This window comes from Pseudorca crassidens, chromosome 10 (assembly GCF_039906515.1).
Source record: "Pseudorca crassidens isolate mPseCra1 chromosome 10, mPseCra1.hap1, whole genome shotgun sequence".
Lineage (NCBI taxonomy): Eukaryota > Metazoa > Chordata > Mammalia > Artiodactyla > Delphinidae > Pseudorca > Pseudorca crassidens.
The window spans coordinates 21,775,644-21,918,788 of NC_090305.1; the positions used below are offsets into that span (position 1 = coordinate 21,775,644).

Here is a 143,145-nt window from a genome sequence, read left to right on the forward strand (position 1 = left end):
AACACACAGTAGAGTTAGTATCCCAATATGCCTGTTTCCAGATTCAGGTGACCCTCGATCTTTTTAGTAAGCCATGTAGTCAGCATTTCTTCTTGTCTCTGAGCTAATGGCATTTTAAATATTTTGAGTAGAAAGTCCCAATTCTAAGTTAAAAATAATCCCTTCTGTACCAAGACACTCATCAAGCTACTGCTATAGGGGAATCTTCCTCCAAACAGACAAGTGGGAGCCAGTCTTTCTCTGGACCACAAGGAAGTCCAATGTGCTGTCCACTTGACCCTAGAGTCTAACTGGCCTGAGTCCTATAGTTGACCTACTTAACAAGCACACATAAGCCAGTTAAAGAGCCTAATTAACTGTTAGTGAGACATTTGAGAGCATGAAAACTGTGTTTACTTGTCACAGATAGGCATCAAAAATGGAAGAGAATAACACATTTAAAGCCCAAGAGAAGTTGAGCATTTACTCCCATTTTATAGTTTTTAGGAAAGTTGTACTGAGGGCTTTGCAAGTGAGGTATGCTGGAGAAAGTGATCAGGATTGGGGGCAAGTTTTCTTCATGCTGGTGCTCTTAATACACAGTTACTGGATATTTGGAAGAAGCTAAAGTAAAGGATGAAGCTTGAGCTTATTTAATGACCTCAGATGGCTAGGTTGTGTAAAACAACTAAAGAAATTTACACAGCTACAGTTTTGGAGTTAAAATGCATCATGGGGGCTTCCCTGGTGGCGCAGTGGTTGAGGGTCTGCCTGCAGATGCAGGGGAGACGGGCTCGTGCCCCGGTCTGGGAAGATCCCACATGCCGCGGAACGGCTGGGCCCATGAGCCATGGCCGCTGAGCCTGCGCGTCCGGAGCCTATGCTCCGCAACGGGAGAGGCCACAACAATGAGAGGCCCGCATACCGCAAAAAAAAAAAAAAAAAAAAGCATCATGGAACCTCCATTAACATACAAGATGCTTTTTTATTACTGTGATAAAATAAATAAACAACGAGGTTCCATTAAAACAAAGCAAAACATAATCTATGAATTACCACCATTCTTTTTGGCATAATAAAATTAATGAATGACAAACAGTACTTATAATTATGCTCTTTGGTACTAATAAAGGTAATTTAATAGGTTTTGGACTGATTTTATATTACTACTAAGAATCCAGACAACTTTGTAGCAAACAAACAAACATATAAAACCAAAACCAAACCAAACAAACAAAAAAAAGGAAGGAAGGAGGGAAGAAAAGTAGGAAGGAAAGAAGACCTCTATCAATATGTAAGGGCCTGGTCAAATAAATTGCCAGGCATGTACTTGATGTACTATTATTATGCAGCCACTAAATGAGTTAGACCTGCCTGACTGATAAAGATGTCTGGGATACATGACGTGAAAACGTTAAAATAAGTGATGGGGGAAAAGCTAAATGTAAAATAGCTCAATGCCTGTCTATCCATCTATCTATCTAACGTGTGTGAGAGAGAGACAGAGATGAGAATTATACATGCAAATTCCAAGCTAACGGTGACAGCGGTTATCTCAGGGAACTGAGGCTTAGGAGGGACAGGATGGGATTTCACCTTTTACTTTATTAATTTTGGCATTGTCCGAGCCTTTTAAAAAGTCATAGGTAATGTATTAATTTTTTAAATGTGTTAAAAATAAGCATTTTCAATAATTAACGTTTTGTGCTTCATCTGTGTTTTCAGTTTAAAACCTATCTGAGGTCCACACACGTAACGAATTCTGATTATGTGATTCACAGTTGAAATCGAACCGGACGCCCAGGAAATTGGCGGCTGGTTCCAGGTGAGGCACGCGTAGGAGGTAGGAAACGAGACACTGAATCCTAGACCGGCCGGAAGTGCCCGTGCGCGGTGGGCCCCGCGGCGGGCTGGCGTCTTTCCCGCAGGGCCATTGTTCCCGGCGCGGTCCTCCCAGCGTCGGGGCGGGAGCCCCCAACCTCCTCACCTTTTCCAGGTCCGGTGAGTCGGCCCGGGAACCGGGGTTGGGTGGGTGTGGCTGAGAAAGGGGTGTGGAAAGTGAGCTTCGGCCCCGGGCCACTGGGTCGTGCCCCGCGATCCTGGAGCCGATCCGTCACCCGGGCTGGGGGGACGTTACGCGGGAGAGGTCTCGGGGAGGTTCACTGCGGTGAATAACGGCAGCAGGATTAGGACTCAGGGCAGGAAACGCCTGGAGTCTGGGGAAATATCCTCGGGGACAAGGAAGTTAAGGACAAATTTGTAAAGACTTTTTGCAGCCTTCCTCTTGGAGAGCCAGTGTCTATACACTCTCACTCTTTGGTTCTAAAAGCAGATGAAGGGGCGTTGAATGACTGCTTGTCAAGTGCAGAATGTGACATTTTCCGATTCCCTTTCCCTTAGTTCATTGATTCTCAAACCTTGGAGTGCGTACAAATCCCTGGGGAGCCTAGAAATTAAAAGTACATAATCAGGGCTCCCTGCTCTTCCCCTCCCACCCCTAAGCCCCGGATTCCGATTCCCTAGCTGTCTGCCACAGGGCCTGTCAAGCTGGAATTCAGCTTCTGGTCTGCACTCCTGACATTTTGGAGACACTCAGACCTCCTGGGTCTCAGGCACTGCCTGGATATGAGCACACTTTTCTCTTGGGCTTCTGTGGATTCTTAGAACTGTCCGCACAAAGAATTTGACCTTAAGAAACTTACTTAACTTCCCCTGGCTCCCATTTCTTATCTAGTGAAATAGTGATTGTAATCAAACCTCAGAGGGTAATTGTGAGGATTAAATGTGGTCTTGTATCTGAAAGCATGTTGTAGACTGTTGTACAGTGTTGGCTGTTACTCTTAGGAAGCAGCAGAGCAGTGTGGAAAGCTTACAGGACTTGCAGTCGACCTAAGCTTTCCTTTCTGTAAATTTAGTAAAAATGAAACCAGACTTAATGGTTGTTTTGAAGATTAATTTAAAAAACTCAAGTAAAGATTTCAATAAAAGTTAGTTCATTTAGTCAAAGACAAGAACAACAGGGACTTCCCTGGTGGTACAGTGGGTAAGACGCTGCGCTCCCAATGCCAGGAGCCCGGGTTCTATCCCTGGTCAGGGAACTAGATCCCGCCCCCCCTAACTAAATGATCCCCCGTGCCGCAAATAAGACCCGGCGCAGCCAAATAAATAAATTTTAAAAAATTATTTTTAAAGGCAAGAGCAATATTTCCATTTATTCTTTCTCTAATTTGATTTTTATACAGTGAGTCTGAACTTTTTAACCATTCTGAGTGATCTGTATGGCCCTTAATTCCTCCATGAACTCCGTATGGTATTATTGCTATTTCTTTTTCACATTAAAAAAGTGAGATTGAAACAAGATAAGAAATTGGCACAAGGTCAAACAATTAGTAAAAGTTAGAACTGGAATAAAACCTAGGTCTGGGTAACTTGAAAACCTATGCTTTTTGTACATTATGACCTTATATTTTCCACTATTCTCATCTTTGGTTACCAAGTCACTTTACTTTCAGTGAAGAGCTTTAGGTGTATGACAGTTGCTTATATTATCAGTTTTTTGTCATTAACTATTGCCATTTTTCTACCTAAACAGTGATTTTTACTGCTTAGGAGGGAACTTCCAAAGGTGTTTCTAAAACATAGCTCCAGCTAGAGGGTGCCTTTTAAGCTGTTCGAGATCAAAATGAATACAGACTCCAAGGAGGTTATATCCCTGGATGTTCAAGCGCGTGATGTTTGGGAAGAACTGACAGTGAAAGCAGAGGCAGAAAGTCACCTCCAAATGCAGGAATCCGGACTGAAACGCAATAATCCACTGGCAAGGGAGATCTTCCGAAGGCGCTTTCGACAGCTCTGCTACCAGGAGACCCCTGGACCAAGGGAGGCTCTCACCCGACTCCGGGATCTTTGCTACCAGTGGTTGAGGCCGCATGTGAGCACGAAGGAGCAGATTCTGGACCTGCTGGTGCTGGAGCAGTTCCTGTGTATCCTGCCCAAGGAGGTGCAAGGCTGGGTGCAGGAGCACTGTCCAGAGAGTGGGGAAGAGGCAGTGATTCTGCTGGAGGATCTGGAGAGAGAGCTCGATGAACCACAACATGAGGTAGGAAGGGAGATTCGCCAGGGAAAGAGTATATGTAGGTCACCGAGGACCTTTGTGTCCTCTGCTTTGTATCCTCTTGACTTTGCTGATTAAATGAGACTCAGCTTTCTGCTTCTCTCTGGGAAATGTTTCTTTAGACAATTAATTTCTTCAGAAGTCACATCTTGTCTCTTTATTTCTAGATGGTAGCCTACAGACACCGACGAGAAGTCCTCTCTAAAGAGACAGTGTCTCTAGGAGAGCAGATGTCACTGGGCCTTCAGTCCCAGCCTAAGGAGCCCCAGCTCACATGTGACCCTGCTCAGGAGCCCCACCGTATCGGAAAGACAGGTGAGGGACAGGATTTATCTGGTGTTGAACATATCCCACCTGGTCAAGTACAAACCAACAAAAAAACAGAGCTGGGAAACCAGGGGGTCAGAAGACGCTTTACCAGCAATGTTCAGTGCTTCCGAGTGCCTAGTGTGCTTGTCTTTGTCCCGATCCTCTGCATGCAGTCTTCCCCTGGGTACCATCCTGGAAGCTCTCTTGTCTGCTGGCACATGGTACATTAGGAAGACTTTTAGGAATCACTGTGGAGCACAACTTTAGAGAATGGGCTTCAAGGTTTGACAGACAGGTTCATATCATGGCTTTGCCTCTTGGAAGCTGCTTGTACCTGGGCAGGTTACTTAACCGATTGATCAAGGTTTCTTCATCTGCAAAATGGGGTTAATAATAGTATTGTCTTAGTCTGCTCAGGCTGCTGTAACAGAATATCACAGACTGGGTGGCTTAAACAACAGAAGTTTTTTTTCTCATAGTTCTGGAGGCTAGAAATTGAAGATCAGAGTGCCATCAGAGTTGGTTTCTGGTGAGACCTGTCTTCCTGGATTGTAGAGAGCGGCCTTCTTGCTGTGTCCTCACATGGGCATTCCTCTCTGCATGTGCCTGTGGAGAGAGAGAGAGAAAGACAGAGTCAGAGAGCGCTCTGGTAGTTCTTCCTCTTCTTCTAAGAACATCAGTCCTATTGGATTATGGCCCCACCTTTAATTACCTTAATTATCTCCCTAAAGACCTTATCTCCAAAAACAGGGCTTCAGGGCTTCCCTGGTGGTGCAGTGGTTAAGAATCCGCCTGCCAGTGCAGGAGACACGGGTTCGAGCCCTGGTCTGGGAAGATCCCACATGCCGCGGAGCAACTAAGCCCGTGTGCCACAACTACTGAGCCTGCACTCTAGAGCCCGTGAGCCACAACTACTGAGCCCACGCTCCTAGAGCCCGTGCTCCGCAACAAGAGAAGCCACTGCAATGAGAAGCCCGCGCACCGCAACGAAGAGTAGCCCCCGCTTGCCGCAACTAGAGAAACCCGGGTGCAGCATCGAACACCCAATGCAACCAAAATTAAACAAATAAATAAACAAAAACAGGGCTTCAACATACGAATTCGCAGTGGGGATAACACAGTTCAGTCTATAACAAAAATGTACCTCAGAAGGTTGTTGTGAGCGTTGAATACAAACAATTTGTGAAAAACACTTGGCACGCATTATGCTTAATATAGAGTAACTGTTCTTATCAGAAACTACCAGTGCCACCCTTGTCAATTTGGGTTTACATTTGCAGTCAGAAGATATGAGATATGCTTAGTAGGTGGCAAACTGGATGAGAAAATCCAGTGGAATAGACTTTGCCATTTCCTTGTATGCAATCTCCTTAGTGGTGTCAGTACCGGGCACCAGTGGGTATAGTAGTGGGCACTTGGGGCTGAGTCAGCTGCCTTCCCATTCTAGCTCTCCCTGCAGAATTTGGCTCCAAATTCTGTCTAATTTCCCACACATAACATCACAGCCTCTTTCTGACTTCTTGTTACCCTTCTGGTAACCCATCTACAGCAGAGGTTTCCTGTTTTCATTTTCACATTACTCCATATGTATCCAAGTCACAGCTTTTCTTGCTGCTCTGCCTCCTGCTTCTATTCATTTCATTTATCCTACCAATCATACAGTTATCTTGGATTTTGGAACACATCTCTTGATTTAAATTAAAATTATATTTGATGAGTAAACTCTGTGCACACTGCAGACCTTCCTCTGACTCCCATGACTTCATCTTATTAAAATTCTTTCTGGTTTCATTTTCCCCCTTTATGAGCATCTTTCCAGTCAGTTTCTTTGCTACTTTCTTCCTCCTCTCCCCATGAACTTGGATTTTTCATTTTCCATTTATTTTCTCCTTTCTTCTACTTTCCAAACTGCACCTAGAACCCTGCTGAGAACCCTTCCTCCAGGGTACATCTGAGTAAGTCTGTTCCCCCATCCATCCATCTAGTCATTCATTCATTCAACAAATATTTATTAAGCATCTACAGTGGCTACAGGAGAGTATCCAGAGGGCATCTACAGATCAGAGAATTCTCCCTATAGGACTATCAATGCAGGTGTGTGTTATACATTTAGGACAAGCTTATTTTGTAAAGCAACATAGTGTTTGGGATTAAAAGGACCAAATCGAAGTTCCAGCTGTTTGGTTTTTTAGCCAAGCAACATTTAAAGTTACTTTATATCACCGAGTTTGAATTTCGTTTAGAATTCTTAGTGATAGTAAAAGAAAATACAAATAATGCATAAGTTTACATAGTAAAAAGTAAAAGTTCTCCTCTAAGTCCAACTCCCCAGGAGTAACCACTCTCGTCAAATTGCTGTACATTTTCCAGACTTTTTTCTAAATATAGAGTCTGTCTAGCTATATGTCTGTCTGCCTTTTATTTTTTTCCTAGTTCTTTTTTTTTTCCTAGTTCTTTAAAGAAGTGGGATAATAGCATCAGGGGGTTTGTGGTGAATTAGTTTGATAATGTATGTGAAAGTGCTTTGTAAGTCATGGAAGGCTGTATAAATGATAATTATTAAAAGGTGAGAAATGTCTTCGTTTTTATATTCTACCCAGTTCCTTTGTGCATTTCAGATATAAATGTGAAGTTTGGGCAGCAGTACTGATCTCACTTGTGGCCCATTTCTTCTCTGCAGGCACATTTCTGTTTTGCAAACCTGTTGTCATCTCCCAGCTAAAAGGAGGAGAAGAACCATGGTCTCACCCCACAGGAGTCCTAAGAGGTACCTATCCAGGTGTGTGAGGGACAGTGCAGTTAGATATGGGAGAAAAAGCCAGATGTTGGTTAAAGGAGGGGGTTGGGGGCAATTTTCCTTGGGCTTTTCTGGGTTGCAAGGTGGGAATCACACCTTGGGAACCCTAAGAATTCCACAGCAGCTGCTCTCTAGTGTTTAGACAGTTTGGGTCTGTTTGTCTCCATTCTCACCTTCAACTCTTCCAAGCAGAGAGGGTCTAATTGGGTTGGTTGGACACTGTCCAACATGAACCAGTCCTACAGGCAGCCTTTGCCTCAGTGCTGGTCCCTGGGCCAGTCAATTGAGGCCATAGTAGTAGCACTGATTTCAGTCCTTTCTCTTTTATTCATTCAGCAAATATTAATTGATCAGCCACTATGTGCCAAGCTTGCTTCTCAGGGAATAAACCAGAAAGATCCTGTTTCCGCGGAGATGAGATTGTAGCAAGGGGGAGACAGACAATAAGCATATAAATAAGGAGATGATATGTTAGGAGGTGGTGTTATGGAATGAAGCACAAATAGAACTGCCTAAGGGGGTTATGACTGCTATGGATGGGGCACACAGATTGTAGTTTTAAATAGAAGAATTAGGGTGAGAATTGAGCAAAGACTTGAAGGAAGTGAGAGAGTGAGGGTTGCTGTTATCTGAGGTCCGAGCTTTCCAGAAAGAGAGAGGCGCTAGAGCAAAGGCTTTGTGCTGGGGATGCACCTGGGATGGTTATGGATTAGAAACATAAAGTACTGCCTGAAGCACCTAGAATAGGAGAAGCTCAGTGCTTGTTCCATAAATGACTGACTGAATGAATGTATACATAAGGTCAGTTTCCTTGGAAAGGGTCACTTGGAGGCTCCCTGCCTCACAGAGGGGAGGGAGTTCTCAGGGAAGACTCCAAAGAAGCCACTCTGATCCTGACCCTTCTCTTCCCGTGAAGAAGTATAAAAAAAATTCTCTCCAGGCCCCATCCATGTTGGGGTGGATCAAGCTGCATTTCTCCAAAGAGGGCAAACCTCCCTCATTACCTAGAAGAAGGTGTTAACACACTGGCCCTTCTGCTTCTAACCTCCTGCCTACTCTATGACGTAGAGTGACATCAGAATAGAAGCACCTTGCATTTCTGTGCACATAGTGACCCTCCTGTCACTAGGCTCAGGGGACAAGTGACATTTACCTGGTCTTTTTTGTTTCAGATGGAATGACCAAGACTGAGAACAGAGAGTTGGTGCTAAGGAAAGACTGTCCTAAGAGAGTGGAACCACATGGGAAAATGTCTTACGGACAGACCTGGGAGATATCACAGCAGGATCCGCGACACAGAGAAGTTGGTGACTGCAAGGGTGGGGTAGAGAGGCACTGGGGAAACCCCTTAGGAACCGGACCACACAGATGTGAAGAATGTGGGAAGAGCTTTGCTCAGAGCTCAGGTCTTGTTCGACATCAAAGAGTTCACACTGGAGAAAGACCCTACGAATGTAATGAGTGTGGGAAAACCTTCAGTCGGAGTTCGGGTCTTTTTAATCACCGAGGAATCCACAATATTCAGAAACGGTACCACTGTAAGGAGTGTGGGAAGGCCTTCAGTCAGAGTGCCGGTCTCATCCAGCATCAGAGAATCCACAAGGGAGAAAAGCCCTATCAGTGCAGCCAGTGCAACAAGAGCTACGGTCGGCGTTCATTTCTCATCGAGCATCAGAGAAGCCACACAGGGGAGCGACCTCACCATTGCAACAAATGTGGGAAAAGCTTTAATCGCCACTGCAACCTCATCCGCCATCAGAAGATCCACGTGGTGGCAGAGCTGGTCTAATCCAAGCTGTGTGCAAGTTTTCCAGATCACTGGCCAAGTCGTGCGGGGTAGGTTGAGACTAGAAAACGCCTTTCTTCCTGTCTCCACTAAGTGTATTTTGGTCTGGGGACATTCAAAGAGGGAGGTTTGGGTTTTTGAAGCTGCTACTTTCCCTTTGGTTCCTTTGCACTTTCCTGTTCTTACTACCCCCATCTCTCTTATTTATTCTTTTTGAGATGGCTGCTAAACTTTTCTAATAATGTAATAAATGGCACTGCTATAGCCAACATGCCAGAAAGATCTGTATCTGTGTTTAACCCCTAAAGATCCCGTAGAGCTCTGCTGATGTTTTACAGTAAATGGGTCTTTGGTGTCCCCCGTTCCCCAGTACCTGCATAGTAAATACCTTTTGTGCCTACTGCTTCCCTCTGACACCTGCGTGATGCTCCCCTGGGATAGTGACCAGCACTGGCTGGGTTCCACTTACTTAACCACAGTTGGTCCTCACAACAACCACACAGGGAAATGAGTATTATCATTATCCTGTTTTACAGATGAGGAATTGAAGATTCACAAAACCCAAGCCTCAGCACCAAGGCTTAAACCCTGGACTTTTATTTTTAGTAACTTTAAATTATGGAATAATTTTAGACTTATAACAAAGTTGCAAAGATAGAGTGCTTATATACCGTTCACCCAGCTTCCTCTAGTGTTAACATCTCACATCGGGTCTTCTTAGTTAAACCCTTGGCTTTTGACTCCAAATTCCAATCTGTTTACAGTGTCATGCTTCATACTGGTATTCTCAGATTCCCTCATTTGAGCTTAGTCACCTGAAATTCCCTTAGTGCTTTCCCGTCACATCTTCAGCGTTACAAAAAGTCATCGGTATTCTGAGTACAAGACATCGGAGCATTGGGTCATCATCCATAAGATGCTTTAAAAACTACCATATTAAATGTCCTGAGTTTTTCCCTTCTGTCGCTTTGCTTAGGTCTGGAGTTGTCTGCTGATGTTCTGATCTAATCTCATGTCCATTGTTTTTTTCACACTTAGGATCCTGGTGAATGCTCTCATTCAGTGTTCTACATACCTTCCCATATAACTGTATTTTCTTTGGAACTGCTATCCCTTTATCAGTCCTGACCTTTCCATCTGAAACAATAATCCAGTGAAAAGAAGGGACCTGTTGTAAGGGAGAAAATCTTCCAAATGAAATGCAAGAGTAGGAAGTTTGTGTATATCTGAAAACTATTTGAAGAGGGAATAATATGAGAAGGGCATGAGAAAGATGAAATCTGTGGTGCCAGGGGCCAGAAAGACAGAGAACATGTACGTGGGATGAAGAAAGGAAGGAAAAGTTCAGACAGTGGACATCAGTCGGTAAAAGGACTGAAGATGGGCATAGGAACTTATCCAGAATGGTACAGAATGGTTATGGATGCGTCAAGATTTGACTGTGCAGGGCAAATATGCAACAAACTGTCAACATGGTAACTAGGGTGGATGGGGGATTATATGGCCCTTTCACATTCTGTGTTACTTATCTTTGAACTGTGAATGTGATGATCCTACAGAGGTGGTATGGACCCCGCTTCCCAGTTACTAGAGATGATGCCATGCACACACACAAGAATGTATGAAAAATTTATTACTCTCATCATGGAACTCTCTGGAGATAGCAGGGCAGCACCCAAGCTGGTCCAGAACTGGCTTGAGTAGCATAAGGAGAGTGAGAGTTAGTGGCCCTGGTTTTTATTGTGATTAGGGGATGGGTCCAGGAAATAGTTCTCATTGCACAAATAGATAAGGGCTTGCATAGCTTGAACTTCCTTCAGGTGCCAAGTGAGGAGGCACTGGGATTTCTTATAAACTTGCCCAGATGTGGGGCAGAAGGGAAGGGGAAGATAGAGGTTGAAAGCTGTCAGTGATCAAACATCAAAAATGGAGTCAAGCTTTTTTAAAAATTACAGTTTAAAGAGAATCAGTTCAGGAGATGCTTTTATTTACCATGTGATTCTGGTCTCTCTGTCCTTATAAACTAAGGAGTAATTACAAATTTAGCATTCAATCAATTTTTAAAAAAATGTGTGTAACCAGAAAAAACATGTGTTAAAAAACCAAAAATTCATACTTGTCCATTTGACTTCCTGAAACTCTCACTTCTGCAGAGTGGCTCACCTCCCTGTGAAGTCAGCTGAGGCTTTCTAGAAAAGGTGAGCCCCCAGAGGCAGCCTTTCCCCTCACCAGCCTCTTAAAGGGGATGTGGCTTATGGGACCAGAGGTGAAATTTCAGGGGTTCCTGATCTGTTTGGAGACATAACAACTCCTTCTTTCCTTCTCGAGAGGATCAGCTGGGACCTATGAGTAATTAAGAACATTTAGATTCAAAAGGGCATTACTATGGTAGTGATTAATTTTAATACACTGAGGACCCATAATGTCCATCATATTTTCAAAAGGGTTGGAGAACTAAATGAAGTCAAGAACCACTGCTCGAGGGGTGGTGGAATGACAAGAAATAGGTGTGGTGGAGCCTATTCAGAAAGAGCCCTGACTCACCCACTTTTGTATCATACACACACACACACACACACACACACACACACACACACACACACACACACACACACACACACACACACACACACACACAGAGACAGACAGAGTCCCACATCAACCTTTTCATCTGCTCTCCTGGTTCACCAAGTTCTCTCTCCAGATCCTCCAGCACAGTCACTACCTCCTCTTCACATTCTGGATGACATCCTCACACTCGGACCAGTTGCTGGTCATCCTACCCTTGAATATTTAACAAGATGATACCCAATGCATCAGAGGCCAATGCTTTGGGGGCACTTTCAAGGTATAGAACTAATTGTTGAACAGAAAGGTATTACTATCAGATGAGCTAAATGAAGGCTGTAACCAGGAGATTCTCTGAAGCTCATATAGCAAGAAGTTAACTCAGAACTCAACCCACAATTTGGGAAATCCTAGATGTCTTCTACATTCTGTTCACCCTTAGGAAACTTTCTTTGACTCGTAGAGAAAATGCAGGTATCTGAGGCAGTGTTTCCAGGTTTGCCCAATCCCCTTGGGAGCAAGGTAGAGAAATGGAGAGAGAAGGAATATACTAGACTTCTCTTTGAGATCACATCAAAGGCTGGCTTTCATCACAGCTCATGCTGTAGCCTTTCACAGTGGCAGTACCTAACCAAGTGCTTGATGTCATTTGCCACTTTCCAACTTCCTCCACTTCTGTTATTTACTTTCCTGAATCTGTTTCCTTAGGTCTGACTGAAATTCCAGTCTTATTCATGGGACTGTGGACTACCCAAGCCAGGAGAGTCACCACTGTTACCTGTACAACAGCTGATGAATAATGTAGGTGAGGGGTACTGTTCATGAGAAACAATATAGGTGGGTAGAAATCTTACTGGATAACTGAAGCTCTGGGTAACAAAGCTTCTAGTGCTAATTTTGCTAGTAATTAGATGGGGAACTTGAGCAGTCCCTAAATTTCTCTGTGTTTCAGCAGAGAAGTGAATCTTTTAGTTTCAAGGGGGTCTTTAAAAGTGACCATGGGGAGGAGTTAATAAACTGAAATATTTTTAAGGAGTCTACAAATTAGCCATAATACCTTTAATTTTGTCTGGCAGCAGGTGACTCTTCCTCAAGAGGTAAAAGCAGTGCAAGAGTTAAAATGTGAGTGCTGGCCTCCTATACCAATATATGTATATATCTTGAGGGAATTTGAATTATTAAAAAATCATTATGCATGCAAAGCTTTATCACTATAATACTGAAAGGGAATATATGTCTAAGGAAAATTCATAAGTAATGCTCCAAATCATGAGATAGGTGTGTATGCATAACCAGAGTCTTTGACCCAAGAACAAATAACGTGCAAAAGGACATCGACAAAGACTGTTGGACATATTTTCTCAGATTTTAGGGGTCTGGGATTTCATTTTACTCTAGTAACAAGCTAATTAACTTAGCCTGTGATTGTTTCATGGAATCTGGCATAAAATACGAGTTCCTGGGCCAGAAACAAAGGATTTTATATGATTCTAAGGAGGCCCAATGCCTTTCACATTTTGCCTTCAGAATTTCATTGTGTTTCTCCAATGCATCGATGCCCGCCCACCTCCCCACCCCCCAAATAGCCATACTATTTAAAAGTCCTTGTAATTGTTATTCTTCTCCAATTCTCAAAACCCTTAGGCGTGACAGTCCTCCTTGGGCCTTTTGTGCTCCTACATGTCTTGTTGCATGGGTCCAGGATATAAGGCCCTGATCTTTTTTTTACTTTTTTTCTTTTTTTCCCACCCCATTTCTTATAGATAGCAAGCCTAACACTTGTTATTCATAGATAGCAAGCAGCATGAGATCATCGTATTTACATCAGTTGCCCTTGCCCCCAAGTCCCAAGGAGGTGACATGATGGGCTCAGGTGGATGCTCTACACACAACATGCCTATGCTGCATCCAGGGAAGCCTGAATTTAGGAAATCCTCAGCTTTTATAACAAGCAGTAAGTAAGCCTGGTAACTGACCACTGGGATGTGTTATCTCATCTTTCAAGATTACCAGCTACATAAACAATCTTGAGGAATAGACTGGTAAAAAAATGACCAGGGTCTTGTCCTAATTCTGTTTTGTTCTTTTATTCCTTTTTTTAAAACATTGTGCTCGTGACGTCCTATTAAAATTTATGTATTTATTCTTCTCATAGTTTATTTTTTTGTTAATCCCCACTGGAATATAAACTCCATGAGGGCAGAAATCTTTGTTGTTTTTTTGTTACTGTTGTATTCTGAATATCTAAAACAGTGTCTGGCTCAGAAAAGTGACTCAATTAACATTATTGTTCATGTACAAGACTCCTACAGGTTAAATAATTTAAAGCTGTTAAGTCCATGTGTATATCATTTTCAACTTTACTATACAGTATATACTGACATAGTTTTTTTTGTTTTTTTGGCATGCCATGTGGGATCTTAGTTTCCTGATCAGGGATCTAACCCATGCCCCCGGCATTGGGAGCACAGAGTCTTAACCACTGGACCACCAGGGAAGTCCCTGACATTGCTTTTTTTTTTTTTTTTTTTTTGGCTGTACGCGGGCCTCTCAATGTTGTGGCCTCTCCCGTTGTGGAGCACAGGCTCCGGACGCGCAGGCTCAGCGACCATGGCTCATGGGCCCAGCCGCTCCGCGGCATATGGGATCTTCCCGGACTGGGTCACAAACCCGTGTCCCCTGCATCGGCAGGTGGACTTTCAACCACTGCGCCACCAGGGAAGCCCCTGACATTGCTTTTTAAGATGAGCATACAGGCTTACACACCCATCAGCTGTGTACAAGAGTTCAAAAATTTTCACATTCTTACTAGCAAATATTATTGAAGCTCTGCAAAATTTTGCTGAGGTATGGGTATGAAATGGCTTAAAATTTATCTTCTCTTAGTAAATAATGAGGTTAAGGATCTTTGCTTATGTTTGTTGGTCATTCCAGATTCCACATCTATGAATTGCCTGTGTATGGTTCTTGTCAATTATTCTGTTTGATTGTTGGCTTTTTTCTTGTTTATTTGTTAGTGCTCTCTGTATAGTCTGTATATTGATCCTTGTTGATCATATGGCTTGCAAATATCTTCTGTCAGTCTTCTGTTTGTAGTTTCTACTTGTTTCCAGTATCTTTTGATGTAGTTTTAAATTTTAATGATGTCAAATTTACGAAATTTTTCCTTCACATTTTGTGCAGTTTGTGTATTTTAAAAGAAATCTTGCTTTATTCAAGAGCATAAAAAATGCTTCTAATTTTTTTCTAAAAGTGTGAAAGTTTTCCTTTTTGACTTTTAAGTCTTTAAACAACTGAAAGTAATTTTTTATTTGTCAACCAAATTTTTTTTTCCATTTATATCAAAACATTGCAGTGCTATTTATCAAATACTGTATATACACGTATACACCTACATGCCTACATCTATATTTATTTCTATAAGTAACTGTAGATATTGGGAATTGAGTTCACGCTGATACCTTCAATTCCAATCCAACACCACAGGATACATTTCGGCCTTTCTCTTTTTCATGTTTGTAACTCCTTTTCTGACATGAGGAATCTGGCTCCCAATATCTTGTGTATTTACTTAATTGATTAATCCTTCCTGTGTGTAATCAATTTCCCCATGTCGTCTTGCTCCTCTCATGGGCTCAGACCTCAGATCTTACGTTGGTGAAACTTGAATGGGGTCTGTGGAGTAGGTAGTTGTAATATATCAGTATAAATTTTCCTGCTGTAGCTTCCTTCCTTCACCCCTCTGAACACTCTTCTCACTCACTGGGGCTCCGAACTCACTCTGGGCTGGGATGCCACCTCCTCTCCCACTTCCTTTGGCCCTGCCTTTTGGATGGAATTATTCTGGAAGGAAGGTAGGATTTTGTTTAATTTAAAAGAAAATTACTATGGAAAATTTCAAACATATAAGTGTAAAGAGAATATTACAATGAACCCCCCTCTGCCTCTCACGTAACTTCAACAACTCTCATCTTTGCACCATTTTCTTTTTTCCTCTGTTTCTTTCTGAGTATTTCAAAGCAAATCTAGACCTTATATCAGTTCACCCACAAGTACAAATTTCAGTATGAATTTCTAACAAATGAGGGCTTTTTTCTTAACATGAACATAGTATCATTATGGCAACTAACTTGGTAGTGATTCCTTAATGCCATTGTGATATAGTTTTCCCAGTTGTCTCAAATATGCCATTTTACAGTTGTTTTGGTCTGATTAGGGCCCAAATAAGGTTTACCGTTGCATTTGGTTGGTATATCTATTCAGTCTCTTTTCATATATGACAGCTCCCCTTTCTCCCCTGCCCTTTTGAAAGATGCCATTTATTTGTTGAAGAACCTGAATCTTCTGTTCTATAGAATATAGAATGTCCCACATTCTGGATTTGGTTGATTACTTCTTTTAAGTATCATTTAACTCATTAATTCTCAAACTCAGCTGCATACTGGAATCACCTAGGAAATATTTAAAGTCATTCATGCCTGAGTCCCACCCTCTGACATTCTGATTTAATTGATTTCAGTTTCAGCCAAGGTATCAGGATGTTTTAAAAGCTCCCCAGTGATCCTAATGTGCTGAGGTGTTTGAAAACTGCTTAACTTGCTTCTGTATCTCACCTATACAAAGGCATTAGGATCTAGAAACTAGATTCAGGTTCACTTATTTTGCCAATGCTTCATGGCAGTGCCCTGTACCTAGTGTGGCAGCTCATCAAGAGAAGAATATTTTCTAGTAGTTTTCCTTTGTAACAGCCTTGACATCTCTCATTTTCTTAAGTTTTATCTCTTTGTTATCCCTTGAACTGCAGAGGGAACAAAAACTAGGGAATAAAAACTCAGGAAGGGGGCTTCCCTTGTGGCGCAGTGGTTGAGAGTCTGCTTGCTGATGCAGGGGACACTGGTTTGAGCCCTGGTCTGGGAGGATCCCACATGCCGCGGAGCAACTGGGCCCGTGAGCCACAACTACTGAGCCTGTGCGTCTGGAGCCTGTGCTCCTCAACAAGAGGCCGCGACAGTGAGAGGCCCACACACCGCGATGAAGAGTGGCCCCCGCTCGCTGCAACTGGAGAAAGACCTCACACAGAAATGAAGACCCAACACAGCCAAAAATAAATAAATAAATAAATTTATAAAAACAAACAAACAAAATAACTCAGGAAGGTATCAGCATGGTATTCTTCCATTTAATGAACTTCTACCAAACTTGTATTCCATTGGGTAGAAAGGGGACTTACTGACATCTTGGTCCACCAAAATAACTTTGCAGTCATTTCTGGCTTAAAATCTAATCCTGCCTGGTTCAAAGGAATCTCGGGGCTTCCATTTTAGGGTAGGCCTAATTTATTATAGGCCAGGCATTGTTCTAAGCACTTTACACAAAAACTCACCTTAATGCTCACAACATCCCTTTCATCAATGCAATAATCAATAAACAATCTATAATAATAATAGAAAAGAGTTTCATTTGAGCCAAACTGAGGACTGTAACCCAAGAGACATGGATTCAAGAAGCACTTGAATTGTGTTCTGTCAGACTACAAAATGGGGGGCGGGGGCTTAGGTAGGCAAAAAACAATTTGTACACAAATTGTCAAGAATTAGGATTGGAGGGAACTTCCCTGGTGGTCCAGTGTTTAAGAATCTGCCTTCCAATGCAGGGGACAGGGGTACAATCCCTGGTCGGGGAACTAAGATCCCACATGCCACAGGGCATCTAAGCCCACGTGCTCCAAAGCCCACGTGCCACAACTAGAGAGCCTGCATGCTGCAACTACTGAGCCTGCACATGCACCACAACGAAAGATCCCACATGCCACAACTAAGACCTGACACAGCCAAATAAATAAATTAGGATTGAAGCTGGCAAGAAGTAAGGGTGCTTGCTAAGCAAGGGTTGGTTGGGGCCCAAAATGGGTTACATAGTTACAAGGGGAGACCTTGAGACCTTAAGGTTGCAGCTGGCAGCTGCTAGCACATATTGTTTTGAGAACAGCTGGTAGTGTCCTGGAGTTTGATACAGTTTAGAAAATTCAGGTTCTCAGTGACGCAGGAACATTTCTGAAACCACATGCACAATGGTTACCCGGTTCCATTTTGGATGCCCGAACCACAGTTTCATATCTTGTCAGAACAAAGAACAAATATCAAACATGACAGGGGTGATTCCTTCAAGGTTTCAAAAGAGATAGATTAGCACATACACAGCGAGTCAGCATGACCTTGGTGTCTGGGAAGGGACCCTTATCTTCGAAGGAGTAATAGCACTGGCATCATGGGCAGGGTGGGGGGGGGGCATTTATCTCTGTCTTCAAAGTGGAGATTGTGAACAATATGGTAAATGCATTCTTTTTTAATGGTTAGAACAGATGTACACCATATAAGTCAGAATGACTTCCCCATACCTCAACAGGCAAAAATTTCCTCCATCACTATCTACTGTTACTATCCCCATTTATAGATTGGGAAAGTCAGGCACAGAGAGGATAAGTAATTTACCAAGGTCACCCAGCTAGTACGTGGTACAGCCAAGATTACATACCCAGGTAACTTGGCTTGAGAGTCGGCGGATCTAACCACTATTCCAGACCATAAATGAGGGCTGGAAAGAAACAAGAAGAATGAAAGCCCAAGATAGTATGGTCCCTGATGCCAGGGACTAGAGAGTTTCTGATAGTGGGAAGCCTGGAAATCCTGGTTGCCTGAGAGGAAGCCATGGAAAATAGAAAGTGGTAGCTGTTGTGTGTGGAGGGGAAGAGGGACAGAATCTCTAGTTACTTTTGCAGGAGCAATCTCAATGGCTTTGTTGGCAGTTTGCCGCCTACAGTGTGTTAAGGTGAGGACTAGAGTCAGAGATAGGAGGGCTTTCCTTCAAGTAGTTTAGCCTTGAAAGGGAGGGAGGAATGGCAGCTGGAGTGGAGCAAGAGCCAGGGGCAGCCACTGCTTCTCCAAGCAAGTGCCTGGTGATGTGGTCTTCGATGTTTCTGAGAGAAAGGGCATGTCCTCCTGCCTGGTGCTCTGAGGAAGCTCTGCTTTATACTGAATTTTAGTGTCAATCTTATGCCAGCTCTGTAGTCAAGCTTTACATCAGAGCATGGCGGGGGGCACAACAGCATCCTCACAGGACTGAAAGATCTAGTCTTATTTCTTATGATACAGAGCCTGTCATCCTTTTTTTCTCCTTCCCCTAACTGCTTCGCTTGAGTGGAGGTAAGGGCGTGGTTGCTAACGGGTTAACTCGGGGACAACCACCGAGAGGTGCTTCCTAGAGAGCCCGGGAAGTGGCATTGATTCCCACCGAGGCTTCCTGTGCCCCATCCTCAATTTTTCTCCAGCATCTGGAATCTGTTCATTCCACCAAGACATCCTTTGGGGTTACTTATTGTGGGATTCGGGGTGGGGTGCAGAGGAGGACGCTGCAAAGGCACGGACTACAGGGGGCAATCTGTGAAGTTGCGCCCCAGGGGTGTCCTGGGCCCCTGGACACGCGGAAGGGGACCACTGCAGTTTTACAGTATAATTGTGATTTCCCACCTTTCAAGAATTTTCCGAAGAAATACAGCTCCCAGCTAGACTGAGGCCCAAGTACTGCCTTGGTCCAGGATGGCTAGAGAATCGAAGGAAAGCGCAGCCTTGGACGCCCAGTCTGCAGAGGACCGGACCGGGATCCTGACCGTGAAGGTGGAGAAGGAGGAAGCCTCCGCCTTGGCTGCTGAGGCGGGCGCCCCAGGCAGCCCAGCTCCGGGCTCCGAGCACTCCCGCCAGCGCTTCCGAGGCTTCCGCTACCCGGAGGCTGAGGGGCCCCGCGAGGCTCTGAGCCGGCTCCGGGAGCTCTGCCGACTGTGGCTGCGGCCAGAGGTGCACACTAAGGAGCAGATCCTGGAAGTGCTGGTGCTGGAGCAGTTCCTGACCATCCTGCCGGGGGACCTGCAGAGCTGGGTGCGGAAGCAGCATCCGGAGAGCGGAGAGGAGGTGGTGGTGCTCTTGGAGTATTTGGAGAAGCAGTTGGATGAGCCGATGCCGCAGGTAGAGAGAACAGGTTTAGCCTCTGAAAGCTGTGGTCTGTTTCTTCCTGAAATCTCCAGATCAGAGTGAGGGGATTTTCTTTAAGATCCAGAAGTTCTCAGTCTCTTTTTGTACCTGAACCTCTTTGCCAGTAAGGTGAAGTCCCTGGACTCCTTCACATAATAGTATTTTTTAAATACATAAGGGAAAATATAAAGGATTAAAAAGAACTCAATTATATTGAAATACAGTTAGCAAAACATTAAATGTATTATAAAGTTATATATGTGCTTTTTAAAATTAATGCACTAAATATTAACATCTAGAGACAGGCCTAATAACTAGTATAATTTCAAAGTGGCGATGAATGACTTTGACATTTGCCTGGTTGTAATGTGGTATGAGAACATCTGCAGTTTCAGTTGGTGACAGATTCCTGTGTACTGCTTATAACACCTTGGTTTGTTGCTTCCATTCATAATTGAAGGAAATGCTAAATTTTGCTTAGAAGCTAGTAAAAATAAAGTTATTTTTCCTATTCACATTCATGGAATACGTGGGAGGGAGTCGGTGGACCACAAGTTAGAAACCCCAGGGCTCATTTTTACTTGCACCTTCCTGAATGTTGTATGAGTCTATTTTGCCTTTGCAGTATTCTGTGTCCTTGTGTGTTCCTTTCAGCATGTACATAACCAGACCAAAGACTTCTAACCCGTGACCCAGAGACCAAGGTTCTTGAGTTGGCATTTGTGCCCCTTAGCCCTGTAATAGAGAAAAATCATCTCAAGTCTCAGCTTCAGGCTCTTCATTCTTTACAGAAGATATGGGAAATTCTAAGCTGCACATGAGCTAATTATTATGAAAGTGACTCGAAAATTAATTAATGACAAATGTCTGGAAGGAAACCTTCATTTAATGAGGACATACCATGTACCAGGCCCTGTGTTAGGTGATTTCGCACACTGCAATCTTATTTGCTGGTCTCCAAAACCCTATAAGCTAGAAATTATTATTTTCATTTTTTAGATAAGAAAACATATTAGTATTCTCTGAGAACTTAGCCCCAATTCCCAAAGAGTTTTCATAAAAGCACAAATATATGTAATGAGGGAGTACAGAGTAATGCTTAAGAGCGTGGGCGCTAGATTCATTCTGCCTGAGCTCCCATCCTAACATTTCTGCTTTTACCTGGGTGACCTTGGGCAAGTTGCTTAAACATTGTGCCTCAGTTTCCCCATTACAAAAATACAGATAATAAAAGTACCTAGCTCATAAGGTTGTTGTGCTCTACATCAAGTGACTTAATATTCATGAAGCTCTTAGAAATAGTGCCTGGGAAATAGAAAGTACTAGCACATAGAGAGTGTGATAGAAGTGTCTGATGAATAAATAAATGAATGACTTCTAGGTCCCAGGTGGTGACCAGGGGCAAGAACTGTTCTGTTGCAAGATGGCAGTGTTGACACCAGCTCAGAGGTCACGAAATACCCAGTTCCAGCCAAGAAAGGCTCCACTCAAGCATGAATCTCTGGGATCCCACTCCTTACCAGACAGAAGTGAGTATTATCTTCTGGGCAATATGAATTCTGCAGACTCCAACCAATTTTATTTAAGGATCACCTACAAGATCTATTGATGGGTGTCTTATATGCCCCTTGCAGATCTACTTTACTTTGAGACTGAGACTAATAGGGAAATTTCAAACAATAGTGGAAAGCTTTCCTAACCAAACCTAGACATGGTAAATAAGACTTTATTAAAATTGGTGTTTGGAAAGAGTTGATTTTTGTAGCAACACAGTGATCTCCATTCATTCAACATATATTTCTGGAGGCTCCCTACGTGGTAGCCAGTGTTGTAGGTACCAGGGATAGCATTGTCAGTAGGACAGATTTCTTCCTCCAATGGAACTTACATTCTAGTAAGGAGAATAGCAAATAAATTAATATGATTTCAGATATTGGTGAGTGCTATGAGGAATATAAGGCAGAATATGTAAAGCCAGTCAGAATATTCCAGAATTGTAGGATTTCTACAAACCAAAGAGTATAAATCTTCTAAACCTGTCACTTACAACAGGGTGAAAATCACTCAGTAGGAAACTTTTATGTTCCCGAGTGTTCCCCACATACTGTGAACATCTGGGCAGATTTCCAAGACAAACAACACTGGGATACACCAGCCAACAGGAAATCTTTATTTCTGAACAGAGGTCCTAGCCTAACCTAACTTGTTTACTGCCTCCAGCAAAGTTCACCTTTCATAGGAAAACCTAAAGTTCCCCTTTACTTCTCTCAAATCTGAGCAAGTTCTATATAGGCAGACTCCCATTTCCTCCTTTCTGGGCCCAGCCTTATCTGACTCCTCTTAGTCTTTCAGAACTAAAGAATAAAGCACCCAGGGCTTCCCTGGTGGCACAGTGGTTAAGAATCTACCTGCTGATGCAGGGAACACGGGTTCGAGTCCTGCTCCGGGAAGATCCCACATGCTGTGGAGCAACTGAGCCTGTGTGCCACAACTACTGAGCCTGCGCTCTAGAGCCCACAAGCCACAACTACTGAGCCTGTGTGCCACACCTACTGAAGCCCATGTGCCTAGAGCCCGTGCTCTACAACAAGAGAAACCACCACAATGAGAAGCCTGTGCACTGCAACGAAGAGTAGTCCCCGCTCGCCACAACTAGAGAAAGCCTGCTCACAGCAACGAAGACCCAATGCAGCCAAAAAAAAGAAAAAGAAAAGAAAAGAATAAAGCACCCAAAGAGCTACTAAAGAACTTTTAACAACAATGAAAATCTTTGGGACTTCCCTGGTGGTCCAGTGCTTAAGACTCCGTGCTTCCACTGCAGGTTGCGCAGGTTCAATCTCTGGTCAGGGAAGTTCCTCATGCCGCATGGTGCGGCCAAAAAAAGAAACCACAGAAATCCTCTTATTCCCTCTCTCAGCAAAATTCAAGATTAAAGACTCTTCAGATGGAATGCTTTGTTTTGTTTTTATGTTGCTACCACTTCTTACCAAGGATCCAGCCCATTGTTTTGTGCATCTGTGGAGTACATCACATCTCTTCAGGCCATAGGATTTGAGCTGCCAGGGATCAGGAATTTTGGAAAGACACACTGTATAAACTTCTTTATGGGAATTTATGCAGTTTTTGAACTTGGACTTCACGGCTCACGGAGGCTGAATGCCAGGGAGGTTGAATGTCAGGGTCAATCTCATCCAGAGCTTCTTTCCTTCTTAGTTCTCCAGGTTCCTAGGCTTGCCTCTGGAGGGCGCTGCAGAGGAGATGAAGTGGTAGCCACCAGGCTTGCCCCAGAGTCCCAGGTGAGGTGGAACCCCTGTCCCTCCCCCAGCACCCAGCACCCTTCACTGCTGATGGGCTTCCCATCAGATCCCTTTCTCTCCACGCCTCCTCCACCCTCATCCTGGATCTACATGGAGTTTGAGTATTCTCATTTATCCCAAGGTTGCTAATCATCATCTGTCATTATTTTGGTATTCACTTAAGAAGATTTTCCTGTTTCACTCCTAGCTTGGAGACTGTGCTTCCCTGCTCTTCCTAGCCATCTGTTTGGTCAGCTCCTTCATCAAGGAGATTTTCTCTTCAGCAAGGGAAATTTAGCAAATACAAACTGAAGATTTTGTTGTGATGGTGATGTAGTTTTGTTTTTTTAAGTATCATAAACTGTGCTGCTAGTGAGGGATATAGAGTCATGCCCGCTGCCCTCTAGGAACTTAAACTTGAAGGAACAGATAAGGCATGTGCTTTTAGTCTAAGATTTAATATTACAATTTGAATAGTCTTTACTTAACCTGGATTTTAATTTCTTATCCAGTCTTTCATGTCCTGCTTGAAGATCTCAGTATTTGAGGCTCCGTAGAACCTATTTTCCCTGATTTTTCCTCACCTCAGACCTAGATTTCACTGTATTTTAAAATCATTAATACAAATAAGCCCCCATCCCCACTTTGCCAAAGCACACCACAAATATTTTGAAAAGTTTGGATATGGTTCCACTCCTTTCACTGCACTGGCCCTTGTTTTTCCAAACCTTTCACCTTCTGGACTGTTTAGATGTTTATGTGAAAGTACTGATAATGTGTGTATTTCTTTCCTTTAATGGTTATTTTTTTGACAGAGATGTTATTAGAGATAGGGTTAAGTAGGCATAAGTATGCCATACTTGCTTTTTTGTAAAGAGCTCCTGTAAAGGGGATGCTCCTTCATTGCATGTACCTAGCTTTGGGAGTGATTTTGGGCAAGAGGAATTACATGGCATTACTCACTGTTTCAGGGGCTGCTGAAAATGGAAGATGTGGCCCTGACCCTCACTCCTGGATGGACACAGCTGGATTCATCTCAGGTGAACTTCTACAGAGATGAAAGGCAGGAGAACTGTGGCAGCCTGATCTCCTTGGGTAAGACTAATGGGCACTGATTTCTTATAAGGTTTCCTGGCTTCCTTTGTGTATTAGAATCTACTAGGTTGTTAGAAACTGTTTGAATTATGTTTGGAATTAGAACCACCATTTCTGAATCCCAACTACTAACCAGCTGTGTGACTAGTTTATTAACCCTTCTGAGCCTTGCTTTTCTATCTGTCCTGCCAGTGTCCTGGTCAGTTCAGTTTAAGTGGGATGAAGGAGGTACAGCCCTTAGTACAGGTCCAGCTCATAGTAGATACTCAGTAAATGCTGATTTCTTCCCCTTCCCTTCCTGTTGCTAGCCCTCATAGTGCAGGAGAGCTGAGGGATCTCTTCAGGAAGTGGGCCATGGGACCACTGAGTGAGAGCTAGAAGTGAGCCAGAGATTGAATGCAGAGCCTGGCCTTAGAGACGAGCGTGCAGTGCAGAGGCGCACAAGATTGCCTGGCTTGTCTGAGTTCACATAGCTCACTGGCAGCACAGTGGGGGCTCCAGCTCAGATCTCCCAGCACTGATGCCAGTTTTATTTGGCAGACCCTGCCTCTGCCTGGGGTGCAGCCAGAGATGACTGCACCTTCCAGTGGTCAGTGAGTTCTGAGTTCCTACTTTCCCTGTTTCTCATAGAACATTTCAGAAATCCTTTCACTTGCCTTGTTTACTGTCACCTTCTGCTCAGCCCTTTTAGTATCTAATCCTAAGCACATGGCCCCGCCTTACTTTCTTAGAACTTAGAGCATCTGCATTTATCCCCAGCACAGTCTTCAGGCCTCACCACCTTCCCTCCAATCTCTCCATTCCCAGATTGTAGCCTTCTTCCAATGGCCCCATTCTCATTCTCAGGTCTCCCTCCCCAGCACCCCTGTTCTCCCCCTTTATTCCCATCTTTATTCTAATACTTAAGTCTTCATCCATGGCATGTATACACCTCTATAATTCTTGCCTCCCTGGGACTCATCACGAAGCTCTCCCCTGTGACAGGGCGTAATTGACAGTTGCTGGTCATTTGTTGTTAGGTGGTGCAGTGCAGACGAAGATCAGGGACCTGCCTCCAGACGAGGACCATCCAGGACAAGAGTCTGGGCAGATGCCATGCCACCTGGGTGAAGCCATTGGCCAGATTCCTGCACGTGCAGAAGCTGGTGATCAGGAGGGCAGGTTGCAAAGAAAGCAGAAAAGTGCTGCAGGGAATAGGCGGCATTATTGCCATGAATGTGGAAAGACTTTTGCTCAGAGTTCAGGCCTGACTAAGCACAGGAGAATCCACACTGGGGAGAAACCCTATGAATGTGAGGAGTGTGGCAAGACCTTCATCGGGAGCTCTGCCCTCGTCATTCATCAGAGAGTCCACACTGGGGAGAAACCATATGAGTGTGAGGAATGTGGCAAAGTCTTCAGTCACAGTTCAAACCTTATCAAACACCAGAGAACTCACACCGGGGAGAAGCCCTACGAGTGTGATGACTGCGGGAAAACCTTTAGCCAGAGCTGCAGCCTCCTTGAACATCGCAAGATCCACACTGGGGAGAAGCCATACCAGTGCAATGTGTGCGGCAAAGCCTTTAGGCGCAATTCACATCTCCTGAGACATCAGAGGATCCACGGCGATAAAAACGTTCAGAATCCTGACCGTGGAGAGACCTGGGAGAGTCAGGGGAGGATGGGAAGCCAGTGGGAAAATGTTGAGGCTCCCGTGTCTTATAAATGTAATGAGTGTGAGAGAAGTTTCACTAGGAATAGAAGCCTTATTGAGCACCAAAAAATCCACACTGGTGAGAAACCCTATCAGTGTGATACATGCGGAAAAGGCTTCACCCGAACTTCATACCTTATTCAACATCAGAGAAGCCACGCTGGGAAAAAAATTCTGTCTCCATGACCCATGTCTTATATGCCAGAGTTGGTGCTCACTCCTCGTTGAACTGAAGCCACCCTGGAGCCCTTGCTGACTAGAAAATTGTGAGCTGGGCTTTATTTACTCCCACACGTCATCAGGTGTTTGTTAGAAAATAGAGACTGGCTGAGATGAATTATCTTCTACATCTTAGAAGGTGATTGAAAAAAAAAAACAACTTGTTTGATAAGAGGCTATGGGAGAGTTGTCTGGAAGAGGTCAGACCTGAAACGATTCTCACCTTTTAGACTTAAATGGGCTTCTAGACTGGCTAATTAATCACCCTCGGCCAGCACTTTATGATGTCTCCTGGGTGGATGGCTCTGATTTGGGGGGCTGCTGCTCTGACTGTTCATTTTGCCTATAATGAATTCCTCACCAGTTGGTTGGATCAATGATGTCTTATACCCCCATTGTGCCTTGCATACAGGTGCTATAAACATTTATTAAATATACCAGTGAAACGACCTTCATAGCTCTGAAAATCTAATGTTGTCTAGATTTCTGAGGACTATCTAAGGCCATTTGTGTTCGTCTAATTCTCTGAGGTTCTAGATTCTGGGTCTAGAATATTTATCTAGATTCGGATTCTAGTATATTTATTGTCAAATATGTAAGATTGTCAGAGTTGGGGTGGAGGAATCCATATTTCTTCACCAGCATAGTAGTTATAGTAAGAATGCCTTAAACAGCTTCTTTATCATTAAGACATTGTGAGACTGCTCCATCTGTACAATTCCAGTCTATAGTCAACGTTAACTACATTAGTTCATATTAATTTTGCTACTCTTTAGGGGGAAACCTTTCACATTCAGGTAAATAAAAATCAATTTATCAAGTCAGATCAAAACTATTATGAATCTTGATGAAAATCCTATGATGCGAGAATTCCCTGGCTGTCCAGTGGTTAGGACTTCACACTGCCACTGCTGAGGGCCAGGTTCAATTCTTAGTTCGGGAACTAAAATCCCACAGGCTGTGCAGCCAAAAAAATTTAAAAATTAAGAAAAAAAAGTCCTATGATCCTCAACAGCTTGTTTCTCACCTTTCGGTTATCTTGGGCCTAACCAAATGCCAAGACACCATCCATATCCCTCTCTCCCAACTTAAAGCCAAGTGTGCATGAAAGCTCATGCCAGCTAAGCTTCAACTCCCTCCAGGTCAGAGGATTCACACCAAACGTTTATAACAAGTATTGTTCATGTTTTTAAAACTGCCCTGTGGTTGGGGAGAGGGAGATTGGGTCAGAGGCAGCCAATGTTGATAGAGACCCAAGTATGGGCAGTAGGAGAAAATGTATCTTTTCAGAAACACATTGGGAGTCCTGGGTATCTGACCAAAACGATTCCACAACATTCAAAGTATCAACCTGTGAAGTCAAGACTCTCAAGAATTTCACGATATCTCCTGTTTTCACCCAGATCACCTTCTGCTAAGTTCTTCAGAGACTGCTACCTTCTTCGTAGGTGCCTGAGTGCCTGTCCCCAGCTTCCAGCTTTAACAAGAATGGGTTCTGCCTCTGAGGAAATCGTCCCCAGCATAGCGTTTTCTTCTGTTCTCAAGTACCCTTGCTGGATTCCTGCTCTGAAGTACCCCTGGCTGACTAGGGACTTTGCAAACGGTGGGGCTCTTCCTTTATCATTTCCCTACAATCTTTCATTGCCTTCATTATCCCCTTGTTGCAGTATAATTTAAAACTTTAGTGTTCTAAAATCCTGTAGACGTCCTCTAGTTAATCTTTTCTAGCCTTTTAAAATTTCCTTTTAAATTAACCGTATTTTTGTTACCTCCGCAAAGCTAGCCCTTTCCTCTTGTCTCCTTATCTTTATTTTTCCTAAATATTTGCTAATAGCCCTGATCTTAAAAATTGTTCATTTTTCTTTGGTGTTTGTTTCTTATGTCATGTAAAGAGATACATATAAAGCCTTTTACAAAGCAGAAAACATTATACACTTAATAAGTATAATTTATTGAGATTAACAAAGGACCACTGCACCTCCTTTCACTCTTTCTGCTCCTTCCAAACCTAAAAAACTTCTCCGTAGAGGAAGGAAATATTATAGAAAAATACTTTTGAGTGCCTACTATGCCTGACAATGAAAGCGATAAAGCATACACACACACATGCATACATACTTGGGCTTAAGCTTTCAGTATAGTAATATTGATAAGACTTGCACATAAAAATAAGACAGTGCCATGGTAAATAACTTGTGAGTGGTGAACTGAATGCTGTGGAAGTTCAGAGGAGGGAAAGGTTACTTCTGGCTGTGTGCTATTGCATGGACAGGGTGACATGTTAGCTGAAAAGACTAAAGGAGTTTGTCAAATTTAGTAACTAAGGCAAGTTTGAAGAGATACATACATTGTAGCGGCCTTCAATGCCAGAGCAAGGGGTTGAAATTTTATTCAGTAACACTGGGGAGCCACTGACATTTTATGATAAAGATATTATTTAGGAAACTATCTGGCATTATTGTATAATTTCAGATTAAAAAGTTACTTTGCTGATAGGCTTTTAGACACCCCACTTTTGTATATAACAAATGTGTGTTTATAAGTAAGTGAATTATAAAATGGGTTTAACTCTAGCCTATTTAAAAGGATGGTCAAAAAAATTATTTTCAGATGAAATTAGACCCCATAGAATAAGCTGCTTAGTTAGATATAAGCAGTATATAAAGTGGAATAAAACGTCACTTTTCATGCTTTTAAAAATTGTATTTAGGAATTTTAGTGTCAATTAACCATTCTGTTGGATTGGCCAAAAAGTCCATTGGGATTTTGGAAGTTTTTGGCCAATCCAATACTTCACTTCTCCAATTGAAACAATGCTGAAATCCCCCATTTTCTTTCTTCTTCCTTTTCATTAATAAGTAACTAATGATAGCTATTTTTTCTACTTGGGTAGAAAAAGAGATTTTTAATGAATAGCCCTCCTAGATGGGTTCTTAATTTCGGTAAAGATGTGTGTATTCCTGCGAAAGATTCTGTTTCTTTTCCTTCTCCGGCTGCGTTGGTCTTCGTTGCTGCGCACGGGCTTACTCTACTTGCGGGTGAGCGGGGGCTACTCTTTGTTGCGGTGCATGGGCTTCTCATCGTGGTGGCTTCTCTTGTTGCAGAGCATAGGCTCTAGGCGCCCGGGCTTCAGTTATGGTGCAGGGGCTCAGTAGTAGTGGCTCACAGGCTCTAGAGCATAGGCTCAGTAGTTGTAGCACACGGGCTTAGTTGCTCCGGGGCACGTGGGATCTTCCCATGTCCCCTTCATTGGCAGGCGGATTCTTAACCACTGCGCCAGCAGGGAAGTCCCTCTTTCTCCTCCTTTAGTGGGAAAAAAAATAGTAGGAGTGCCAACTTACCTCACAGGCTTGCGAGGATCTGCTCATACAAATAAGAAGTGCTGGGTAAATAATCTGAAAACGTTAATATAGATAGAGAAATGGAGGTTAAACACTTTGTTAGCCAAAACCTCTATATATTGGAATGACAATTGTTTAATAGTAAAGGCTCTCTAAAAAAAGTGTCCTGACACAAGCGTGTGACAGTGTTGATCTTATCTTGTAGTGATGTCCCAAATCATCTGTGTGGTTCCATCTCAATTATTCATAATGAGAACTTTACTCAGTAAACTTAACTTATCTACTTTTCTCTAAACACACTTTTTAGTCTATCTTTTGTTACTCCTTGTGATAGCTAAAATTGGGTCTGACGAATTCAAATGCAGGAACTTTTTTTCAGTCAGCTCTGAAATGTGGTACCTGTTTTGTACGTTTTAAATGGAGTTGCTGCTACAGAAATATCTGGGGATGACTACTTTCCTGTGGACTTTTTTTGTTAACATAACATTTTATTGTAGAAATATCCTTTTATTTCTGCATCTACCCACATTTCTCACTTTGTCTGTAGCATTAGCAAGTCCTTTCTGTTTACCACATCAATCTAAGACCTTGGAATTTGAACATAGCAAGTGCTCCTGGTCTCCTTTCCCAATTAATGGCTGAATACTGTGATGTATTCCTGCCTGTTCGATGTATTTTGTTTATTAGGAATTGGGTTGTCATCCAAAATCCTCTGCACAACTTTCCAAATTCCCATTTTTATTCAAATTTCTAAGCTACTTCAAGATTTTTAAGGGTCTAGGAAAAAAAAAATCTGAACAACCCTAATGTAATTTATTTGTATAATAGTAATAAACCATGTGATTATTCCTTTCATCTGAGCGAATTCTTAAACAACTAACACATTGCATAATTTCCAAGCTGTCAGAAAATAACTATAGTTTCAGGTATTAACTAAAGTGTTAAAAATTTTAACCGTTTTCTTCCCTCTGTTCCTCACCAATTCTGCCCATCAGCATTGGGATCCTCGGAAATGAAGTTTGTAGCCTTTCAGACCCGCTACAGCAGGGGGTATAGAAGGGCTGAGACATATGTGTGAGATAAATGACAGGCTTACCAGAGCATCCTTAGCCCCTAGCAGAGTTCCTATTAAATGAGTGAATCTGGAAATTGATCCAGCTTGTTCTTTTGTATTATTTGTGAAATAAAATTCATATTTTATGGCAAGACAAGGAAAACTTAAACATAAAAAATTTTCTCTGGGGACTTCCCTGGCAGTCCAGTGGTTAAGACTCTGCATTTCCACTGCAGGGGGCCTGGGTTCGATCCCTGGTCGGGGAACTAAGATCCCTCATGCCACGTGGTGTGGCCAAAAGAAAAAAAATTTTTTTTTTCTCTGCTCTTTGGCCTCCTCTCTTTCCTCTACTGTGCATTGTGTATCTGCATTATGCATCAACCAAACCTCCCCATCAGCAGAAATACCTGTTCAACCATAAAGAGAAACATTCTAGCACCAACAAGGTACTCCTTAAAAGGTAACATTCCTTCTTAATGGGAAAAAAAGCCCCTTAAAATGAAATGTAGAGAAAAGCTCTCTCTCCATGTTTGGGCCTCTGTCATCTTTAGAAAAATTCACTCTGGAGTTAGTTTATAAATGTGATCATATTGTCTATGGCACTGCTTTTGCTCTACAATGGCAGCACCCCAATTAAGCAAAATGTTATTTTCTCAAAAAATTTTTTTCATTCTTCCCATCAGAAGACCTGTATTACGAAAAATTGTACTCAATTATTATAGTTTGAATAAGATAATTATATTTCATTAATAAAAATGTGTGGAAATTTGTTTCCTGTCTTATTATATAAGTGCATATGTAATATCCTCAATTTTGTCTCTTGGTCCACAAAGTCTAAAATATTTACTATTGGCCTTTTACAGAAAAAGTTTGCTAATCCCTGTTCTAGATAATAGTTTTCTTAAGGAACAAAACTATATTCTAAAACTAATTTTCCCATATATTATCTGAAAGAGATATTCCATCAATCAATCAATATTTGAAAACCCCATCTAATACTAAGTGGCTTAATTTTATCCAAAAGAATATTTTTTTACATATAATATGACATTTTTACTTACAGAGAATCTGTAATACTTTATCCATTGTGATATTTTCACCATACATGTGACCATTCATTTTTAATACTCCCTCCTATTTGCCAGTTCCTAAGGTAGCATAGTTTATGGCAGGGCACCATGCCAGTCCCTGTCTCCTTCAATCACATTACTAAAATTTTACTTAGATCAAATGACCTCATTTGGTTCTATTTAATTTCTCCATTTTATTCATTTAGACGCCTAGCATCAGGAAAGCACCATTCCTAAGTTCTGACTTAACTTTTCTGTCACTTTCCAAGTCTGTCAACTAACTGAGCAGGTCAACTTAACTATAGAGAACCAAGATGACGGTAATGTCTATGCACATTTAAGATCCAGGGGAAGTAATCTTGCATGAAATGTTTGCCATTTTAGAGAGTGAACAAAGTGTCTGCAGAACGTGGTTCCCAAACAACAGTTTCTGAAAAGCTCAACTAGATAAGGAGACATCTACAAGCCTGGGTTAGATGCTTCCCTGTGTTTTGCAAATTTAAGAATACAAATCATGACTCCAGTCCTCACTTAACTCAGGCTGAGCTCAAGCTTTGATTTTAAAATAAGTTCTGGGTCTTCCTTCCAAGTGGGATTTGGTAGTCATTAATAAACGTAAACGTATCTCTGCCATGAAGATGGTGGACAAGGTCCTTTTTAAGGAGTTAACAAGAGGAGCGTGAGAAGTAGGGAAACTTCACCAAGGGGTAAAGATAAAGAGGGCGGAAGTGAGAATGATAGGAGAGAGGGTATCAAGATGCTTAACGGCAAGTAACCATGTAGAGAAGGGAGTGTTTGAACAGTAGAGGGATTCATTGATGCGAATTCCTCTTTTTACGTTCCCACGGGGCTCAGGATGGGGAATGTAAATCCTGACAACAGGCGCGGCCACGCCCCCTTTATCCGCTCTTGCGAAGAGGCCATCACGCAGCCTCAACCAAAACAGTGGCCTCACAGCCCACATGCTGATTGGGTTTTCTTCTGGCAAGCGCCGGAAGCGGAAGTCGTGCGCCGGACCGTTGCTAGAGCGCTTGCGTGGTCGGGGATCGCCGTCAGTCCCGGTCTTTGTAGTAACTGCCCTTGTGAAAGCGCGGCTTATGGTGACAGTGTCCCGGTCGCGCTACCCCGAGGACACCCCAGCCTCTAGGAGACGGCGACGCAGCTCGTCGGGGAGCCTGCCTTCCGCGCAGACCAGACCATCCCCGTGGGGGCAGCGGTTCCCAATCCCACTCGCACTCCCGCGGCCGCGAGGGCCTCAGGCCTCAGTGGGGTGGGTCGGGCGTCGGCGCTCCTTGTACCTTTAGCCGCTCTGGATCTCGGGAGCGGCCCACCAGGCTCCGCAACTACGCTTTCTCGTCCTCTTCTGTCTACTATGGCGGATACCGCTACCATCACCACCACTATGCGGGCGAGAGGCAGTGGGCGGAAGACTATGAGAAGGAGAAGGAGGAGAGCTATCGTCAGGGGAGGCTGAAAGAGAGAGAAAGGACTGGGGAGTTGGGAGCACCTGAGGTGTGGGAGCTGTCTCCAGAGTTTCCTGAGCCAGATTCTGGTGAACACACCCCAGTTGAGGATGAAGAGGTAAAGACTAAGAAGAACAGCAGTTCACGTTCCCGCTCCGAAGAAAAAAGGAAAAAGGCCAGTAGTTCAAAAAATAAGAAAAGAAAGAAAAAGTCCAAAGGAAAACAGAGGAAATATTCTGATAATAGCGACAGTAATTCAGACTATGACACTAGCTCTGATGATGATAAAAAGAGAGCAACAAAAGCCAAGAAAGAGAAGAAAAAGAAGCACAGAGCTAAAAAGCCCAAGAAAAAGACGAAGAAGACTAAAAAAGAATCCAGTGTCAAAAGCTGTAAGGATTCAGAAGGGGAGTTGCCAGAAGATACCTGGATTGAGCAGTCAAAAGATTGCAGATAACATGGCTCTAATAGGTCCAGAGGCACCTATAATACACACCTCTCAAGATGAGGAACCTTTGAACTACGGCCATGCTCTGCTTCCAGGTGAAGGTACAGCTATGGCTGAGTATGTAAAAGCTGGAAAGCGTATCCCACGAAGAGGTGAAATTGGGCTGAGAAGTGAAGAGATTGCTTCTTTTGAATGCTTAGGTTATGTTATGAGTGGTAGCAGGCATTGCAGAATGGAGGCTGTGCGACTGCGTAAAGAGAACCAGATCTATAGTGCTGATGAGAAGAGAGCCCTTGCATCCTTTAACCAAGAAGAAAGACGGAAGAGAGAATAAGATTCTAGCTAGTTTCAGAGAGATGGTGTACCGAAAGACAAAAAGGAAAGATGACAAATAACTTTTGTTCTATAGCTGGACTTTTAAGAATTTTATCTGACCAAAATTAAAAGGCTTTATGATGCTGCTGTACCTACTATAAGTTCCTCAAGAAAAAAACTGCTTTTTGAGATCTCTTTAGCAATCTATTTTTTGTTATTTTTAATTCTAAAAGTAAAATGTGCACGTTTTTAAAAATATTCAAACACTACAGGAGGAAAGTCAGTAAAATGTAAGTCTTTTACCCCAGCCCCTGATCCTTCTCCCCAAAGAAATCTCTTTTTGGAATCTTCTATATCTGTCCATAAGTTCTGTGTATATACAGGCATGTACGTTGCAGGCTAAAAATTGGATCTGTTAACCTGAAGGGTTTTTTGTTTTTTTCCCTGTTGCTCCGACTTTTCTCTCTTTGAGGGCTTCATTGCCTCATGGAGCCGTTCATTTACCCCAGGGAGAACCAGAAGAACCCCAGAAAGAACAAAGGATTCAATTGAGTGTATATTTCTGGTTTCCATTTAACACTGAGTTAAAAAGTAGAGGTTTATTGGCTCATTTTCCTCTTCAGGCTGGTTTCCCTTAAATAACGAAAAGGCTGCCAAAGTTCCTGAGTTTGGTTATATATTTTCCTGGTCCACCTATGAAGAGAGAACATTTTTGTCCTGGCATTCCAAACAAGAATACGAGATGCAGCCTAATTAGATTAGCTTAGGTCACATGCCCTTCCTCACAAAAGGAATTGTTGCAAGGGAAATAGAATGGCCTACTCCTGAATCTGCAGGTTTTGTCACCCTAATGGGCTACATGGGCAAGGAATGGATACCTGAGTGAAAATCAGAGTAATGTTGGGAAGGGGGGGTAGGCAACCAACAAATGCCCACTACAGTTTTGAATGATTTTTTTTTTTAATATAGACTAGAGAGTACAGGTGCTGAAAGCCAAAGTTTTCTTGAAGAAAAGCTTGGCTTTGACTTAGAAGCCGAGTACCTGATTGAAGGGGTGATAGGATTTATCCATAAAAATAGACATAAAAAAGATAACGATCCAGAGTGTTGAGTATTCCAAAGAGTAGATTAGGCACCAGCTAGACTAGGAGGAGAAAGAACAAAATGAGAATAAAGGAGGAGCTCATGAAAAGGAGATCAGATCAGGTGGGACCAGGTGGGCAAGAGAGTTAGCATTGAGAGACTGGCTAGCACCAATGCTGGAAAAGACTTTTAGAGTGAGCTCCACTCATGTTCTGTGGTAAGGCTTTTGTTGTCATCCAGTGACATCTTCCTGAACTCTGAGACTTCAGCGCTAACCAAGCTAATTTGGATAAGCCCCTTTTCAAGGCTCCAGACCCTGGTAACCCCACAGAGCTGAAGGAGAAGGAGTGCAGTTCTAGAATCTGGCAGGGCAGAGTGATGTAGAAGGGCACTTTTACCCCAGTATGTGACTTGATTGACACTGGACCACACTAGCTTGAGATTTTCCCCAAAGAGAGTTGGGTGAAAGCCGCCTTGTTACCTATGTATATTTCCATTTTTAGAAACAAACCGTACCACACTATACAGATGGATCTATACCTTGCTTTTTTCACTAAACAATATATATTGGAGATATTTTATATCAATGCATGTAAATCTATCTCTTTTTAATGACTTTATAATATTCTATTGTATGGAAGAACCATGTTTTATCCAATGTTTAAGATGTTTTCTGTATTTTGGTATTATACAATACTTGCAGTGAAAATCTTTGTGGATGTATGAGAGTATTATCTGTATCATACTCATCTAGAAATAGAATTAATTATTGGGTCAAAAGTCCTTTGGGTCATCTAAAAATGGCCATCTAGAAGTGGAATTATTAAATCAAAGGGAAGATATTTATAAGTGCTTTCTATGTGCTAGGCACTATAGCAGATATTAGGGATAAACCAAACAGCAAGTTAGGCTTGATCCCTGTCATCAAAGAATTTTACATGCTACTGGGATACTTGTAACTCATGGCTGTAATGCAACAGTGCCTCTGATCATATAGAAAAGGAAGCTTTTATTTTAAATATCCTATGAATGGACCTGATGGAAACATACAGACGACAGTTTTGTTTACAAAAATGAGGATAATCCTGGAAAATGAAAATCTCAAGTTCGAAAATTGATTTGTATTATTAGTGAAATGTAGCTCTGTCCTGGTAAAAATTGCATTTTGATTTGTTCTCACCTTATCTACCTCTACCCCTTCCAAAAGATACAAACAGACTACATAAAAATGCACACCTTGAATTTTTGTTGAAAAACTCTTGTTTGTCAAGCTACGTTAAGTGTATTTATTTTCATGGGATAAACAACGCAATGCCAATAATCTCAGCCTTGATAATATGAGTGACATTTAAGAAGCCAGCCATGGTAGGGAGTTTGAAAGGGGGTAAATGAATTAGAATACATTTACTTCCTTTTAAAATTAAAATTTATGTTTACTCCTTGCATAATTTTTTTGGGGGAAAGCACTAATTTATAAATTTGAAAAATCAGTTGTATGTTTTCCCTTCAGGACAGAATATTAACTTCTAATTAGTAAAATATTTGCATTGACTGGATTTGTTAGCCTAAGGAAAAGTTTGTTTTTTGTTTTTTTTGTGTGGTACGCGGGCCTCTCACTGTTGTGGCCTCTCCCGTTGCGCAGCACAGGCTCCGGATGCGCAGGCTCTGCGGCCATGGCTCACGGGCCCAGCCGCTCCGCGGCATGTGGGATCGTTGCGGACCGGGGCACGAACCCGTGTCTTCTGCATCGGCAGGCGGACTCGCAACCACTGCGCCACCACGGAAACCCAGGAAAAGCTTTTAAGTAAATATATTTTACTTTAATTTTTTTGTTTGTTTGTTTTGCGGTACGCGGGCCTCTCACTGTTGTGGCCTCTCCCGTTGCGGAGCACAGGCTCCGGACGCGCCGGCTCAGAGGCCATGGCTCACGGGCCCAGCCGCTCCGCGGCATGTGCCACCAGGGAAGCCCTACTTTAACTTTTAAAAGATATTTTCGAGCTCTGACCCTCAAGGAGAAGGTAACTCTCCTGATGATAGAATTTTTTTTCTTTCCTGTTATGAAAATTTCAGGCTTGAAACAATATGAATTATGTCATAAAACCATGGTTAGTATGATATTTGTTTCAAAATTATCAATGATGAAACCAAAGTTTGTTCAGGTTTTTTTTTTTTTTTTTTTTTTTTTTTTGCGGTACACGGGCCTCTCACTGTTGAGGCCTCTCCCGTTGTGGAGCACAGGCTCCGGACGCGCAGGCTCAGCGGCCATGGCTCATGGGCCCAGCCGCTCCGCGGCATGTGGGATCCTCCCGAACCGGGTCACGAACCCGTGTCCTCTCCATCGGCAGGCAGACTCTCAACCACTGCGCCACCAGGGAAGCCCTGTTCAGGTTTTTTAAAGGGTTTATTTTGTTCACAGACTATAAAAATACAGTGTGTGATGAGGTGGGCAAGAGAGGGAATATTTGTTTTCTTCTGCAGAATTTATTTTTGTAGTGATATATGATCCCCTCACCCCCATACATTGCAGAGAATAATCGTTGATTATTCTCTCCCATAGTAATAGACAGACTGTAACTGAGCAGGACCCTATGGGGCCTCCCCAGGACAGACACCTCCCCCATATCCTCTGCTGTGGCTCCTCTCTGAAGTATAGATACATAGATAATAGTATCTGATGCATTCTTCCTGAGTTGTTTTACAGATGCTAAAATTACCACCAAATGGAAGAAATTAACTACTTGATGATCATGAGCCCCCAGACCTACAGGCTCCTAAGAACTGATAATGTTAACCGCCCTGTTACCGCAACACCAACCAATCAGAGAAGTGTGCAGGAGCTTGACCACCGTCACCTGGCTTTTAAAAAAATGCTTTGCTGAAAACCTTTGGGGAGTTGGGGGTGTTTTGAGCACGGACCACGCGTTCTCCTTGCTTGGTCCTGCAGTAAACCTTTCTCTGTTCCAGACTCCGACGTTTTGGTTGGTTTGGCCTCACTGTTCGTCCAGCTCACGAACTTGCGTTTTGTAACAATTGTGAATTTTTTATTACCTTAAACCCTTCAATACAAATATACGTTCATTGTTCAATTTAATCTTCAAAATACTTCGACATTTCTTTTTTCCACTGTATTTGATGACTTTTTAAATTGGGAAGACATGGTAATATATGTGTCCGTGTTTTAATTACGTGAGTAAGCAAAGTGGAACGCCAGCTGTTTGTGATAACAGTAAAGTGAGCTGGCCCGTTTTTTACATGAATAAAATAAATTTCGGCTTAAAAAATGAAAAAACAGTAAGCGCACAACGGGACGCCCCTCTCAGCTGCGGGGCTTGGAGAACGTTCAGCCAACCGTTGCGAGCTTGGCCGCCTCCTGCGAGGCGGGAGCAGAAGGCCATCGAGCCGCGGTCCTCCCGCAGTCCTAGAGCGACGCTAAAGTGAACCGCGGAGCGAGAGTCGGAGATCAGCAAAGAGCTAAGACGGAGCTTGACAGCGTTTGGCCCTTCCTGCCGGTCGTTGGAGCGGTGAGTGGTGACTGTGCCCCAGCTTGGGGAGGAACTGCAGCCCGTGGGCTGGGGATTAACTGATTCCCTGAGGGTGGAAGTGCAGGGAAGCCTTACCCGACAGAGAGGCCGTGTGGACTTGGGGCGGGGGCGGGCGAGAGGTGTCAATCCTGGGCCCTAGGAGGGGAATGATGCTGTGGATCTAGTTATTGGGGCACAACCTTCTGCTGCATATTTTTCATCCACTGAGCTCAGTTTTAAATACCTATTAAAGGTAAACCTTGGTAACATTTGAGCAGAAACCTGAGGGAGGTTAAAAGATCTGTGTGGCCTTTGGGGGTACGAATTTTCTAAGCAGGGGGGAACAGCAAGTGCAAAGGCCCTAAAGCGGGAGCTTGCTTAACATGTTCGAGGAATAGCAGGGAGACCAGCGTGGTTGGAGCGCAGTGAACAAGGGGGAAGTGTGTAGAAGATGATATCAGAAAGATTGGGGGGTGGGAGGAGGCCTATAGAAAAAGTGGGCATTGTATTGTGTAAGGAATTTGGTCATTTCTTGGCGTGAAGAGTTGTCGGAAAATTTTAAGCAAAGGAAAAACAGCTGACATGTTTTAAAGCATCTACAGCTGGGAACTCATGATGAGAACAGACTGTAGGAAGGCAGGAAAAAAGCCGGTCCCAGTTTGAAGGCTGTCAGGCAGGGAGAATTCTCTCTTACTTGGGGAAAGTCAGCCTTTTTTTTTTTTTTTTTTCTATTCTGGCCTTCAGCTGATTGGATGAAGCCCACTCACATTAATGAGCGCGATCTGCTTTACTCAGTCGACTGATTTAAATGTTAATCTCATCCAAAAACGCCTTTACAGAAACACGAGAGTAACGTTTGGCCAAATATCTGCGTACTCGGTGGCCCAGTCAAGTTGTCACATAAAATTAACCATTTTTATTTCCTGTCTAAGAATCATTACTTTCGCAGACTTTTTTTTTCAGTTTCATTAAGAGTTCCATTGCCCCTTGAACAATGCCGGGGTTAAGGGCTCCTACCCCCAGTGCAGTCGAAAATCTGAGTATAACTTTACAGTCAGTCCTCTGTATTCACAAGGCCGCATCGCAGATTCAGCCAACTGCAGATTCAGCCAACTGCAGATTCAGCCTATTTATTGAAAAAAAAAAAATCCATGTATCAGTATAAGTGGACCTGTGCAGTTCAAACTTGTGTTGTTCAAGGGTCAACTGCAGCAGGATTGGCTTTTTGAATTATAAGTCCATTTTTGACAGAAAAATATCAGCTGGGAGTGCTACTCTAATACACATTCAGGAATATATAACAGCTGGGTGATATTTTTCAGCTAGCTGTTATATATTTGGAATTTGGAACCTAACTGGCCGCAGCCACTAACTGAGCCTCACGCATATTGGTTCAGAAGTGTGTGCCAGCAATTGGCAGACACTAGTCACTGATTTCTAGAGTCACTCAAGAGTTGTCAAAATCAAGAATGCTCACTCTACACATACCAAGAGCCTGTTTCAAAGGACGATGGTGGAATTCTCTGAGTTCAGTTTTGACATGTTGGGTTTGAAAGGCTTTTGTAAGGTATCCAGAAACCAGATAGCCAGAAGGAAATATAGATCTGGCACTCTTGATGTATCTGGGCTGAAAAATAAAGAAGTCATCAGCATAAAGATAGTAATTGAACTTACAGACGTACCTGTCCTCTACATTACCCCCTCCTATCTTATGTCCTATTTCTCTCCTTCCTTTCAATGTCCTATTTTTTGAAAGTAATTTTTGCTTACTCTTGCCATTTTCTCATTCTCCTGTGGCAAGGTGACTGTCCTCCCTATCCCATGACCAGAATTGCCTTCACAGAGGTCACAATGACCTCTTTGTTTTTTAATTAAGTGCATATGTCAGTTCGTAGGTGAACGCACCTTCCTATAACATTTCACTCTCGAACACTGCCTCTTTATAATTCCAGTTATAAATCAGTCAGTTGCTATTCTTTTTCTGGGGGTGGGGGGATGTTCCAGTGCAGACCAGAAAACCTGCTAAACAAATTCTAAAAGAGCTGTACCACTATTTAGTTACTATTCTTTACAATTATTATCTCATTTACCTCAAAACATCTCTGTGAATTAGATATTACCTTCATTTTACAAATGAGTAAACAAACAGTGTAAGTGACAGAGCTAGACTAGAACCCAGGCCTGTCTGAGGCCCAGGCTCTTTCCATCACTCCACACTTACAGAAACAGATCCCCTTGGCCTTCTAGATACTACTATCCTTGTTTTCCTACCTCTGCAGTTGTTCCTTCTTACTTCTCTTCCTTACATGTAGGTGTTTCCCAGGGTTCCAGCCCACTTAGCCTTTTCCCAGCCGTAACTAACAACTACCCTGAACATGTGAGGTTTTCCAACAGTTCTGTGCTCAGACTTTTCTGTCTGAAAAACCCTTTCCCGATTTTCTTGCCTAACTTTCACTTGTCTTGTAAGAGTCAGAAGGACTCACCTCCAGAAAACCTTTTCTTTCTTTCTTTTTTTTTTTTTTTGCTATTTAATTGCTTTATTAGCTTTACATTTTCCCATGCAAATGGGTGAAACTCTACTGTTGACAGAAACTTAGATTGGGTGCCCAGGCAACCTCCAGTGAGAAGCTGGTAACACAGAACCCACCTGACACATGGAAATTACATAAGGTTCACAGCAAACGGATCAGTAAAGGCATATCAGGAAAATGTAAGGAAAAGGAGAATGAAAATGGGAATCACAGTATTAATCTCGTGGAAAATGGCAGGAGTCAAGGCATAAGGCAAAATTCATCATGATGGTCATGGTGATTAGAGAGCTCCCCCATAAGGATACGCAGACAGTTCCTCAACTGCAGCTCCCTAAGTTTTCTCCTGATTTCTCTCATCTCCATGAACATTTCCATATCATCTCCATCTCCACCCATCCCATCGTTGACCTGCCTCTTGGGTATGGCCCATGGGAAATTAGGGGCAAGTCGGCGAGCCTGTCCCTGTCTATTATTTCCTGCTGGCTGGTGGCCTTCGCCCCCTCCCAAAGGGCGGTCTTGCTCTGCATTCTGCACAGGCTGCTCCACTTCTCCGTTTTCCTGGACCTATCCTCGCTGCCTCCTGCTCTTGATTCTTGCCACAAGTGCGCCTCCTAGACGCTTAGTCCCGCAGACCTGCAAGGGGCCGGGGTGGGGGCAGGGGGCTTCAGAAAGCCTTTTCTGACCTGCTAATTCACTTGAGATTTCTTACGGAGCAGAGAGCTGTAAAGGCCAAGGAGTTCTTTTATCTCTGTGTCTCAGCAACTAAGAGAGTCTGGCACATTGTAGACAATCTGTAAATGAGATGAGTTATGAATATCCATATATTCTTTTATTTAATTCTGAAACTGGCTTTAATTAATGAACCTACAAGCAGTTTTACTCATTTTGTGTCTTTTTTCCCCTCTCAACATTTGGAGAATTTTCAAATCTACTGAAAATTTGAAAGAGTAGTATAATTAATACAATATACCCCTCATATAGCAGCAGCTGTGAACTTCCTGCTACATTTGTGTTCTCTCTCTCTCTCCACACACCGCCCCCCATAATCCCCCCTCCCCAAAACATTTGAAAATAAGTTTTAGTACCATCTCCTGAGAATAAGGATATTCTCTTACGTGACCACCTGAGAAAACTCTTAAGATCTACACACTTTTTCTGTAAAGGGCCAGATGGTAAATGTTTTGAGCTTTGCAGGTGATACGATCTCTATGGCAACTACAGTTGACCCTTGAACAGAAGGGTTTGAACTGCATGGGTCCACTTATGTGCGGATTTTTTCAATAAATATATCAATAGTATCAATACCTGTGTTTTCATTTTATAGATCTTTAAGTGTGGGGAAAAGTTTGTGTTTGATTAGAGATCACAATATGTGGAGTCAAAAGAACTAGAGTTTGAATCCTGATCCTATCCAAGCTGTTTCAGCTTCCTACCCTTGGTCATCTACCAGTTCCTTTTGTGTTTGAGGCAGAAATAGTAAGTAGTATACGGATTTTTGACTACACAGGGGTCAGTGCGCCATTGTTCAAGTACTCAGTCCTGCAGTGTATTGTGAAAGCAGATGTAAACACTATCTAAACAAATGGGTTTGGCTGTATTCCAGTAAAGTTTTATGTACAAAAACAGCCTTTGGGCCCTATTTGGTCGGCTGGGCCATAGTTTGCATATATATATATTATTCATATTCAGATTTCTGAATTCTTCAAAACATATTTGTATCTTTTTTTTAACTTAAGAGCAAATTTCACACATTGCATTTTGCTGTATCTCTTTAATCTAGAAAAATACCTTCCCCACACCTTCTTTTTATTTTCACGATATTGATTGTTTGGAAGAGTACATGCCTATTGTAGAGAAGCTGCATTCTGGACATTCTGGATTTATCTGAAAGTTTCCTCATTGTTAGATTCATGTTAAACACTTTTAGTAAAAATGCTACCTAAGTGATAAGGCACAAGCTCAGTTGTCTTGCTGTTGGTGTTACTAGGTTTCATTTGATTAAGTTTGTGACTGCCAGATAGCTCCACTCTTCCCCTTGTAATTCATAAGCAATCAGTGTGGTGATTCTCTGAGACTATAAGCTTGTCCTTTCCCCGTACTCCTTTCACCCAATGATTTCACCCATTTGTGGTCCTTGATTGAAACAGTTATTTCCTCAAGGGCTACAAAATGGTGATTTTTTCAAATCTGTTATTCCTGCTATGTTAGCTGGTAGTCTTCTGTAAAACAGAGTCTTCTCATTTTGTATGGTTGTTTCAGAGAGAAAAAAAAAGGATAGTAATTATTGGAAATGTATAAACCCAACAAAGGGGTGTTGCTATTGTTGTTATTATCATTACTACTACTATACTATTACTGTTTCTGTGATTCTTGTTATTACATTTTCAGGGGTATCCCTGAGGAGGCAGTCAAAAGAAAGTTCTCCAGAACAGAGAGAGCAGTCTGAAGCTGGGGATGGCAACAGCATTGGTAACCACTCCTTCCCCGGCTCCTCTGAATCTGAAGAAGGAGGGACTTCACTTAGTGAAGGAGGATAACCGCTCTTCTCGGGAACAGGGGGCCAAGCTGCAAGGAAACGGCGCAGGCCTCGGGCAGGAGCCACTGTGCAAACAGTTCAGGCAGTTGCGCTATGAAGAGACCACAGGACCTCGAGAAGCGCTGAGCCGGCTCCGGGAGCTCTGCCGACAGTGGCTGCGGCCCGACGCCCACACCAAGGAGCAGATCCTGGAGCTGCTGGTGCTGGAGCAGCTCCTGACCATCCTGCCCGAGGAGCTGCAGGCCCGGGTGCGGGAGCATCACCCAGAGAGTGGGGAAGATGTGGTTGTTGTACTGGAGGATTTGCAGCCAGAACTGAGAGGAACAGAACAACAGGTGGTAAGGGTCAGATGTGCTCTTTTGTAGGAAAGCAGGAATTGAGACCTCTGGCCAGAGCGGTGGCCATGAGCTCACCAGTGGGAGAATCGCTAAGCTTTGGTTCAGTTTCTTTTCAGTCTGGCTGTTCATTGCTGAAGGTCTTACCTCAGCCTTACCTGTCTCTGGTGGGAGGAAACTGAATGTGCTCCAGCTTCTCCAGCCTCTTTTCTTTGCCCTTCTGTGGTTTCTCTTTGCTCTCTTTTCTAACATAGAAGTGTTTTTCTGAACAGCAGTTTCCTCCTAAACCCACGTGTACCTAATCATCCCTAGGACCCAAACCAGGCAAAGAAACAGAAAATGCTTGTGGAGGAGACGGCCCCTCTGAAAGCAGTGCTGAAGCAGCAGGTCCAGCCTGAGGGTGAAATTCCCAAGCCCAAGAGACAGAAGGGTAAGAAGTAGACTGCATCTTCCTGCATGTGAGATGTGGTGGGCTTCATGGTCCCCCCCGCACCCGAGGCCCTGCTCAGCACACTTGGCATTTTGCGTCTTATTCTTGTTTTGAGTCAGGTTTACTGAGGTGTAAATTACATGCAGTAAAATTCACTCTTTGTAAGTGTACAGGCCAATGACTTTTCACAAACATGAAATAATTGTACTTGTCTAATGATCACCACAATCAAGATATAAAAGTTTCCATCACCCCAGACATTTCCTTTTCCCCTAATCCTTCTTTCTGTTTTTGGATGTTTCTAGTTTGGGTGTTTTTTGTTTTGTTTTGTTTTTGCGGTACGTGGGCCTCTCACTGTTGTGGCCTCTCCTGTTGCTGGAGCACAGGCTCCGGACGCGCAGGCTCAGTGGCCATAGCTCACGGGCCCAGCCGCTCCGCGGCATGTGGGATCTTCCCAGACTGGGGCACGAACCCGTGTCCCCTGCATCGGCAGGCGGACTCTCAACCACTGCGCCACCAGGGAAGCCCTGGGGTTTTTTTTTGTTCAGTTAAAACTGAATGCTTCTCCTGTGTAGACGTTCACCTTCCTCTTCTCCCCATTACTGTCGGGGTGAATTAAAAAAGGAGTGCTAGTTTCTTACCCAAGGCAAAGAATTCCAGCCACATGATTCATTACTCATTTTTTCTTACCACATTCAAATTACTGTAAACGACTACTGTCTTTTACTTCTAAATGTTACCTGAATTATTTTATTTTGCTCTACCATATTTTCGTTGACTCTGAATTTCTCTTTCTAATTTCTATCCCTTTCATTTTCTCCTCTTTCCAGTCTGACACAAGCCCTGCTTCTCTTTTTGTTTTACTGTCTGTCATTTTAGTGCTTCCACTGAAGTTAAATTACCTCCTGTTCATTCTCTGTCATTTAAACACATTCATTAATGTTGCTCTCCTCGTTAAAGCCCTTCAGTGAGCTAAGTAATGTTATTCTTTCAATTTTTTTTGATGTTTGAAAAATTCCATAATAAAAAGTAAAAAATAAAAACCAACCCACCACCTTCAGTGACTCCCAATAGCCTTTAACAAAGGCCTCACACGGCATGTTCTGGCATTTGCAGACCTTGCAGCCCCATGTCCACTAGCATCACCAGCTTGCTCCGATTTGCTTGAGACTTTTAGCTCCAGCTGTTGCATGTGCTGGGAAACCCCTTAGTCCTAGACACATTGGGCTAATTAATCGCCCTTTGTCCCACCTGATCACACTGTGTGTTCCCCTCATGTTGAGTTGCATTCCATTTCCCATTTGCTCCTCTTCTGTCTGGAATACTTTTTCCTCACTCTCCCTGGCTAATTCCTCCTCATCCTTCAGGACCTAGCTTAGATATCACTTTCTTTGTCCTTCCCTAATTTCTCCAAGTCTGGATCAGTTTCCCCACCTGTGCTGCTAGAGCTCCAAGTTTTCTCCTACCACGGAACTGATCGTATTATATTAGAGTTGCTGGTTTACTTCTCTTTTTCTCCCACCAGACCAAAAGGGCATGGGCTTTGTTTTGTTTCCTGAGTCTGCTACTGTCCCTGGACTAGAGTAGACCTTCAGTAAATGTCTATTTGATGAATGGCTGATTTCAATTCTAAAGGCTCCTTTTACCTACTACCTACTCCCCCTGCTCAATTTCTGAGTCTGCTTCAAAAGTCCACTTCTTCTGGAAGCTTTCTGAGTAAAGTCACTGAAAGAGAGAGGCCTACCTTTTCTAAACAGCCTTGCAGAAATGAATTTATGCCGTGTAATCAGTGATGGGTGTTTAAGTATGAAAAATAGATTTAGCAATAGTAGATTCTTGAAACTGTTCCTTACCCTCTAGATCTGTTGAAAATGTTATTTTATATTCTTCTTTTATTTATTTACTTTTGGCTGCATTGGGGTCTTCGTTGCTGCATGCGGGCTTTCTCTACTTGTGGCGAGTGGGGGCTACTCTTCGTTACGGTGCACGGGCTTCTCATCGCGGTGGCTTCTCTTGTTGCGGAGCACGGGCTCTAGGTGCGCGGGCTTCAGTAGTTGTGGCGTGCAGGCTCAGTAGTTGTGGCTTGTGGGCTCTAGAGTGCAGGCTCAGTAGTTGTGGTGCACGGGCTTAGTTGCTCCATGGCATGTGGGATCTTCCCGGATCAGGGCTCGAACCCGTGTCCCCTGCATTGGCAGGCGGATTCTTAACCACTGCGCCACTAGGGAAGCCCCATTATTTTATATTCAAGTTCAGGTTGTTTTTCAGTTTTGGAGGCCCCTGCCTCCCCTTTTAGTTGTGTATGTCATTATAAAATCACTGGAAAAGAACCTCTTATTCTCATCCCTTAACTCTCACTCCCTCCCCCATGGAGCCTACTTCATCCTCTTGCAAAAGGCCTTTACACATAGTACATGTTTTTAATCTTCCCTCTCCCGCATGTGCTTTTACTTTCCCTGATGTCTCCTTCCCACACCCTTCACTTTCTCATCTACTCTCACTCATTAAATGATCTGCTGCCTTTATCTTGCTTACACGGGGTAACCCTCATTTGCTTGTTATTAGTGCTGCTTAGATGCTCCCTCTTCTATTTTCTCCATCCATCTCCCCTTTTACTCTCTCATTCTGACTTTGCATCCCCTTTCAGGCTCCTGGACTTAAAAGACTTATCCTATCTACTGTTCCCTCTCACCCTCTTCCCTGTGTGTCTGAGCTAAGGTTTTATTCAGCACACATTGTTATAATTTGCTTACATGTCTTATGTTCCAGACATATAAGCAAATTATTACAACACTGAGATATAATAGCTCCATTGAACCACACAGGAAAGCAGTTACTGCCGTCCAAGGAGATCAGGAAAGGCTAAGACATTTTTGTGGACTTCATGTTACCCTCAAGGCCTTGTGGCCCAGTGTTTTTGATTTATTAGTGAGGAGACTGAGCCCAGAGGAATTACCTAAGATTACGCAGTTAATCATGATAAAATTGGCAGCACGTCTGCATGTCTTCATTTCCAGTTTATTTCTTCATTTCTGGTGCTAGCCCTTTCTTATTGGCCCCAGGGTACTCAGTTGACCTAGCTTTCTAATTTTCCACATGAGGCCATTATCAAGAACATACAGCCATGCCCTTTATGACAGTTTGCTTGCTTGCTAACTTCTGTTTGTGTGTATGTATGTATAGATGTACGTATCACATGATAAACCTCAAACCATTTAAAATAAGTTGCCTCTCACCATAATCCCCCAAAGGCAGCCACTGTTAAACAGTTTCTTATGTATCATTCCATGTATGTTCTATGCAAACACGAGCACCCACAACATTTCCACTTTGCACACATGGCTTGATTCAATTTTTTTCCCTCCTAATTGTAGATTCCTTTCCCTAAGCACCAAAAAACAAGTAACTGGTGGTATATATTTAATGTTTCAGGTGAGGAGACAAGGACTGAGAATGGGAAGCTGGTTGTAGAGACAGACTCCTGTGGAGGAGTGGAATCATCTGGGAAAATATCTGAACCCAAAGATGCTTATTATGAGGACTCTAACTTGGATAGGCAGCAGGACAAGGCCAAGGAGAAGACTGACTATAAATGCTCAGAATGTGGGGAGGGGTTCATCCAGCACTCAGACCTGATTAAGCATGAAGGTTCACACAGGGGAGAAAAGCTCTGTGAATCTGAAGTGTGTCAGAGTTCTAGTCTTACTGGACATCAGAAAATCCACTCTAGAGAGAAGGGTCATCAGTGTCATGAGTGTGGGAAAACCTTTCAGAGAAGTTCACACCTTGTCAGACATCAGAAAATCCATCTTGGCGAGAAGCCTTATCAGTGCAAGGAGTGTGAAAAAGTCTTTAGCCAGAATGCAGGCCTTTTGGAACATCTCAGAATCCATACTGGAGAGAAACCTTACCTGTGTATCCACTGTGGAAAGAACTTTCGGCGCAGCTCTCACCTTAATCGACACCAGAGAATTCACAGTCAGGAGGAGCCCTGTGAGTGCAAGGAGTGTGGGAAAACCTTTAGTCAGGCCCTACTCCTCACCCACCATCAGAGAATCCACAGCCACTCCAAAAGCCATCAGTGTAACGAGTGTGGGAAAGCCTTCAGTTTGACCTCAGACCTTATTCGACACCACAGGATTCACACTGGAGAAAAACCTTTCAAGTGTACCATATGCCAGAAAGCCTTCCGACTAAACTCACACCTTACTCAGCACGTGAGAATCCACAACGAGGAAAAACCGTACGAGTGTAATGAATGTGGAGAAGCCTTCAGACAGAGGTCAGGTCTTTTTCAACATCAGAGATATCACCACAAAGACAAACAGGCTTGATGAGGTGTCCTCTCCTTACGGACCATCAGAGACAGTACATTAACAAGCAAGCCGGCACTTCAGGAAAGGCACTCTAGCCAACTCTGGCAGAGAACTCTTGGGGACCAAGTTGGAGGCTATCTGCCTCCTCTCTCTTTACTTCGTTTTCCTTGTTGTCAGCTTTGGGCCACAGTAATTTGACTCTAGACCCTGGGGGATCAAAGGTAAATAGCATTCTTTACTGCAGGACTTCTCAGAGCCTTTAGCATGCTAAATGCATAGCTATGCATCCCCGAGTAGTAGAGAGCCTCATGATTGAGTGAGGGCTTTAAGTCAGCAATGAATCAAGTGTCCACAGATTTACAGGCTTAAACAGAAAAAGAGCAGGTTGATATTTTCGCATATGCTACAGCAACAGACTCCTATACAATAAAACCAATGATGTTTGGAAATATATCACACTCAAAGGTATCTTAAAGCACAGGTTAATGGTAAACATTTTCACCCACTGGTTTTATTACCCTGCCTGCCCCTAGCATTATCCTCTCCTTCCCTACCCCCAATCAGCATTTTGGAAAGCAAAGATGATCTAATTTTACCATTTCGCAGCCCCATCCCTGCCATAATACCTCATTGATTCAAGTTAGAGAGTAAGGTTTTATTTAGACTATGGAAGAGATTTCATAAGCCATTTGAATGAACTGGGCTGAATTAATCCAAGTAGCAACTGTCTTACTTCATAACTCCAGTGTCAGTATAGTGGCTGCTGCATAGAAACTTCAAAAAATGGGGAAAGAAATTGGACTTTTTTCCTTTAATACTGAGGACAGAATTTTAAAATGCTGCTTGTTCTGGAATTTTGAAAGTCAAATCAGAAAAACAGCTTGGAAGAGATCATGATCTTCATGTTGTGAATGCCAAAATGTCATGGTAATGATGAAGAATATTAAGCTTAGGGAAGTCCACTTCTGAATATATCACCAGAATGATAAACATCACTTGCTGATTGGTGGTAGCTGCTTGGGGTACTTCTCACTCTGTCACGTGAGTGGGAAGACTGGTGAGTCCTCATATTTTGCTGAGGTTTTTGTTCAGCTGAGTATAGTTTAAAAACAACAAAAAAAAGTGGGAATGATGTAATAAAAGTTCGTTTTTCTCTTAAATAGAAAAGGCCAGAGACAGCAGTCCAGCACTGGTAAGGTGGTTTCATGACATCACTAGGGAACCCAGCTTCTGCCTTTCATGCCATCATTCCTTAAGGTCATCATCCTTGATGGCTGCTGAAGCTCCAGCCATCACATGCAAAATGTGGACAAAAGGCAGAAGGACAAAAGAGACTCCTCCTGGTCAGTCAGCTCCCTTTAAGCAGCCTTCCTGTAAATCACTTCAGCGGTTGTATCATAGGCCAAATCTTAGAAAAGGAAAGCTGGAAAGTGTGTCTTATTCTGGGTTGCAGAATGCCCAGCTGAAAATCAGTCTTCTGTCACTAAGAGTAAAGAGGAGAGTGAAGGCTGAAATAGGCACTTGGGGGCCTTTTATATAGATATATTTTTTTAATTATTTTTGGCCGCGTGGGGTCTTCCATTGCTGCGCGCGGGCTTTCTCTAGTTGAGAGGGGGCTACTCTTTGTTGTGGTGGTGAGCTTCTCATTGTGGTGGCTTCTCTTGCTGCGGAACATGGGCTCTAGGCATGCGCTTAGTTGCTCCACGGCATGTGGGATCTTCCTGGACCAGGAATCAAACCAGGGTCCCCTGCATTGACAGGCAGATTCTTAACCACTGCACCACCGGGGAGGTGCCTGGCACTTAGGAGTCTTTGGCCCACTTCCCACTCGGAACTGAGTGGATGCAAGCTGAGCAGAGCAACAGTTAATACCATTATCTGGAGGAGGACCAAATCAGCAGGAGAAGCAGCTGTAATTTTATGAGAAATTAAAGAATTTCATGGAAAGTCAGTCATGTTCCATTGCTTAGGAAACCATAAAGGTATGTGTCTTTATTCTGCCTTTATGAGTAAAATTAAGTTGATAACAGGGATTTTTCCAAGAGTTTTGAGGGGTGTGCTGAGGTTTGTACCTAAACATTTAGCTCCATGTCATAGTTTAAATCTATTTGATTCTGTTCAGTTTAAGGAAAGAACATGGAATATCTTTATTATTCTCATTAAAAAGCAAAGATAATTAAAAGATTCAAAGTATGAACAATTGATATATGCCTTAAATATATGGAAAATTTATTTTGGCTTTCTCTTTTCATGATGATTCCATAGTATAGGTATTATAAGCATTGTAAGTTCATTGACACCTTAACCTAATTCTTCCTTACGGTTCCAAAGGAAATGGTGTTCTCATCTGTACCCTGGGGCAGATCCATAACCACCTGGGCAAAATTTTGGATACAGATATATTTAAAGAACGTGTTTTCCTTATTTATTCCTGAAAATTATAGAAACATTGAACAAAGGGCAAATGTTATAACAGATCTTGACTGGGGTTTTGCTTGCAATGTAAGACATCCTAGACACCCTAAAAGGCAGTTAAAAATCTTTTCAGAGAGCAGAAGTCCAGGAAGACTAACTGTATTGCAGCAATATCTTCTACTGGTCAGCCATTTCTGTTTGGGTCTGCTTTTTTTTTTTTTTAATTAATTAATTACTTATTGGCTGCGTTGGTCTTCATTGCTGCGCGTGGGCTTTCTCTAGTTGTGGCGAGCGGGGGCTACTCTTCGTTGCCCTTGCGGTGTGCGGGCTTCTCATTGCGGTGGCTTCTCTGGTTGCGGAGCATGGGCTCTAGGCACATGGGCTTCAGTAGTTGTGGCATGTGGTCTCAGTAGTTGTGGCTCACAGGCTCTAGAGCGCAGGCTCAGCAGTTGTGGAGCACAGGCTTAGTTGCTCCATGGCATGTGGGATCTTCCGGGTCCCCTGCATTGGCAGGCAGATTCTTAACCACTGCACCACCAGGGAAGTCCCTGGGTCTGCCTTTTTTTTTTTTTTTTTTTTTTTGCGGTACGCGGGCCTCTCCCATTGCGGAGCACAGGCTCCAGACGCGCAGGCCCAGCGGCCATGGGTCATAGGCCCAGATGCTCCGCGGCACGTGGGATCCTCCCAGACCGGGGCACGAAGCGGCATCCGCTGCATCGGCAGGCGGACTCCCAACCACTGCGCCACCAGGGAAGCCCCCTGGGTCTGCTTTTTAAAGAGTTTTTAAAGAATAGTTTTACTGTCAAAATTGAAAGTCTTTTCACATGTTAATTGGTTGGTAAGTAACATGTTAATTCTGATTTTGAACCGCCATGTTCACCTTGGCTGAATTATTCTATTAGATTCTCCTTTTACTCTTAAACAGCAGTGCCCTTAAAAATTAAATAAGGGAGCTGTATATCAAAATTTAAATGCACATGCCCTTTGACAAATAAATTTCAGTGTGTAGTATTTACGCTAGAAATATACTCATAAAACCATGTAAAGATATTCAATGGTGTTCTCTACTTAACAAAGAAAAAATATAGTAGGAATAGTTAAGTAAATTAACCCATACAATGGAATACTAATTAGCTGTTAAAAGATAAAGTGGTATGGAAAGATCTCCAAGCTTTCTTAACTGAAAAAGATAAGGTGCAAAATTATATTGTGATGCCAGAGGTGGTTTAAAATACATACTTATTAAACAGATGTTTAATGAGTGCTACTATGTGGCTGTTAGCGTCCTGGGAAGATATACACAAAATATTAACAATGGTTAAATGGGGAGTGGGATACTTTTCATTTTATAGTTTCTATGCACCTTGTGTTTTAATTGTACATATATGATCTGTATATTTAAGTTTTTAAAATTTGTGCTGCTTGCTGTATTGTAATCGTTATTAATCTGTTCCCCCAGCAGCCTGTGAGGACTCTAAAGACAGAAACTCAGTTTTGTCTTCATCATCGAGTTGGTTTTTAATTGAAATGATTGCAAAAATGAGGGGCAGGCTGGGAACAGCCCCATGGCCTGGTGGGGACTCAGCAACTGAGCAGGGCGGGCGGGGGCTGCGGGGGTCCGCCAGGCGCACCAGTGAGACGTGCGGCCGCATTCCTAGAGAGGCATGGAGCCGGCCGGGCTGAGGTTCGGCTGCTCGCGCGGCAGGAGAGGAACTCTGACCCCAGGTCCCGACGGCCGGAAGCGGCAGACGCCCGGGCCCTGCGGGGACAGGCGACTGGCTCATCCCGACTGTGGAGAGCCGGGCCTCCGCCCTCCGGTGGGGCTTTTCACTGGGTCGGCCATATCTTCGTTGTGCATGTTCCTTGAACTTTTGGTCCGTTAACCAGCAATTAGACAGTCACTCACCGAGTGCCCGCTATATGCCAAGCGCTAGGAGCTGGGGGGCAATCGCAGTAAGATGCGTTCTGGGCCCGTCGCAGGTCCCGGCTACCGACATCCCAGTACATCTACGTGTCTCCGGCAAGACGTTCGCCAGTATTTGTTGAATACCAGGTAAGCCTGGGCTCGCTGAGGTCATGCAAAGATAAACCCCTGTCCTCAAGGGGCAGGGGTGGTGGCGGTGGTGCGGGGTGTGATCCGTAATGCGGGTTGGAGAGGGAAATGGGTTGGTGAGGCAGGTTTGGGCTCACTTCCATGGGAACACCCTCCACCTGAGCGGCTCAGAGGACAGAAGACTGTCTGTACATTAGGTTTGGGGGTGGCATTTGCACGGAGCCTTGGGAATATACCGTTAGAAGACTGGTCGTGGCCATAAACTACAAGGTTGGTGGAACAAATCTGAGTATCAGCTGGCAGTGTTACGAGGCATTTGGGAAGACGATGGCTTTCTTGGAGGTAGGGTCTATGTCTTTTATTATGGGGTTAGCGTTATGCTTGGAAAATGACGTGCTTGATAAATGTTTATCGAGTGACAAACACACAAGTCAAACTCAGTTAAGATCAGATCCTGGGGAGTTTGAATTTAGTTCAACCCGCTTTTTGGTGGGACAGGTGTGTCGAATATGTTTCGAATTGTGCTTTAGGAAATATCGATCCAGTGATGATGGAGTGTGTGGTGCGGCAGGAATACCACACAGAAAATTATTGTAATAGTGAATGTAAATCGTAAAGCAGGAGTAAAAAGGAAGGAGTGGCTGCAAGAGGGGTTGTGGAGGAAGAATTGACTGGACTCAGGGTGATTATATATAATATATGTAAGCTGGTTTTGAGCCTGAATGCATGGAAGGTGGTGGTGATGCCAGTAGAAACTGAAAAATACAGAGTGAGTGCAGCTTTGAGGGGATTCTGATTTCAGTTTGGGATGTGTTGAAATTACAGTGCAGGAGAGGCCCAAGATGTGAGTTTGGAATACGAAAGGCAAGTCAGAGCCAGACAGAGATTTAAGTGTTCTTAGAATAGAGACATATTGAATTTTGATTGAGATCACAAAAGGAACAGGTGAGAAGAGAAACAGAAGTTGAAGTGTTTCTACTGTTTGTTATCTATTGTTACATAAAAAAATAAAGCCCCAAACTTAGTGGCTTAAAACAACCTCAGCTTATTCTTATGATTCTATGGGTTGACTGGGCAGTATTACTGGAGTTACTCATGTGGCTGCTGGTCAATCAGCTGGGGACTGGGCCCAGCTGGGGCTCCATGGTTCTCTTCCACGTGACCTCTGCATGGCTAGCTTGGGCTTTCTCACAGCATGGAAGTCTCATGGCTGTGTGTCTGGCACTACAAGAGCACTTCCTCTTACATTGTCACTTCTGCCATATTCTATTGGTTAAAACAAGTCACAGGTCAGCACAGACTCAAGGGAAGGAAAAGTAGACTCCACCTCATGATGAGAAAAGTGACAAAATCTCATCATAACAGGTTTTAGGGGATGGAGGCTTTGGAAACAGTGTACCTCACCTACATTTAAGGTGGAGTATTCTGTGAGAAATATGCAGAGATAGATGAACTTTAAGGGTATATTAATCTGTCCATAAAGGCAGCCATCTGGCTCCTCCATGGATCAAATTATCCCTTCCCTCCATCTAAAGTATAAGCTGCTCAAGCATTCTTATTGTTAACCCTTCTTCCCTGGTGTCCCTTACCTTACATCCCTTGCCTCTGGGCTCAACTCCCTTAGGATTCAAGGTGGACTTCTGATTAATTTCACTGATAATATTGACAAGCAGGCTCAGTTTTTGAGCATCACTTAGAGTGGGGACAAAAATATAATATGTTACATAGAGTTTTGAAGCTCTTATAATTTTTATGTTACTGATCAATTCTTATGCTTCAGATGTACATTTGGAAAAACATTTCTGGAGCATAGACCTCAGCTAAGTGAACCTTTTTCTAGCCTTTAAGGTCAACATGGATGAAGCTTCGCCAGGCCCCGCTCCCGAGAATGGAGACAGCCTTGTGAAAGTGAAGGAGGAAGATCCCACATGGGAGCAGATGTGCAGCTCACAGGACAGCAGCTCCCACACTCTGGAGCTTTGCCGCCTGCGCTTCCGGCGGTTCTGCTACCAGGAGGTAACCGGGCCCCGGGAGGCTCTGGCCCAGCTCCAAGAACTTTGCCATCAATGGCTGCGGCCGGAGACCCACACCAAGGAGCAGATCCTGGAGCTGCTGGTGCTGGAGCAGTTCCTGACCATCCTGCCCCAGGAGCTCCAGGCCTGGGTGCAGGTGTATCCTCTGGAGAGCGGGGAAGATGCAGTGACAGTGCTGGAGAATCTAGAGAAAGACACAGGAGACTCAGGACAGCAGGTGGGAAGAGAATGTGTGTGGTGGCCTGGGAGATGTAATGGCGAACATTTGTCTGTTAAGTTTTAACTTTTTACTTTGAAGTAATTTACAACTTATAGAAGTTTTGGGAGAGTAGTACAGAGAACTACTGTGTACTCTTCACCCAGATTCACCAGTTGTTAACATTTGTTACAGGATGTGCCCCTCTCGTGTGCGAGCACGTGCTCCCTCTCTCTCTCTGTATATGTACATATATGTGTACACACACACACACAGGCTCACACATTTTTTTTCTTGAACCATTTGAGATTGGAGTTAGTTGGAGATACCATACCCCTTTATCTCTAAACACTTCGGTGTGTATTTCTGAAGAAGAAAGATATTCTCTTGTATAACCAGAATACATACTATCAAGTTTTGGGAAATTAAAATTTTTATGATACTATCACCTCAACAGTAGTCCTTGTTTAGATACATCCATGATAGCCCAGTAGGATTCTTTATGACAGTTTTGCCCCAATCCAGGATACAGTCCAGCATCACACATTACATTTAGTTGCCGTCTCTTCAGTCTTCTTAGATCTGGAAAGGTTGTTCAGTCTTCCTTTGTCATAACAATGACATTTTTTTTTTTTCTGCGGTACGCGGGCCTCTCACTGCTGTGGCCTCTCCGGTTGCGGAGCACAGGCTCTGGACGCGCAGGCTCAGCGGCCATGGCTCACAGGCCCAGCCGCTTCGCGGCATGTGGGATCTGCCCGGACCGGGGCACGAACCCATGTCCCCTGCATGGGCAGGCGGACTCTCAACCACTGCGCCGCCAGGGAAGCCCAACAATAACATTTTTGAAGAGTACAGACTAGTTATTTTTTGGAATGCCCCTCAATTTGGGTTTGCCTTGTATTTTCTCATGATAAGACCCAGGTTGTGCATTTTGGCTAGAATACCACAGAAGTGACATTGTGGTCTCCTCAGTGCATCACATCAGGAGGCACATGGTGATGGATTGTCCCATTACTGATGAGGTTAAGGTGGTATCTGTCAGGTTTCTCTACTATAAAGTTACCATTTTCCCCTTTGTAATTAATAAGAAATTTGTGGAAGACATTTTGAGACAGTGTACATATCCTATTTCTCATTGAACTTCCACCCACTAGTTAAGCAACCATCTGGATTTTTGTTTTGTTTTTCTAGGCACGGATTTTTGCCTGTCTTGTGTCTCTTCTTTGGCACTATATCCCCAGCACATAGAACAGAGCCTGGCTTTTAGTAAGCATTCAGCCCATATTCATCAAATGAGTGAAGGAAGTCTCTGTCTTGCTACTCTGTCTTGCTGCTGCTTAAGGATTAAATGGAGCTTCTCTGGTGTTCCCTTGAGGATATCCCTAACTGCTGTTGGGTCCAGTTCCCACCAGGATGCCTTTTCTTTTCTTTTCTTTTTTAATATCTTTATTGGAGTATAATTGCTTTTCAGTGTTGTGTTAGTTGCTGCTGTATAACAAAGTGAATCAGCTATATGTATACATATACCCCCATATCTCCTCCCTATTGTGTCTCCTTCCCACCCCAGGATGCCTTTTCAAAGTGAACCTTTTGTCCCCAGGCTTCTGTCTACACTCAGGGACAGGATATGCACCTACCGGTGACAGAATATCAAGGAACCTCTTTGGAGTGTCAGAGGCCCCAGCTACTGCCTGGGGTAACCACCTTGAAGTGTGAACCCCCAGAGCCCCACCAAGAGGTCGCCCAAGAAGTGAGTGGTGAGTGCCGGAGGGTGAGTTTAGTAAGGACACTGGGAGCAGGCCGCTGGCAGGTGCATGGCCTTCTAAGTAAAGCTTGTTTATCTGTGGGTTTTTTTTGTTGTTGTTGTTAGCCCTATACCTAAGCAAACTTTTAAAAACATTTGGAATTGTAAAATGTTAGAAGTCTAAGATATTCTGATCCAACACCCTTAATAGTTAGGAAAACCAAAACTCAGAGTTTAAGTGACTTGACCAGGGTCAACAGAGGCAGAGTTAAGTCACGTGACCTTCTGACCAAGATTCTCTCTTTACTATATATCTCTATTCCACATTTCTAATTCTACACTTGTGAATATTTTAAATATTTACTTGGTAGCTTTCCATAAATTTGTCTTTTCCCCATGGTAACATTTTCTTCAGTAGCCTCCCTGCCTCTAATCTTTCAGTAATTTACATACAGCTTTAGGTTTAAACAGGTTCTCTCCTTCCTGCACTTGGAGTGTACCCTCCTGTGTGCACGGCTCTCTCACTTTCCGTATCCATCCCAGCTACTGGTTATATTTCAGCTGTGTGCAGTAAGATAGGCCGTGCAAAGAAGGCAAAGTCTGCGGCCTGCAGTTTGCAGATGGTTTGAGAACACACAGAAGTATACAGATCGTTCAAAAAGGAGACCTCAGAGCTCTGTAGTGCAATGTTTTTTAACCTTTGTGGTGAGGGATGCTATCATTTTCCCCCAGAATTTATTGAAAAGGATTAACTCTCTTCCCTAGAAAAGGCATACAAAATGACACACACAACTTCATGATTTACCACATTGGTTTACAGTCACCACATTGGTGATCTGTGAATACTGATATTTTGATATTAAGTGCAGAATAAATGGTTCATATAATAAATGATTTAAAAACATTCAAGGGAGATAAAAGAAAATGTATGAGGCTCAGATTACTTGTGATATTTACCCATTGGAGCATAAATAGAACTTGATATTTCCCTACTTACTTGATTGATAGTTCTGTCTTATTTCTTTGGTTATTAAAAACCACCATGACATGAAGCCCAAATGTTTTACGTGAAGAAGTTTAGACGTGGTAGGGAGCCTTACGGCCCTGGGGTTGGGAAAGCTTTCCTGGAGTCATGAGCTTGCATTGAGCCTTGATACATGAGGATTTGCAGTGGAGCAGGCATAGGGTGAGTATTCCCATCTACCTGTGAGATGATGAACATGCATCTGCTGAAATCAGTTTCATCTCATTTTGACTGTGGAGGGGGAGGGGGTAATGAAGAATGGAGGTACTTGTCAGAATGGTGATGATAATTGACAGAAAGATAACAGCGGTCATAGGATATAAGATTCTTTCGTGTGAGCATGAGCTGGCTCTCAGAACTGGACTCCAGCAGCATCTACTGGGCGGAGGGGGGGCTTCTTTGGTTCTCTAGGTCCCCGTGCGATGCGCCACTGCTGTGGTGTGTGTAATCAGGTTGCTCTGTTGTCCTTTAGGAAGCACACCCTGTCATTCTCAAGGGCTTTTTATACCCTCTAAGGCCCTCCCAAATATTCTGGAGATTGGCTAAGGGCCTCCCTGCTTACTAGTCATAACCCAAGCACATTTCTCCAGGATACCTGCGACCAAATGAACTGAAGATCAGTTTCCCAGGCTACCTGCATTCCCTCCTCTCCTGCTAGTATTTTCAATGGGGTACTAAGTCAACCAACATGACAGGATGGTGGGGTCTGTTTAGGGGAAAGAGTGGGTGGGGGGAATGGGAAGGTCAGTTGGGGCCATTTTATGGGGTGTTTAAATTCAAACCAGGAGGTTTGGACTTTATCATTAAAAAGTTGGGTGCCACTGAAGCCCTTTTTTAAAATCAAAAATATGATTTATAGTGACTGTTATTTGTGTGTATATAGTATTTCATTCTCACCTGTCGTGGAACACTAGATTTAAAATGAAAACTATTGAGTACTTTATTTTTGCCAGTCTCTTAATGCTCAAATGTGATTGATTCTTAGGGTCAGACACATTGTTAAATTTTCGATATGTTGATGGAGAAGTAGAAAAGACCTTGAGATCATTTTATTCATTGCAACTTAAGCCCATTTTCTCTTGTTCTGTCTTTGGCAGAGATATAGAGCAACAGATCAGTGTGGTATTTGTAGTGAACTTTAATATGTTTGAAAACATTCCTCCGCCTTCTTCCCAGGCTTAACCCTAATGCTTTTCCACCTCAGGAGGATTATAAGAGGCAAACACAGAGTCTGATCTGACCTTTGCTCTCTCAAATTTCCCATTGCTGTTGCTCTCTTTCCTCACTGCATTATACCATTGCCCCCTTCCATTCTCTCTTGCCATCCTGCCCCTCCTCGGCTTAGCCCTTTCTCTGACAGCAGACCTGCTTTACACTGCGCTTTTTAAGCTGTTGGTTGGTTGGCATATATGCATTGTGGGGAGGTAAGGTAGTAACAGTGAATCAGGGGCAAGGCTATTTTATTGTCCTAGCAAGACTTATTTGCTCTAGATACGAAACAACAGCAACAGAAAGATTATACAGTGATCCACTGTGTCTGGAGCAAGGAAAAGTGGCACTATGTTCTGTGTTATATTTTGGGTTAGAATTATCCCCTGTGCTCTTCATTTAGTAATTTTGGGCTCCTTATATTGTTGCCATCTTGAAAAATAATGATACATTACCTTGTGTGGGGTCTTACAACTTACAGAGGGCTTTTACAGAGAGTTTTTATGTTACCTCAATCTTCATTAACCTTGTAAAGTAGACTGTGTTCTCCCCATTGTACAGACAAGGAATTGGAAAGAATCTTTTTAAGTAACAGTGCAGTGCCTGGCACCTTGCAATCATTATGACTGTCTGAATTATTGTTACAGTTTCCAGTGTGGCAGATTCTCAAAAGTTCTCCTAGCTCAGGGTTAGCATCTTTTCTATGTATGTATGTATGACTGTTTTTGTGTGTGTGTGACTTTTTTTACTGATGTAAAGTTGATTTACAATGTTGTGTACATGTATGACTTTATTTTTTTTAGAGCAGTTTTATGTTAAGTAAAATTGGAAGAAAGGTACAGAGATTTCTTATCTACCCCCTGCCTCCCCCCATACGTTGCCTCCCCCATTATCAACTCTATTTTTTGTATCTTTATTTTCTCTTTTCATCTTCCTCTTCTCTGCTTTCCTGTTTCCCCTTTGCCTTCTCTCTCTGTTCTCCGCTTCTTTTCTTTCTTCTTTGTTCTCTGGTTAATGTTTCCTTTGTCACCAAGTTCTGCCTTCCCTCTCCTTATTTTCATCAATGATTTCTAATTTTTCTTTATGAATGTGAAAGTGCATCACTGTAGAGCACCTCATGAGTTCATAAACACCACTTATTTTGTGGGTAGGGACCCTAAAGTTTTAGAATTTTAGAATTCTGAAAGAATGAAAGCAGATATGATGTTCTAGCGTAAGATCTGTATCTTAGTTCCTGGATGTTTAACAAACATAAGAAGAGTTGGGGTCTGGGTCGCCCACAAAGGGCTCTCTCCTAAAAGCCATTGTGTCTCATTCAGGACTCTTGTCTCTTCCTTCCACAGGGCCTGCTCCCCAGGGACCAGCCCCTCCCCAGGAAGAGAATCCCAGAGACCAGGGGTTTAACTCAGCCAGGTCCCAGGTGAGCATGGTGCCCGGGCTATGCGAACCTCAGTCGCAGCCCTGCTTCCCTCAATCACCTGTCCCTGCCCTTTTCTTGGCTCACACTGCTCACCCTGGAGCCTTCCAGGTGGCACCGTCCCTCTGCCTTCACCTTGTCACAGAATATCACAGACCACTTATGCCTCATCCGGGGAGCTCACATAGATCACATAGATTATGCAGTGGCCTCATTCCATACCGTATGCAGGAGGCACATCCAGATCTCAAGGTATGAGAATAAGGGGCAGAGTTAGGCCCTTGGTTTCAGAAAGTGCCTCTACTCATCTGATGCTCAGTGACTGATGTTTTATCTTTTGAGGGGGTCTCTGGTTTCTCTCCCCAGTCTGAGAAGCAGTACTCTTCCTCATGTTACCTTATAGTCCCAGTGTTCTGCACATACCCAATTAATATTTGGTGATGATAATGGAAATTCTGTGTATCCAAGGCAAAACTTCACATCTTCACAAAATAGACTCTTGGTTTTTTTCCCCCTTATTCTCTTAGTGGTCCAATCATTTTCCTAGTCATTTAGTTAAAAAATATTTAAGTCTCCTATTTCCTCACTGTGACTTTTTTTTTTTTTTTTTGGCGGTATGTGGGTCTCTCACTGTTGTGGCCTCTCCCGCTGTGCAGCACAGGCTCCGGACATGCAGGCTCAGCGGCCATGGCTCACGGGCCCAGCCGCTCCGCAGCATGTGGGATCTTCCCAGACCGGGGCACAAACCCGCGGCCCCCGCATCGGCAGGCGGACTCCCAACCACTGCGCCACCAGGGAAGCCCCACTCTGTGACTTTTAATTTGTTCTTAATCCTATCAGACCCAGTGCCTCCTGTTCTTAACAAATACTTCACCTTCCTGAAAAGAAATGTATAGCAAGTAAAACTTACCTATATGTATATTTAAATCAATATAATTATCTAAAATGCTATATAATGGAGAAACAAAAAGCAATTTATTAAAAAAAAAAGTATTTCAAAAATGTAGGGCTTCCCTGGTGGCGCAGTGGTTGAGAGTCCGCCTGCCGATGCAGGGGAAGTGGGTTCATGCCCCGGTCTGGGAAGGTCCCACATGCCGCGGAGCGGCTGGGCCTGTGAGCCATGGCCGCTGAGCCTGCGCTCCGCAACGGGAGAAGCCACAACAGTGAGAGGCCCGCGTACCGCAAAAAAAAAAAAAAAAAGCAAATGTTTGGACATGATCACACCAAGAAATAACAAAGTAGTTAAACGTTTGCACTGATGTGTAATCATTAGGTTTGAATTAAGGAGGAATAAGAAGATCAAAAGGCTAGGAAAATGAAAGGGCAGAGATGTGGGTGGACAGTAGAATGAAACTAGCATTGAGTCGAATAATGAAAGACCAGCCAGAGAAAGAGAAAAATAACATTAATTGAAGTAGACCTAAGATGAAGTTATGGCTTGTATTGTGTCCCGAAAAGATATATTGAAGTCCTAACCCCAGGTACCTATGACTGTGATCTGATTTGGAAATAGATTCTTTGTAGATGTAATCAAGTTAAGATGAGGTCCTACTGGAGGAGGGTGGGCCCAGCATCCGACGGTCGATGTCCTTATAAGAAGGCCATGTGAAGACAGGGAGACACACAGGGAGAAGGCCATGTGACGGCAGAGGCAGAGACTGGAGTGATGCATCTACCAGCCAAGGAACACTCAGGACTGCTGACAACCCACAGAAGCTGAGAGAGGCAGGACAGTCGTCCCTTAGACCTTCGGAGAGAGCAGGGCCCTGCTGGTTGGCTTGGTTCGACTGGTCTGCAGTGTGGTGTTCAACACCCTTCACACCTAGACCCCTTATCCTTACCACAGTGAAGACTGAGAGGCCATTTTTTGCCTTTTTAGACATCAGTGAAGACTGAGGAAGCAGCAGCCCAGGCCCTTGTCCCAGAGCAGTGGCCACATCTGAGTCTGGCCCAGAGGAACCTCTATGGAAACTCGGCTCAGGAGAAGGTTACAAACATCAGTCTGATGCGTAAGGACAGGCCTCTGGCTGGTCCCCAGCTGTGCTCACCTTTCCCATCATTAACCCTGACTCGGCCCTTGTGAACTCACATTTCCTACATGCCCTCACCCTTCCTTCCCCTTCTTCTGGCCTCTGCTTCCATACTTCTCTCAGCCCCTGCCATTTTGAATCCTGCCCAGTCCCCTTATCTTCTTCTGTTGCTACTCACTACTGATTCTTGCTGTTATCTTCTCTCATCATGATTCCCTCAACATCTCCTCCTCTGCTCCCTTTTTTCTTCCCTTTTCAAGGGTCCCATATAATTTGTCATTTTCAGACATCCCTTAATATCTGAAAGTTCCACAAACACCTCTGCCTGATCCCTTCTTTATCTCAGAGGAAGTTTTCTTCACTCTCTGTGAGCACTACTGTCTATATGTAATATGCTTTGCCCTGTTAGATACTCTCCCCTGCAAATTGACCTTTCTTATTATCTTCCCATACTCTGCCACATGTTTAGGACTGTTGTGACTGCACTCCTGGTACACCTGTTGATTTTTTGTTTGTTTTAATTTGGAACATCCTATTCCTTACCCTAGAGATTGTTTTTCTAGATTCAGGCAACAAATGACATTTAAATTATTAACATATTATTTTAGCTGAAGAAGTTGTAACTAAAGATGGATTGTTTAACACAAAGCAAGAAACTTCTGAAGAAATGGAACGAGGTGCTGAGGTCTCAGGAATACCCAACAGGTGAGTGTCCATGGTCCTAAGTAGAACAAATCCTATAGCTGTGAGAAGAAATTGAAATGAAACTAGAGAAACCAGTTGGTAAAAGCCTGCTTCCCTGGAATAATACAGAAAGAGTAACGCTCACTTCTGTGATCATAGGAGGTCCCACGCCAAGGAGGTGACCTGTCAGTATATCATAATTATACAAAACTTCCATTTGGTACACGGTTGCCTCCAAGAATCCTCTCTGACTCAGTTTACCTTGCCTGATCACTCTTCCCCTGGCTCCTTTATGTCGTGGGGCTACAGATACTGAAGCCAGAAAGAAAAGTAGATAGAGAAGCAGAGGATTTAGACAAGAGAGTGAGGTCTGCAGGTAAGGTTTGTTGCCATGATGGTTAAGAAAGAAATATCATCAGACCTGGAAGAGGACTTGGGAAGACAGGTAGGGTATCTTCGACCTCCATTAGGAGAATCCTGAGCAAGGATTAAAAGGAGAGTAGCTGATGACAAAGGACAAATTAAAGGTAGTAGTGGGTGCTTAATGAGTGTTGGTTGTGGAATGAATGTCTAGCATAGGTGCTCCTAAAGCAGAAAGAGAGGGACCGGATCATGAGCAAAGGTTGGGTTCTGGTGAGGCCATTAACTCCTTGGAGACGTGAGGAAAGAAGAAAAAGGAAACAGTGTGCGATAATTACACTGAAGAGTAGGGCAGGGGATGAGGATTCTCCTTATTGACATTTGTTCATCTTAGGGAAACAGGGAGCTAAATCTCAGTTAAAAGAGAAATGTCTTGAAGCCTAAGAAGAGAAGTAAGATCTTTCATAAAGCTGGTGAACTCCGAGCCAAGCTGCACTAAAGTAAGAGAAAGAACACTGTGACTTAGCTCAGAGTTATAACTGGAGAATAGGAACCTGCTGTTGTGTCTGTCAGGTACGTTTACATCAGGGAACTGAAACCATCACTCACAGTGCCTCCGAGAATCAAGATACCTTACTGTTTCACATGACAAGAAGTCTGAAGGGGTAGGATGTTCTAGGTTTGGTGTTCCATCATGATGTCAGAGACTGAGTGTACCCCCCCCCGCACCCCCAGCAACCTCCCCACTCATTCAGCAAGCATTTTATCACTCATATTCAGTCATGTATAAGACAGAGACCCTACCTTCAATAAATAAGTCACATGAGGGTACAGCAGATGAGAAAACACAGAACACAATGCAGTATGATGACGTGCCCTGTAGCTATGACAGAGCTTGCAGGAGAGGACCCAACAGAGATCTGGATACTGGAGAAGACCTCCCAGAAGAGGTAACATTTGAAACAAGCCCTGATGAGTAAGCAGGAATTTACCAGCTAAAGAGGAGGTGGATCAGAGAGAGGCAGAGAAAGAAAATGCAAATGCCTAGAGAGGACAGGAGAAGACTAGGAGAGAAGAGTTACAGGAGCCACAGAAGATCATTTTATTATTTTATTTATTTAGCCGCGCTGGGTCTTAGCTGCGGCATGCAGGATCTTCATTGCCGCATGCAGGATCTTTTAGTTACGGCATGCGGGATCTAGTTCCCTGACCAGGGATCGAACCCGGGCCCCCCTGCATTGGGACTGCAGAGTCTTAACCGCTGGACCACTAGGGACGTCCCAGAGGATCATTTTAAAGAGCAAGTTTCTGCTTGAAAAATTCTGGGTCCTCTTTGGAGTAGGAAAGGAAGTCATGTTTGGAGATAGACTGGTAGATTTGAGAAGAGTGATGAAACACCTGTTGTGGGGAACAGGGAAGAAAGGGACGAGAGGACATGAGAAGGATTTCTGGGCAGTGTTGAGTAACTAGGTGAGTTTTGGAGACCATCATATTTAGCAGTGTCAGTCTACCTCGTTGTTTGATTTCTCTGGCACTACTCACTCCTGGGTGAGGAACAGAGACGACTAAGTATGGGGTTGATCTGGTGCTGAGTTTTGCTGGCCCACCACTACAGAAGGACACTGGGGCAGGGTGATTGATGATCCTGGCAAGAGAAGGACTAAGGTGGTGATGGATCACGAGATCTAGACAGAATAGGAAGGGAGGTAAAAGCAGGAGGAAACGGAGGAGTCAGAGTGAGATGGAAGAACAGGTGTTGTGGGACAAGAGTGCAAGGAGGCTAGAGTGAAAAGGAATTGGCTACAGAGTGAGCTCTTGGAGTTCAGTTTTCACCAGTGGAAAGTTCAGTGTAGTGACAGGATTCAAGCAGGGCCCCTGAAGTTGAAGATGTCAGGGAACTCTAAGATGGATCTACTGAATGGATCATACATGCAGACATTAAAGACACCCAGGATGATAAATGCTCTAAGCAAACAAGTATATATAGTGTAAATTATATTACAACATACTCTTTTCACTGCTTTTTCCTCCCTTATGTCTTCTTAAATTGGTCTAATTTAATGTACCAACAGGACATTTGTAAATGACATGCATATTTCTAGAATTAAAGAAGTTTGTGTAAAATAATACTTTCTATCTTAGTAACTTCAGCTATTTCCTTGAAAACTGCATAAAAATCAGTCCAAGGGCAAAAAGTTTGAGTTTCTCTTTTGTTTCTCCCCAGAAACAGTGCATCCACCAGATGAATGCAGAACTAGGGGAGGCTAAGTTGTTCCATGTTCAGAAATTCTGTGAGAGGTGAGGGGGCTCAGTAAATAACAACCCATTTCCTTGTCCAAATTCAGAACCAATTGATAGAGACACAGGAGTAAAACAGATGATTCTGGAAACCTCTGCTTTATGACTGACACAAGCTAGACTGATAAAGCCACTCAGAGGCAGAGCTAAGTGGCCGCATAGTGACAGCAGACCCTCCCCGCACATAGGCCTTCCTGATGCATCTTGGGGGAAAAAGGAACATGGAATGTCTGCAACTGGCTTCTGAAGAGGACAGCCCAGTTCTTTCTCCCAGATTCAACAATTAGTTAAGTCATGAGGAGTGAGTGGGAAGTGAGAAGAGGCCAGAAATGTTCAGTCTGGCCAAAGCCCTCCCCATGGAAACATGAGGAGTGAGAAGGAAGTATTCCCCACAAAAGAATCCTTAGGCGTCAGTGGATTTATCCTGTATCAGTGAATGAGACAGAATTTTTATAGCATACATTCTTTTTTCTTTCCCAGAGATTGGGTACCCCAGGCCCCTTGTAGTACCCCTGTTCCTGCTGAAAGAACAGTTGCGCGTTTGAACACTCTGAAGGACTGTCACCCTGCTGACTTGTGGGCTCGGATGCACATCTCATCCCTGGAATATGCTGCAGGAGACATTACCCGAAAAGGGAGAAAAAAAGACAAAGCTCGAGTGAGTGAACTGCTCCAAGGCCTCGCATTTTCTGGTGATTCAGATGTGGAAGAGGATGACGAGCCTGAGACTCCACCTGCTCCAAAAAGACCAAAGGTGTCAAGTGTCCCAGAGAAGAACTGGACTAAAAGAGACATTAAACCCAACTTTCCAAGCTGGTCAGCACTGGATTCTGGACTTTTGAATCTCAAGAGTGAAAAGTTGAACCCAGTGGAGCTCTTTGAGTTATTTTTTGATGATGAAACATTCAACTTGATTGTCAGTGAAACCAATAATTATGCTTCTCAGAAAAATGTCAACTTGGAAGTCACAGTTCAGGAAATGAGGTGTGTGCTTGGTGTCCTGCTTTTGAGTGGCCTTGTGAGGCGTCCCAGAAGGGGAATGTATTGGGAAATGTCTGATGCCGATCAGAACCTGGTTAGAGATTCAATCAGAAGGGACAGATTTGAATTGATTTTCTCATACCTGCATTTTGCAGATAATAGCCACCTAGATCAAAATGATAAGTTTACAAAATTGAGGCCTCTCATAAAGCAAATGAATAAAAATTTTCTCCTGTATGCTCCCCTTGAAGAATACTATTGTCTTGATAAGACAATGTGTGAGTGCTTTGATAGTGACCAGTTCCTGAATGGGAAACCTATTAGAATTGGCTATAAAGTCTGGTGTGGTACAACCACACAGGGTTATCTGGTTTGGTTTGAGCCCTATCAAGAAGAGTCAACTATGATGGCAGGTAAGGATCTTGATCTTGGTTTAGGTGGAAATCTAGTGATGAATTTTGCTGATGTTCTTTTAGAGAGAGGTCACTATCCCTATCACCTGTGTTTTGATAGCTTCTTTACAAGTGTCAAATTGATGTCAGCCTTGAAGAAGAAAGGGGTGAGGGCAACAGGAACAATTCGTGAGAACAGGACTGAAAAATGTCCCCTGATGAGTGCAGAACATATGAAAAAAATGCAGAAGGGGTATTTCGATTTCCGAGTAGAAGAAAATGATGAGATAATTCTGTGTCATTGGCATGGTGATGATATTATCAGTCTGTGCTCCAACGCTGTTGGCATAGAGCCAGTCAATGAGATATGTTGTTTTGCCGATGACAAGGAGATCCCTCAGATAAGTCAGCCTTCCATAGTGAAACTGTATGATGAATGCAGGGAAGGCGTAGCTAAAATGGAACAGATCATTTCCAAATATAGGGTGAGAATAAGAGGCAAGAAATGGTACTCAGTTTTGGTGAGCTACATGATTGATGTAGCCATGAGCAATGCATGGCACCTGCACAGAGCCTGTAACCCAGGTGCCTCTCTAGAACTTGGGGATTTTCGGAGAGATGTTGCCCATTTCTACTTGGCACATAATGCAAATATGTCAGATTAAGGCAGGTAAAACAGATACAATGCAGACATTAGTAAGACACAGAAAAATCAAAACTACATCAGATTGTACCCAAAACAAACCTGATGTATGTATACAGTGAAATTATTAATTAAATGACTAATATTTCTTTTAAAAAATCTATGTAGAGTTTCAAAAACTGTTATAACAATGTTAATGATCTGTAAAAATGTTGAAATCTATTGGTATCTTTTTCTAGGTCTAATTTTGATATCAAACGTGGGAACTCCTTTATTAGTTGAATTGAATTGATTAATTTGTGCATTTAAAGAATGAAATCCTGCCTCCTTTTCTTTTTTTCCTGGTAGTTTTCTCTGGGGAATGCCTTTTTTTTTTTTCTTTTTTTGGCTGCGTTGGGTCTTCGTTGCTGCGCAGGGACTTGCTCTAGTTGCGGCGAGTGGGAGCTACTCTTCATTATGGTGCGTGGGCTTCTCATTGCGGTGGCTTCTCTTGTTGTGGAGCACAGGCTCTAGGCACACAGGCTTCAGTAGTTGTGGCACATGGGCTTAGTTGCTCCACAGCATGTGGGATCTTCCCGGACCAGGGCTTGAACCTGTGTCACCTGCACTGGCAGGTGGATTCTTAACCACTGCACCACGAGGGAAGCCCCGGGAATGCCATTTTAAAATGCAGGCAGAATTTAATGCCATCCCTATCAAATTACCCATTAACACTTTTCACAGAACTAGAATAAATAAACCTAAAATTTATATGGAATCATAAAAGACCCAGAATTACCAAAGCAATGCTGAGGAAAAAAAACAAAGTTGGAGGCATAACCCTCCCAGACTTCAGACAATACTACAAAGCTACAGTAATCAAAACAGTGTCATACTGGCGCAAAAGCAGACACATGCATCAATGGAACAGAACAGAGAGTCCAGAAATAAACCTACACCTACGGTCAGTTAATCTTCGACAAAGGAGGCAAGAATATACAATGGAGAAAAGACACTCTCCAGCAAGTGGTGATGGAAGAGTTGGACAACTGCATGTAAATCAATGAAGTTAGAACACACCCTCACACCATACACAAAAATAAAATGGCTTAAAGACTTAAATATAAGGCATGACACCATAAAACTTCTAGAAGAGGACCTAGGCAGAACATTCTCTGACGTAAATCGTAGCCATGTTTTCTTAGGTCAGTTTCCCAAGGCAATAGAAATAAAAGCAAAAATAAACAAATGGGACCTAATCAAACTTACAAGCTTTTGCACAGCAAAGGGAACAATAAGGCAAAAAGACAACTTATGGACAGGGAGAAAATATTTGCAAACAATGTGACAAGGGCTTAATTTCCAAAATAGACAAACAGCTCATACAAATCAATAACAACAACAAAAAACCCAATCAAAAAATGAGAAGACCTAAATAGACATTTCTCCAAAGACGACATACAGATGGCCAAAAGGCACATGAAAAGATGCTCAACATTACTAATTATTAGAGAAATGCAAATCAAAACTACAATGAAAAGATGCTCAACATTGCTAATTATTAGAGAAATGCAAATCAAAACTACAATGAGGTATCACCTCACACCAGTCAGAATGGCCATCATTAAAAAGTCTACAAATAACAAATGTTGGAGAGGATGTGGGGAAAAGGGAACCCTCCTGCACTGTTGGTGGGAATGTAAATTGGTGCAGCCACTGTGGAGAACAGTATGGAGATTCCTTAGAAAAACTAAAAATATAGCTACCATATGATCTAGCAATCCCACTCCTGGGGATATATCTGGAGAAAAAACTAATTCGAAAAGATACATGCACCCCAGTATTCATAGCAGCACTATTTATAATAGCCAAGACACAGAAGCAACCTAAATGTCTATTGACAGATGAATGGCGAAGAAGATGTGGTACATATATACAATGAAATACTACTCAGCCATAAAAAAGAATGAAATAATGCCATTTGCAGCAACATGGATGGACCTAGAGATTATCATACTAAGTGAAGTAAGTCACACAGAAAAAGACAAATATGATATCACTTATAAGTGGAATCTGAAATAGGCTACAAATAAACTTATTTACAGAACAGAAACATAGACATAGAAAACTTATGGTTACCAAAGGGGAGAGGGTGGGGGAGGGGTAAATTAGGAGTTTGGGATTAGCAGATACACACTACTGTATATAAAGTAGGTAAACAACAAGGTCCTACTGTATAGCACAGGGAAGACTAGAGCAGAACTGGCCCAGGTGCTCTATACACACCAGTACCTGCTCAGGAAGTGATGGAGTAATAAGCTAGAAGGAACCTGGTTCCGTAAAGGCTGGAATAGAGCCCTGGAAATTGCCTCCCTCCAAAATTTACATGTGAGGACATAAACATATCTTGGTGAAGTCACTGCTACTGGGAAGAGGGAGGGGTTGGGTCTTTGTTACTTCCAGATCTCGCAGAGATGGCTCAGAGCCAAGGCCCAAGGAAATCCTGGTAGCAGAAGTGCTATCTGCAGATTTCCTGGTGTAAAGGACTCTTTCCTAGCAGGCTAGATTCCTGATTCTATGTGAAGCTGTTTTTCTCCACCTTGGTTCCTGTAGCCCTTTTTTGTTCTGGAGGGAACTGGCATGGCCACAACTGGGACTTCTCTTGCTTCTCCAGATAGTCCAGATAATTCAGTAGCAGGTTCACTCTGCCTGGAGCATGGGATTCAGCAGGACTCCAATTTAGCATCTTGGCTTCAGAGGTAGTCCTATTTTTTTAATGACATGTGTGTGTGTGTGTATACACACATATTAATATGGATTAACTAATCCATATTAATTAAGGGATTAATATACAGACTATAAAGAATTTCTGCCAATCAATAAGGAAAAGTTAAAAAGCCCAAAAAGAAGCTGGACAAAGGATATGAATAAGGAATTCACAAAGGAAGAAATGCAAATGGCAAATAAGCATATAAAAAGATCATAATTCTATTAGTATTTGGAGATTAAAAATAAAAACAACACACCATTACACACCTAAGAGATTGGCAACTATTTAAAAGTTTGATTAATATTGGCAAGGATATGGGATATGGGATGTAAACTGGCAAAGCCAATCTGGAGTTACTTTAGTATCTATTAAAATTTTAAATGCATAAATGATGTCTTTTTTTTTTTTTTTTTTTTGCGGTATGCGGGCCTCTCACTGTTGTGGCCTCTCCTGTTGCGGAGCACAGGCTCCGGACGCGCAGGCTCAGTGGCCACGGCTCACAGGCCCAGCCGCTCCACGGCATGTGGGATCTTCCCAGACCAGGGCATGAGCCCGTGTCCCCTGCATCGGCACGCGGACTCTCAACCACTGCGCCACCAGGGAAGCCTGATGTGATATTTTAATTTTATCATCCCACTGTCCTTGGTAACTAGAATTCTTGACATGGGAGAAAAGTGTGGTAGGCAGGCTGTAAGATGTCCTCCAATGATCGCAGTTCCCAGTATTCAAAGCCTTATATAATCCCTCACCCCCTTTAAATAGCTTGCTTCTAACCAATAGAATACAGTAATGTTGAGGGGATGTAACCTCTGTGAATAGGCTAAAAATTTTTTTTTAAAACTGTGATTTTTGCTTGATAGCTGATGCTCTCCTCTGGGGATTTACATGAAGCAAGCAATCATGTTTTAAACAAAACGAAATGACAACTTATGGACTGGGAGAAAAATATTTGCAAATGATGTGACCGATAAGGGCTTAATTTCCAAAATATACAAACAGCTCATACAACTGAATAACACAACCACAACAAAAACCCAAACAACCCAATCAAAAAATGGGCCAAAGATCTGAATAGACATATCTCCAAAGAATACAGATAGTCAAAAGGCACATGAAAAAATGCTCATCATCACTAATTACCAGAGAAATACAAATCAAAACTACAATGAGGTACCACCTCACACCAGTCAGAATGGCCATCGTTAAAAAGTCTACAAATAACAAATGTTGGAGAGGGTGTGGAGAAAAGGGAACCTTCCTACACTGTTAGTGGGAATGTAAATTGGAGCAGCCACTATGGAAAACAGTATGGAGGTTCCTCAAAAAACTAGAGTTGCCATATGATCCAGCAATCCCACTCCTGGGCATATATCCAGACAAAACTATAATTCAAAAAGATACATGTACCCAATGTTCACAGCAGCACTATTTACAATAGCCAAGACATCGAAATAACCTAAATGTCCATCAACAGATGAATGGATGAAGACGATATGGTATATATATACAATGGAATGTTACTCAGCCATAAAAATGAAATAATGCCATTTGCAGCAACATGGACCTAGAAATTATCATACTAAGTGTAGTAAGTCAGAAAGAGAAAGACAAATACCATATGATATCACTTATATATGGAATCTAAAATACAACACAAATGAACGTATCTACAAAACAGAAACAGACACACAGATATACAGAACAGACTTGTGGTTGCGGGAGGAGGGATGGAGGGAAGGATTGGGAGTTTGGGATTAGCAGATGCAGACTATTATGTATAGAACAGATAAACAACAATGTCCTCAAAACCCTGCAACTCAGTTGTGGGGAAAACCTAATCTTGATTGGGAGACAAGACGGCAGAGTAGAAGGACGTGAGCTTACCTCTTACATAAACACCAAAATTACAACTACTGAACAACCATCAACAAAAAAATGCTGGAACCTACAAAAAAGATACCCTACGTCCAAAGATAAAGAAGAAGCCACAACAAGACGGTAGGAGGGGTACAATCATGATAAAATCAAGTCCCATGCATGCCGGGTAGGCGACCCACAAACTGGAAACTAATTATACCACAGAAGTTCTCCCACAGGAGTGAAACCTCTGAGCCTCACGTCAGGCTCCCCAGCCTGGGGGTCTGGCAATGGGAGGAGGAACCCCCAGAGAATCTGGCTTTGAAAGCCAGTGGGGTTTGATCACAGGAATTCCACAGGACTGGGGGAAACAGAAAGTCCACTCTTAGAGGGCACACACAGGGTCTTGTGTGCACCAGGATCCAGGGGAAAAAGCGGTGACCTCATAAAAGACTGGGCCAGACTTAACCTACTAGTATTGGAGGGTCTCCTGAAGAGGCAGGGGGTAGCTGTGGCTCACTGCAGGGACAGGGACACTGGTGGCAGCAGTTCTAGGGAGTACTCATTGGTATGAGCCCACCTGGAGGGCACCATCTTCTCACCAAGATGTGGCCCCACCCAACAGCCTGTAGGCTCCAGTGATGGGATGCCTCAGGCCAGACAACCAACAGGGCGAGAACACAACCCCACCCATCAGTAGACGGGCTGCTTAAAGTCTTCCTGAGCACACAGATTCCTGATAAACACACTCCCTGGCAGGGCCCTGCCCACCAGAGGTACAAGACCCAGCTCCACATACCAGTGGGCAGGAACCAGTCCCTCCCACCAGGAAGCCTGCACAAGCCTCTTAGACAGCCTCATCCACCAGGGAGCAGAGAGCAGAAGCAAGAAGAACTACAATCCTGCAGAATGGAAATCACAATCACAGAAAGTTAGACAAAAAGAGATGGCAGAGGAATATGTCCCAGATGAAGGACCAAGATAAAAACCCAAGAAGAAAAACTAAGTGAATTGGAGATAGGCAATCTACCTGAAAAAGAATTCAGAATAATGAGAGTAAAGATGATCCAAGATCTCAAAACAGAATGGAGGCACAGATCAAGAGGATACAAGAAATGTTTAACAAAGACCTATAAGAACTAAAGAATGAACAAACAGAGGTGAACAGTACAATAACTGAAATGAAAAATACACTAGAAGGAATCAATAGCAGGACAACTGAGGCAGAAGAACAGATAAGTGAGCTGGAAGACAATGGTGGAAATCACTTCCATGGAACAGAATAAAGAAAAAAGAATGAAAAGAAATAAGAACAGTATGAGAGAACTCTGGGACAACATTAAATGTGCCAACATTCACATTACAGGGGTCCCAGAGGGAGAAGAGAGAGAGAAAGGATCTGAGAAAATATTTGAAGAGATAATAGCTGAAAACTTCCTCAACATGGAAAAGGAAACAGTCACCCAAGTCCAGGAAGTGCAGAGAGTCCTAGGCAGGATAAACCCAAGGAGGAACATGCTGAGACACATAGTAATCAAATTGACAAAAATTAAAGACAAAGAAAAAAAATTAAAAGCAATGAGGGAAAAGCAACAAATAACATACAAGGGAACTCCCATAAGGTTATCAGCTGATTTCTCAGCAGTATCTCTGCAGGCCAGAAGGGAATGGCACAATATATTTAAAGTGATGAAAGGGAAGAAGAACCTACAACCAAGAATACTGTACCCAGCAAGGCTCTAATTCAGATTTGACAGAGAAATCAAAAGATTTACAGACAAGCAAAAGCTAAGAGAATTCAGCACCACCAGACCAGGTTTGCAGCAAAAGCTAAAGGAACTTCTCTAGGCAGAAAAGAAAGGGCCACCACTAGAAACAAGAAAATTATGAATAGAAAAGCTCACTGGTAAAGGCAAACATACAGTAAAGGTGGAAATCATCTGCACACAAATATGACATCAAAACCAGCATCTGTGAGAAGAGGAGAGCACAAATGCAGGATATTAGAAATGCATTTGAAATTAAAAGACCAGCAACTTAAAACAATCTTGTTTATATATAGTCTGCTATACCAAAACCTCATTGTAACCATGAACAAAAATCTACTATAGATACACACACAAAAAAGAAAAAGGAATCCAAACACAACACTAAAGTTAGTCATCAAATCACAAGAGAAGAGAACAAAAGAGGAAGGGAAAAAAAAAACACCTATAAAAGCAAATCCAAAATGGCCATACGAACATACATATTGATAATTACCTTAAATGCAAGCGGATTAAATGCTCCAACCAAAAGAAACAGACTCACTGAATGGATTAAAAAAACAAGACCCATATATATGTTCTCTATAAGAGACCCACTTCATATCTAGCGACACATACAGACTGAAAGTGGGCAGATGGAAAAAGGAATTCCATACAAATGGAAATCAAAAGAAAGCTGGAGTAACAATACTCATATCAGACAAAACAGACTTTTTTTTTTGGCCGCACCATGCAGCATGCGGGATCTTAGATGCCCAACCAGGGATTAAACCCATGACCCCTGCAATGGAAGTGTGGAGTTTTAACCATTGGACCTCCAGGGAAGTCCCCAAAATAGACTTTAAAATAAAGACTGTTACAAGAGACAAAGAAGGACACTACATAATGATCAAGGGAGCAATCCAAGAAGAAGATGTAACAATTGTAAATATATATGCAGCCAACATAGGAGCACCTCAATATATAAGGCAAATACCAACTGCCATAAAAGGAGAAATAGACAGAAACACAATAACAGTGGGGAGTTTAACACCCCACTTTCATCATGGACAGATCATCCAGACAGAAAATCAATAAGGAAACACAGGCGTTAAATAACACATTAGATCAGATGGACTTAATTGATATTTATAGAGCATTCCATCCAAAAGCAGCAGAATACACGTTCTTCTCAAGTGCACCTAAACATTCTCCAGGATTGATCACATGCTGGGCCACAAAGAGAGCCTCAGTAAATTTAAGAAAATTGAAATCATATCAAGCAACTTTTCTGACCACAATGTAATGAGACTAGAAATCAACTATAGGAAAATAACTAAAAAACACAAACATGTGGGGGCTAAACAATATGTTACTAACCAACCAATAGATCACTGAAGAAATCAAAGAGGAAATAAAAACATACCTAGAGACAAATGAAAATGAAAGCATGATGATCCAAAACCTTCTGGATGCAGCAAAAGCAGTTCTAAAAGGGAAATATATAGCAATACAATCTTACCTCAAGAAACAAGACAAATCTCAAATAAATACCCTAAACTTACACCTAAAGGAACTAGAGAAAGAACAACAAACAAAACCCAAAGTTAGTAGAAGGAAAGAAACCATAAAGCTTAGAGCAGAAATAAATGAAATAGAGATGAAGAAAACAACACAAAAGATCAATGAAACTAAAAGCTGGTTCTTTGAAAAGATAAACAAAATGGATAAACCTTTATCCAGACTCAACAAGAAAAAGAGAGAGAGGGCTCAAATCAATAAAATTAGAAATGAAAAAGGAGAAGTTACAACAACGGACACCAGAGGAATACAAAGGATCACGAGAGACTACTACAAGCAACTGTATGCTGATAAAATGGAAAACGTAGAAGAAATGAACAATTTTTTAGAAAGGTACAATCTCCCAAGACTGAACCAGGAAAAAACAGAAAATATGAAGAGAAGAAATAGAAAATATGAACAGACAAATCACAAGTACTGAAGTTGAAAATATGATTTAAAAACTCCTAACAGGGGTTTCCCTGGTGGTGCAGTGGTTGGGGTTCCACCTGCCAATGCAGGGGACACAGGTTCGAGCCCTGGTCCAGGAAGATCCCACAGGCCGTGGAGCAACTAAACCCATGCACCACAACTACTGAGCCTGCACTCTAGAGCCCACGAGCCACAACTGCTGAGCCCACATGCTACAACTACTGAAGCCTGCGCACCTAGACCCCATGCTCCACAACAAGAGAAGCCACTGAAACTAGAAGCCTGTGCACTGCAAGGAAGAGTAGCCCTGCTCACTGCAACTAGAGAAAGCCCATGCACAACAACGAAGATCCAATGCAGCCAAAAATAAATTAAAAAAAAAAACTCCTAACAAACAAAAGTCCAGGACCAGATGTCTTCACAGGTGAATCCTATCAAACATTTAGAGAAGAGTTAACACCTATCCTTCTGAAACTATTCCCAAAAATTGCAGAGGAAGGAACACTCCCAAACTCATTCTATGAGGCCACCATCACCCTGATATCAAAACCAGAAAAGGATACCAAAGGAAGGAAGGAAGGAAGGAAGGAAGGAAGGAAGGAAGGAAGGAAGGAAGGAAGGAAGGAAGGAAGGAAAGAAAAAAAGAAAATTACAGGCTAATATCACTGATGAACATAGATGCAAAACTGCTCAACAAAATACTAGCAAACTGAATCCAACAATACTTCAAATGGATCATACGCCATGATCAACTGGGATATATCCTAGGGATGCAAGGATTTTTCAGTATCTGCAAATCAATCAGTGTGATACACCACATCAACAAATTGAAGAATAAAAACTATATGATCATTCAATAGATGCAGAAAAAGCTTTTGACAAAATTCAACACCCAATTATGATAAAAACTCTCCAGAAAGTGGGCATACAGTGAACATACCTCAACATAATTAAGGCCATAAATGATAAACCTACAGCTAACATCATACTCAACAGTGAAAAGGTGAAAGCATTTCCTTTAAGATCAGGAAAAAGACAAGGATGTCCACTCTCAATGCTATTATGCAACATAGTTTTGGCAGTCCTAGCCATGGCAGAGAAGAAAAAGAAATAAAGGGAATTCCAATTTGGAAAAGAATAAGTAAAACTGTCACTATTTGGGACTTCCCTGGTGGTCCCATGGTTAAGAATCCGCCTTCCAATGCAGGAGACGCAGGTTCAATCCCTGATCAGGGAACTAAGAGCCCACATGCTGCGGGGCAACTAAGCTCACGTGCTGTAGAGCCCACATGCCACAATTAGTGAGCCCATACACTGCAACTACTGAGCCCGCACGCTCTGAAGCCCGCATGCCACACTAGAGAGAAGCCCACATGCTGCAACTAGAGAGCCCATGCACCACAACTACTGAGCCTGTGCACCACAACCAGAGAGAAGCCTGCGCCCTGCAACTAGAGAAGCCCATGCACCACAACAATAGATCCCGCATACTGCAACAAAGATCCCGTATGCTGCAACAAAGATCCCACATGCCACAACTAGACCCGATGCAGCCAAATAATAATAAAATTAAAAAGAAAAAACAAAAACTGTCACTGTTTGCAGATGACATGATACTATACATGGAAAACCCTAAGGATGCTACCAGAAAACTGCTAGAGCTCATCAATGAATTCAGTAAAGTTGCAGGATACAAAATTAATACACAGAAATCTGTCGCATTTCTATACAATAACAATGAAAGTTCAGAAACAAATTAAAGAAACAATCCCATTTGCCATTGCATCAAAAAGAATAAAATACCTAGGGATAAACCTACCTAAGGAGGCAAAAGACCTGTACTCCGAAAACTATAAGACGCTGATGAAAGAAATGGAATATGACACAAATAGATGGAAAGATATACCATGTTCTTAGATTGGAAGAATCAGTATTATCGAAATGACTTTACTATCCAAGGCAATCTACAGATTCAGTGCAATCCCTATCAAATTATCAATGGCATTTTTCACAAAACTAGAACAAAAAAATCTTAAAATTTGTATGGAGACACAAAAGACCCCGAATAGCCAAAGCAATATTGAGAAAGAAAAATGGAGCTGGAGGAATCAAGCTCCTGGACTTCAGACTATACTAAAAAGCTACAGTCATCAAAACAGTATGGTACTGGCACAAAAACAGAAATATAGATCACTGGAACAGGACAGAAAGCCCAGAAATAAACCCATGCACCTATGGTCAATTAATCTATGACAAAGGAGGCAAGACTATACAATGGAGAAAAGTCAGTCTCTTCAATAAATGGCTCTGGGAAAACTGGACAGCTATATGTAAAAAAATAAAATTAGAACATTCTTAAACACCATAGACAAAAATAAACTCAAAATGGGTTAAAGACCTAAATGTAAGACTGGATACTGTAAAACTCTTAGAGGAAAACATAAGCAGAGCACTCTTTCATATAAATCAAAGCAATATCTTTTTTGATCCATCTCCTAGAGTAATGGAAATAAAACCAAAAATAAACAAATGGGACCTAATTAAACTCAAAAGCTTGTGTATAGCAAAGGAAATCATAAACAAAATGAAATGACAACCCACAGAATGGGAGAAAATATTTGCAAACAGTGTGACAGACAAGGGATTAATCTCTAAAATTTACAAACAGCTCATGTGCCTCAATATGAAAAAATAAACAACAACCCAATCAAAAAATGGCAAAAGACCTAAATAGACATTTCTCCAAAGAAGACATACAGATGGCCAAGGGGTACGTGAAAAGATGCTCAACATCGCTAATTATTAGAGAAATGCAAATCAAAACTACAATGAGGGAATTCCCTGGTGGTCCAGTGTTTAGGACTCCACGCTGTCACTGCTGAGGGCCCAGGTTCAATCCCTGGTTGGGGAACTAAGATCCTGCAGGCTGCACGGCAAAACAAAACAAAATAAACAGAAAACTACAATGAGAGGGACTTCCCTTTGATCCAGTGTCTGGGACTCCATGCTCCCAATGCAGGGGGCCAGGGTTCGATCGCTGGTCAGGGAACTAGATCCCACATGCTGCATGCTGCAGCTAAAGATCCCACATGCCACAACTAAAAAAGATCCCATGTACCGCAATTAAGACCCAGCATAGCCAAATAAATAAATAAATATTAAAAAAAAAAAAAAAAAAGAAACTACAATGAGGGAATTCCCTGGTGGTCCAGTGGTTAGGACTCCGTGCTTCCAATGCTGGGGGCCCGGGTTCCATCCCTGGTTGGGAAACTAAGATCCTGCAAGCTGCACAGCATGGCCAGAAAAAAACCCCAAAAAACTATGAGACATCACCTCACACCAGTCAGAATGGCCATCATCAAAAAGTCTACAAACAATAAATGCTGGAGAGGGTGTGGAGAAAAGGGAACCCTCCTGTGCTGTTGGTGGGAATGTAAATTGGTACAGCTACTGTGGAGAACAGTATGGAGGTTCCTTAAGCAACTAAAAATAGAACTATCATATGATCCTGCAATCCCAATCCTGGGCATATATCTGGAGAAAAACATGGTTCAAAAGGATACATGCACCCCAGTGTTCATTGCAGCACTATTTACAATAGTCAGGTCATGGAAACAACCTAAATGTCCATCAACAGATGAATGGATAAACAAGATGTGGTACATATATACAATGGAATATTACTCAGCCATTAAAGAGAATGAAATAATGCCATTTGCAGCAACATGGATAGACTTGTAGATTATCATACTAAGTGAAGTAAGTCAGAGAAAAACAAACATCATATGATATCACTGATATGCAGAATCTAAAAAAAAATTGATACAAATGAACTTATTTATAAAACGGAAATAGAGTCACAGACTTAGAGAATGAACTTATGGTTACCGGGGGGATGGGTGGGGGGGAAGGACAGACTGGGAGTTTGGAGATATACATGTACACACTGTTATATTTAAAATAGATAACCAACAAGGACCTACCATACAGCAAAAGGAACTCTGCTCAATACTCTGTAATAAACTAAATGGGAAAAGAATTTGAAAAAGAATAGATACATGTATATGTATAACTGAATCACTTTGCTGTACACCTAAAACCAACACAACATTGTTAATCAACTATACTCCAATATAAAATAAAAATTTAAAAAAAAATCCATAGGAACTGAAATCTAAAAATAAATAAATAAAAATAAAACAATCAACAACAACAACCCAGAAACAAAGTCCTATTTATAGCACAGGGAACTATATTCAATATCCTCTGATAAACCATAATGGAAAAGAATATGAAAAAGAATATATATATATATATATATATATAACCGAATCACTTTGCTGTACAGCAAAAATTAACACCTTACAAATCAACTATACTTCAATAAAAATTTTAAAGTATATAAAGGCAGCCATGTTAAAGAGGCCTACATGGCCCTCTTGTCAACAGCCAGCAAGTAACTGAGTAAATAAGGCCCTCAGTCCAAGAACCCTCAAGGAACAGAATCCTGTCAACAACCACGTGAACTTGGAAGCAGATCCTTCCCCAGTCAAGCCTTCTGATGAGACACTAGCCCTGTTTAACACCTTGATTTCAGTCTTGAGAGACTCTGAAGCAGAGGACCCAGTTGAGCCATACCTGGATTCCTGACACATGAAAACTATGAGATAATGTGTTGTTTTAAACTACTAAGTTTTGAAATAGAAATAACTAACACAAAAGGAGATACAAATGTAAGAGAAGTAAACACCCTATAGTCCTGAATTTTAATTGGAAGTATCAATAAAATATAGATGCCCTAGGTCTTTCTACTAAAAAGGCTTAGAAACAGTGAACATCCCCTGGCATCCAATTTGTGGTCTTGAAATTCTGTTTCCCCAGGAAGAAACCAAGGCTCCTTGGAGAAATGGCTGAATACAGATCTGAGGCAGGAATTATATGACATAAGCCTGAAACATCTTGTCACCATAAAGCAAGGAAGTTCCTGACTATGAGGGTCTAATGTCAGAAGCCGACTTGAAGAACTTCCCACTTGAAGATGGGAAAATTTGAGCATCAGTAAAGATAATGACAGCAGTGGATTGAAACACTTTAAGGATGTTTACATCCATGAATTCATAATTACTCTTATTTTAAAAAACTGGATTGGTCACCAACTAACTATTCTGAAAACTGGTAAATAAAAGGAAACAATCAAGGATTTATCCTGCCTTTTCCATGTGAATTATAACACTTGGTAACCAAATAGATGATTAGAAAAAGTTTCTTTTAATAAATGTATTCTTCTAGGGAATTCCCTGACGGTCCAGTGGTTAGGGCTCCGTGCTTTCCCTGCCAAGGTCCCGGGTCCGATCACTGGTCAGGGAACTGAAAACTCCCGCAAGCCAGGCCGCGCAGTCAAAATAAAAGTATTCTTCGAGTGAATAAAGAAGGAATGATATAATTAGAATATTGTGATTTTGCCACCAATTATGAATTAGTGGATAGAGACACTATTCATCAGTGGCTGCTAACATCACAAAGAGAAACCAGACATTCTTTCTTGATGGAAGAAAGTGACACCAGGATTAAGTGGTCTTGCCAGAAAGGCTGAACCTGAATACGTTCAAGCCTCCAGACTGAACTACCAACTCCCAGGAAGTAGAAACAGAGAAAGGTTTGAAAGTACACTACAGGGAAGCATTTATCAAAATGCATACTGAGGGGCAACTACAGGATAAACAACCCCCACGCCCAGGAAATACAATGCAATGGGAAGAAAGAAATGGAGCAGAAATCCAATTAAAAGAGACAAGAGGGACTTCCCTGGTGGCGCAGTGGTTAAGAATCCGCCTGCCAATGCAGGGGACACAGGTTCGAGCCCTGATCCGGGAAGATCCCACATGCCGTGAAGCAACTAAGCCCGCGAGCCACAACTACCGAGCCCACGCGCCGCAACTAGTGAAGCCTGCGCGTCTAGAGCCCGTGCTCCACAACAAGAGAAGCCACCGCAATAAGCCCACCCACCGCAACAAAGAGTAGCCCCGCCCGCCGCAGCTAGAGAAAGCCTGCTGGTAGCAACCAAGACCCAACGCAGCCAAAAACAAACAAAAAAATAGACAAGACCTACCAGTCAAACACATTTTGTAGACATAATGGGGAACCTGATTCAACTAAACATTTATATATATATGATATATATATTTAACTAAACATATATATACGATAATAAAAATTGGAATGTAAGCACTTACTGGATATGTAATGACATAAGGAATAACTATTAAGCTTTTATGAGATAAAGGCATTATGCCTATGTTTTAAAAAGTATTTGTTAGAGATACATACTGGAATATTTACAGGTAAAACAGTATATATTTTTGCTTCAAAATAACAAGGGAAGGGAGTGGGTGGATGGGGACACACATGATACAAGACTGGTCAAGAGCTGCTAAATGTTGAAGGTGGGTGAGCATGTAAGGGTTCATTATATTATTCTTTCAGTCTTTGTCAACGTTTTAAATTCTTTGTAATTAAAAAAAAAGCTTTTAAAACATGTGCATATGCTATGGTTCTGCACTTAACACTTGTGCTCAAGGAGGCAAGTGCACAACCTGGCACTGCAGTGTTGTTCCTAATAGTGAAAACAGGACACAACCTCAATGTCTATCAGTAGAACTGCTAAAGAAACGGGGCTCTCAATTCTAACTAGGGTAGCAGTTAAAACGGAATCCAGTACAGCCTTGACAGCACTGATGTAATACTTTATAGCTTCTTACTGAAATGGGGTCAAGAGCACAAAGGGGGCCTTCAAGCTGTGTGACCTTGAGCGAGTGACTTAACCTCTCCGTGCCTCAGTTTCACCCTCTTTAACATGGAGTTGATAATAATCATATAGATTTTTTTTTTTGGCCACGCCCCTCGGTTTGCGGGATTTTAGTTTCCCGACCAGGGATTGAACCCAGGCCCTCGGCAGTGAAAGTGCGGAGTCCTAACCACTGGACCGCCAGGGAATTCCCGTATACAGACCATTTTTTGACGCTTAAATGAGTTACTACCTGTTAAGCGATTAGAACAGTGCCAGGCTCGTGGTGAGCGCTACAGAAGTATCTATTAGTAGTCGTGGTATATCTATTCCTGGAAGGCCGGCCTTCGTTCTTGGCGCAACCCGCACTGCGCGCCCTCTTTCCTGGATTTTAACCTGGAGCCCGATGCACCGCCCCCGCCCGTCCCGCTCGCCCAGGGACTCACCTGAACCCGGCCGACCCGCGACCAAGACTCTTGAAACGCCGGTGGGGCCTTGGGTCTTGGGCCGAAGGAGCACCGCGGACCCTCTCTCCGCTCCGCTAGGCTGACACTTCCGCTGTCTCTTTAGGCCGCTCGGAAGCTGTTTCATGTTGTCGGCCTCCACGCTTTGGGCCCATCCAGTGCAAAGAGGCCAATAGGAAACTGTCCCCCTTCCCCCGCTGCCCCCAAATCCTGGGACCTCCTGTTCCTGTTCCATACAAGCCTGGCTCTTCCCTTCCATTTCCTAGCCCCACCCCATCCTGACCCTGACTTGCCCCACAAGTGAATTTCATTTGGCGATCTGAGGAGCAGCACCGAGAGACCCAGAGAAAGGGTCGCCTGCATTGCCTTACCCCTGAGAGCTCCACACACCCGCCTGGCCTTCTTGTCTTTCCACTTGGGCACAGAGAGGTGAAGTAACTCGTCCACAGCAACACTAGTGGACAGGGACAAACCACAGCAGCGCCCTGCTACCAAGACACTCAATCTCCCACCCCGCGGCTTTCCCCGCCCTTCCTTCCCATCAGGCTCTAGCTGCCTGCGGAGTGCCTGCACCTGGCCACCCTCACTCCCCGTGCCTCCCACCCCACATTAACATCACCTGACCTCCAGGAGTCTCTCCATTTCTTCCTCTTGTGCACCAACAGGGTATGTGCACCACCCCCTCTCCCAATCCTTTCAGGACACAGCTAGTCACACAAAATAATTACTTGACAACTAGTTATGTGGCAACACCTATGTTTTCTAGATAAGGAAGAATAATAACTTTCCAGGTAGGGAAACAAAGTTTCTGGATGCTTAATAGGAAAGAGCACTAGACAGAGAGTCAGTCTCACATACAGACAACTGTCACCTCCCAGGCATGCGACGTTGGGCAATCACTTCATGTCACCAAGCTCAGTTTACTCAACTGTAAGTGTGAATGTTAAATGCCCACGCCTTGCTCTTCTCTGGGTGATTGTGAGGAGCATCTGAGAAACCCCATGGGAAAGCTTTTTAGTCTATACCCTGAGGCCTTTTCACCAGCTGGTCCCACTTCCTGGATTACCCTCCCAGGTAGCACTGAGCTGACTCCCTCATCTGCTCTGTATCTTAGCTCAAATGCCTCTTAACGAAGCCGCCCCTGACCACCCTAGATAATGAAACCTCACTCCTTTAACCTGCTCCACTTTCTTCTGTTTCCAAAGCACTGTATCACCTATACATTACACTATACCGTTTATGTATTATACTTATTGTTTTTCTCAGGCAGGGTTCTCTGCTGTGTCCCAAACCCCTGCTGAGTGGCCGAGTGCCCTGTTCACTGCCTGAACTTCCCTTCTTCTCTAGGTGCTCCGCTGATCACAGGCACTGAAAATCCTTCATGACACTGTCAGTGAGGCTGAATGGAGGGGAGTGGTATCAGCACCTATAACACTTTGGTCTAGATTGATGAAAGAGAAACTGAAAAAAACCTGCAACATTCCCAAATTCTCCCTTCAACTTTCTCTTTGCTGCAGGCTTACCCTATCAGGCCCTCTCTTCTCCCCCGTCTCTCCCTTCCCGTCTCGAGGCCTCTCCTCCCCTTTGCTTTTCTCCTTTACTCCTTGGGCCTCTTTTGTGACTGCTTTCTCCTCTGTGAGCTTTTCTTTGCCTCTCTGGGTAGGTGAGAGAGGAAGGGGCTGTCTGAGCACTGGGGTTGGAGTCTCAGAGAGACCAAACTGAAATTCAGTGTTGAAGGTGAGTGTGGTCTGTAGTAGCAGCCTAGATAAGGACACGGCGGCGGAGACTTTGTCCCTGTGTCCTGAGATGCTCAGGGAGCACAGGGAGGACTGCAGGTCTGCACTGTGCTCTAAACATGCAACAGCTGCTTTCCCCTCACCCTGGGAGCTCACGTGAAGGGGAGGGAGGAGGCAGAGCGGAAGGTCTGTAGCAGCGGCTTTTTCCGAAAGCAAACGTTTACAGGAACTGCTTAGACTTCCCAGATAAAGATTTGGCTGAATCTGCCTATGCTAGAGCAGAGAACACTGCCTGGTTTCCCAAACCCACCTCAGCCCACCTGCCCATTGCACTTCTGGGGCATCTCACTTCTCTGAGGGTGGGGTAGGCAGTGGGGAGCACAGGTATAGGGGCAACATGCTGAGGCAGAAGTTGCAGGTGGAAGAAGGATGGGAAGGAAATGGATTTGCTGGCACCTCTAACTGATTACAAGGACCATCAGGACTGTCTGGGGCCTTGATACTCAAAGTGTGTTCCATGAACCAACAGCATCAGCATCACTGGGAGCGTACTGAAAATGCAGATTCCTGGGCTACCTTCTGAATTAGAATCTGTATTTTAACAAGATCTCGGGTGATTTGTAGATACTCTAAAATTCAGTAAGCACTATTCTAGGGCCTTCCCTGGTGGTCCAGTGGTTAAGACTCCATACTTCCATTGAAGGGTGCATGGGTTTGATTCCTGGCTGGGGAACTAAGATCGCACATGTCACGCAGTGCAGCCAAAAAAAAAAAAACAAAACAAAACAAATTCAATAAGCACTATTCTAGGTAGTCTGCATTTAGCCACTGTTCTATTTACAAATGAAAGGGTCAAGGAATTTTAGAGTTTTTTGGTTGTTGTTATGGTCCCTAAGCTATAAGGAAAACCAAATATATATACATATGCATATACATATATACACACATATATAGACTTCTTTAACTTTTTAAAAATAGACTTTGAAGACATATTTAGTACAGTATACTTTTAGGTTGAACTTTTATTTCCTTTCTTTTGAAATTCTGATTCAGATTTTGACTGTGGAGAAAAGTATAATGAGCCTGTCAGCAGAGGCGTTTAACATTCTATTTCGTTCAAGCATGATACTTACAATTCCACCTACATTCATTAGATGGTATTATTTCTTTATGTAAATCATAGTGCACGTTTATTGAGAGTTATGTTTTCAGTGCTTTACAAGTTTGTATTAATTTATTCTTATGTTCCATATGAGAAAGGTACTCTTATCCCCTATCTTACAGACAGGGAGACTGTAGCATAGGGGCATTTAATTAAACTGCCCAAAGTCACACAGCTCACAGATGGAAAGGCAGGTAATGAACCTACACAGTGTGGTGCCAGATTTGTGTGTTTAACCCTGACAGTAAATGGCCTGAGAAAGCTGGACTCCCCAGTTAAGCAGCAAGCTGCCTGAGGTCAGAGGCTCCTTTTCTTGATAGAGTCTCAATGATTCTGCTCGCAATGCCCCTCCAAGTTACTGACTAGCCTTCAAAAGGCAGTGGCAGAAAAGGCTATGAATAAAACCGGCACACTGCAAAGGTTTTAAAGTATCATCTTATTCATTGTTTATAACAAAAATGGAAACCTTAATATGGTAATGACCTGCACTGGGAATTTGGAGTTAGATATCAAAATGGGACATGGATTTCTAAACCATCAAATCTATAGGTTTCACACCATGGGTAATGCTGCTTAATAAATGAGTTTGCCACCCATTCCGATGAAAGCAACAAAGAAATCATCCATTAAATTCCTGGGGAGACTGTGGCAATGATTTCCTATGGGAATGGGAATGACTCTTATTCCCCCAAATCTTAATTGTGTTTAAAATGTCACTTTTACAAAAAAAAAGGCTCATCTCTGAATATCTTTTGAATGTACCCAATCTTAAAAAAAAAGTATACACAATTGCTAGTCATTTAGAGTTATTCAATATTAAATATTACTCAATAACGGCCCATCCATACCAATTTATCTCCAGGTAAGATTTGGTCCCTTTAAGAGAAATTGTTAGAAATGAACCAACGGATAGGGAAGAAGGAGGTTACCAAGCAACTGCCAACAGTCATCCACCCAGGAGACAGCAGCACTTGGTCTGCAGAAAAGCCACACACTCCAAAGCAAAATAAATTTCACAAGAGCAAAATTAGCCACTTGAAAATCTTACTTTCCAAGATCACCTCATTTAGGGGCCCTGGTGGTCCATGGGATTAGTCCAGTTTGGCAACAGTATGGATTCTAAAATGCCTAATGAGGTTGCAATGATGACTGAAGGCTTTTCCACACTCATCACACTCATACGGTCTCTCTCCAGTGTGGCTTCTCTGATGCTTTATAAGGAGTGTTCGCCTACTAAAGCTTTTACTACACTGACTGCATTGATAGGGTTTCTCACCAGTGTGGATTCGGAGGTGCTGGAAAAGCCCCGCATTCTGGCTGAAGGCTTTACCACACTCGTTACAGCGATAGCGCTTCTCTCCAGTGTGTATCCTCTGATGCTGAACAAGGTATGAGCTCAGGCGGAAGGCTCTCCCACACTCTTCACATTCATATGGTTTTTCCCCTGTGTGGATCCTTCTGTGTCTAATGAGGCCATTGCTGGCACTGAAGGCTTTCCCACAATCCTTACATTGATAGGGTTTCTCTCCAGAGTGGCTCCTCTGATGTTCAACCAGGCCTGACCTCTGGCTGAAGGTCTTTCCACATTCTTCACATTCATATGGCTTCTCCCCAGTGTGGATTCTCTGGTGCTGAAGGAGAACTGAACTCTGAGTAAAGCTTTTCCCACATTCATTGCACCTGTGACGTCTCTCTCCAGTGGGATGTCCCCTCTGCTTTTCTACCTTGCTCTCACGTTTACAAGTTTCTCTGTACTTAGAATCTAAAGGAACATCTCTTTGGAGTCTGCTATTCTCAAAATGTCCCATTTCTTTTAAGACTTCTTGTTTCGATGCCAAATCCTGGTTTTCAAGTACAGTTTCACCATCTAGAATAATAAATAGATCAAACAATGTCATCTCTTTCTTTTATGAAAGAGTATAACCACAGGATGGGGAACAGGAAGATCCATATCAAGCACACATATTCTAGGAATCCAAAGAAGACCTAAATGGAGATATTGAGACCAACAGAGTAAGGGGTCATCAGCACCTGCTGAAATGGCTGGAGGGGGTCACCCAGAGAAGGCGAGGCTTCCAGAGAGGATGTACTCAAGCAGGCACTGTGGAATGCTTACTAGGAAGCAGGAACTGTTCTAAGTGTTTTATGTATACTAATTTATTAAATCTTCAAATGACTCTTTGACTCCATACTATGATTATCTCCGTTTTTACAAATGCATAAACTGAAGGCACAGGAAGGTTACTTGACCTGCCCAATGTCACACAGCTTCTAAGTGGCAGTGCTTAAATTCCAACCCAGGCAATTTGGTGCCAGAGTCCACAGTCTTTACTACCCTATACTGAACCACCAGAGATCCCCTGAATGGACCTGTGAAAGTCCTTACCTTGTTCTCCAAATTTGTGGGACCCAAAAGATTCACATTTGAGCTGTGTCACCATGGACTGAACCTGGAGAGCTGTTGATTCCTGCTTGGCCTTCAAATGCACTGCATCCCCTGAGAGCACTTCAGAATGTCCATATTCACAGTCTGGGGCCTGAAGGCAGGTAGGTATATTTGGGTTCATAAGAGGAGGATTAGAGGAATCCAGGCTAATACTCAATGAAAGAGATCATATGGAACCATATGAGACATTTTGTAGAGCAATGGCACAGTGGAAGACCCAGAGTTTAAATCCACACCCAAAAGCAGAAGGGGGAGAACAAGAGTGGCCCAATGTGATATGGTGGTTTAAAATATGTTTATAAGTTCTTTGATGCTCCTTCCATTAACTCCTCTCTCCTTGAGTGAGAGCTGTACTTAAAATGACTCATTTCTACTGAATAGAATGTAAGGCAGAAGTGACGGTATATAACTTCTGAGACTAAGTAGTAAAAAGGATGTGGTTTCATCCTTATTCTCTCTTTCTCTATTTCTCTGTCTGTCTCTTGGGGAAGCCAACTGATATGTTGTGAGGACACTCAATGAGCCCTAAGGAGAAACCCATATGGTAAAGACCTCCCGCCAACAGCCAGTGAAGAACCGAGGCCCCCTACCAACAACCATGGGAGTGAGCCATCTTGGAAGTGGGTCCACCAGCCATAGTCAGGTCTTCAGAGGACTATAGTCTTGGTTGACACCTTCACAGCAACCTCATGAGAGGTCCTCCTAAGTGGTTCCCAAAACCCTGACTCAGAAACTGGGAGATAATATTTGTTTTTTGAAGCCATTAAAGCTTAGGGAGGCGGGTAACTTGTTACCCAGCAACAGAGAACTAATACATGAGGCTATGGCCAACCAACCTGGGTCACCAAACTTCACCCTTCGTTTAATATTCTGTGTCCAGGAGCCTATCTTCCTCCTCTCACCTGGTTCTCTGGCTCACTTAGCTCTCGCTCCAGATCTTCAACTGCAGCCACCGCCTCCTCCCCACTCTCGGGATGGTGCTTCTGCACCCAGGCCTGGAGCTCCTCGGGCAGGATGGTCAGGAACTGCTCCAGCACCAGGAGCTCAAGGATTTGCTCCTTGGTATGTGTGTCTGGCCTCAGCCACTGATGACAGAGTTCCCGGAGCCGGCTCAGTGCTTCTCGGGGACCAGGAGTCTCTTGGTAACAAAAGTGCCTAAAAAGTTGGCGGGAGGCCTCCTGGCCAGAAAAGCTGTTCTTCTTAAGGTAGGTTCCTTGGTCCCAGATAGGGTCTTCCTCCACCTTCACAATCTTAAGTCCATCCTGTTCCCCTGTTGAAGCCATTCTGGGATTAACTTAGAAGGGCTCACTCCAGCCTGAGGCAGAGGGGTAACTGATTTAAGATTCCCTGATTTAACCTTCTTTAGGAGTATGTACCTGATGAGAAAAATATGTCTTAATGGAAATTAAAAAGTAATGGGGAAAAAAAACAAAGTATAAGAACAACAAATATTATGCTATCATTTATGTTAATAAAAGGTATATATAGTATTTTACTTCTGTACGTTTAGAAATTAGAAGAAAAGGCATATGGCAGAATACATTACTGACCCCAATTCTTCACCCTTCCCTGTAGACATGTACTTTGTTGTGCCCTCCCACTGTGATTCTGGGCTCAGCCATGTGACTTGACTTGGCCAGTGTGTTACTAGCAAGTGTGATACAAGCTAGACTTGAAAAGTACTTGTGTGATTGGGCTTGCTTGCCCTTGCCTGCTATAATTACTAGGAGGATATGCTGGCTTTCAGATGATAAGAAACATGCAGAACAGAGCCAAATCACCCCCAGAGGGGCAGATGAGACCATCCTAGGTCAGCTAACTGCCAGCTAATCCCCAGACATGTAAGTGAGCCTAGCTGAGATTTGCAGAGCTGCCTGGAGGATTCACAGCTGACTGCAGATATACAAGTAAGCCCTACCCCTATCAGCTGAACCCCAGACTCATGTGCTAAATAAATGTTTATTGCTATATGCTGCCAAAGATTTGTAATTGTTACACCACATTATTACACCAATGAAAAACTAATACAGAGGGGTGGCCTCTGGGGAGGGAACTAGGTAACTCAGAATAAGACAGGAAGGAAAATAATACTGTCTGTATTTTTTCTGATTGTTGAGCCATTTCAAATAAAGTACTTATTCCAAGAAAATAAACAAATAAATAAATTGTAGTGATTTAAAAGCCTCATAGTCAATATATGGTAGCTTTAGGGGAAGAACAGGACATAGAAAACTAGCCATAATATCAAATGATGAGTGCTATATAGAGGCTTCAACAGAATATCTAGGGAGTGATGAGCAGGAAAAACATAATTCTGACAGGGTATGGAGCAGTGAAAGAATGTGGCTTAGGGGCAAGTACATTTGAATTAGGCCTAAAATAATGAACAGAAAGTTGTCAGGCAGAGAAAGGGTGATGGGAGGAGATTCAACATGACAGGCCAAGCAAACAACAGAATCAAAGGTATTTAAGGTTACACGCCACAGTGACTCTAAGGACAGACGGGGTCCTGGTGGCTGAACTACAGAGTATAGCGTGTGGGGAGAAAATGCATGACAAGAGATAAGGTTGGAAAGATGCATTTCATCGGAATAGAGAACAACCCTGAACTCTAGGCTAAGATGTTTAGACTTTACGATATGGAAAACCGAGGGTCATCAAGGTTTTTATTCCACTGTCATAGAGTTAGAGCTGTATTTTAAAGGAATATTGAGTAAGATTCAGGAGGGAAATGGTAAGAATATGCTGTAGGGTTGTGGTAGTTTAAGTTGGCAGGTTTAATGGTGGTTACACTGATACAATGTTTACTTTAGCGGTGGAATTTAAGTTTTATATATGACTTTAGTCCTGTTTTTTGTTTGTTTTTTTTTTGCAGTACAGGGGCCTCTCACCGTTGTGGCCTCTCCTGTTGCGGAGCACAGGCTCCGGACGCGCAGGCTCAGCGGCCATGGCTCACGAGCCCAGCCGCTCCGCGGCATGTGGGATCTTCCCGGACCGGGGCACGAACCCACGTCTCCTGCATCGGCAGGCGGACTCTCAACCACCGCGCCACCAGGGAAGCCCTTTAGTCCTGTTTTAATAGAATCATTAAGGTCTGAGAGAACTGAGAAAAGTTTCTCAGTTATACTTTATTGGGGGAAAATGTATTTATCCCATTCATTCAAATATCATGTGCCTACTAAATGCCTGGCATAGTGTGGGCACTTAGGTCAAAGCAGTGAAAGGGAACAGACCTGGTCCTTGCCTTTATGGGATTTGCAGTGGGAGAGACAGACTTTAGTACAATATTCACATCAACTTACGTTGTAGTGTTAAGAATAGAGAGCGTTACAAAGATTGTGGGTCTTATTCTTTGTCCACGTCCAGCATCAACCCTAATTTTTTACTCCTTACTGCAACATCTGGGTATCAGGTTTGTTGAATCTTCAGTCCAGGAAGATTTGTAAGCCTGAGAATTCTTATGAATTTACATTGGATTCCACTATTATTAAAAATGTGGCAAAAATTGTTCTGTGACTATAGGCTCTGAACCTGAACGCTACTGAGAAACCATGGTTATCAGGTTTTTCTCTTGAGTACCACAGGCAACCCCTCACAGACCCAAAGCCCCAGGTGGGGCAGCCTCTGCATTCGCTGTGCTGCTCTCCCCACAGTTGGTGGACTTAGGATTTACCTCCTGATCTTGTGCCACCATGAACTCTGTCTTTATCCCTGTTTTCTGGATAAATAAGTGAATTCTCCCTATCTACGTCCCTTTTCCTTTCATCAAGCCATGGCAAGGGCAGGGAAGGGAGAAGGCAGAGAAAATGCACTCTTCGTATTCTCCCCTATGCCACCACTGCTCCCAGGATCTGTATGTGTTACCCTATGTTACCAGCTAGTCCTCCCTTGTTTCCTGTCTCCTCTCCCACCCATGTCCCAACCTGCTACAGATCCCAGACACCTCTTGTACTTGATACACCTCTGATAAACTGAATGGACTGAGTTTTTTTAAATCATCTTTAGAGAAGCACTGCAAGGTAGAGACTAATGTTCAAATCATGTGGCCTCTCTAAAATGGGACTGACCAAAGCACCCCTCTCACAGAACTGTGATAATTATATAAGGTAATGCATATAAAAAGCTTAGCATGGTACCTGGCCCATAGCAATTGCTAAACATTAAAAAACTACCAGGTATTATTAGCAAAGCAGTACTAATAAGTTGAATATCCTCTTTTTATAGAGGAAATAGACCCTACAAAATAAACCATTGAATTCACAGGCCAAATTCAGTAGACAGTTGAAAATCTTGGAAGAAATATTTTCTGATGCTAGAGGCTTCAGTGGACTTCCACACTCATGAAAGGGGATAGGAAAAAAAAAAAGACTGTAGGCTACTGACTCAGGCTACGGCTTTATCAGAAACTATGGACCCAGGGGCCAAGGGACAGGACCAGTCTCATCTGCAGTAACTAAGCCCTAAAGCTGCTGGTCCCATACTAGGTCTGCCCGCCCTAAGAACTTCTTGGGGCAGCAACACTCAAACACTGGATGTAAGTCCCAGAAAGGGTCTTAAATATAATAAATATAATGCTGAATGAAGAAGAGAGAGAAATCTAAAACAGAAAGCTGCCCACACAAAATAAACCTACAAACTAAATTCCAAAATGCATGAATAACTCTAACCCTAAGAAAAATAATCAACAAATCAGAATAGAAATTCACTTGGACTATAAAATTCATTTTATAGTCCAAGGAGTTTTTTAAATAAGTGATTTTGAGAAATACATGAGATAATGAAACCAAAACAGGCAAACAATGCAACATTGGGTAGATATAAAAAAGGACTAATGAGAAATCTTAGGATTTAAGAAAAAACTTTGACATTTAAAATGCATTAGAGGATAAACAACAGAACGGACACAGCTGAAGAACAATAGTGATTTTTAAGACAATACTGAAGGCTTTACTCTGAATGCAGCAGAGATGAAAAATATGAAAGAGCAGTTAAGAAGAAAGAGAGAATATTTCATATATATATATATATCTTCTTAACTGCTCTTTCATATATATACACATATATAATAAATATATATATATACTATATATATTAAATGTTAAGAAAATACAACATTAATATACAGGAGCTTCAGAAGATGAGAATGTAGTGAATGACTGAGAAATAATAGTTGAGAAAATAAATTAAGAATTTTCCAGAAATGAAGGCCTGACTTCTCAGATCAAGAGTGCACACCTAGACATAATATAGTGAAACTGCAGCCTATTGAGGATAAAGAGACAATCTTAAAACCTGCCAGAGGAAAAGAGACAGATTACCTACAAAGGAAACACAGCAAAGTGCTCATTAATGGAGTCCAGAAGGCAATCAGAGTGGGGAAATGACTGTGAACACAGAATTTACTCCCAGCCAAATATAAATAAATAGAGCAAACTGAAGCCATTTACAACCCACGAACCCTTCCTAAGAGAGTAACTGAAGGATGTAGTTCAGCAAACAAAAGTGAACTCAGAGAGAAGGTATGAAACAGAGGAAACAACGTAAGTCCAAAAACTGACAAAATATGGCAATAAATTTAAATGATTATGGGAAAAAAAACCTCCTGTAAAGTAATATATTCATTCACATGTAAAATGATGTACATAAAAGGTTATTTACTGTAGCACTGTTTGTGAGGCAAAAGGTTGGAAACAACCTAAATGTCCACCAATATGGGACTGGTTAAATAAATTAGAGTAATCCATATATTGGACTACTACTATGCAGTTTTTATAAATGAGGAAGCTCTTTATGTACAGATATGAAAGCACTGGCAAGATACATTTAGTGAAAAAAGCATGGTGAAGAACCACTGTGAAAAATATTATCAGTTGTATTTAAAAAAGGGAAAAAAATATATATATATTGGATACCCAAGCAACATTACCTGTCTCTGGGGATGGGAAACATCCCAGAGGGAGCAGGCATGATGTGGAATTTTTCAATGGATAACCCCTATTACATTTTTTTACATGAGAATGTTTTACTACGCAAAAGGGGAAGAATATAAAACTAAAATTCTTTATAATAACAAGATGTGGTAGATGGTCAGTTCAGTAGAAAGAGTGTATTAAGGCCCTTGTTGTCAGGAGAATAGAAATACTGAACAGACCTCATTTTAAAAAATTCTAAAAGTAAATACACATCTTATAATTTAAGGGTAAATCAGCAAGGAATTGGAGCAAATGGAACTCTCATACATTAATATGATAGTTTAATGGGTACAACCACTTTGGAAAATTCTTTAGAACTATCTCTTAAAGCTTGAGAATAAAAAAAGTTCTGCAGCTGTGGTATCAAGTAGCCCAGAACTGACCTAAATGGGAAGGAAATCCAAAAAAGAGGGGATATATGTATATGTACAGCTGATTCATTTTGCTGCACAGGAGAAACTAACACAACATTGTAAAGCAACTATACTCCAATAAAAATTAATTTAAAAAAATAGCCCTGAACTGGTCTGTTCAATCAATCAACAATTCACTTCAGAGAACATGTTTTTGTAAGTCCATCAATTAGTGGCAACCCATAGCTTCTGAAAATCAGCCAATCTGTAATGACTCGTTCCAATAAACACAGCTCTGAGAGCCAACTAATCAACAACAGTTTGTCCCATGAAACCAAGCCCCCAGAGATGATGTCAGCCCACCGAACTCCATGCTTCTCAAAATGCCTGTGTAAGAGCAGCAATCTCTTCTGTACCTAGTGAGGTGTTCCTAGTCAGGATCTCTCCAGCTCTCTTTTCATTTCAGATATTGAGTGATGGTCTCATCATTCTTTGACAAGCTGAACATATGTGTACGCCATGACCTAGTAATTCCACTCCCAGATATGTACCCCAAAGAAACAAGTGCTTTCGTCCACTAAAAGCTAAAACTACAGGAATGTTCAGAGCAGCTTTATTCAAAATAGCTCCAAATTAGAAAAAACCCAAATGTCCATCAACTGCAGGATAAACAAACAGTGGAACTGTGGTAGGCAGAATTCTAAGATCGCCACATGATCTCCGTCCTCTATGATTGTCATCATGTCACTTAAGATTGTTAGTTTACATGATAAAAGGTGTAATTAAGATGTAATTAAGGTACCAATCAGTTGACCTTAAGAGATCTCTAGGTGGGCCTAACCTACTACATAACTCCTTTAACAGCAGAGTTTTCTCTGGCTGGTAGCAGAAGACGAAGTCAGAGATTTGAAGCATAAGAAGGATTAGATACACAATTGCTGACTTGCTGATGGAGGGAGCCACCAGTAAAGGAATGCAGGCAGCCTCAAGAAGCTGAGACCAGTCCCACAGTGGCAGCCAGCAAGGAAAGGGAGACCTTGGTTCTACCAGGGACTTCAGTTCTACAACTGAAAGAAATTAAATTCTATAAATGGTTTAAGACTCTTGTATTTTTAAAACACAGTCAGTAAATTCAGTGCCATTTATATTAACCAAAGATTTCCTATTTGATTTCCTCTGCTGTCCTGCCTCCTGGCTGTGTTCCAAAGAGAACCAGTCTCTGTGTTGCTAGAGCTTTCATTCTAATGGGGAAGACACTGAGTTATCAAATAAATGGAGGACCTATTAAGATAGGATGGTGAGAGATGAGCCCTTAAGAACAAAAAGGAGTGAGCCCCGTTCAAAAGCCCTGAGGCAGGGCATGGTGTGGTCAAAACAATGAAAGGAGGCAGAGTGCCTACAGTCATGTGAGAGGAGAGTGGCAAAAATTAGGCTGGGGGCTTCCCTGGTGGCGCAGTGGTTGAGAGTCCGCCTGCCGATGTAGGGGACACGGGTTCGTGCCCCAGTCCGGGAAGATCCCACATGCCGCGGAGCGGCTGGGCCCGCGAGCCATGGCCGCTGAGCCTGTGCGTCCGGAGCCTGTGTTCCGCAACAGGAGAGGCCACAGCAGTGAGAGGCCCGCATACCGCAAAAAAAGAAAGAAAGTAAAAAATTAGGCTGGTAAGATAAGGCAGATCATGCAGGGCACAGGAGTTTATTTTTTAATTCTAATTACACTGAAAAGCCACTGAAGGCTTTTAGGAAGGTAAGTGACAAGACTGGGTTTACGTTTTAAGAAGCTCTGCTACTGTATGGTAGGCGAGCTGAGGGAATGAAGGTGGAGGCAAGAGAGTGGAAGCAGAAAAGGCAAAAATTGAAAGCGTGGTGGTGGAGGCTATTGAACTGGATCCAAAAGACTGCCACTTAGGTATAATGTTAATGTATTCATCAAATTAATTTAACTTCGAAAAATACAACTGAAAGGCAAAACAGCTTAACTTTTGTTTGAAAAAAGTGCTTCAGTCTTTGGACAGATATTTATGGAGCTGTGCTAAGGGCTGGGTATACACAGGAGTTTATAACTCATGGAGATAAAATTATAATAGAATGAAATAAAAGCCATAATCTCGAAGATGTGCATAAGGTACACTCCTGGAGGAAGTAGGACAACTCATCCTAAATTCAGTGCATTACCTGTAACCCGCAAAGGAATTCACTTCAAAAATATTTACTAAGTGCCTATTATGTGTCAGGCAGCAAATACATGATAAAAGAGTGATACAATTGCAGAATTTGATGTGTTCTCATCTCCCTAATTGAACTAAAAAAATTAAAACATGACGTGGCGTAAAGAGCGTTTTCCTTTCTTTCCCCGGCAGGGCCCCGCGGTTTGCGGAATCTTAGTTCCCTGACCAGGGATCGAACCCGCGACCCCTGCGATGGAAGCGCGGAGTCCTAAACACTGGACTGCTAGGGAATTCCTGAGCGTTTTTCTTATTAACTTCAGCATATTAGCATATCAGCACAACGAAGAGATAATGAAAATCATAAACCATCTGTGTCGCAAAATAAATTCCAAAGGAAAACTGATCACAAAGGCAAGGAAAAGAGGAACACCTTAAATACCACAAGGAAATAGGCAAATCCGGAAATTAAGATACTCTACGGGACGACTGGCAAGTCCTTCAACCAGGCAATAGGATGGGAAGAAGGTAGGGGAAGGATAGGACTGTTTTAAATTAAGAGACTTAACTACATGCTTCGAATGGTCTTTAATTGGATCCTAGTTGGTACAAACTAACTGCAAAAAACATTTGTAGGACGAGGGGAAATCTGAATATGAAGTAAGTGTCAGGTAATACTAGGGAATGCGCTTAGGTTTAGTTGGGTGTGTTGCTATTGGGGTTATGATTTATGTATGTAAAATGTCCTTAATTTTCAGAGATGCACATACGAAACTATTTAGGGGTGACAAGTCATGATGCTTGTAATTTATTTCGAAACATTTAAAGAAAAAATAGATCCGATAAATACTGTATAATGTTAACACTTGTTAAATAAAAGTGATGGGTATATACGGAGTCGGGCTTTTGACAGAGAGCGAGACTCCCAGTCGGACGCTCCTCCTCCACCTCCCCACATCCGCTCAAGACCACAAAGCCCCGCCTGGGCAGGGGCGGGACCTCCTTCTACTCCACTGGGGCTTCAGCCTTGTGTCGAGGCGACGGCGAGAGGATGACAAGGCCACGCCCGCGCAGACGTCCCCTCCCGGTCTACCCCAAGTCACCGACTTTAATCTTCCCGGGGCGGGAGGATCGGGACGAGGGCCTGGGACTCACCTTCGGGGTCCCGGGAGCTTCGGATCCGTGGCGAGGGCAGCGGCGCCCGTAGAACCCACAAACCACAAAGACCGGAAGTGCGTCATCGTTCTGAGCCCCGTTGCTGAAGCCGAGCAGCCCTTTCCGCGATCTTGTTCTCTCTAGGAGCTCCGGAGGTTGATGCACTTTATGACTGCCTCATTACAAGGCTCGGAACCAGAAATCCAGCCCGAGGCGGGGAAACCCAGCGAGATTTCTGTACGGAGTGGCTCCCGGCATCTGGGAATCAGATGGTCATAGCAATGCAAAATGTTAGGGCCGAAAGGGACTTCATAGTTCCTCTAGTCTAGTACTTAACCGCCCATTGCTTCCTGAGGCGCTCTCCTAACTCTGGTCCCTTTGACACCACAAAGGAGAGATGGTAGTTGTGGTTGGGGGTTTTTGTTTGTTCATTTTTAACTCTCAACCTCTGTTTTCTAGAATCGCAGTCTAGAAGGAGACACGGGCACAGAAACAAGTAACTATATACAGCTGATTTGTATGTGAAATGAAATAAAAATGAAGTAAATGTTTGTAAATAGATTAGGATAGTCCCTGTACCATAGTAAATGCCGTGTAAGTATTTAGAAGATAAATGTATGTATTAGGCCAAAGAGGAAAACTAATGGAGCAGATCAGGAAATTGTAGGAGTTTGCCCTTGTATTTAATACCAGGGAAATAGAACAAGAGAAAGGAATTTCCGGAGATGGAATAAAAGAATAAAATCAGAAATGGGGTGAGATACTTTGGTCATCCAGAAAACTGGGCAAATCACGATGGCTGGAGAAGAGAATATACAGCAGGGGGCACCTGCAGTTACTGTTCCTGGATCCCTAACCAGAGAGTTTGGGCTGATATGATCAGATTTGTCCCTAGAAATGTTACCATGGCAGCAGTGTGGAGAGTAGACTGGAAGGATTTGAGATTACAGGCAGGTAGACCAGTTAGGAGACAACTGCAAGAATCCAGGGTAGATATAGTGAGGGCCTGAATCAAGGCAGTAGCCACAGTAGTGGAGAGAAGGGGATAGATAATATATGTTAAGAAGTTGAATTTATTTTTTTATCCATTCATTTAACAAATTCTCTTTGAACGTATTCTTTGTGCCAAGGGTTTCCTCTAAGGACTGGATATAATAATAATGAACACAGATCTTGACCCTCAAGAAGCTTAAAAGAGAAATATAGACAGTGTGAGATCTAATATATATAATTTGGGTGAAACATAGGTATGAAAATGGAGATTTGGAATGGAAAATCACATATTACAAATTTTAAAGTCTTAAAAGCATCACAAGCATGAAAGTCAGAAAAATAATAAAATATTTTTATTAATTAACTGCCTGATGCACTTCTATAATAATTTTCTCCTAAATTGGTGTCTTTATATTCTTAGACTGTCTTTTAATGTTAATTTTGTAATTTAAATTTTTCTAAAAAGAATGAAAAGATAATGTAGCAAAATCGATCCTCTAGCATGACTCATCAAAAACGTTTTAGGGCTTCCCTGGTGGCGCAGTGGTTGAGAATCCGCCTGCCAATACAGGGAACATGGGTTTGAGCCCTGGTCCGGGAAGATCCCACATGCCGCAGAGCAACTAAGCCCGCGAGCCACAACTACTGAAGCAGCCCACGCGCCTAGAGCCTGTGCTCCACAACAAGAGAAGCCACCGCAATGAGAAGCCCGCACACCACAACGAAGAGTAGCCCCCGCTCGCCACGACTAGAGAAAAGCCCGCATGCAGCAATGAAGAACCAACGCAGCCGAAACTTAATTAATTAAAAAAAACATTTTAAGTTGTTATTTGGGTAAACCTCTATCAAGTTTCTTTCTTTTTTTTTTTTTTTAAATGAAAGCTTATTTATTTATTTATGGCTGTGTTGGGTCTTGTTTCTGTGCGAGGGCTTTCTCTAGTTGTGGCAAGCGGGGGCCTCTCTTCATCGGGGTACGCGGGCCTCTCACTGTTGCGGCCTCTCGTGTTTCAGAGCACAAGCTCCAGACGCGCAGGCTCAGTAGTTGTGGCTTACGGACCTAGTTGCTCCGTGGCATTCTGGGATCTTCCCCGACCAGGGCTCGAACCTGTGTGCCCTGCATTGGCAGGCAGATTCTCAACCACTGCACCACCAGGGAAGCCCAAATTTCTTCCAATTTTGAGCTACAAGATTTTAGGATGTTTTAAGTTTTTTGAGGACTAATCTGAGAATCTCATATCGATGACACATTAACTAGATTGTTTTGATGTCCTCATTGTCAGTAGCAGACATCGTCAGTGTCAGTATTTTATGTCAAATGTGCAAGAAATGTAAATCTCTTTTCACTGTGTTCAGCGATACACTGTTCTTCATTAACTAGATTATTGAACAATTCAAGAGCTGATTTATTATTTTATTTAATATTTAGCTTTCCTCTTATTGAATTACTGTTTTCATGTAATCTGAAATTTGTTTTGTTATAACTTGCTTCTTTATATCAGAACAAAAATCTGTTTATTTCATTTAATATCTTTATTCCTTTTGTTTCTCACATTACATCCTTTTAATTTGAATTTTCTCTGTTCTTTAATAAATAATCTTTATTTCAAAATTTATCATTTGTTCCTTAAATCATATCAAAATGTCTTTCCAAACTGCAGATAAAATGACTTATTTCTAACCTCGAAAGAGGTTTGGATTACACAGGGACATGCATTTATGAAAACTCAAAGAATGTACAATTAAAGTAATATATTTTATTATACATAATTTTACCTCAGAAGAAAAGAGCTATAAACAAATATTGAAATCTAGCTAATGACATGCACACTGAAGTATTATATTTAGGGGGAAGTATACTGCTTGATGTTTGCAATTTACTTTGATATATTAAGAAAATATAAACATATTAAGAAAAATGAATAGATACGGGAATAGAGATGTGGAAAAGCAAATATAGTAAGATGATAATTGTAGAATCTCAGTTGTGGACAAATATCATATGCACTGTAAAACTTTTCAAACTTTCTGAATGTTTGAAGGTGTTCACAATAGAATGTTAGGGGAAAGGAGCAAAGGTTCACAGCAAGTGAAGTAGAAATGCAGAACTGCTACTGCAAACGGTGGAGGCAGGGATCAAACAGTTCAGAGAAGTGTGCACGCCAGACTGGACACAGCACGTAAAGCTAGAAAACCCATAAGCTGACTACATTCTGTGGGGTTGATGAAGAATCCTCTATTAACCAAACTGATAAGAATATGCTGATGAAAGATGTACCAGCATCACTGAGGTCTGTGGTGAGTGTCTGCTGGAGACCAGGGCTGACAGTAGGAATATTAGTTTTCTAGGCATGGTACCACAAACTAGATAGCTTAACCTACAGAAACATATTGTCTTACAGTTGTGGAGGTCCCAGATCAAGGTGCTAGCAGGGTTGGTTTCTTCTGGATTCTTCTGGTGAGGGAAGAATCTTCCAAGTATATCTCCTAGCTTGTGGTGGTTTGCTGGCAATCTTTGGCATTCCTTGGCTTTTTGATCTCTGCCTTCATCTTCTCCTGGTGTTCTTCCTGTGTGCTTGTCTCTGTGTCCAAATTTCCCTCTTTTACTCATACTGGATTAGGGGCCAAACGTACCCCAGTATGACTTCATCTTAACTAATTACATCTACAGTGACTCTATCTCCAAATAAGGTCACATACATTCAGGGCAATGATGAATGTCATGGCTAGTTTGTGGGGGCCTGGAAAGAAAAAGTTTGAAAAATCAAAAACGAGGTCTGAGGAAGAGGCGTCTGGATGGACTTTTGAGAGTGAGCAGAAAGTCTGAAGATCATTGTACTACAAGTTAAAGCCCTTCATAGAACATACGTCATGGAAGAGGCAGCAAACAACTTTATGAGTTTGAGTTCTCCCATACACAGACACGGTATCTCCATGGTATATATCTCCATGGAAACATGTATGTTTCCATTCAAGTACTGTATTTCTTTGCTCCTGTAATTTCTGTCTTAAAAATTACATTTTTTAACTTGTGCTGGTGATGGGAAATGCAATTATGAATATGAATTTTTAAAAATTCTACAAGCTTGCTAAACTCTTTTATTAATCATCATAATTTGAGTGTTCAATTATCTTGGACTTGCTCCTTAAACAATTCAGCATGTTCCTTATAAAAGTCATGCACTGTAAAAAAGAACAAGGAGTGTTGCTCATCATCCAGTTATACAAAGGGTTAAGTCACAACCCACTGCAGTTGCCCACGGAATGAAGATTCTGGGCTTTGGATAAAGGAGCCCCTAGATAGTTAAGATGCAAATCTAAGGAAGAATTTCAATGATCCCCCAGATTCTTGCATCTTCCTGTGCATAGAAAAGCACTAAAATCATTAACTTGAGACACTTATTCTTCGTGATTAGCAGTGATCTTTTACCAAAATGTATGTTGACTACTTGTATTTCCCAGGGGGGGAAAAATCATATATACTGGCTCCTCCTCTACCTTCCCTACTACTGAGAGGCTGGTTCCCCAGGCCCTAGTCCTCAGGTCCCTAAATAAAACTTAACTCACACCTTTTACATTATGTGTTTTTCTCTCAGTCAACAATTTATAATTAATGTTTTAATTAGGTAATACGATCAGCTCTAAAATTTACAATATATTTAAAATACTTAGAGTAACACTCTTCTTCTCACACTTGTCCTCCTTTTCACTGAGTTTCTAACCATCGTTGACTGGAAAATAAAATGCACAACATGAGAGTCATGAGTTAAGTTTTATTTGGGGCAAAATGGCCGGGAGACAGCATTTCAGATAGCTCTAAGAAACTGCTCCAAAGAGGTAGGGGGGAAGGTCAATATATATGTGATTTTGGTGAAGAGGGAGTACATGCAATCAAGCACATACTTTTTGCAGAAGGTTGCTACTAGTCATGAGGAGCAGACGTCACCATGAAGGATTTTAGTGCTTTCTAGATATGAGGAGATGCAAGAATTGGGCTCGTAAAATCTTCTCCTGAAAATATTTCACTGTCTGAAGACTTGTTCCGCCAGTTTTCCCCAGAGTACAGAGTGCCTCATTCCTGATCTCTACCCTGAACTCCTTTCAGGGGGTGTTGAAGGTCATAATTTAATCCTTGTAGAGGTAGATGGCTAGTGCCAGTTTGTAGTTGACACCATTCACCTCTTACAGGCAACCACTATTATTAATTTTCTTATGTGTTTTTCCAGAGTTTCTTTCTGACTATACAATCGATGAAAAATTAATCAGATGATCTAAGAAAGAAATGGGAAATCTTATTCGAGCCAAACTGAGAATTATAACCTGGGAACAGCCTCTCAGAAAGCTCCAAGAACTGTTCTCCCATTATAGGTCAAAGCAGTCGTGTAAGTGTTTGAGACAGAGGGCTGTACATTAAATGACATATTATTGACAGTTTATACAATCTAGCCAGTAGTGGGTCATGAGTCATTGCAGTCCTTACAAGATTAAGAAGGAATGCTATCTTTTAAGGAGTTGTCTTGGTGCTGGGAGAACGTTGCTCTGTATGGTTGAGCAGCTTTGGTCGATGCATCATGCGGGTACACAATGCACAGTGGAGGGGAGAGAGGAGGCCAAAGGGCAGAGAAAATTTTTTATGTTAAAATTTTTCTTGTCTTGCCATAAAGTATGAATTTTATTTCACACTTCAATTCACAAATGTAGCAAACTATAGACAGAGACCTGCACCTTTCTTTCCTCCCTTTGTTACAACTGAAAAAGTCATTTACTAAAAGCCTCTTCAGTAGCCAGAGGGGAGGGGAGCTGACGGGGCAGGGAGCTAGTAAAAGACTGAGTGTCTGTCTGGGAGGTGGAGGTAGCTACAGAGGCCTGGTAGCGGTGGTTTGCTAGTTTGGACACGTGGTGAGTGTGGGGTGAGCGGGGTATGCCCGCTGGGCACACACACCCCAGTGCAGGTTTAGGTCTCCTTTCCAGGCTCTCCTCTGGCACACCCACCGTTCTTCTGTGTTACCTGTGTGTGTAGAGAAGCCCCTCCCTCGCCAGTCCCCTGCAGTCCCTGGAAGAGACCCTGGGAGAGGCTGTGTGGAATCGACCGAAGGGTGCTCTGCTGTGGTGTAGGGCTCCCCACCTAGGTCCCACTCCCGTATCTCTTGTCTAGGGCTGTTTCTGGGAGCCTGGGTCCGTGCCTCAGGGCATCTGAAGACAGGATTCTTGGGTTGCTTTCACAGACGAGCCTTGAAAATGGGAGTCGTTACATTTTTGCTCCGCCTGGAGACCAGGTCAGTACAAGGGTCTTTAAATTACTCTGTGGTACTGGACAAGAGCCTGGATTTTGGAGTCAGACTGCCTCGTTCAACTCCTGCCTTATTCCTGCCATTTGCTGTGTGACTTTTGGCCAACATCTTAACCTCTCTGTGCCTCATTTTACTGCTTTGTAGAATGGGGCTAATGATATCACCAGGAATCACATTAAACAAATTTGTGATAAAGTTATATATGCTTTTTTATTGGTGCACTAAATAATAAGACCTAGGGACAGGCCTAATAACTGGCAATTTCAAAGTTGCTCTAAGCACGAATGACTCTGACAATATTTGCCTGGTGGTAATGTAATGTGATGTGAAAACATCTGCAGCTTCTATTGCTGACAAAGTCCGGGATATGCTTATTCCATATTGTGGTTTTTGCTCCCATTTATAGTGGAAGGAAATGCTAAACTTCTCCTGGAGGCTAGTAAAAATTAAAATAGTTTTCTCCATCCAGGTTCATGGACCACTTGGAAAGGAGCCCATGGATCACAGAAAATGGGTTGATTTTACTGGCATCTTCTTGCCTGTATTATGAGATTGTTTCCTCTTTGCATTATTTTGTGTCCTTGTGAATGTTCCTTCAGAGGATGTGTAGCCAGAGCCTTCTAACCAGTGACCAAAAGGCCAAGGTTCTTCACTGGGATCTATTGCACCCTGTAACACTGAAAAGTGATTTCAGGTCTCTTAGCTTCAGGCTCTTCATTCCTTACAGAGGATGTGGGGAATTCTGAGTTGCACATGAGAAAGTAAAACTTGAAAACTGTAATTTAACTATAAATGTCTGGACAGAAGCCTGCATTTAACAGGGACACATGTGCAGGGTCCTGTGTTAGGTAATTTCACATAATGTGATCTTATTTGCTGGTCCCCCAAATCCTGTAAGCTAGAAAATATTATCCTCATTGTTTTCAGTAAGAAAAGATATTAGTATTCTAAGAACTTAGCACCAATTCTCAAAGAGTTTTCATAAAAGCACACATATGTAATGAGGGAGCACAGAGTAATGGTTAAGAGCATGGGCTCTGGACTCACTCTCCCTGAGCTCCCATCCTAAGCATTGCCACTTATTAGCTGGGTGACCTCAGGCAAACTTCCTAAACTCTCTGTCCCTCAGTTTCCCCATCAGTGAAATGGGTTAATAATAGTCCCAACCTTAAGGTGGTTGTTGTCTATATTAAATGAGTTAATTGTTTTAGTGCTCTTGAAACAGTGCCAGGCACATAGAAAGTGCTATAGAAGTGTTTGATAAATAAATGAAAATAAATGAATAACTTCTAGGTCCCAGGTGGTAGCCAGGGGCAAGAATTGCTCTGCTGCAAGATGGCACTGTCGACACCATCCTGGGGTTCACAAAGCAGCCAGTTCCAGCTGATGAAGGCTCTACTCAAGCATGAATCTTTGGCCCCTATTGTTTTAGGGGCCGCTGAAAATGGAAGATGTGGCCCTGACTCTTTCCCCTGAATGGACACAGCTGGATTCAGCTCAGGTGAACTTCTACAGAGCTGAAAAGCAAGAGAACTGTGGCAGCCTGACCTCCTTGGGTAAGACTGATGGGCACTGATTTCTCATAAGGTTTCTTGACTGCCTTTGTGAATTAGAACCTACCAGGCTGTTAGAAGCCATCGAACCCACTTATGTTTGGATCAGAATCATCATTTCTAAACTCTGCTACTGACCAGTTCCTTAACCCTTCTGATCTTGCCTTCTCCTCTGCCCTGTAGTAAGGTTAAGTGGGATGAAGCACTTACAACCTCTAGTACAGGTCCAGCTCATAGTAGATGCTCAGTAAATGCTTATTTCTTCCCCTTCCCTTCCTGTTGCTAGCCCTGATGGTAGAGGAGAGCTGAGGGGGTATCTTCAGGAAGTGGGCCATAGGACCATAGAGTGAGAGCTAGAAGGGACCCAGAGATTGATGCAGAGCCTGGCCTTAGAGATAAGCATGTGGTGCAGAGGTGCACAAGATTGCAGGGGTGGCACTCCAACTCAGATCTCCTAGTGTTGAAGGTTGAAGCCAGTTTTGTTTGGGGATCCTGCCACTACCTGGAATAATAGGAGAGATGGCTGCCCTTGTTATTGTTTGGTGATCAATTTTTGAGTCCCCACTTCCCCTGTTTTCTTACTAAATGCTTCAGAAGTTCTTTCACTTGCCTTGCTTACTGTTGCCTTCTGTGCAACACTTTTAGTATTTAATCCTAGGTGCACGAGCCTGCCTTACTGTCCTTAGAACTTAGAGCCACTGCACGTATCCCTAGCACAGTCCTCACAACCTTGCCAGTTTGTATCGTTCATCTGATGGACCCATTCCCATCCTTGTCTCCTTCCTCCCCAGTATTCTGTTCTCCCTCTTATTTTCATCCTTATTTTTGTACTTAACTCCTCATCCTTGCCATGTATACACCTCTATAATTCTTGCCTCCCTGGGACTCATCACAAAGCTTTCCCCCGTGGCAGGACATAATTGACAGTTGCTAGTCATTTGTTATTTCAGGTGGTGAGATATGGACTAAGATCAGGGACCTGCCTCCAGATGAGGACCATCCAGAACAGGAGGCTGGGCAGATGCCATGCCACCTGAGTGAAGACACTGCCCAGATTTCTACATGTGCAGAAGCTGGTGCACAGGAGGGCAGGTTACAAAGAAAGCAGGAAAATGCCTCTGGGAGGAGGCGGCACTATTGCCATGAATGTGGGAAGACTTTTGCTTAGAGTTCAGGCCTGACTAGGCACACGAGAATCCACACTGGGGAGAAACCCTATGAATGTGAGGAGTGTGGCAAGACCTTCATCGGGAGCTCTGCCCTCGTCATTCATCAGAGAGTCCACACTGGGGAGAAACCATATGAGTGTGAGGAATGTGGCAAAGTCTTCAGTCACAGTTCAAACCTTATCAAACATCAGAGAACTCACACCGGGGAGAAGCCCTACGAGTGTGATGACTGCGGGATAACCTTTAGCCAGAGCTGCAGCCTCCTTGAACATCGCAAGATCCACACTGGGGAGAAGCCATACCAGTGCAATGTGTGCGGCAAAGCCTTTAGGCGCAATTCACATCTCCTGAGACATCAGAGGATCCACGGCGATAAAAACGTTCAGAATCCTGACCGTGGAGAGACCTGGGAGAGTCAGGGGAGGATGGAAAGCCAGTGGGAAAATGTTGAGGCTCCCGTGTCTTATAAATGTAATGAGTGTGAGAGAAGTTTCACTAGGAATAGAAGCCTTATTGAGCACCAAAAAATCCACACTGGTGAGAAACCCTATCAGTGTGATACATGCGGAAAAGGCTTCACCCGAACTTCATACCTTATTCAACATCAGAGAAGCCACGTTGGGAAAAAAATTCTGTCTCCATGACCCATGTCTTATATGCCAGAGTTGGTGCTCACTCCTCGTTGAACTGAAGCCACCCTGGAGCCCTTGCTGACTAGAAAATTGTGAGCTGGGCTTTATTTACTCCCACACGTCATCAGGTGTTTGTTAGAAAATAGAGATTGGCTGAGATGAATTATCTTCTACATTCTAGGTGATTGAAATTTTTTTTTTGTTTGCTAGGAGGCTATGGGAGAGTTGTCTGGAAGAGGTCGGCCCTGAAATGGTTTGTTCTGACCTACTGAACTTAAAAGGGCTCCCAAACTAGCTAATTAATTACCCTCAGCCAGCACTTTATGATGAGTAGAAGGCTGTGATTTGGGGGCTGCTGTGCTGACTATTCATCTTGCTTATAATGAAACCTCCATGGTTTGTCAGATTCATGAACTCTTATACACCCATCCCCCCCCACACACACCTACACTGTACCAGTGAGATTACCTTCATAGCTCTGAAAATCTGATGTCTAGATTTCTGAAAAATTTGTCACCAAAACCATTTGTGCTTGTGCCTAATTCTGAGGTACTAGGTTCTGAGTTAGTGGTAGTGCATGTCTTGTCAAGCACACAGAAAGGGCAGAGTAGGGTTACGGTAGGGTTACTGCGACAGAAGGAATCCAAATTTCTTTACCAGCCTAGGAATTCTGATATGAATGCCTGAAACAGCTTCTTTATCATTAAATCAATGTGAATATATGTCAACCATCGAATTACATTCTTTTATTAATGTTTCCCTGACACTAATTTTGCTACTTTTGAAGGAGAAAATTGTTCCTATGCAGGCAGTGTGAAAATCAGTTATCACATCAGGATAAAATAATAGATTCTCTAAAGCTCAGCATCATGGTTCTCACCTTTTAGTTCTCTTGGGCCTGACCAAGTGCTCTCTAAAGCTCCTGGCACTATCCTGCCCACAAACTTTCTCCCTCCCCCCAACTGTATCATAGACTACATCAAGACTTATACTTACTAAGTTCAAACTTTCTCTGGGTCAGTGGATTCACACCAGATATTTACAACAAGTATCACTTATGGTTTCAAAACTCCATTTTTAGTGTTGACCATCTTGGTCTTCTTATATATTGAATCCCAAACAAGCTGTGTGGTACCTCTTCCTCCATTATTCATGATGAGAACTTTAAGCATTAAGTTAACTCCTCAGGCTATCTACTTTTCTTTAAACACACTTTGTAAACCATCTTTTTTTTCTTCCTGATAGTCAAAATTGCAGTCTTACGAATTCAAGTGACAAAAGTTTTTTTAGTCAGCATTATGCAAGAAGTATTTATTATGTGTATTTCAAATGGAACTGCTTTTAAAAAAGTATTTCAGGATGACTACTTTCCTGCAAACTTTATTTGTTAGTGTATCACTTCTCTTTATTACAGAAATATGCTTTTGCTTTTGCATCTACTCACACTTCTCACTGGGCTTCTGGCACCAGCAATCTCTTCCCTATTTACAATATCATTCTAAGACTATTTACAATATCATTTACAAAATTTACAATATCATTCTAAGACTCAGGAATTCATATAGCAAGGTTTTCTGGCCACTTTTCACAATTAATGGTTTCACCATTGTGATATATTCTCTCTTGCTTATCCAAAATCCTTTGCAGATCTAAGTCCCTGTTTTTATGCCAGTTTCCAAGCCTTGGTACTTCATAGTTTTCAGGGGACACAAATCTAACAAATCATTATGTAAATTATTTGTATTACAGTAGTAAACAATATAGTTATTTATTTTGTTTAAGTGAATTCTTAAACCAATAAAAATCTACTGTATGATTTCTGAACTTCCTGAACATACTCGTATTAGTCTGGGTCCTTCAGACAAACAGAACCTATAGGATGTACATGTAAAGAGATTTATTATAAGAAATTGACTCACATGATTATGGAGGTTGAGAAGTCTCAAGATCTGCAGTTGGCAAGCTGGAGACCCAGGGAAGCTGATGGCGTAGCTCCAGTCCAAAACCCAGTAGGCTTGAGAACCAAGAAGAGCCAATGATGTTTCAGGTCAAGTCTGAAGGCAGGAAAAGACAAGTCTGAAGGCAGTTCAATGAAGTTAGGCAGGAGGAGTTCCCTATTACTCCAGAGAGGATCAGCCTTTCTTGTTCTATTCAGGTCTTCACCTGATTGGATGAGGACCATCCACATTAGGGAAAGTGATCTGCTTTACGAAGTCGACCAATTCAAATGTTAATCTCATCCCCAAACACCTTCACAGACACACCCAGAAAAATGTTTGACCAAATATCTGGGTATCCACCTCCTAGAGAAATGGAAATAAAAACAAAAATAAACAAATGGGACCTAATGAAACTTAAAAGCTTTTGCACAGTAAAGGAAACCATAAACAAGACCAAAAGACAACCTTCAGAATGGGAGAAAATATTTGCAAATGAAGTAACTGACAAAGGATTAATCTGCAAAATTTACAAGCAGCTCATGCAGCTCAAAATCAAAAAAACAAAAACCCAATCCAAAAATGGGCAGAAGACCTAAATAGACATTTCTCCAAAGAAGATATACAGATTGCCAACAAACACATGAAAGAATGCTCAACATCATTAATCATTAGAGGAAATACAAATCAAAAGTACAATGAGATATCATCTCACACAGGTCAGAATGGCCATCATCAAAATTTCTACAAACAATAAACGCTGGAGAGGGCGTGGAGAAAAAGGAACCCTCATACACTGTTGGTGGGAATGTAAATTGATACAGCCGCTATGGAGAACAGTATGGAGGTTCCTTAAAAAACTAAAAATAGAACTACCATATGATCCAGCAATCCCACTACCGGCCATATACCCTGAGAAAACCATAATTCAAAAAGAGTCATGTACCACAATGTTCATTGCAGCTCTATTTACAATAGCCAGGACATGGAAGCAACTGAAGTGTCCATCAACAGATGAATGGATAAAGATTTGGCACATATATACAATGGAATATTACTCAGCCATAAAAAGAAACGAAACTGAGTTATTTGTAGTGAGGTGGATGGACCTAGAGACTGTCATACAGAGTGAAGTAAGTCAGAAAGAGAAAAACAAATACTGTATGCTAACACATATATATGGAATTTTAAAAAAATGGTCATGAAGAACCTAGGGGCAAGATGGGAATAAAGATGCAGACCTACTAGAGAATGGACTTGAGGATAGGAGGAGGGGGAAGGGTAAGCTGGGATGAAGTGAGAGAGTGGCATGGACATATATACACTACCAAACGTAAAATATATAGCTAGTGGGAAGCAGCCACATAGCACAGGGAGATCAGCTTGGTGCTTTGTGGCCACCTAGAGGGGTGGGATAGTGAGGGTGGGAGGGGGGGAGATGCAAGAGGGAAGAGATATGGGAACATATGTATATGCATAGCTGATTCACTTTGTTATAAAGCAGAAACTAACACACTATTGTAAAGCAATTATACTCCAATAAAAACATTAAAAAACATTACAGTAAAAGTTGTGATATTTTTCAATGAAAAAAAAATATCTGGGTATCCAGTGGCTCAGTCAAGTTGACACAAAATTAACCATCACAATACTGTAGTTTCAGGTACTAGCTAAGTATTACAACTCTTAACCATGCTGCCTCACTGTTGATCTCTAGTTCTTACAAGTGACAGTAGGAGCCTAGGAAATAATGTTTGTAGCCTCCTTACCCTGCTTACAGATCAGGATAAAGAAGGGCTGGTATGAGGCTGAGTGACAAGAGATAATGACTGGCTTACTACTGTATCCTCAGCACCTAGCAGAGTTCCTGATGAATGAATGATTCTGAAGATTGGTTGATTCTACTTGCTCTTTCACTGCAACATAAAATCCCCCCGGCACTTACTGCTTGAGGCCAAAGTGTTCACATACCTATTTCCAGAAATAAGTTTTTCTGTTGTAACAGAAAAGAGTCTCTGAGACTCAGTAGCATATGCTACCTGCTGATGAATGTTTAGGAGTTAAGTCCCTGAAGGTAGGATTGAATCCAGCTTTCTAATGCCTTAGTTATTAAAAGTTTGTTTCTTGAGGCTGAGTAGATGGCCACTGAAAAACGAAAGTCAGTGCAAATCTACGCTTACTGGTGTGGAGCTGATCCTCTGTGCCTCCTGATCTCTTCCCAACCTCAGTTACTTTAAGGAAAAGAGGGTTCCCAATGCTCTAGCCATCTCTGTAGGATGGACTCCACATTACTCCCTGAGCTCCCAGTCAAGCAGACAGACAATACTCACCTGGTAGTTGGTGTTGTAACCCTTGAAGTGTCTGTATTACACTTCTTTCTCCACATTTTTGTTTAAAAAAAAAAGTGTCTAAATTCAACTGATGGAATTTAAGAAAATCTACAATGAAGAGAAAAAAGTTAAAGTAACCTTGGGAGTGAGGGTGACTGGGAGGTGATATGGGGGCATGAAATGGTGAATGACACAGTGCCTCCATTTTTAGGTACTCTTCAGTAAAATGTCTGTTCATGAGTTTTGCCCATAGCTAATTGAATTGTTTGTTGTTTAACTGTTGCGATTAGGTGAGTTCTTTTTATATTCTAGATACAAGTCCTCTGTCAGATATATGGTATAAAAATATTTCCCCCGTCTGTAGCTTGTCTTTTAATCCTCTTAATAGAGTCTGTCACAGATCAAAAGTTTTAAATTTTGATGAAGACAAAATTACTAATTTTTCCTTTAATGAATCATGCTTTTGATGTCAGTTCTCAGAATCTTTGCCTAACTCTAGGTCCTGATGATTTCCTCTTATGTTTTCTTTGAAGTTTTAAGTTATGTCTTATGTTTTAGCCCCATGATCTGTTTTCAGCTGATTATTGTATAAGGTGTGTGGTTTAGGCTGAGTTGTTTTTCTTTTTGTTTTTTGCCTATCAGAGTAATCTTAGCAACATGAAAAGAGTTGGAAGAGTGGCATGGACTTATATATACTACCAAATGTAAAATAGATAGCTAGTGGGAAACAGCCTCATAGCACAGGGAGATCAGATAGCTGCTTTGTGACCACCTAGAGGGGTGGGACCTAGGCGGGGTGGGATAGGGAGGGTGGGAGGGAGATGCAAGAGAGAGGAGATATGGGGATATATGTATATGTATAGCTCATTCACTTTGTTATAAAGCAGAAACTAACACACCACTGTAAAGCAATTATACTCCAATAAAGATGTTAAAAAAAAGAGTTGGAAAATATAACCCATCTATTTTCTGGAAGAAATTGTGTAAAATTGTTGATAATCCTGCCTCTAATGTTTGGTAGAAGTCTCCAGTGAAGCCCTCTAGACCTGAAGATCTGGGAACTTTTAAATTATGAATTCAATTTCTTTAATGGCTAAAGGACTGTTCAGATTATCTATTTCATCTTGGTTGGATTTTGGTTGCTTGCACTTTTTGAAGAATTGGTCCATTTCTTCTAAGTAGTCAAAGTTATGATTATAAGTGCAAAATTGTTCATTGTCTGCGCTTACAAAGCTTTTAATAAATGCAGGATCTGTAGTAATATCCCCAATTCATTCCTGTTACTAGTGATTTGTATCTTTTCTCTTTTTATCTTGTCGGTTTTACTAAAGGTTTATGTTTTATTGGAAAATTTTTTGAAGAAACAGCTTTGTTTCATTAACTTTTTTCTATTGTTTTCCTATTTTCAATCTCATTGATTTCTGCTATTATCTTTATTATTTTCTTCTTTCTGATGTCTTGGGTTTATTTTGCTCTTGATCTTTAGTTTCTTGAGGCAGGAACTTCAATTATTGATTTCAGACTATTCCACTTTTCTAATATAAGCATTTAGTGCTATAATTTTCCCCGTCAGCATTTCTTTAGCTGTGTCTCACATACTGTGATAGTTGTATTTATTTTCCTTCAATCTAGGTATTAAAAAAAAATTCCTTTGAGACTTCCTCCTTAACCTGGGCATTATTTAGAAATGCTTTCCTTAGTTTCTGAATATTTGGAGATATTTCTGTTTAGTTTGGTTTCATTGTGATCAGAGAATATACTCTGTATGGTTTCAATTACATAAACAGCATTTTCTGCCACTGCTAGCCATACGGTTCTTTCCTATGTATCCTATACTTTTTTTTTTTTTTAATTTAGCAGTCCTTTCTTTCCTGTAGCCCTAGAAGACTCTCTTTGCCAGCAAACTGGCACTTCCCTCCTTCTGGATGCACTTCTCGGTCCATTGTAGGATTGTAGGAAGGCCTCCAAACTCCGTTGCTCTTGAGAAGTTTGAAGGACCCTAGGCCACACAGACTGAATGGACCTCTTCTCTAAGCTGGACTTCCCTTTCCTTGCTGAAGGAGACACTCTGTACCCCCTAACTGGCAATGTCCAGTATTGATTGTTATGGCCATGGACTCAATTCCCTTTATCTGTAAAATTCTGACACTTCATATATGGTTGGTTGCTGACATTACCGGACTTTTACATGTATAGCATCTAGGGACAGGTAATTTGTATTTGTTAAATAAGGTACTGCTTTACCTCTATTGGCCTGACATTCAACTGTCATACCTTTGACTGATTAAAAAATGGGCAGAGGAGCTGTGTAGCCATTTTTCCAAAGAAAACATAATATAAATGGCCAATAGGTACATGAAAAGATGCTCAACATCACTAATTATTAGGGAAATGCAAATCAAAACCACAATGAGCTATCACGTCATGCCTGTTAGGATGGCTATCATTATTATCTTTTAAATAAATTTATTTATCTATTTTTGGCTGCATTAGGTCTTCATTGCTGCACGCGGGCTTTCTTTAGTTGCGTCGAGCAGGGGCTACTCTTCGCTGTGGTGTGCAGGCTGCTCATTGCGGTGCTTCTCTTGTTGCGGAGCACGGGCTCCAGTAGTTGTGGCACGCGGGCTCTAGAGTGCAGGCTCAGTAGTTGTGGCGCAAGGGCTTAGCTGCCCTGCGGCACGTGGGATCTTCCCAGACCAGGGCTCGAACCCATGTCCCGTGCATTGGCAGGTGGATTCTTAAACACTGCACCACTAGGGAAGCCCCAGGATGGCTATTATTAAAGAAACAAGAAATAACAAGTGTTGGCAAGGATGTGGAGAAAAGGGAGCCCTTGTGCTCTGTCGGTGGGAATGTAAATTGGTGCAGCCCCTATGGAAGAGAGTATGAAGACTCCTCAAAATATTAACAGAACCACCATATGATCCAGCTATCCCACTTCTGGTTATTTACCCAAAGAATATGAAAACACTAATTTGAAAAGATATATGCACCCCTACGTTCATTGTAGCATTTATTTAGTCAAGATATGGAAACAACCTAAGAGCTCAACAGATGAATGGATAAGGAAGATGTGGTATATATCTACATGATAGACTACAACTCAGCTATTGAAAAAGATGAAATCTTGTCATTTGTAATATGCTAAGTGAAATAAGCCAGATGGAAAAACACAAATATCATATGATTTCACTCATCTGTGAAATATAAAAAACGAAGAAACCCCCAAAACACAAAATAAATGAACAAACCAAACCAAACAAAATCAAACGTAAATATGGAGAACAGAATAGTGGTTACCAGAGGGGAAGGGGCTGACAAGAGGGTGAAATGGGTAAAGGGGATCAACAATATGGTGATGGATGGAAACTAAATTTTTGGTGGTGAGCATGCTGTAGGGTATACGGAAGTAGAAATATAATGTTGTAATCATGAAACATACAATGTTATAAACCAATGTTACCTTAACCAAAAAAAACCCCAAAACCTGTCATGTTCAGTCATATACTTGTGCAGTTTACTGTGTATCAATTTCCCTCAATAAAACTGTTTAAAAAGTCATAACAGATTATACTGCAGATTTTAGGCAAATAACTTGAAAGTCTAGACAAAATGGAGACTTTTATAAACAAATAATAGATTATCAAAATTGACCCCCATTATAAATAGCCTAAATAGACCATTTTTGTAGAAGAAATAGAAAAAAGTTACCATGGAACTATCCCACAAAAAAGTACCCAGCCCAGATGGTTTCACGTCAGAATTCAACTTTCAAAAACCAGATAATTTCAATGCTTTACAAATTGTTCTAGAACATTAAAAAATAAAAACTTAGCCCTTTTTATGATGCAAGTAAAATCAAAACCTGAACCTGAAAAATACAGAAAATTACAGACCAGTTTTACATAAATATTGAATAAAAATGTACTAAATAAAATATTAGCAAGTAGAACCCATAAACACATTAAGAAAACACCATGCCTAAGTGAAATTTATTCCAGGAATGCAAGATTGGCTCAATGTCAGGAAAGCCTGTCATGTAATACAAGAAAATAATAAAATTAAGGGAAAAAAATACTGTCGTTTCTATGGATGCTGAAAAACCCTTTTACAGAACAGAATCCATCTTTTAAAATAGTGACCGTAATGCTTATTCAGAAAATTTAGGCATATACAGCAGATATAAACTCCTAATTGTGAAATAATCATTGCAAAGTTTTGAAATCTGTGGTTCCTATATTTAGTGACCTACTATAAAATCCATAAGCCTCATTTTCATAGAGATTGGGCTACACTGCCAATTTGCTGAATTGGAGCTTCTAAAGGATTCTTCTAAAGGATTCTTCCCTCTTTTAGCCTGTAGGTTTTAGAACTGAAAAGAATAATAAACAAATTACTTAAAGTATTAGCCTTCAGGATATTATGTTATCTATAAGGGAAAATACCTCTATTATTGTCAATAAGCTATATGTGAAATATCTTTTTTTTAAATAAATTTATTATTTATTTATCTTGGCTGCGTTGGGTCTTTTGTTGCTGTGCACGGGCTTTCTCTAGTTGTGGTGAGCGGAGGCTACTCTTCGTTGCAGTGTACGGGCTTCTCATTGCGATGGCTTCTCTTGTTGCGGAGCACGGGCTCTAGGCACACGGGCTTCAGTAGTTGCGGCACACGGGCTCTAGAGCACAGGCTCAGTAGTTGTGGTGCACGGGCTTAGCTGCTCCGCAGCATGTGGGATCATCCCGGACCAGGGCTCGAACCCATGTCCCCTTCATTGGCAGGCGGATTCTTAACCACTGTGCCACCAGGGAAGCCCTCTTTTTCTATCTTTAAAAAAACAAAAACAAAAACAAAAAAACCAAATCTGGGAAATATATACTCTGTGAATGACACCTATATGGCCCTCTGTTGCGAGAACAGAGGCAGTGCCAAATTTAGGAAAGCAGCCAACGTCCAACAATTCAGTGACGTGGTTCCTTTCATTATGTTTACTGAAACTTCAATAATGTCATTTTTGTGCCCTGATGTACTCATACAAGCCTATTTAGCCCATAAAAATAATATATATATGTGTATATGTATATATATAGTTACAATAAACAATATTGTTTACACTTGAATGAATTTAAGATATGAGATTAGAGTGGGCATGGGAAAATAACATGTCCCCAGTGAAGAGATAATCATCTCAGAGATAGTGTCACAAGTCCAGGGATGCAGGTAAACAACTTAATTTCAAAAGTCCTGGTTGCTTATGTTTACAGACTCCTTTGAAAAGCGAAAAGAACTTCTGACTTTTCCTTTTCCTGACTTCAGACGTTCATTGAATGTTTTTAGTGGCTACAATGGGAAATTTAAGATATCCATTCCCCATACTTCTTGCCCATTTACATTAATTATATTAATTTTCCAATATCATGGAGACTATTGTTGAGGCTTGATGTCTGTCCATACAACTCCCCACAATATTCTCATTTAAAAGAGCCTCCCTAATATGGACTCACTGCTGTTTACTAAGGCCCAACCTCTATCTGAAGACTTTTCCATACTCATCACACTGTCAGTTTTTCTTTAGTGTGATTTCTCCAATGCTGAATAATGCTGGTGATCCCGTGGAAAACATTTCCACGTTCATCATGTTTGTAAGATCTATCTCCTATGTCAATTCTCTAGTGCAGTCAGTCCTGACTTCTGGGTGAAGGCCTTCCTTCCTACTGCCTTCACATACGGTTCTATAAGGTTTCCACGCTGAATAAAGGCATCCTTACAGTCATCACATTTTATGCAGTCTCTTGCTCGTGTGGATTTTCTGATATCAAATAAGGCTGCTTTGGCTGATGTCAAATATAACTTTCACACATTCCTTATACTGATAGCATTTTCCCCTGTGATGGATTTCCTAGTGGGAAAGGAGGGACCCCTGTAAACAAAAGCTTTTCCAAAAGTGTTGCTCTCAGAGACATTCTCTTTGGTATGTACTTCCTAATGCTGAATAATGACTCATCAGTAACTAAAGCTTTTACTAACTTACTGCATTGATGCTGTAATTCTACAGATTCCCCCCACATGATTTAGCATCTTCAGAAATTTTTTTGTGTTGGAGACAAGTCCTTATTTTCATTCTCAGTAACACCATCTAAAAAAAATGCACAGACAATTCAAATGTCAGTTGTCTCTTCCGCTGAGATCATGAGACTTATGATGAGAAACAGCGATAAAAATAAAACCCAGTTTTATCTAAAGTGCATGCCTTTTCAGTATCCCTAAACTACCAATTCAATTTTGAAAAGCACGCAAGAAGGCATGTGAAGTTCCAGTTTGAGAAGAGACAGCTGGACCGTCAGAAAGAGACTGGAAGAGCATACAGAATTTTCTCACAAAATGTGACAAAGAATCAGAAAGGTATAATCAAAAAAGTTAAGAAGAGATCAGTTTGAATCTGGAGGTGAAAAAAAGGGAATATCATGAAACCAAGAGAAATTTTAATTTGCTAAAGGGTAGTTAAAAGTACCATTTACACCAAATGAATGTACCTAGGCCACTAGTATAGACAAAATGCTCCATAAATGTTTGTTAAATGGATCAACAAACAATAGCATATAATAAAAGTTAACTTGAAACAACAGGCAGATCAGTTTCAAAATGCATATTATTTTGATGTGGGGGAATCAGTAAACTGGAAAAATAACAGTGGGGAAAATAATTTTTTCAGTTAATATGCAGGATTAAAAGATAAGAAAAACATTTTGAAGCTAAAGGAGTTGAATAAGTCAAAACAATAACAAAACAAAACACAGACACCTCCCAAATATTACCCAGAGTTTCTACCTAAAGAATTGGGCAAAGAGACCGGTAGGGGCAAGGTTTCCAGGGAAAGGACACTAACAAGAGTTCTAAAACCCTTCTTTTCAAGGATGTCTTCTTTCTCTGCAGACATTCTTTCTCATCTGCTTTCCATTTCATAAGGCAATAACGTGAGAGTTTAAACTAAGATAGGGTCTTAATAGACTGGACCTGACACCTCTTGATTCCAGGGTACTATCTTGCCATAAGCATACCTTGTTCTATCTGGGCCCTAAAAGCAATAGGATGAAGATAGTCTTGGAAAATTGAATTTGAAGCTGTCCTTCAGTAAAAACACCCAAATAACAAAAAAATCCCAATATAGGCAGAGAAGGTTTCAGAGGTGTACATGAAAACCCGGCGGAATTAAAGCCCATGAGGGAGATACTGGGTTATGGCTCCAGAGACATCTGGTGGATCCTAAAGTTGTTTTGCTGCTTTCTGTTCTATTCCTCAAGCCTTTCACTAGTCAAGCCATAAATGATCCTCCCAACCCTTCCCACCTGATGGCTTGTCCTTCAAGCTGTCTCTTCAACCTCTCTAGCATAACTGATGCCTCTTCTCTACGTTCTGAATGATATTATCCTCCTTAGGTCTGCAGCTCTACAGGCAGAGGTCAGGACCTGCTTCAGCGCCTGCTCCTTGGTCTGTATTTCTGGTCTCAGCATCTGTGGGGAGAGCTCCCCGAGTCTTCTGACAGCCCTGTGAGGTCCAAATATCTCTTTCCTGGTAGCAACAACTTAAAGTTGGAAGAAAGATTTTGTTTTGCCAGTCTGATTCTTGGTCCCAGGCACAGCCCTCTCCCTCTACCATCAGTCACTATTAGAGATCTTTCCTGCAAGAAGACTGCCATTCTGGAATAAGCGAGCTCAGGAGAAGATTCACTCCAGCTTGGGGTTCACACTGATTTTTCAGAAGTATATCCTTGTAGCTAGTCTTCTTCCTGAGGCATAGAACAACACTGTTAACAGAAACTCTAAATTTTATTTAGCTCTTACCCAAGAACTCACTTACCTGACAACGCACTGAAATAAAAAAAGGAACTCTGTCAGAAAGCTAAAAAAATTAGAAGACAGAGTGGGAGTGACTGCAAATTATTAGTAAACACTATCTGCTATAATCTCTTACTTCCTAGTTTAAGTTAATAAAGCTTGAGAGAAAGACCATGACCCTCCTCCCTTTGGTTCTCCCCTTCTAAGAATCCCAAATGGTAAAGAACATTAGAGATCAGAAAATAATGTCTAATATTTATTGAAAACTGACTGTGAATTTACTCATCTAAGCAGATTTTATCATTCCACTGACAGATCAATGATACTGAAGCACAGAGGGATTAAGTAATTTGCTAAAAGTCAAACAAGTGGATTCTATGTCGCTCCTTGTGTTCCGACTTATTCTAGGGAGTCATGAGTGGGATCATCTCAAAGGAACCCAACTTTCCTTTTACCAAATTGGGATTCCAGACCTTCCTCTTTTTCTCAACAGCCCCAATAACCTAAGACAACTCAGGACTTGGAAGCCATCTTTAACCTTCGCCTGCAACTCAATTCGTCGACTGAACTTCACCGGAGTCCCTAAAGGGCCGAATCACACACTGAGTCGAAGCCGGAGTCCACGAACCCTCTATCACCACCACTTACGACCCAAAAGCCAAAAGAACTCGCAGTTCTAGGCCTGTGGCTGTCAACAATGCCTCACCCTCAGGTCTCCTCTAGGAATCTGGAGGTTCTCTCCTCTCTGTGGTTGCCTGGCAGCATCTCCGCCCCTGCTGAGTAGCGCAGGCTCGGGCAGCTAGGTCAGGTAACTCCAAGGGCCTGCGCTCTGAGGCTGGGGCACGGCAGACTCCGCCCAGGGTCCGCCTCCCCCCCCCGCCCCCACCGTGCGCAGAACTTCTGAAGAGCAACTCAGACAAAAAGGGAAACTCCTTAGCTGCTAATTATCTTTAACAGGGGTGGAGACAAAAGATAGGAAAATGTTCGCTTGCCAGTTTAGGCGATGTTTATCTCCTGCCAGCCACTGTTCATTAGTTCCCAAGGTAAGAAAGTAAAAGTAGACCTGAGCGGGAGCTTTAATCCCAGCGGCAACAACGCAGCAGTCCTGGGAAAAATGCAGCGTAGTTACAGGTAATTTCTGGCCTGGGGCTGGAGCATCTAGAGGCAACGCATTTGAGAGAGCTCATTGAGAGAGCCCACGGCAATAGAACAATAGCAAACGGCTATAATGCACTTAGGTGCTAACCACTGTTCTAAGCACTTTATATAAAACCCCCATTTATCCGTATAACAATTATCCTCCCTAGGTCTGCAGCTCCCCAGGCAGAAGAAGGTACTATTATCGATATTTTACATTATGAGGAAATGAGATTAAGTCGCTTGCTCAAAGTCATTGAGCTGGAGTTTGGCTACAGCAAGCTGAAGAGTTCCTAAATTTCCTCCTCCTTTATCAGGGATGAAATGGTGATATACCTACTCTTAAATATTTCACTTAAGTAGGCTGAGCTGAGGCGCTAGATCAAAAAGTAAGATACGCATATCAAGCTTAGACAGGAATAATGACGATCTGCATAAATCAGAGGTGACAAATGGCCTCCTCTTAGGAATCCTCGGGACACCCAGGACCAGGCCATTTGGGCTTAAGAAGATGATTGGTAAAGCAAACATATATTCCCCAAAGATCACCTTGAACTGTGATGGGTGAAAACTCTGGGAGCCTTGACTGATGGGTTTTCAGACCTGGAAAAGGTCTTTCATAAGTGTGGGAAAAGAATCAACTGTTTACAAGAAATCAAGGGATAAAGGCTGGCTCTCAATAATGATCTCACAATGTGGGCTAGGGAGCTAAGCAACTGAGAAGTTTCAGACACTTATCGTGGTTGGCTTTGTCAAAATCAAATTATATGTATATAAAAGTATATGTATAAAGTAAAAATTAAAAACATTTTATATAAAATATATCCATACCTACTTTTTATATACAAATGATATAAAAATACTATGTATAAGAAATAAGGTGCAAGAACTCCTTACCAGTTATACCCAGAAACATCGGAAGGAGAGAGAACCCAAAGAAATTCTAATAAAATGATGAACTGCTGGAGGGGCTTTAAAATGTAAAATTTTCAGTGTGAAAGGTTGAAAGTTGAGAAAGTTCAATTAAAGTTATCAAAATGATTATCCCTATATTAAACAAACACTTGTTGCTCAAATAAATTCTGTGCTTGTGGAGTCAGGAGAGGCATCTGAAAGAACTATTTTATATAATATATACTTATCTATTTTTTTTTAATCCAAGAAGTGGTACTAGCTACAAATATAAAAACTTTTAAAAACCCTAATCAAAGGTATATCCATAGAGTTATTGGATAGATCCACAATGGGGACATCTCTAATCTTTATATTAGTCAGATATCCCTTATTCTGTCAGAATAATGCAGAGAATAATGGTTCTAAGCTAGGAATGTGATCCTTTCCTATAAAGAGCTCATCTTTAAAGTGAAATGTCTCCCGCAGACACCCTCATTGTGCAGGCAACAAGAATTAGGGCTGATATTTATGCTGGCCCAAACTTCATCCAAGATTTAGTATGCAAGAGGATGGGGATATTATTACCTTTGGTGTTTGGACCCAGGACTCTGTAGAGTTTCTTAACTATTTTCCAGAATACTGATAGGAATTGAAATTTTTCTACAGGTAGTAACTCAAAGCACTGAATACCACTGCAACATGCAGTTCGTTCATCTGAAATAAACAGAGGAAGAGTGGGCTCTGAAACTGCTTAGTTCGTATCTTGGCCCCACCACATACTTTGTGACCTCAAGCAGCTTTATTGATTTGTTTCCCCAGCTAAAAATGAAACAATGTGAGTAAAGCATTTACTAACGTCTGGCCCTTAGTAAGCAGTTAACAATTACATAATACTGTTAATAAATCCTTTCCTCTTACTCCTAAAGATTGCCAATAATAAGACTTTGACTGTTAACAACTTTACAACCACTGGATATTAACGAAAGAGGCTACTTCTGTTCTGAGTATAGGAGTGCAGAACTTTTCTAAGTGCTTCTATCTGATTGCTCCATCCTCACCATGCCCCATGGTGAGGATTCCTCCATCCTCACCATGCCCATGAGATTTCTCAATCCCAGAGCCCTGCTCAGCACCCTTGTTTTTTTGTTTGCTTTTGTTTTTTTTCAAAAGGGGCCCATCTTCCTTCCCTTCACAGTCCCTTTCTATTACACTCTCTGGAACCCTTTTGTGATTGTCAGGTTACTTTTTCATCCAAAGCCCATGTTTAAGCTCATTTTACTTTTCACTGCTTTAGAAATTTGATTCTCCCCCAACCTCTCCAGGTGCTTTTTGCCTTAAATGCTCAATATTTTGTTTACCTTCAATCAATCAGAAAACAGAGGCTAGTCAATCTTATTCTCATCCTTAATGTTATTTCTAAGCTGCTGCTTCATGATTCATTTGAGTTTTATACCAGTTGTTCTACCTGGCTATTGTATTACTGGCGGCCATTACTTCTCTTGTGGACTTGCTTCACTTTCATACTCTTTTCTTTCCATCCTGCCTCCTGTTATTGATGATTTAAAAATCCACATAGATGAACTGCTTCAAGGGACCCTGATTTCCTAGGTACTGTCATTGTCACACCACATCTTTTATAAAGATGTACTCCTGACTTCATCTCAAGGCATTTTCTGTTCACCGCACTCCCCAATTCCGTATCTAACACGTCATGTCCTCCGCTTGCCCCTCAGGGCCTTCAACTTCGCTGCGTGGCCAATTTAGTTCCAGATAGTAACCTTATATCTTCTCCTTTTCTAGGACTAGTTTGACCCCCTTTGATGCCCACCTGGAAACCCCATGCCACTCTGCCCTTTTTTTGGTTCTACAACTGTATTTAAGCACAAGAAACCACCAGAACAAAACCCCATTTATTTTTAAATAAGTTATGAACTGTATTCTTCTATGTAATAGGCATATTCTATTGTTCTGGGTCTTTGTTTATGGTTCCTTTATAATATTACTTAAGAGAGTTACAGGCAAATGGAGGAACCTGTGTGCACTGAGAGAACATGTTAAGCAGAGGCTGAACTGGAGAGACTGCAAGTAACAGCATGGAGAGTAGACAGCAAGTTTAAAATAAGGATTGCATTCCATCGAGCGGTCAGATTAAAGAGAGAGGCTCTGACATTATGAGGAGCAATTTCAGTTTGGAAAACATGTTTGTGAAATCAGATTAGATGACAAGTATGGACAGCATCAGTTTGGTAAAGAGATGTTCTCATGAAGGCTCTTGTTACTAAGTCAAGTCCCCTCCAAAGAGACGAATTTACATGAGAGAAATTTGAGACAGGGAAACCCTAGGTAGGGAATAGGCCTCATATACTTACAGCTACAGAGCTCTCAGGGCTCAGTTCTAGGATCCTTGTTCATTTCCCAGACATAAAAAAAATTAGGTTTCCAATCCTAGCTGCCTCAATGCCTGGTGCACAACTCCAGTGTTGGTCTTATGAAAAAGCCTAAGCAGTCCTCAACTTGTGAATGAGTTGTTTTTTAAATGTTCATTTGCTTTCCTATGTTGTGAACTCAGAAAGTTTTCCCACAGTCAACGTAAATCTAATCCCAAAAGCCAATGTGACACATAATATGCCTAAGTTATAGCACTAACACCATTATCATTTTCATGGGAAAATGTGCTCACAATTACAATTTAGAAAGCTAGGAACATATATATTTCTATAGGACTAGGGACTCTACTAGTTCCAAGCCAGTGATATTCCTATGTCCTATATAGGGATTATGGACGGAGGGGCAAGAGACTAGGGCACTAGGGAAATGGGGGTAGAGTATATTATAGGAGTAGAGAGACGGGATAAAGACAGGGCTGCGCAGAAAGGTAGTTAGGAATAAAGAATGGTGATTACCCTTCTTTTTCCTCTTCTTCCTCTTTTGTCACTATCCTACCACTTCAAACCCACTGACCAGCTAGAGGTGAAGGGAGATGAGGGGACTGAAGTTGTGTGGGGTGAGGTGGGAAGGCAGTCCTAGAAATTGTGGAGTTTGCTGCAGCAACGTAGAAAGGGAAATAAAAGGATATCTCAGTAGAGATCAAATATGACTTCTGTAAATAAAAAGATAAACAGACCAGGAGCTGTGTGTACTTCTTTGTGGCTTGCCTACTATCCACTACAATGATCATCACAGGTTCTCATCAAAAACAGAATTGTTTACTCAGTAATATATGGGTAATGTCAACCAGTTTTTGGTTGATTTGTTGTTTTCTGAAGCCCCAAGGCAAAGAATCACTAATCTTTGGCTCTTTTATGTGCTCGAGAAGGTATACAAACCAAAAAATTATAAGCCAGTTCTCTCAAGAAATTATTAGGGGATTCAGAACACAATGGTCACTACAGAGGTGGGAAAAAAGGGAAGCGTAAAACAGGGAAGAACACCAGCACCCCACCCCTAAAACACACATACACACAAGCCTTGCACTCAGAAGAAACTTGGGAGCCTTGGAATATAGGTCAGTCTTTTTTGAAACATTTAAATTTGAAGGGACAGAAAGGCCATCTTGAAGACCTAGTTTTTAGGCATGATGGTGGTCTAATTCCCTGTTCATTGTAAAGACCTGGTGGCTCATGTCCCCTAAGGGCTTTCCTCATGCTAAAAATCTGCAGCGGCCTGTGTTCATGCTTCCTCACTTCACTGGCAACCACGAAGGTAGCAGTGATTCAGCGCAACGTTTCTCAAAATTTAGAGTACATCAGGTGACTGTGGAGCTATAAAAATGAAGATTCTCAATCCCCATCTCAGACCTAATGAAGCACAGTATCTGTGACTGGGACCCAGGTATGTTACACAAGCTCCACAGGTGATTCTGATGTTCACTGATGTTGAGGAATCACTAGTGTAACGAACAGGACTTGAAGTCACAAAACTGCACTTACGCTGCTGGTCTTTTCCTTTGTGTGATATTGTAGCTATGTCACCATCTCCATAAGCAAGAGTATCCTCATTTTTAAAATGGAGAATAATTTTAATTTATAGAAACATTTTAGGAATTCAATGAGAAAAGTGCTTTGTAAGTGTCAAAGTATTAGGTGAAATTATTGGCATTCTAACTCTCCCAGAGTCTGTCCTCAAGCTGTTTCCAACATAGTGCCATCAACTGCCCAGTCTGAATGAACTCTACTTTAGGCTGGCTAGTCTTGTCATTGATGCTTCCAAACTACATGCACTCTGCTTACATTTGTTCTACCCTAAATGTTTTCTCCCTTTTGCCTTCCAAATATCCCCATCAAAACTTTATCTTAAATAAAGTCTTTCCTGACCACTTCAGGTAACAGTGATCTGTCCTTCAGAATTTATAGCTTGCCAAGTGCCACTTAATTCTACACTACTTTGAGCATCACTTCTATTGTCCTATAGTCTTGACTAAACAGTGGACCTTATATATCCCAAACTAGGTTGTAAACTCTTTGAGAAAAGGAATCTGGTGTTATGCTCCTTGTTCTCCACAGCACCTAATGAAATGGGCAGCAGAGTGTATTTTTTATGAAATATCCGAAGTTACCTTATAGCAATAGTGACTAACATTTTGTCCTAAATCATCTCAAAGCTAGTATTTCTCTCCAGCCTGCACTCTGTGAGACAGCTTCCCTGCAGTCTTCACACAGAACCAGAGTTTTCTGCTTTGTGGGTAGTCTGATGTTGAGTAAGAGCTGAGTTCTGCCTAAACGACTCCCCACACTCTTTACATTTATAGGGACCACCTCTATTATGGATTCTCTGGTGTTTACTAAGATCTGACCTCTGTCTGAAGGCTTTGCCACATTCGTCACATTGGTAGGGTTTCTCCCCAGTGTGGATTCTCTGATGCTGAATGAGACTGGTGATTCCTCGGAAGGCATTCCCACACTCATCGCATTTGTAGGGCCTCTCTCCGGTGTGGATTCTCTGATGTTCCGTGAGGACTGATCTTTGAGTGAAAGCCTTTCCACACTTATCACATTTATAGGGTCTCTCTCCAGTGTGAATTCGTTGATGTTCTATAAGACTTGTCCTCTGAATAAAGGCTTTTCCACATACATCACATTTGTAGGGTTTCTCCCCAGTGTGGATTCTCTGATGCTGAATAAGGCCACTCTGACTGAAGGACTTCCCACATTCCTTACACTGATAGCATTTTTCTTTGTGGTGGATCTCCTGATGGGAAACAAGGGAGGAGTTATAAACAAAGGCCTTTCCACACTCGCTGCACTCATAGGGCTTCGCCCCAGTATGGACTCCTTGATGCTGGGTAAGAATTGAACGCCGACTAAAACTTTTATTACACTGAGTACAATGATAAGGTTTGTCTCTTGTGTGGATTTTGAGATGGTGAAAGAGACCTGCTTTCTGGCTAAAGGCTTTGCCACATTCATTACAGTGGTAGTGTTTCTCTCCTGTGTGAAGTCTCTGATGTTGATTAAGAGCTGACCACCGGCCAAAGGCTTTGCCACACTCATTACATTTATATGGTTTCTCTCCCGTGTGTATTATTTTGTGTCGAATAAGCACAGTTCTCCCACGGAAAGTTTTTCCACATTCTTCGCATTTGTAGGGCCTGTCTCCAGTATGGATCCTCTGATGTTCTACGAAGCATGAGTGTTGACTAAAAGCTCTTCCACAGTCATCACATTCATAAGGCTTTTCTCCTGGACAGACTCTCTGGTGTTCAGAAAGGTCTGAGTTCTCAGTCAAACTTACTCCATTTTCATCACATGTATGTTGTTTATCTTCCCTGGAGTATCCAGAAGGCTCTCCTATTTTTTCTTCAGGTTCATAAGTTTTTTCATACCTAGCTGACTGAGACATTTCATTTTCAAATTTGCTAGATATATTCCCATATGGTTTCATTTCTTCAGAAACTTCTTGCTTTAAATTCCTATACTCATTTCCAGTCTCAACATCTGAAACTAAAAATGGATCATAAATGTTAACTAGTTTCTTGTGATAGCAAATAGCAACTTCACTAGGCAACATAAACTTATTCAAGTGAAAAATTACATAAGAACCTAGAGTTCCTGCATGACTATAAAATGGCACTAGAATATACGACAGACTAATAAACAAAGCATTCCAAAAACTGTTAAGGAAAAAAGCAATAACCCAATAGAAAACTTGGCAAAGAAAAAAACTGATGGTTTCCAGGAAAGGAAATACAATAGTTCTTAAACACAAGAAAAGATGCTCCACCTCACAATAAGAGAAAAGCAAATTTAAACAATATTGAGTATAATTTTCACCCATCAGATTTGCCAATAGCTTGATATAACACTATGTTCACAACATGGATATCATACATTGCCAGTGAGAGTGTAAACTGACCCAAGCTTTACAGAGGGCAAGTTGACAATATATATAAACATTACAACTATATATATAAAACCTTTGACCTAGTAATTCCACACAGAAGAATTTATGCTACAGATATACTCACACATACAGTTATTTACCACAGCACTATTTGTTACAGTAAAAGAGCGGGGCCAACTTAAGTGTCATCAGCAGGGGAAGTTAATTGCATGATATATCCATACATTTTAATATTAAACACCTGTTAAGAAATAAAAAATGCAAGCTTCTACAATCTTAGTGATAAAGAGGGGAAAATATATTTGAATATGAAAAACATACATATATGATTAAAAAATCTCTAGAAGGACACACAAGAAACTAGTAACAGTGACAACCTATTTCAGAATAGGGGTAAGGAGACCAAATGGCTAGGGAAATTGAGTGGAATGAAAACTTTTCACTGGGTAACTTTAAATTATTATTTTTTGGACCATGTGAATTTTCACCTATTTAAAAAAATTAAATGAAAAAAAAATAGAGAAAATAGAAATAAGGAAGGTACTGAGTCTTTCACCCCTTCACTAACTTTGAACATTCTACCTCATTTGCTTTATTACTCCTTCTCTTTATAAGAATAATACACACACACACACACACACACACACACACACACATATATTTTTTCTTTCCCTGCACCATCTGAGAGTTAGCTGCAGACATCATGGAGCAAAGGTTTATTTAAGTGAAGGAGGCAGGAGATAGTCGAATTGGAAGATAATGGTACTGTCTGCTAGGATTAAGGCTAAAAATAGCAGGGAGGTCAGTACAGAGGAAAATAACTGTCAGAAGAACTAAACTAAGTGATTTCAAATAAAATACAGCCAGAATTTAAAAAATATTAATATAAAGAGAAAAAAAGAGCTGTAGAGTGACAAACCAGGCTGCCTGAGGTCTACACATGAGCCGTCAGATTTCTAGAGAGACTTTCCTGACTTTAATGATCAGAAACAGCACAAAGTACAAAAAAGCCCCAGTGCCCTGTGTTAGCCCCATCTTCCCCTTCCTCCCAAGGTGGGTCTTTCTTCTTTACCTTGCTTCTTCTGGGCTTCAAGTTCTGGAGATTCACACTTTAGCTGGGCTTTCACAGACGGGAGGGACATTCTGGGTTCTTGTTCTGTTCTTAGAGCTACCATCTCCTGCAAGAACATTTCCTGTTCCTCAGTGTGGACTGAGACCTGAGGTAGATGAGATATAACTGAGATACTCACTCTGATAACATTAAACAGAACAGTATACTATTCATGGCAGTGGCACCCAGCTCTCTGAAACTTGAAATAAACTTCTTTCCAGATATCAGCTTACCATAATCCTACTCATTCTTCAAGGCCAACATAAATGTCACCTCCTCTGAGAAACCTTCCCTTCCCCAGCTGGAAGTAATTTCCCCTATTTTTAACAGTTAAAGAATGTTGACTGTGCCCCCTTTTACTTCTTTGTCTATGCTCAAAGAAATGGATAAATGAAAGAGAAAAAAAAAAAAAGAGAGAAGGAAAAGAAGGTAAAAAGAGGCAGAAAGGAGGGGAAAAGAACTTAGGGGGAAATAAACCGGAAGTGAGAAAGAAGGAAAGGAAAGGGGAAAAGTAAAGGGAGAAAGTAAAAGTGAAAGTAAAGAAAGGAAGGGAAAAAAGGAAAAGGAGAGAAATCTCTTCCATATTTACCCCAAAAGCTGTTCCTAATAGACTCTGCTCTTCTGAGGTCCCCACCCCACTTCTTTCTGGGAGATGATCTTATTTTCTATTTATCTAAGATCACAATCATCTCAAAAAATCATCTCCCCTTCACTTTATCTAGCTCCACTCTCAAACTCTTCTCCTTCCCTTGTATCTTAAAGGAAGATGTCTTTTCTTTTTCAAGGCTTGTATCTACTTTTGCCTTCAATCTCATCCTTTTCCGCTTCCCTTTGACCCCTGCTCCTTCAATTAACTCATTTACTCAGCAATTTCAGCCACTCTGTAGCTTCCACTACTCCACGGGCCCATTTCCTCTTGCATTTAAAAGTAATAGGCTCCCCCAGCATGGTATTATAAAAAGCAGGGATCTGGAATCACTCTAGTTACTTACTCTGATCCTTAGTTTAGTAGCTCTGTCACCATGGGCTAGAAATTACTCTGAGATTATGACACCATGCCATGTAAAGCACTTCGCACAAGGACTTGGCATATGACAGGCCCTCAAGTTACTTCCCCATCCCCTTCAATGGCTAAATTTTGTAAATAAGAAATCACCATACACTGGTTCTATTTCCCTGACATAGTTTCATTTTGTAATCTCTCCCTCAGAATGAGAGCCAAAATCAGCAGGTACTATCTCAGATGTACAGAAAAAGCTGTTTTGATACTTCAAATTTTGGGGAGGGGAAAGCAAAAAAAGGCCAGTATAGTGAACTGTGCCTTCTGTCCCTGGATCTTCAGTTAGGCCTCATAAATCAAGCTGTAAACTCCACTAGCTACTCTGAGCAGCCCTCAAGGGAAAGGACTGGTTGGCAATACAAACTCAACATGACTAAAACCAAATTACTTTTGCCTGCACCTGAAAATCCCATTCTTTCTTTTGGTTCTCTTCCTACCTTCCCGGCCACTCCCCAGTTTCCACTGCTGGTTACTCCCCTGATGATCCCTTTGTGTCTCATGGCTTTAAATACCACCCATATTCTGGCAAGTCCCAATTTTATATTTCTAGCACAGATTTCCCCCCACTGAATTCCAACTTTTTATATCCAGTTGCTTGCTCAAACTTTCCACTTGGATTCTAGTAAGAATCTCAAAATTTACACATCCAAAACCTAACTCTTGATTCCTTTTACCATCTCAGTGAATGACAAACCCATTCTACCTGATGTTCAGACTAAAACCCTTGGCATAATCTTTAACTCACGTTCTCTCACATCCCGCCACCTATACAGAAACAAATCCTCTCAAGCTCTACCTTCAAAAGGTATCCAGAATCCAATCACATCTCACCACTTCCACTGCTACTATCCTAGTCCAGGCCACCAGCATCTCTTGCCTGGATTATTGCTTATAGCCACAGCCTCCTAAACTGGTTTCCCTGCTTCTAACTTTGTCCCCTATGCCTCCCCTAGTCCCACCATGAGCCCCAATGCAGAACTTTTCCAACATAGCAGGCAGTAATTATGTTAAAATTTAAGTCAGATTAAATCTCTCTTCTGCTCAAAACTCTCCAACGACTTTCCATCTCAGAATAAAATCCGAATTCCTTATAATGGCCTACCAGTCCCTTGTATGGTTTGATCTTCTTGTAACTATCTGATTTCATCTCCTCCTTGACAAATACATCTCTACCATGACAAGCACATTCTCACCTTAGGACCTATCCATTTACTACTGATATTTCCCCTGCCTGAACACTCTTATCCTAGATGGCTGCATGGCTTGCTCTTTTAATTCAGATCTCTGCTCAAAATGTCACCCTATCTGAAAATCCTTCCCTGACCAGTCTATTGAAAACTACACAATCTTCATTTCATTCACTATTCCTTTTCTCTGCTTTACTGTTGCTTCTTTAAATATAGAATTTATGACCACCTGATGTATTACACATTTGTTGATTTTTTTGTTTACTGTCTGTCTCCTCTCAGTAGACTAAAATCTATCAACGTAAGAGCAGCAACCCTCTACACTTTGTTCACTGGTGCATTCCCAGTACCTAGTAAACAATAGTCAATAAATATCTGCTGAATGAATGAACTTTTCCCAATCCACCTTCGCCTACAATCTTGCACTCTGTTAGAAGTGTCTCCATTATGCTCGTCTTTCAAGCTTGAAATCCCTACTGCTTAGCCTAGAATAGACTGCTCAGTAAAGAGTTCTCAATTCTTTCTTCCTTCTATACACCTCTACTCTGTCATCATTTTCAATTAATTCTTACCTAAGACATGCCTCTTCCTTCGCAGTCACACTTTCATGACCCTATTTTAAACTTAGATCTTTTTGCCACATGCTCCTTTCCTCTTCAATCTTTGTACTTCAATGCTAGATTATATTTCCTTTTTATTATTTCACCGTTTATACTCTCTATACCAAGCTTTCTTAGCCTTGATTCTACTGACATGCTGGGTCAAATAATTTTTTGTTGTATAGTATAAGGCTGTTCTTTCCACTGTGAGATATCTAGCAGCATCCCTGTCCTTTAGCCACTAGATGCCAGGAGTACCTCCCGCCGTTAAGACAACCAAAAATGTTCCATGACATTGCCAAATGCCCTCTGCGGTACAAAATTGTCACCGGGTGAAAACCACTGTCTTTTATCAACGCTAAAACAAAACAAAATAGTCCTATGTAATTTGGTTCTTTTTTATATCTTGGCGTTAGTAAAATTCATTTAGACTCAGAGAGAACAGATTAGGAGCTTCTGTTCTACAGAATAAAATCTAAACTCAAGAGGTTGGTATTCAAGGTCCTGGACTCTCTGTGCTCAACTCTTCTACTCACCTTTCCAACTTAACTGGGCTTTCAACTACTCAAAGAAACATGGGTCCCATGACCTGCCCCTCCCTCCTAACTTTCCACTCTGCTCCTACATCTCATTCCTCTGAGATGGTGACTTCGATTTCTCCATCTTTTAATCCTTTTTTTTTTTTTTTTGCGGTATGCAGGCCTCTCACTGTTGTGGCCCCTCCCATTGCGGAGCACAGGCTCCGGACGCGCAGGCTCAGCAGCCATCGCTCACGGGCCCAGCCGCTCCGCGGCATGTGGGATCTTCCCGGACCGGGGCACGAACCCGTGTCCCCTGCATCAGCAGGCGGATTCTCAACCACTGTGCCACCAGGGAAGCCCCTATCTTTTAATCCTTTAATGGAGACAAGGCAGTGGATATATCTGCAAAACCTGATTTCTTAATTATTTGTATTGTTCAGCAGAAGTGATGCCCCTTTCAAGAGGCTGCTGCCCACTTTGTTACCATCATCTCTCTAACATTTTCTCTCTGTCCTCCAAGTCTTCTGTTTCTAATGTTTCTGGGCAGCATTTCATCAAACAGAATTTTGTAGCTTAATGCAGAAATACATGATCCTTCTACAGAAAAGATATAAATAAGTTAGGATTATGTTAACTAATGTTCTACGACACTCAGGCCCCTTTCTGATGCACCAAAGTGTCGAGAATACGTTTTGTGAAATAATGTTAGACTTCATTCTGGCCTAGAAATCCCTAATTCATCTTTTCTCAAACAGAAACCACATCTTTGTTCTCACCTGATATCCTGGCTCATCCAACTCTCTCTCTAAATCCTCCAGCACAGTCACCACCTCTTCCCCACTCTGTGGATGCTGTTCCTGGACCCAAGCTTGGAGCTCCTCGGGCAGGATGGTTAGGAATTGCTCCAACACCAGCAGTTCCAGAATCTGCTCTTTTGTGTGTGTCTCTGGCCTCAGCCACTGATGGCAAAGTTCCCGGAGTTGGCTCAAAGCCTCACGGGGTCCAGATGTTTCCTGGTAGCAGAACTGCCTGAAGTACTGTCGGAAGACCTCCCTGCTGTGGGTGGTGTTCTTTTGCACGTTCTGATCCTGTCTGGCGGTACACTTATTTTCCTCCTCCACCTCCTCTTCCTCTATCTTTATTTCCAAAAGTTCATCTTGCTCCTTGTTGGCCTGGATGGACCAAGTAGATGCCATCATAGCTGTGCAAATGCTTATGAATGCTTCAAGCAAGATCTCCTGTGCCGTCTCTTTCTGGCTGGAACTGAAGAAGAAGCCATCATCATTAACACAAACTACACCAAAAACAAAAAGTGCAAATTCTAAGAATTTAAAAATGCACTTTGAAAGCCGCCTCCAGGTTAATTTTCTATACGCAGGAAAACACTCTAATAAAAAAGACTCAAGAATAGACTAATTTAAAGAGAAATATTAAGTAAAAGGCGCTAAGTTGTTTCAGGACTCTAAGAAAGAAAAGTAAGACTTGGTAGGAAACATTTCCACTTGATGATAGAAAAAAGAACAATTAAACGGAATAAACAAACATTTACGGCAAACAATAATAAAAAGTTGAGACATCCTTGATTGGCTGCTTTTTAAATTTTTTAAATACCCAGATGTCTGGTGGAAATCATTTAGTCATAAAAGCAGCAAAGTCACATGAATTTATTCCCTCAGGAGCCTAATCTCTCTGCTCCTCATTCTTCATTTATCAAGCGAAAAGGCTGAAGACATTGGTCTTTAAGACTTTCTTCTACCCTCGCGTTCTGTGATTTTAAATCTAAAGGCAGGCCCAGGAAAGAGGCCCTAGGACGCCAGTCAGCGTCTGTGACCCAAGACTGTTCAGAAATGTCAGAAGGCGCATAATTCAAGAAGGGTACACCGCGCGAGACAAGCCCGGGAGGAATGGAGCGCACAGCCGGGTCTCTCCTTCATCCCCTGGCTCCGACCCACTCTCCGAGGGATTGGGGGTCGGGGCTAGCTTCTGCGTCAAGGAGCTTCTCGCGGATCCACCTAGGCAAGTGAGGCCCGGAGGCCGCCCCACTCCAGCCGGGGCCGAGAAGGCCGTAGCACCCCCGCCTGCCGCGTCCGCAGCACAGGACCGCTCACCCGCAGCCCCTGGACGCCAGCAGCGGTTTCTCTCCGGGGACAAGGGGTTGAGACCTCGAACCGCTTCGAAACCGGAACCCACCAGCAGCGACCCATAGAGGCCGGAAGCGGCCGCGAAGTGCGGAAGACTGGTTCACTTCCGCCGCCGCTCTAGGAAGGGGGCGGGAGGGGCTCGCAAATTGGTAGATCTCCCGCGCGCCCATGTGAGAGGACAACTGAAGACTCACAGGCCTGTGGTTTCGCGATATTGTTTTCTCCTGCTCCTCTTCGGCTGGCTAGTATCTCCACTTCCCCCGACCCGATGGGCGGTCGAGGCTTGGCGAGCCTACCTGTGCTAGGGAAATCCCATGCTTTTTCCACTCTCACTTTTATTTGGGTTTCTGCACCTTTGATGTTCAAGATGCCTCAAAAGGATGTTTTCCCGAGGTCCTTCCCGACTCAGGAAGGGACCTCTTCCACACACACTTCTCAAGGGTCAACCTGGTGCTTTCTGCCTGCTTTTTCACCTTTTTCGGTTCTCTCTTATGCGCTGACGATAATTATACATCTGAAAACCCATAGGGTTCAATGGGAAAACTAAAAGATCATTTAGTAAAGTAGCAAGATATAAAATTAACACACTAAAATCAAGAGCCTTCCTATATGCAAATAACCAGTGATAAAGTTACAAGATATAATGGAAGAGAATACCGAATTTACAATAGCAACAACCAAAAAGCAAGCAAACAAAACAAAAAACAAGAAGAAAGAGAAAGAATAAGCTTAGGAAAAAATATGCAAAACCTGTATGGGGAAAACCTCCTGAAAGGCCAAGTGTATACTTAGACAATTAGAAAGCCATATGCCAACAAGACTAATAAGAGTTTTGGCTCGAAAGACTCAATGAAGAAGTCAGTCTTCTAAAATAAAAGTATTGACACATATTGTTCTAGAATTAGACAAGTTGGTTATAAAGTTGATATGGGGGGGCTTCCCTGGTGGCGCAGTGGTTGAGAGTCTGCCTGCCAATGCAGGGGACATGGGTTCGTGCCCCGGTCCGGGAGGATCCCACATGCCGCGGAGCGGCTGGGCCCGTGAGCCATGGCCGCTGAGCCTGCGCGTCCGGAGCCTGTGCTCTGCAACGGGAGAGGCCGCAGCAGTGAGAGGCCCGCGTACCGAAAAAAAAAAAGGATAAATTAGGCCTCATCAAAATAAAACACTTCTGCTCTCTAAAAGACACTATGAGGAAAAGGCAAACCACAGGCTGAGAGAAAATATTTGCATCACATATATTTGTCAAGGAACTTGTATCCAGAATACATAAAAAATAAAAAAAACACTTAAAGTTGATATGGGAAAATAAGAATAGCCACAATACCCTCTGAAAAAAGAACGGTGAGGGACAGCCTAATCGGATATTAGCACATGTTATAAAGCCTCTACAATTAGGAGTGTGATATTGTGTAAAAACAGAAATAGACCTAGGTACCTATGGATATTTAGTAAATGATGGTGGCATCTCAAATTAACAGGGGAAATGACAGACTTGTAAATAAGTTGTGTTGGGACAACTGATAGCCATTTGGTCAAAAATAAAATTGAATTAATATCTCCCATCACACGGCACAGTCAGGATAAATTCCAAATGGATCCAAAAACCAAATGTAAAAAAATGTACCTATACATGTATTAGAAGAAACACGAATAATAATTCTAATTCCCTGGGAACAGGGAAACCTTGCCTAATAATGCCTCAATTTCCAAAAGCAATAAAAAATTAAATTTAATCAGATAAATCTGACTAAATAAAAATCAAATGAATTGGTTATCAAAAAACACCATAAAGAAAAGTCAGAAGACAAATGACACGCTGGAAAAATGTTTGCAACGTATCACAAAGGACTAATATCCCTAATATATAAAAGATTCCTAAAATAGTTCCTAAAAAGAAAATAGCCAATAACCCAATAGATAACATGGGCAAAAGAAATGAACAGTTGACAGAATAAGAAATTGTAGCAGCCCTCAAATGTCTGTAAAGATGCTCAGCTTCATTCAAAATATAAACATACAAACTAAAAACTACACTGAGGTGCCATTAGTCATTTTATCTGATTGGCTCAAATCCAGAAGTTTGACAATATACTCTATTTATGAGGAAAGAGGAACTCTTATACATTCTCAGTGGGAACACAAAATAATACAACTCCTATTTGGAAAAATAAGAAAATGTAGCAAAAGCACCTATGTAAGTTTACCCTTTGCCCCTGCAATACCACTTATAGAAATCCATCCCAAAGACATATTAACAAATATATGAAATGACATGCATACAAGGTTATTCGTTCAAGTATTCAAGCTAAAAGACTGGAAACAAACCTAATGTCCATCAATAGGTGACTGATTGAATAAACTGTGGCATAACTACCTAGGCAGCTATAAAAAGAAATGAGAAATCATGATGTACTGCTATGGAATGACTGACAGGTGCTGATAGCATACTACCTGTGGTAGATAGAATAATGACACCCCTCCCCCAAGATGTTTACTCCTCACCTAATCTCCAGAACGTGTGAATTTATTATGTTACATGACAAGGGGGAATTCAGGTTGCAGATCAAATTAATCTAATTCTATTCAACTGATCTTAAGGTAGGTTTTCTTAGTTGAGAACCAACTTGTTTTGTTCTAATAAAGCTTAATTTCTGGACACTGAAGTTTGAATTCAATATAGCCTTCTCATATCACAAAACACTACACTTCTTTTGGTCTTTTTAATTAAATTTTATTTTAATATAATTTTAGATTCATATGCAGTGTAAGAAATAATGCAGAGATCTCATTTACTCTTTACCAAGTTTCCACAAATAGTAATATGTTGCAGAACTATAGTACAATGTCACAACTGGAATATTTACATTGTTACAGTCAAGATACACAACATTTCCACCACTACAATCCCTTTTATGAACACACCCACTTCCTGCTCACTCCCATCTTCTCATTAACTACTGGCAACCAGGACTCTGTTCTCTGCTTCTATAATTTTGCCATTTCATATTTGGTTTTTTCATCTCTGTTTTCTTCTCTTGCCTTCTTGTAGGTTACTTGAATGTTTTTTAAAGTGTATTTTAATTTATCTATAACATTTTTGGTGTATCTCTTTGTATAGCTTTTTTAGTAGTTGCTCTAGGTTTCATATCATATAGACACAACTTAGCACGTTCTATTGGTGTCATCATTTTACCAGCTTGAGTGAAATATAGAAACCTTACTTCCCTTTACATTCCTTACCCTCCCCATTTATAATTCTTTTAAATATTTCCTCTAAATGTATTTAGCACCGCATTAGACAATGTTATAATTTTTGCTTCAACAGTTAAACATAATTTAGAAAAATCAAGAGAAGGAAACTTATCGGATTTACCCATATTCCTTCTTCTTTCCTGATTCTTCTATTTAGAGAAATTCCTTTTGCCATTTTTTAAAGGTAGGTTTCCTAGTGACAAATTCTATGTCTTACTAATCCGAGGGTGTCTTGATTTTCTCCTTTACTCCAGAAAGATATTTTCACCAAGTATAGGATTCTGGCTTGACAGTTCCTTTCTTTCAGTTCTTTAAAAATACTATGTCAATTCCTTCTAGTCTCCATTATTACTCATAAGAAATCCACTGTCATTTGAATTTTCTCCTATAGATAAGATGTCATTTTTCTCTGCTTTCAAATCTTTTGCCTTTGTGTTTGGGAAGTTTCATGTGACATGGTTTTGAATGGATTTCTTTGGGTTTATCCTGTTTTCATTTTGATCAGCTTCTTGAATCTGTAGGTTTACATCTCTTGCCAAAACTGGGAAGTTCTCAGCCACTACCTTTTCAAGTACTTTTTCAGCCCCATCCTCTTTGGGACTTCAATGACATGAACATTACATCTTTTCTATAGTTGCACAGGCCCCTGAAGTTCTTTGCATTAGTTTCTTTTGGCTTCTATAACAAATTACCACAAACTTGTGTCTTAAACACAACAGAAATTTATTCTCTCACAATTTTAGAGGCCAGAAGTCTGAACTCAAGGTGTTGTCAGGGCTGTGTTCCCTCCAGAGACTCTGGGGTACAGACCCTGTTTCTTGTCTCTTCCATCTCCTGGAGCTGCTTGCTGGTCATGCCTCGGTGTTCCTTGGGCTCGAGGCCACATCACTCCAATCTCTGCCTCCATCTTTCCATCACCTTTTTCTCTGTGTCTAATCTCCCTTTGCCTCTCTCTTATAATGATATTTATTATAGCATTCTGGACCACCCTGGATAATCCAGGATAATCTCCTTGTCTCAAGATCCTTAACTCAATCACTTATTTTGCCATATAAAATAATATTCACTGTTCTGCAACATAAGGTAATATTTATAGGTTCTGGTGATTAGGAAGTGAACATACCTTTGAGGGGCTATTTTTTCAGCCTACTACATTCTGTTCCCTTATATATTTTTTTCTCCAGTCTATTTTCTCTCTGTTGTTCTGATGGAGTTATTTCTGTTGTTCTATCTTCTACCTCACAGATGCTTTTTCTCCATTCTGTTGTTGAGAACGTATTTTTCAGTTCTCAAATTTCCATTTGGTTTTTCTTTATATCTTCTATTTATTTGCTAGGACTTTCTATTTCCTGACCGAGGCTTTCTGTACTTTCATTGTCTATATTTTCATTTTTTTTTACATGTGTTCACAATTTCTCATTGAAACTTTTTTTTTTAATCGTGGTTGCTTTGTCAGATTAATTCTAACATCTCTGTCAGCTTGGTGTTGGCATCTTTTAATTTTCTTTTTTCATTCAGTTTGAGATCTTCCTGGTTTTTGGTATTTGAGTGATTTTTTATTGAAATGTGGACATTTTGTATTGTTATGAGACTGGATCTTAATTAAACCTTAGGTTTCAGCTGGTTTTCTCTGAAATTGCTGTGGCAGGGGAAGTAGGGGAGGGTGACACTGAGGCAATGCCAGAAAAGGGCCAGTAGAGAGTCAGGGCTTTCACCATCACCCAGCAATAACAAGTCTGCACTCACACAGTGTCTGTGGTGACCATGTGGAATCCAGAACTCCTACCCCTACCCAACAGTAAGGAGGAGCTCAATGTAAATCAGGTGGGGAACCTGGACTTCTACCTCTATCTGGCAGTGATGAGGTGCTACCTTCCCCTACCACACTCTTTAAGGTTTTCTTAGCCACAGAAATTCACGTGTCACTTAGCTTTGTTTTGCAAAATTGCGAGGATCACATTATAGTAAAATACTTTTTAAAAGAGCTAAGCTTCTACGGTACAAATATGTAATCATGACCATTACTATAACGGATTTTAATGAAAACTGAAAAACTGCTCAGATAAATTCAGGTAAGGTATAAGAAACCATCTTTTAGCCTTAAGGATCCGTCAGCCGATGGACACCGGAGGGTGCTCCCCGCTGGTGAACCTATGTCTCCTTCGAGAAGCAAGTAGTCTGCACAGACCAGGCTCTGTACAGCATTTGTGTTCAGTTCTCTGCATCTCTGAAACGTCCGGAAGCACCGACATGGAAAAGGGAGTCGGATCCTGAGGGATCTATGTAAGGCAAGGGAGAAGAACCCAAGCCAGTCCTGGAGAAAGGGGGCAACACCCCAAACTCCAACCCCAAGGTCTTTGCAGAGGTACAGAGCGTCCTGCGTGGGGAGGAGCCAGATACCCACCTATACCTGACGGGAAGAGTCGGGAAGCATCAACGGAAACGGGATATTTGGGCTACAGCTCACACCAGGAACTGGAAATAAGTCACAATGCTTGACCGCATCTCCGCTGGCTCCTCAGCCGCCTCTCTAGGAAACTTGGAGGACCTGTTATCTCAGTGGTTGATCTGGCAACCTGGCACGCCTTCGCGTGCTTGGCTTCCTCCTAACGGCTCAGGCAGGAAAATCGACGAGGGCTTGTAACCTCTAGGGTCCAGCAGCCACTCAGTCTGGGCTAATATCTTTCTACTCCACTGAGGACACCTGGCCTCTCTCACCGGATTCTCGCAACCCTAGGTTCCCTTAGGACCCGGTCCTCTGACGTCCCAGCCTTCAGGGTCCCTCTCCTGCAGTCTCTTAAGGTACCAACTGTCAGTTAACTTCCAGCGTCAGAAGCAATAATGAACATTCACCTAAGGAAAGCGCCAACAAGAGGGGCAGAAGTCGGCTTGCTCCCCACTGTTTTAAATCTTTGCATAATCGGGTCCCTCTGAGTAACCTAACCACTGATTTAGTCAGTCTGGGGTGGGGCCCAGGCAACTGCACTTCAAACAGCCCAGGTGATTCTAATGCAGGTATACACCAAGAAACAGTGGCTTCATCATAAAGCTAAGGTAGCTGGCATGGAAATCTGGATGTGGGTCCAGAGAGACCTAAAAACATCACAGAGTAATTTATAGACTGTGCTCTTCTCCCTGTTCTCCTTTTTATGGAAAGTACTAAAATGAGTGAGGAGCGAAGGCAGTGAGACTATTTTCACTGCTTGAGACTCCTGTACCTAAGACACTTGGAACAACTGAGATGGAGGAATTTCTAATAAGTACTGTGAAGATGAAGCACTTATCTTGGTAATGCTGTCTCTGCATCTATCTTATTTTTCCTTCTCTTTGGTCACCATTGTTGGCCAGAGTCTTGGTGTCTCATTTTGCTTTCTGTCTGATTCCTTTTTATGTTCTCACATTTTGTCCATCCTTTTTCTCTTTCCATCCCATTTGTTTTTTGCAGATGCCTAAAATGTGTCTCAGGGCTCCAAGTCTAAGTGTCCATGAAACTACATATAATTCACGATGATCTTTGTTCATAGTTTTGTTTTAAAAAAACAATGTGATTAAAAACTAGAAAGATCACTATAAGTACTTAACCACTTGGGTTTCACTTTTCTCATGTAGGTATGAAGTGAGCGAAACTCCAAATTTTCTTTTTAAAGCTCAATATTCTCTGATTCTATAGTAAAAAACTCCCGTCACACACACAAAATACTTTTGATGATTCTATACTGCTTATCAAACAAAGACTCAATGCATTAGGAAAGTGTTCAAGGCTCTCTCAATCTGGCCCTCACCTACAATCTCCCACTCCCGCACTTCTTTGCAGGAACTCCGTGACCCAAACTGGAAAACCCCTGGCTCTTGAGCATATCTTAAAATGGGGGTCTTGCCTCACCCTATTCCCTGTGCCAAAAACACTTTCCTCTGTCCTCCACCTCCCTCTGCAAAGAATCTACGTTTCTCTCAATTACTAATTCAACATTTAACCAATGACACATGTATATTCATATATATTTTATATTTCAAAATTCTTCCACAGAAAATACTTATATTTTATAATAATTTTGACCTATTTTTATTTTAAAATTTCCTAAGATAATTTTTGTCTTACTAAAAAAAGATAAAACAATCTTCTACTATAAATTATAACTATGTTTTTTAAAAGAAAAGTATTGTCAGATATAGAAAATAGGAGTCATTTCCAAATATAAAATATGGACAGAGACTTGATTCTCCTGTTATCCTGACCTTCAACTCAAAATTATAGTGAAAGAGAATCTTCAGGGCTCTATCTACAGCTCTAGGCAGGTTTTGGTTGCAAGATACTTAGCCATTTTTTGATGCAGTGTCCACTGTCCTAACAGTGCTCAAAGGGGTGCTGGACTATCCTTCAAGAACCAGTAAGGTTATTTAATTGGATTTGAATCAATATTTCTTACACCTTGCTCAACCATAAAACCAAAATCTGCTCTCTCAGACTGAACTTTTCAGAGGGATAGGGAGGGATGGATACTGGTCCAGGGAACACCTGAAATGAGATCAATACTAGAGACTTCATAGGCTGAATAAAAGGAGCCAGGGCGGAAAAGAGAGGAGAAGTGAGGGAAATTTAGAAATGCAAAAGGGAGACAACTAAGGACTTCTGGCCAGGAAGACTGGAATAATCACAGAAGAAGTCAAAGTCTACATGCCACTGTCTATAGGTTGAGACAAATATTATTTCTCACATAATGAGGAATGTGCATCCTAGATAAAAGAATTAGCATGAGAGAATTAGTACAATTAGTATCAGAAAACAAGGA

At 42.0% G+C, this 143,145-nt stretch overlaps 7 protein-coding genes, 1 long non-coding RNA gene, 1 other non-coding gene and 1 pseudogene across 17 annotated transcripts in view; 6 read left to right on the forward strand and 4 right to left on the reverse strand.

Annotated features, from left to right (window-relative positions):
• The first annotated feature begins 1,870 nt into the window (after positions 1–1,870).
• Positions 1,871–13,701, forward strand: ZSCAN9 (zinc finger and SCAN domain containing 9). 2 transcript variants are annotated; one of them, XM_067752280.1, is made up of 6 exons: positions 1,871–1,980; positions 3,572–4,078; positions 4,261–4,408; positions 7,083–7,181; positions 8,372–9,035; positions 12,262–13,701. In XM_067752280.1, the coding sequence occupies exons 2-5, from the start codon at positions 3,662–3,664 to the stop codon at positions 8,986–8,988; spliced, it is 1,281 nt and encodes a 426-aa protein (XP_067608381.1). In that variant the 5' UTR covers positions 1,871–1,980; positions 3,572–3,661; the 3' UTR covers positions 8,989–9,035; positions 12,262–13,701. The 2 variants fall into 2 exon arrangements, with proteins under 2 accessions (XP_067608381.1, XP_067608382.1); XM_067752281.1 differs by lacking the exon at positions 12,262–13,701 and having other exon boundaries at positions 7,083–7,169; positions 8,372–9,127.
• Positions 13,702–18,826: 5,125 nt separating this feature from the next.
• LOC137231710 (zinc finger protein with KRAB and SCAN domains 4-like) lies at positions 18,827–31,048 on the forward strand. The gene is made up of 5 exons (XM_067752266.1): positions 18,827–19,571; positions 20,959–21,106; positions 22,791–22,873; positions 23,845–23,968; positions 24,988–31,048. Exons 1-5 carry the CDS (start codon positions 19,149–19,151, stop codon positions 25,848–25,850), a joined length of 1,641 nt encoding a protein of 546 aa, XP_067608367.1. The 5' UTR covers positions 18,827–19,148; the 3' UTR covers positions 25,851–31,048.
• A 1,344-nt stretch (positions 31,049–32,392) lies between these two features.
• On the forward strand, positions 32,393–35,177 carry NKAPL (NFKB activating protein like). Its single transcript, XM_067752284.1, is given in 4 exon segments — positions 32,393–32,556; positions 32,558–33,250; positions 33,252–33,589; positions 33,591–35,177. Coding segments are annotated over 4 exon segments (1,206 nt in total). The 5' UTR covers positions 32,393–32,445; the 3' UTR covers positions 33,655–35,177.
• Positions 35,178–37,758: 2,581 nt separating this feature from the next.
• ZSCAN26 (zinc finger and SCAN domain containing 26) lies at positions 37,759–52,166 on the forward strand. 2 transcript variants are annotated; one of them, XM_067752276.1, is made up of 5 exons: positions 37,759–38,178; positions 42,034–42,185; positions 43,098–43,583; positions 43,893–44,010; positions 47,440–52,166. In XM_067752276.1, exons 3-5 carry the CDS (start codon positions 43,164–43,166, stop codon positions 48,339–48,341), a joined length of 1,440 nt encoding a protein of 479 aa, XP_067608377.1. In that variant the 5' UTR covers positions 37,759–38,178; positions 42,034–42,185; positions 43,098–43,163; the 3' UTR covers positions 48,342–52,166. The 2 variants fall into 2 exon arrangements, with proteins under 2 accessions (XP_067608377.1, XP_067608376.1); XM_067752275.1 differs by lacking the exon at positions 42,034–42,185.
• LOC137231747 (uncharacterized) lies at positions 38,507–41,586 on the reverse strand. Its single transcript, XR_010946721.1, has 3 exons — positions 41,393–41,586; positions 39,667–39,805; positions 38,507–39,304 (listed from the first exon to the last, which is right to left on the reverse strand). It is a non-coding gene; the product is annotated as an uncharacterized lncRNA (long non-coding RNA).
• LOC137231594 (protein BEX3-like) lies at positions 39,802–41,273 on the reverse strand (the record flags this gene model as incomplete). The annotated part of the gene is made up of 1 exon (XM_067752062.1): positions 39,802–41,273. A coding segment is annotated over one exon (324 nt), but the record flags the coding sequence as incomplete, so codon positions are not given.
• LOC137233168 (U7 small nuclear RNA) lies at positions 40,170–40,231 on the reverse strand. Its single transcript, XR_010947338.1, has one exon. It is a non-coding gene; the product is annotated as a U7 small nuclear RNA (small nuclear RNA).
• Positions 52,167–52,474: 308 nt separating the features above from the next.
• On the forward strand, positions 52,475–68,149 carry PGBD1 (piggyBac transposable element derived 1). Of its 2 annotated transcripts, XM_067752249.1 has the most exons (7): positions 52,475–52,791; positions 54,632–55,041; positions 56,621–56,777; positions 60,341–60,417; positions 62,294–62,423; positions 63,053–63,149; positions 66,267–68,149. In XM_067752249.1, the coding sequence occupies exons 2-7, from the start codon at positions 54,646–54,648 to the stop codon at positions 67,822–67,824; spliced, it is 2,415 nt and encodes an 804-aa protein (XP_067608350.1). In that variant the 5' UTR covers positions 52,475–52,791; positions 54,632–54,645; the 3' UTR covers positions 67,825–68,149. The 2 variants fall into 2 exon arrangements, with proteins under 2 accessions (XP_067608350.1, XP_067608351.1); XM_067752250.1 differs by lacking the exon at positions 52,475–52,791 and having other exon boundaries at positions 54,903–55,041; positions 56,588–56,777.
• Positions 68,150–86,026: 17,877 nt separating this feature from the next.
• LOC137231709 (zinc finger and SCAN domain-containing protein 23) overlaps positions 86,027–143,145 on the reverse strand; it is a 68,301-nt gene continuing 11,182 nt past the window's right edge. The window contains exons 1-7 of one of the 6 annotated variants that reach the window (XR_010946713.1): positions 135,071–135,177; positions 133,739–134,225; positions 129,557–129,701; positions 126,938–128,084; positions 109,934–110,068; positions 101,770–102,110; positions 98,384–98,637 (exon numbers count right to left, since the gene is read on the reverse strand). Coding sequence is in view for 4 of the 6 variants with exons in the window: in XM_067752265.1 (XP_067608366.1) it covers positions 87,383–87,992; positions 126,824–128,084; positions 129,557–129,701; positions 133,739–134,161 (2,439 nt within the window). In the remaining 2 variants the exon portion in view is untranslated. Of the gene's footprint in view, positions 88,159–88,677; positions 88,829–89,639; positions 90,114–98,379; positions 98,638–100,520; positions 102,111–109,933; positions 110,069–126,823; positions 128,085–129,556; positions 129,702–133,738; positions 134,226–135,070; positions 140,635–143,145 lie in introns of those variants that run through there. The other 5 variants (XM_067752261.1, XM_067752260.1, XM_067752262.1 and 2 more) reach the window with 5 other exon arrangements.
• Positions 105,996–108,156, forward strand: LOC137231741 (zinc finger protein with KRAB and SCAN domains 4-like; annotated as a pseudogene).

Coding starts and splice junctions, on each gene's coding strand:
- ZSCAN9 (XM_067752280.1), top strand. CDS start 3,662: ATGAATACAGACTCCAAGGAGGTTATATCCCTGGATGTTCAAGCGCGT. Junction 4,079..4,260: donor TCGATGAACCACAACATGAG/GTAGGAAGGGAG, acceptor CTTTATTTCTAG/ATGGTAGCCTACAGACACCG. Junction 7,182..8,371: donor CCTAAGAGGTACCTATCCAG/GTGTGTGAGGGA, acceptor TTTTTGTTTCAG/ATGGAATGACCAAGACTGAG.
- LOC137231710 (XM_067752266.1), top strand. CDS start 19,149: ATGGCTAGAGAATCGAAGGAAAGCGCAGCCTTGGACGCCCAGTCTGCA. Junction 22,874..23,844: donor GGCTTGCCCCAGAGTCCCAG/GTGAGGTGGAAC, acceptor TCACTGTTTCAG/GGGCTGCTGAAAATGGAAGA. Junction 23,969..24,987: donor TGGCAGCCTGATCTCCTTGG/GTAAGACTAATG, acceptor ATTTGTTGTTAG/GTGGTGCAGTGCAGACGAAG.
- ZSCAN26 (XM_067752276.1), top strand. CDS start 43,164: ATGGCAACAGCATTGGTAACCACTCCTTCCCCGGCTCCTCTGAATCTG. Junction 43,584..43,892: donor GAGGAACAGAACAACAGGTG/GTAAGGGTCAGA, acceptor AATCATCCCTAG/GACCCAAACCAGGCAAAGAA. Junction 44,011..47,439: donor CAAGCCCAAGAGACAGAAGG/GTAAGAAGTAGA, acceptor TTAATGTTTCAG/GTGAGGAGACAAGGACTGAG.
- PGBD1 (XM_067752249.1), top strand. CDS start 54,646: ATGGATGAAGCTTCGCCAGGCCCCGCTCCCGAGAATGGAGACAGCCTT. Junction 55,042..56,620: donor CAGGAGACTCAGGACAGCAG/GTGGGAAGAGAA, acceptor TTTTGTCCCCAG/GCTTCTGTCTACACTCAGGG. Junction 63,150..66,266: donor GTCTCAGGAATACCCAACAG/GTGAGTGTCCAT, acceptor TTTCTTTCCCAG/AGATTGGGTACCCCAGGCCC.